The 144,179-nt window shown below is 44.4% G+C and overlaps 4 protein-coding genes across 5 annotated transcripts in view; 1 reads left to right on the plus strand and 3 right to left on the minus strand.

Annotated features, from left to right (window-relative positions):
* The window catches only part of LOC310854686 (3-hydroxy-3-methylglutaryl-coenzyme A reductase-like), a gene marked incomplete at both ends in the record, with an annotated part of 2,895 nt that extends 2,091 nt beyond the window's left edge, over positions 1-804 (plus strand). Inside the window, one exon of the mRNA XM_083759361.1 lies at positions 1-804. This exon is cut by the window's left edge and continues 2,091 nt beyond it. Within this exon, the coding sequence (XP_083615487.1) occupies positions 1-804 (804 nt within the window).
* A 2,504-nt stretch (positions 805-3,308) lies between these two features.
* Positions 3,309-13,776, minus strand: arpp19a (cAMP-regulated phosphoprotein 19a). 2 transcript variants are annotated; one of them, XM_083758931.1, is made up of 3 exons: positions 13,526-13,776; positions 10,081-10,194; positions 3,309-5,077 (listed from the first exon to the last, which is right to left on the minus strand). In XM_083758931.1, exons 1-3 carry the CDS (start codon positions 13,601-13,603, stop codon positions 4,895-4,897), a joined length of 375 nt encoding a protein of 124 aa, XP_083615057.1. In that variant the 5' UTR covers positions 13,604-13,776; the 3' UTR covers positions 3,309-4,894. The 2 variants fall into 2 exon arrangements, with proteins under 2 accessions (XP_083615057.1, XP_083615056.1); XM_083758930.1 differs by having other exon boundaries at positions 10,081-10,200.
* Positions 13,777-53,498: 39,722 nt separating this feature from the next.
* On the minus strand, positions 53,499-113,102 carry atosa (atos homolog A). Its single transcript, XM_083760113.1, has 17 exons — positions 113,002-113,102; positions 111,928-112,076; positions 77,821-78,005; positions 75,569-75,765; positions 73,867-73,992; positions 71,606-71,824; positions 70,878-71,136; positions 69,878-69,993; positions 68,923-69,111; positions 67,199-68,570; positions 64,517-64,648; positions 62,524-62,612; positions 60,334-60,424; positions 58,530-58,688; positions 57,665-57,733; positions 56,233-56,429; positions 53,499-54,992 (listed from the first exon to the last, which is right to left on the minus strand). Exons 2-17 carry the CDS (start codon positions 111,956-111,958, stop codon positions 54,839-54,841), a joined length of 3,585 nt encoding a protein of 1,194 aa, XP_083616239.1. The 5' UTR covers positions 111,959-112,076; positions 113,002-113,102; the 3' UTR covers positions 53,499-54,838.
* Positions 113,103-134,175: 21,073 nt separating this feature from the next.
* Positions 134,176-144,179, minus strand: part of onecut1 (one cut homeobox 1) — a gene marked incomplete at both ends in the record, with an annotated part of 11,235 nt that continues 1,231 nt past the window's right edge. Inside the window, one exon of the mRNA XM_083759116.1 lies at positions 134,176-134,474. Coding sequence (XP_083615242.1) covers positions 134,176-134,474 — 299 coding nt within the window. The remainder of the gene's footprint in view (positions 134,475-144,179) is intronic.

Below are 144,179 nucleotides of genomic sequence, written 5' to 3' on the forward strand. Positions count from 1 at the left end.
GCCTGTCTAGAGAAGCTGTTTATACGCTTAGCTGGGAGGAACCTGTATATTCGTTTCCAGTCCCAGACAGGAGATGCTATGGGCATGAACATGCTCTCAAAGGGAACCGAGAAGGCTGTGAGCAGACTTAAGGAGCATTATCCAGAGATGGAGGTGTCATCAGTCAGTGGGAACTACTGTACCGATAAGAAGCCTGCTGCCATCAACTGGATTCTGGGCCGGGGAAAGTCTGCTGTCTGTGAGGCCACTATACCTGCCACGGTGGTCAAAGAGGTCTTGAAGAGCAGTACAGCTGCCCTGGTAGCGCTGAACATCAATAAAAACCTGGTTGGCTCAGCCATGGCTGGTGCGATTGGTGGCTTTAATGCTCAAGCTGCCAACGTTGTTGCTGCTATCTACATAGCCTGTGGACAGGACCCTGCACAGACTGTGGGCAGCTCCAACTGTATAACTCTGATGGAAGCCGCTGGTCTCGAGGGAGAGGATCTGTACATCAGCTGTACCATGCCATCTCTAGAACTTGGAACTGTGGGCGGTGGCACTAATCTGCCAGCCCAACAAGCGTGTCTGCAGATGCTTGGCGTGCAGGGCCCCAGCCCAACTCAGCCGGGCGAGAATGCCCGTCAGCTGGCCAGTGTGGTTTGTGCTGCTGTCCTGGCAGGAGAACTCTCACTCATGGCTGCCCTTGCTGCGGGCCACCTAGTCCAGAGCCATTTGACACATAACAGATCTAAGGTGAACAACAAACACCCTTCTCGTAATCAAGAGGGTAGAGACAGAAACGATGATGGTCCAGCAGCATGAGCACTCCTGGATACAACGGGGAAACCTGGAAGTCATATCAATCAAGATATTAGTGTGTTTTGTGTCACACACACTGAATGGAGCTAGTTTGCAAATGCTTTTGAATTGCCTCAGTTTGACCCTTGTTTTGCAAGAGGTTTTTAGAAAATAACTTCTTGTTAAAAGCTTATTTTTGAGTGCAGACAGCTATGTGTGTCTCTGGGTTCCTGCCTGGGCCCCTAGCTACAGTAGCTGGGTCCGTCCAAGCACGAAAATAGCATGTCACTGTTGTGCAGCCTAACACACACACACACACACACACACACACACACACACACAAACTGTACAATGTTTTCGGGTGTGACAGTACAGTACAGTGATAGTACAGTATAGTACAGTAGGCCTACAGTAGACTGTAGAGGGACGCACACGGTAACTCGAACATTTCTCAACCATTTCGGATGCAGGGTGGCTCGCCGAAACCGGGCCGGCCGCCTGGGCGCGTTCCTGGGGGTCTGGAACTTCCGGGGACCCCCACACAGAGTTGGACCACTCACTTCACACGGCGGGTGTGATTTTTTTTATTATCAGGCAACAGTTTGTACAATTACTCCACTACTACAACTAGGCTATTTTACAGCTTTAGTAATTTGCAGATTCTGCTCTGCTATTTTTGCAGAATCTTGGTAATGTAAATACATTTCTGATGGCAATACATTTGCACAAGTATACACATTGTGATATTGCTACTTTTAGACAATACAAATTACGCAAGTTTTGTGGATTAATTTACTTTTAATGCGTGGCCCCCTGTGCCCCCCACAAAATGACAGGAACTACTTAACATTTCATCAAAACCAGAGCAGAAATCCCACCGGGACTCAGCCAATCAATTAAGTTGCAACCACTATATTAATGCCAAGTATTTCATACAGCTTAAGTTAAAAACATTCTCAACATTCTGAACTATTTACAATATTTCCTTTGAACTCATGCTAATATTGCCCCCAAGGCCAACATCCTGAGAGATGAACAGCACTTTACACATATGCACTTTGAATGCATCATGCACCTTTTAATGTTTTTTAAAAGGCTTTGCCTCTTTTTAATGTGTCTATTGTTTTTAAATGTGAAGCACCATGAGTTGTGGAGAACAGTATTTTGATCCCCTGTATGCCCAGTGTATATTGTGGAAGTGACAATAAAATCTGATTGATTAAAAACAAACACTGCAACATGAAATGCACATTGTCAAGTCAACACATGCTTTTCTCCAATATCATACATATCTTATTTATTTTAGCCACTTATTATGCCATACATAGGCCTACTGTATATAGCTCACAACATGTTGCGATGTGATCTGTTGCACACTTGCTGACCAGTTTTGAAAATGTTCTATAATGACATGCCCAGAATTGGTATACCAGGTTTAAAGTGGTTAACAAGAAGGAAAGGTGGGTGAGACATAGATTGAATGTTGTGGGACCAATATTGACGACCTTGTTATTATATTACAAAAAGAAGAGGGTGCGATGTTGCGTCCAGGAATGGACCTCTCCTATTCAGTTGTAACACTTTCACTTAACCCATTTTGGGCAGGAACCCCTTTTGGCGTTAGCATGTTCTGCTTCAGGTGGCGCGCTACGAACTTGTAGGTCTGCTATTTTTGAAAAATCGAAGAACAACTGAAATAGAAACATAGCTTTTTCAGAAAACTGTCAGGATGGAAGACATTTTTTAAATCTGATCTCAGGTCAAAATATAAAGTGGAGAATGAGAAATGATATTCTTCATGTAACTGAGAACAGGATTATTGACCATATGATACAAAGTGAAACCAATCAATTGGGTGGCCTCTCCATTAAGGGTAATGCTACTCGTGTGGTGTCATCACATGATTATTTACTGTTAACTCAGTATAAGGACTTGCAGGATTTGGGGAGAAAAAAAAAGTAAGTGGAGGCTCTTATTATCATACATAATCTCTTTTGACTTCAACTTTCACACAAACACTCAAAACTTGCCATTCATTGTCAATGGCATTCCATGTTTGTGTATTTTGTTAGGACAATGTTTGTGTTTACACCAACCCTCAAAGCTGGACATAGGATAATAAAGTGTCCATCCCTACATTAATCATCCAGTAGTAGACGTACACTCCGTAAGAATCGACCAGAGAGCTGCAGTTGATACAGAACAGCGACGCTGTGGCTCCACTCCTTACTAAGTTACTACTAATACCAAGAAAGTCAGTCGGCCAAGAAAGTCCAGTTCTCTTCTCAGACCTTTACAAGTCCCTGTTGGGTTATTAAGTATTGAATATTTTAGGGCCAAAATAAATGTCTGATCTTCTGCTACGCTAGAACCATCCAGACTTCTCAGGTCATCTCTTTCTGTCCACAGAATGAAAACTAAATGTGGATAAGCAAGCAGTTTTAAGCGGTCAACAAAAATCTTGAATAATGCAATATAAACTCATCAATCTTGCTGAGGTGTTCAACTATACACCGTTAAGAAAAAATAAGGCTGACCAAATACATTTGTGCAAAACTATTTTATTTACAAAACAAAATGGCACAAAGTGACAGCAGGGCGGCCATGTACATGCACAGCTGAAAGAGATGTAGTGCTAGTTAGTATTGCATTATGGACCAGGCCAGGAAATGTCATATCTGCCAAGCAGAAGAGTGTGAAGTTTATAGGACGTTTTCTGCTCTACATTATGCGAAACAGAACAATTACTTTTTATTCCTAGCACCAGATGGCATTCTCTGGGCAAGTTTCAAATTGAAATGCACACCCATGTGGTGTACAGTCCCTTTTTCCTTCTTCCACTGTGCATTCCTAACAAGCGAGGACGTGTGCCCTGACTGAGGAGAGCGCAGTGTCATCATGAGAGGCTGAACTGCAGACCTGCAGGCAGGCAATAATGCAAATGTTCAGCATCTGGTGAAGACACCATCCTCTCCACACAGCTTTAGAACAGAGGTTCTCAAAGTGGGGTTCAGGGACCCCCCTCTGGGTTCCGGTCTGAAACTCTGTACAAAACGGAACCAGGTCCATTTGTACGCTTGTATACAAGGGTCCTTTTAAAGTAAACGCTTGAGAACCCACCGACTTAAAAAATGCATACATCTCCAGTTTCAATATACAGTATATCTACTGTGGAATGTGGATATTCATTGTGTGTTCAGTGCACCGGCAGTGGGATGAGTCAGTTCTGGGGGTGGAAGAAGAAGTTGCCTGTGGGAGCCCTGCGTCACACACATGCAGTATCAGATCCATATACACAACACTCTGGCCTTTCACTGCGTGGTCCGTCTCTTTGACCGGTTGCCCTACCTCCCTCAGGTGCTTTTGAAAACATGTACACATCTACAAGACTGAGCGCTCTGATCTCAGCCATAAATGGGGGGGGGGGGGGTTATTTCATATTCAGTCACTCAAGCACATTAACAGCATAATTTAGATAAGGACATACAGTGAATGATACGATTCTAATGTAAAACTTTCTCTTTTCTTTTCAAATCTAAAAGGCTGATGGCTGCCTCAGTGGCAAAAGAAAAAAAAAACAGGATAGTATGTACACTTTCGACTCCAAACGGTGATGGTGATGTGGCCCCACATACAGTATGCCCGGGCATGGTGGTGTGATGCAGACAAAACCCTCAATTTCATCTCACAGGAATGGAAAACGGCACCATCAGCAGTTGCTCCATCACCGTCCTCCATCAGTGGAGTCACTCACACACACAAAGATGTTCTGTCTCTTAGTGTATCATACATAGAAGTAGAAAAGAACAAACAATAAAATAGAACCAATAGATTGATGGGGGCTATGACAGCAGAGCAGGGGGGGGGGGGGATTGGCAGGGACAAATTGCAGGAGAAAAAAAAGCAAGGAAAAGGAGAAAAACAAAAGTAATAGGGGGGGATATGGAAGTGTATCAGCTAGCAGCCAGGTTCGCTGGCTAGTAGATGAGGGTTCATTTTCGACTAAATTCAGGCTAGTGGGGACGAGGGAGGGGGTAGAGGACAGGAATAGTGTGTTAGGTTAGGGAGGAGGGGGTATTTAGGAAGAGGGTTGAGAGGAGGGCGACGTACACCATCAGCCAGCCAGTTTGCTGGCCACCAAGGAAGGTTTCCTCTGGGGCAGGTCTTGCGGGGTGGGGATGTGGTCCCCTGTGATCTCCTGTGGCTGTGATGCCTTCTCTGGCGCAGCTGTAGGTAGCTGCTTGTTCTTGATCTTGGCCTTGGCCATGTTGTAGTCTCCCGAGTCAAAGTACTTTTGCTGTAGGAAGACAAAAAAGTAGTGCCATTATTATGTGCGCTTGGTTTAACCACTTAAGCTCATTTCAAAAATAGCAATAAAAATAAATGGCAGATCTACAAGATCTCAATGTACTATGGTGTGCAATGCGTTTTGAGCTTGAAAATCTGCTACTCAATCTCAATTCTTCGCAAAACAGGACACCGGGTTGAAAGTGGTTGAGAAATCACCTTTCGTCCATTTCTAAATAATTAACTTCCGCAATGACACAACTACAGGGACCACAATGCATTCAAAGCGTGTTGGTGTTTTTAAATGTCAGCGGACAGCACCATTTAGTGTAGAAACACCGAAGTTGCAGTGTCAAAGGAAACAGAAATAAACCCTAATCTGGTCCCAGTCATTTGGAAACCAGGAAATTGCCGTTTTTTGCAGCAAGGCGTAGTTTTTAAACAGCTTTAAATCGGGAACGCCATGTTCAAATGGAATATTCTGTTGCAGCGTTCCCCAATTAGTTTTCGCCAAAGGCCAAAGTATGTCTTGGGTGACATGCCGAGTGCCACGAAAATGTAATTCTTTTTACATTTGACGGAACATCCGTCAAATGTATTTCCCCCGGATACGATATTTTCCCGACCAATCACAACACTCGTTTCATTCACGGAGAATATAAACTTATTTTTAAAGCATCAACGTCATTTCTTTGAGCGGTACTTTTCCGCCAAAATAAATGATAACGTCTACACTACAGCGTACGTCTTGCCCAGCGTGGATACAAGATATACAGTGGGGCAGGAACTTGCTCCTCCAAGCATAGCTCAAAAACAAAGCCACTGTCATGTTTTACTTCCGCAAAGGTCATGTCCACTTGCCCGAAAAGTAATTTTTTTAATGCCAAATACCTACAGGTACGTAGCTATGAATATGACTATCGGTTCAAACTTATTTTTAAGTGTAGCAACAGTGAAAACAGAACCTTATAGTGCACTTATTTTACATTCCACAGACCAGAAGACAGAGTGCTGTCTGGCCACGTTCAGGTGTTTTTAGACATATCTCGTGTTTGGTAGCATCCCCTCTCAAACTAGCACTTGCCCGGTCGGGCACCTGAAAGCAAACTCCACCTGCCTGAAAGTTTTATTTGGCAACCCTTAGTGTCAATGCCTGAACACGTAGTCATTATTTTGAGTTTGTGTCAGTATTGTCATTATTTTGAGTTTGTGTCAAAGATACAAACAGTGCAGTCCATTGTAAACTTTGTGCGGGTAACAACCACAATCTAATTTGTTGAAGAATCAGTAACGCCAGGGTTGAGAGGCTTCAATGTGCTTAGTAGTACTGCTTTTTGATTTATATTACTCTTGATAGCCAGCTATAAATACTATATCACTACATTTAAGTGTGTAATAAAGCATTAACCTTCCTGATCAACAACACTGCTGATATGATTTAAAAGTAACATTGTACAGCATATAAGATACTAATGCATTTTTAAGGTTTGCCAAGAGTGTACAGGCCAGGGCTTGATGAGTTCGAGTTGATGCAGAGACACAAGTGGTCTGTCTGCAGACAGAGCAGACAAGCAGGTCTAAAGACAGGAGATACAGCTACAGATTTGATACTATTCTACTACAACTGCTAAGTTGCAAAAAAACAGAAAAGGCTTGCACACTGAGTCTGTGCGTGTGCAAGCCTCTTCTATGCTGGCCTCTCACAATTTGCTCTAGTTTTGGTAAGCCTCCAGTTTAGAGCAAAACTTTTTTACATTATTGGTTTCAAAGGGTTTGACACATTTCTTTGAATTGTACAGTTACAATAAGCCCAGAGATCAACTGCTCGCAACATTACCTGCACGGTACCCGATTTGTATTTTGATCGCTTTCATACTGTGATATAAATTGATTTGTATACATTTGATAATGAAATGCACTGGGTCTTAGTCGGATGTTTTTGTTTGGAAGATGATTTTTGAAGGGAAGACCTCCGGCACAGTCGACTTACTAATAACAGGTGCGTCGGCGTAGAGAGGGAGGGAGGGAGACCCGCACACTGTCACTTGCTGGTTCAAGAGCTTTTTATTTAATGTCCAAAATGCTTGGTTTGGAAGATGATAAGAAATTGAAAATCGGAAAAATCGATTTTCACTTAAATTAGAGTAATTACAGTACGGATCTCAGGGCTTAAAGCTAAAAAAACATCCCAAGAATGAAACTTTTCAGACCATGTGATGTCCCAAATAAGTGATTTGTAAAACGTTGTGAAAATGGAACCCCCCCAAACTTGCATCGGTCTACCCCTGTCCTAGACGGGGATAAAAGTCAGTGTAATAAATCATAAATTAATAACATTTTTTTTTGGGGTGGTAAAATTGTGTTTTCCCAAAGTTGCCTTTACCGAATGCGTGTGCCAATCCATGCTTCATGGATGGAAACAGCTTTTGAAGTTCTGTTGTATTATATTGCTAGTCTGGCCAATCAATTCAAATAGGCCCTACTCATATCTTGAACTTACTGTAGGCCTTGACTTTACAGTCACACGGCGCAAATCAGCAGTGTGTTAAAGTTATAAAACCCAGAGGAAGACACTTGTATGTAGCCTTCAGTAGTCTATTATGCACCTTGCATAAGGTTGCAAGTGAGAACAAAAGTCAATTACAAGAGAGACAACCCATTGGTTAGGCAACAAAAATTGGATACAGGATAGGTGGGCACTGGGTACTATAGGACAAAATGTTAAAAAAATATATATAAGACAAAGTAGTCTTAAGTAATGTACATTAGACTTAATTTGATCCTTCAACTTATTGTTTATGCCACAAATAGATATACACTGGGTTTTGTAGCAATTATTTAAAAAATGTCATGGTATGTTTCCCCTTTTTCCAGCCCAGATACTTCTGTACAGTAAATGGCCATTGATTATTATTCACACTGTCGGCTGTTAACTGTGCAGAGGAGCTCACCTCTCGCCTGCATTTTCTGTAGCTCCGCCTCCATCGATCTACAAGGTCTACCAGTGAGACCACAACGCAACATACTAATTCCAACACGGGTTGTGCTTATAACCACGCCCCCGGGCAAGTTTAGTTTACTGAGGTTAAGGTTAGGTATAGTTTTACACAATCACAGAGCGTCCTTGCACAGCCCGTGTATGCTTTGGTACAACGCGTCGCGGATGCAATGCACTGTGGGCTTGTAGGTCAGCTCTGTTCCCTGTTGTGTTGTGAAGCGAGAAATGGCAGCAGAGCAGCTACAGAACCCAGACATACAGCAGTGTTGTTTACATTTACAAAGCACTACAATCATGTACAACGGGTCACAGACGAGAGCTAGCCGCATACACAGCATTTAACATTAAAACAACGTCATGTCCACCTGCGTCGTCATGCACTCACACAAAAAAAACATAAGAGAAAATGAGCACAGCTCTGATCCTGTTGTGCCAGTCTGAGCCCATACATTCTAGTAATTTGTGTGAATTCATACTACATGGGGTGGTTGCTCAGGGAAGGTCTGCTCACTGAATGAAGCTCAGCCTTGATTGCACTCAGTGACTCAAGTGTGCTAATGGGATTCAGGACGCTAATCACAAAGCCAAGCTATGCCGCTATAAATATGGATACGCATACACGGCCCGTGTGGCCAAAAGATCTCCACAACTTTTTACTCCAGTCCTCATGCAGATCAGCTACTTTCGCCGATTTGATAACTTTGATTTGTCCTAATGTTGGTCGTTCGTAGACCAGGGCAGGTTGAGTGGCTGCTTGAGCCCTGAGCAGCAGGCATGCAACCAGGAGTGGACGACGTGCACACACTGGCGCTCGCTCGTTATTAATCAAGCGGTGGACGGAGCCGCAGAGAAAATGTATTATTTTGAGGATCGGATTGGCACTTTTTGTTGCCCCCTTCAGATCACTTGACGAGCATAGCAAGCCTGCTGCGTTGTGACTGCTTCGGTCATGTCATTCACACCACGGCCATCGCTACACGGTACACATACACCCCTTAATATTTTTTGCTAATCTACACTGATCTCATGAATGGTCCCTGAAATCGTCATGACGGAAGTCCGTCCCCAGGACAGAGAACATTAAGCCCTGGGATCTCACTCATTAAAGCAAAAAAGCAAAAAAAACAAAAGTCCAGCCCGGTCCTGCTAAAGCATAATAAAGACACCAAATTAATGTAATCTTTCTCTGCCGTGCATTTCTCTCACACATGTGTGTGTGCTCACTCGCACTGATCCACGCACACAGAACATGTGTTAAACACTGAAGTAAACTTGTTGTTTAATTTAACAATGTGCCACCGAAAAAAAGCTCATAGCTTATCGATACCGTGTCCCGACCTGCTGTCCCTTACATTAACCGTTTATTTTTTGTCGAGGAGCGACGTGTGCATCGCCTCGGCTAAAAACAAAGTGAAGATGACTTATGCTTCATTGTACGACGTGTCGCAAGCTGAAAATAGCTAATCTGCAAGCACACAACGCCCTGCGTCCGCGACAAGTGGTTTGTAGATCCTCCATTTCAGGCACGTGGAAATATGCAGGATGTGAGACCTTCAGAAACGTTTGCCTTCACAATAAAAGCAGATTCACAAGCTTTCTCAAGTTGAAACGAGCTATATGAGCTACAGTATAAACCTTTTAAAGTTCTGGGCTTTATTCTCAAAAGGAAAATTCACATTTGTTTGCATTTAGTTTTTTGAGACAATGTATTTCTTTTACAAAAAAACGAAAATAGAGTTCTCAGAGAAAAAGAAAATCTGGATTTTATTTGTAGGCAAAATCAAACAGCCCTACTGGGTTGGCTTGGTTGTACTGCGAGTCTGTTATGACGACCACATGTGAATTTAAAGGTGTAGGGAAACGGAAATGGTGGGTACATTTTGTGGTACACAAAAATGTACCCATTTTTTGGCATCCATTGTTAGATATGCGCATATGATGACCACAGATGTAGTCTAAAAGTGTGAAAAACATATTTTTCATTTCACTACGCCTTTAAGAATGAACATCCTCACCCCCTTTTGAAGGCGTTTACGGAGCAGATCAGAGCCCCCAGGTTTATGTCCCAAATGTGGATACCGGGACTTCAGTTTAGCCTCCTCTGCCTTCTCCGGACTGATCACCTTGTCCTCTTCCTAAAAGAAACACAGCAGGCAGATTAACGTTCTGTTACACTCTCGCATGTCCTCAGCTCAGACACAATTGTCAGACACAATTAGCCTTAGACAACCCATTCATCCAAACAGAAAAGTCCTCTCTAATCATCATACTATAATTAAGCCTCTGTCTGTGTGTCACTGTGACTGCCGTAGCTCCTCACTGCCTGCACCAATCGCTCCCACTTGTCACACAGGCATTGACCATAATAATATGGTCTTAACGAAGCCCTTTTTCCAATTTAACAAATTATGAATTAATGATGAATTAAAAATGTGAAAACGCACCCAGGTCGCAGTACCCCCCGCGGCCACAAGTCGGCAAGTATTTGAGTTGTGCAAAGAGAACCAATAGGAACTGAAATTGGAACGATCCAGAGAATACATTAGAACGATCCAGAGAATAAATTGGAACGATCCTGTCTGTCTGTCACTGTAACTGCCATAGTTTTAGAGACACCTGCATCACAGGCCACCGTTCTCACTGTTCTCACTGGCATGCTTCCTCTAGCTACCGTCGTAACACAAATAATGAATTTATTAGTGAATTAAAAATGCGAAAACGCACCCGGGCGAAAACGCACCTGGGTGCAGTGCCCCCCCCACGGCCACAAGTTGGCCGCGGGGGGGGGGGCAAGTTAAAATGAAGAGCAATTCAATATATTTATGGGGGGCAATAGTCCATACAACGGGTAAGGACTAGTTATATTAAACAACATCAAAATCACCAACATTGCAGCTGTAGGGAAAGCTTGAATTATCCTCTTTCAATCTGTAAAGTGTTTGTTTCATAAAAATCCACTGTAGACATTTTATGAGCTACTTCCCGTCAGGAAATTCCTTGCAGGTCATTGTTTTATAAGTGCTGTTTGGAGTTTGGAAGCGCTCGTTGACCATCACTCAATGGCCCATGCGTACCACCTATTTTGAATGTGCACATAATGCAGGAGACAGCAGGAGGTTGCTTTACTGATAACGAACGCTTCCATACTCTGATACTTAGAAAATAATCATCTGCAAGGAATTTCTTGACAGGAAGTAGCTCATAAAATGTCTACAGTGGACTTTTATTAAACAAAAAAACTTTACAGATTGAAAGAGGATAATTCAATCTTTCCCTACAGCTGCAATGTTGGTGATTTTGACATTGTTTAATATAATTAGTTAATTAGACTTTTCTGTCTGGATGAATTTGTTGGCTTAAATCAAAACAAGCCAACATTTCTTTGATGTATAATTGTATATATATACTATAAATAGTAAATACCCATAGGTTTGGGTGAGTGTGAATCGCTAATAAGGTATCTGCCTCGCTTTCGGGTTCTTGGAAACGCCCCCCCAGCCACTGCGTTAGTTTTACTGAGGTTAGGTTTAGATATACTTTACTGAGGTTATGGTTAAGTATAGTTTTACTGAGGTTAGGGTTAGGTATAGTTTTACGGAGGTTAAGGTTAGGGTTAGGTTTAGGTGTAGGCTGTCAATCACAGCGACTGGCCAGTCACAGCGCACCCTCTATGTCACTCTGTACCGAATGCAAGGCAGGAACCATATCAGCGTGTGAATCACATTGAGTGACAGAATAGGTCTGGTTGGCTAAAGTACAGTATGTGAAATAGTATAATAAATGAGCAAAGTATTCATTATAGACATACATATGATAGTATTTGTAATGATAAATGGATCAAATCTTTTTATTGGGATTATATGGCCATATTATTGGGCTTGTTTTTCAGAGGGAGATTTGCCTCATTTCTCTCAAGAGTTAGCTTCTTTTTGGAGGTGGGTTGGCAGTTGACAACACTGAATGGGACAGAAGAACACATGCTCAGCACATTGCTTGTCAATGTCTGCAGAGACCAGTGAAAGTGACAGGACAAGTGGACCTTTATGAGTCTATGGAGTGTAGAAATGGAACCATTTGGGTTCATTTCATTAACAATAAGGATTTTACAGAGTAGATTGGATTTCTAGAGATTAAAAGGGTATGAAATGGTCGTTCTTGGCCCTGATGCATATCACACTGGGCGTCCTTCCTTAAAAAGAAAAAAAAGGTTGAGAATCACTGATTTAGCAGAAGATAAAGTGCAAGATCAAAGAACCCGACTGGAAAAAGTCCAGCAATGCCAGCAACTGTCGTTTTTTATTGATTAGCTACAGTGGACGCCGCGTGGCATGGCTTGATGATATAGAGATTGTCCCATCGATTGACATCTATATCGATCGACATCCAAGGATCCACAGTTGGCATTAGAACAGCAAATACCGCTGCTGCATGCGGCTGTGCTAACACAGGCTAATCCTCAACGACGGATCATTGGCAGTCTTGGCAGACGGTCGGCAGCGTTTACTGTGCATAACAGTCAGTCACACTGCCTCGGCTGACGACATATGCACCGAAGTTATGCATAATGGTACTTAAATAAAAACGGACATGTAGTTGACAGTGACCCATCAAAGCCAGCTAGCTGGTTTGAAGTTAGCTTCACGTTTTTGGGTTTTACCCAGACAGTTGGCTGGCTGCCTGGCTAGTTAGTTAGTTGTGCTACTGCATGATAGCTTAGCTGACGTTAAAACTATGCATTCCGTCGACACTAGCCGTGTGAAAACGGACCGGTTTTGATTTGATAGCATTCTGTGGCTGTTGTCAACACGCTTACAGTTAACAGGTCGCTGCTGGGTTCCGTGTTAGCTTTGTGTTCTGTACGTTAGCTTTAGCCGTTAGCTTCGAATGTCAACAATGACAGAAGGCCAGGAACTTGAAGCTAACGGCTTCACTTTAATGAAAACAAATACAACTAATGGATTTGAAAAAAGAAACGATGTCGTTTTCAACTTCAAACTGTTTATTATTCCTCTGTTCTTCTATGCAAATTACGCCATACATTAATTTATTCAAATCAATGAGTTGTATTCATTCATTATCACCCGCCGCGCTCTTTGCCATGCTAATATATTTGTACGTCTCTAGACGTTCTGATGAATTGAAAAAAATGGTGGGACTGGGCCCGGTTGTTAACAAGTGTAAATGCTTTATCATGGTTCGTCCACAAAGGAACAAATGTTGTATTGACCTGTGCTTTCGTTTGAAATGTACCAATTCTGCAATACTGTGAATTTGTGAAAAGAAAGGGGGAAAAAAACAGTCAATCACGGTGTCGCGCACCTAAAATAGCAGATCTACAAGCTCACAACGCGTCGCGGTGCGACGAGTTGTGAGCTTGTAGATCTGCTATTTTCTCGGGGGACAGACACGCTTCTACATGTTGGTGTTGCGGTGCTCAGGTGCTGTGGAGTGTGGACTCACGGTCTCGGTGGTGGTGGTGGTGGTGGTGGTGTCCTCCTCCGCAGTCTTGGTTTCCTCCATAATGTCCTCCTCCGACATTTGTTTGTTCAACTAATATAACTTAATAATAACGTGTCTGTCTGTCTGTGTCTTCTGGCGAAGAGACAAGCAGGCAGCTAGTTTAATCAAACAAATGTCCCCTAATGTCTTCTTGTCCCCATGCGACGCTCAAACACACTCTAGTAGACTCTACTGTCCGTCCGTCGCAGCCCAACGGCTTCACTCCCGCACTTAATACGGACACGCGCACGCCGTGCCCGTTTTTCTGCAGTCACTCGTAGTCATAACGCATAATGGTTCTCTATTTTCATTTTATTAATTTTAATTGGTTTTATTTATTTTTATTAATATCTTTGTTACTCATTTTAGAGCTCATGTGCGTTCAAAAACGTCAACAATAATTGATATAGCAGCCAGTAATATTTGTAACTGACGCCAACGTGCTCGTGCCCGTTCCCCTGAATTCGTAAGGTGCATTTTTTGCCTTGATTTATATTTTTGTGAAGCTGCAGCCTGCCTCACACTACAATCACAATCTATTCAATAGAATAGATTCTAAAGATGTGTGAGCTGTAGGGCTCTAATATTCGGTATTACCGTTGGTTGCAGTTTACTATGAAAACCTGCCAAACCTGTCAGTCAGTCCGTCACAGCTCGTGACAAGCTCCATATATGGAGCTGACCTGTTCTGACATTCTTGATCTGACCTCATGATTGATTGATTGATTGAGGTATTTATTAACAGTTTGCAGAATGGGTACATTTCACGTGAAAGCACAACTCTATAGCTTACAAAGACTGTTATTGTGGACGACACACTGATAAAGCATTACACTTGTTTACAACAGGGTCCACCTTTTTAAATTAATCAGAACATTTAGAGACATACAAATATACACTTCTATATAAAAACAGGAAATCATGAAAGGAGGTAAAAAGGGAAAAGAAACATATAGGCCTAAGGGGGAAAGAGGGGGGATTCCGATTTTACGGGGGCCAGTTTCGAATTGCAGCCGTCCGTATAGGTGCCCTTTGAGTCAAGGGATTCACATATCTGACTATCTGTTAGTAGGGTGTTCCACATTTTGGTGGCATATATAGGAGCGAAATTAATTTAGTCCCTTGTTTGTGCTTTTGTGCCGAATCTTGGCCAGTTAATAATAATAATAAAGCTTTATTTATATAGCACCTTTTAAGAACAAGTCACAAAGTGCTTAACAGAAAAATATAGAGAGAAAAACATGGATCAAAAAGGCATAGAATACAATAGAAGAGATTTGTCGATAGAACACAACAGAAAAAAAAATCACATGGGTAATGGGCTAAATACAGCTCTGTAAAAATGAGTCTCAGTTCATATGTTGCTCTGACCCCCCATGACAAAGCGCCAGCGCTCGCCCAGCAGTCTTCTGTCACCCAGGCGGATACGTGCTTCTCGCTCTCGGGGCGTCTTACTGGTAGGCCTATATTAGAGCTCCCGTGCGTTTAAACTTTAATAATATGTTGATGCCTATTTTAGAGAAACTATAGTAAAAAAAAATCGCAATTTAAAAAAAATTGCAGAGTGTGGTTGCCGCAGTGGCTTACATATGCCCCTCCCACTAGTATTGCCAGCCAATTACAATTTCAAGTCACGCCTTAGATCATGCGTAAGTAATTCGGAGGGGATTTAACCCCCGAAATTCATGTTTTTGCGACAAACGGTTACATTTCTCGCATTTGCGGATGAAAATGGAATTGCTTTTAGAACTTGGTTGATTGAACCACCCCGGACATGTGATTGAAATGTGGGATGGATTGGACATTCCGTTCGTGATTTGTGGCATTTTTTGTGATATAGGCCCCTCCTACTAACTTCGGAAGAGGATTACGGCCGAACGATACGCACTTTCAAAATTCTGCAGTTCAGTTTTAATTGGATGGGTCCAGAGATCACGTGTGCCGATTTCTGTGAGATTTGGACAAAATCTGTAGGAGGAAAAGCAAAAAGTGTGTTTTGGACAAAATTCAAAATGGCGGAAAATCTATCATGGCGGAAATGGGCGTGGCCTATATGGGGAGATGCGTCATGACCCAAGGAATCCAGGGAAAAAATATTTTTTATTTTACGACCTACGGTTCAAGAGTTATAAGCCAAAAGGTAAAGTGGGCTGTTATAGCGCCACCATGAGGCCGACCGATAAAATGTTAGGGTTAAATAATTTTAGGGATAATGTTGAATTATCCCTAAAAGTTTTGTAACTATAGTGATTACAGTCTCAGAGGAACAAATACTTGAATGTGAATTTTTGCCTTTTCCCATTCATGTCAATGGGGAAATTTAAAAATCACTTTCACCTAGAAACTACATTCACACTTTGTTATTCAGCTTACTGTGGAGACACATGCTGGAACTTTTTAGTATTGAGTTTGTGCTTGAAATGTACTGTAATTCGACAATCAATCAATCAATCACTGACCTTGAGCAGTATAAATGACCTTCATAAGATTAGTAAATGACCTTCACCAGTATATATGACCTTCACCAGTATATATGACCTTGACCAGTATAAATTACCTTGACCAGTATAAATGACCTTGACCAGTATGCGGTCCGTGACCATGGACTATAGCCTTTCTCTTTTCCGCGATTTTCACCTTTTTTTTTTCAAATCCTCCGAAATCGAAAAAAAACGACATACTATTGTATGACCTCCGAGACCATGGATTAATGACCTTGACATGTATAAATGACCTTCACCAGTATAAATGACCTTGATCAGTATAAATGACCTTCACCAGTATAAATGACCTTGATCAGTATAAATGACCTTGACCAGTATAAATTACCTTGACCAGTATAAATTACCTTGACCAGTATGCAGTCCGACACCATGGACTATAGCCCTTCACTTTTCCGCGATTTTCACCTTTTTTAAAATCCTCAACAATGATGAAGAATCGCGCACTATAGCGCGCCGCTCAATGACCTCTGAGACCATGGACCAATGAACCATGTAAATACAACACATTGAGCAGGGCACTGCAGGGAGTTGAACCCCGTTCAATGAACCATGTAAATACAACACATTGAGCAGGGCACTGCAGGGAGTTGAACCCCGTTCAATGAACCATGTAAATACAACACATTGAGCAGGGCACTGCAGGGAGTTGAACCCCGTTCAATGAACGATGTAAATACAACACATTGAGCAGGGCACTGCAGGGAGTTGAACCCCGTTCCGGTAAACCAGAAGTACGACACCAGTGCCTTAGGTTTTGTGTTGTCCTTTACAGGTCCTTTCGTTGAAATGTAACTTTTACATTTCAAACAGTAAAGTAATATATAAAGAAGAGAAACACAAAAGCACAAAAATAACATTTTCGAATTACCTTTGCTTTGATTTTTTAAACTTTCTCTTTTGCCGACCTCCCACATTTCATTCGATGATTAACAAAAAACAGTGTTGGATCTGTAAGGATCCATTTGGTTACACGTGCGTGCGTGTGTACATGCTTCGATAACCAGTGTTGGACCTGTAAGGGTCAATTTGGTTACATGTGTTACACTCTCAGAGTTAAAGACCTGTAAGGGTCTATTTGGTTACATGTGTTACACTCTCAGAATGACAGACCTGTAAGGGTCCATTTGGTTACATGTGTTACACTCTCAGACTTACAGACATGGACCAAATGGTCCATTTGGTTACACTAGACCTGTACGTGCCCGTCGGCCACCATATATACTCTCAGAGTTAGAGCTATAAGGGTCCATTTGGTTACATGTGTTACACTCTCAGAGTTACATTTGGTTAGCGTGTGCATGCACATGTGCGCCCGTGCGTGTGTAGGTGCATGTGTGTGTGTGTGCGTGTGTGCACGCTTCAATGACCACTGTTGGACCCCATGGGGATCAAAGACCTCAGGGAGCCACCCATAATTCACAACGATCACAGCGAACTCTGTTGCGTCACAACTGGTGGCCAACAGTCATAACCAACACCGCCGCCGACCCACAGGAGAATACCATCGCACAGTGGTATCAGACCAACCACAATCAGCCAGCCCTCAAACCAAACCCTTCGACCTAGAAGAACTCGAAACTGCAATGGGAAAGTTGAGCACCTGGGACCTAACGCAAAGACCTGGCTCGTGGGGATACTGAATAAATGCATGGCACAGAAAACCATCCCTTCTGTCTGGAGAAAGGCCAAAGTGGTTGCAATCCCCAAACCTGGCAAAGACCCATCATCACCAAAGAGCTACCGACCCATTTCCCTCCTCTGCATCACCTACAAGAGAGGCTGCTACTCCAACGCCTCATGCCACTCATAGACACCAAGCTGACTAAAGACCAAGCTGGTTTCCGTCCCGGCCGCTCCTGTGCTGGACAGAGCTCAACCTCACCCAACCTCTGGCTTGCTCAGCTCGCATTCTGAGCTGGCTGGCTTGCCAGAAAGGCTGGTTCTGTTGCTGCAAGGCAGGGCAGAGCAGACTGGGCCAGGCAGACAGAGAGCCAGGCCTCGAGAGAGGCCTGACTGAGCTGACTGAGCAAGGCTAGTATGGCTGCAGTGGCTGACTGCAAGGGCTGATATGCTCTGGCTTGGCAGCCTGACTTTCTACACTGGCTGACTGGCGGAGCTGACTGGCTGCGTTCGCTGACTGGGCAGGCTTGCTGGCTATCTGGCTTGCTGAGCTCCCTGAGGGAAGCTTTGGGATGGATCTCTAGGGGCATCGGCTTGTGTTGAGCCTTCCAACGGCGTCTACCTTGATCTCCGTCCTAAGAAAGAAAGACAGAAAAAGAAAGACACGCACAAACCCAACTATGCAGCTTCCACCTGAGGAACCGAGACGCGAAAAAAGAACTGAGCGTCACTTGGGATGGTCACAAACTCTCCAACCATACCCACCCCATGTATCTTGGAGTTACACTGGACAGGACCCTCTTCTTCAAAAAACACCTGGAGAACACAAAAGCCACGGTCAACACCCACAATAACATCCTGTGAAAACTAGTGAACTCCAAGAGGGGCGCAGACCCACAAACAATCCGTGCAACTGCCATGGCCCTGTCTTTCTCTACAGCAGAGTATGCCTGCTCAAGCTGGAGCCGATCACGTCACACCAAATTGGTCGACACAGCCCTAAATGACACCTGTCGCATCAACACGGGATGCGTCAAGACAACACCTGTCCCGTGCCTTTATGCACTAGCCGGCACCTCCCCCCGCACATCAGACAACTGTGTATCGCTCAAGATGAATGGAGAACACAGGAGATAGACAGTGAAGTTGGGAATGAACGAAGGAAAGTCTGGAATTAAATGATAGAGAACACCTCACACACACATAGTTTCCTTTCGTGGCTGTTTACATTCGAGGGTTGCCGGTCCTCTCGAACGGAACAGTTTAACGTCATGCCCAGGACGAAAAGATATAGAGAACACCAACATGACAAATAACAGCAGGAAGGCATGGGCCACAATCCACCGTCTTGGCAAAGACCACACCACCCATAATTCACAACGGTCACAGCAAACTCTATTGCATCACAACTGGTGTAGTTATTGGATGGAGCCCGCACACCACCAAAAAAAGAAAAACAACATACTATAGTATGCCCTCCGTGACCATGGACTTTAGCCTTTCGCTTTTCTGCGATTTAACCTTTTTTCAAATCCTCAACAATGATGAAGAATCGTGCACTATAGCGTGCCACTTAATGACCTTGACCAATATCAATGACCTTGAGCAGTATAAATTACCTTCAATAAGACTAGTAAATGACCTTGACCAGTATAAATGACCTTGACAAGTACAAATGACCTTGACCAGTATAAATGACCTTCACCAGTAGAAATGACCGTGACCAGTATATGACTGTGACCAGTATACATGACCTTCATGAGACTAGTAAATTACCTTGACCAGTATAAATGACCTTTATAAGACTAGTAAATGATCTTCACCAGTATAAATGACCTTGACCAGTATGCGGTCCGTGACCATGGACTATAGCCTTTTGCTTTTCCTTGATTTTCACCTTTAAAAAATCCTCAACAATGATGAAGAATCGCGCACTATAGCGCGCCGCTCAATGACCTGAGACCATGGACCAATGAATGAAATCCAACACATTGAGCAGGGCACTGCAGGGAGTTGAACCCCGTTCCGGTAAACCAGAAGTCCGACACCAGTGCCTTAGTTTTTGTGTTGTTGTTCATTTAAAGGTCCAGGTGTGCATACGCATGTGCGCCTGTGCGTGTGTAGGTGCATGTGTGCATGTGTGTGTGCACGCTTCAATGACCACTGTTGGACCCAATGGCGATCAAGGACCTCAGGGAGCCACCCATAATTCACAACGGTCACAGCAAACTCTGTTGCATCACAACTGGTGGCCAACAGTCGTAACCAACACCGCCGCCGACCCACAGGAGAATACCATCGCACAGTGGTATCAGACCAACCACAATCAGCCAGCCCTCAAACCAAACCATTCGACCTAGAAGAACTCGAAACCCGGAAAAGCAGCAGGGATTGATGACATACTGGCAAAAATTATACAGCACCTGGGACCTAACGCAAAGACCTGGCTCGTGGGGATACTGAATAAATGCATGGCACAGAAAACCATCCCTTCTGTCTGGAGAAAGGCCAAAGTGGTTGCAATCCCCAAACCTGGCAAAGACCCATCACCCCCAAAGAGCTACCGACCCATTTCCCTCCTCTGCATCACCTACAAGAGAGGCTGCTACTCCAACGCCTCATACCACTCATAGACACCAAGCTGACTAAAGACCAAGCTGGTTTCCGTCCCGTCCTGTGCTGGACAGAGCTCAACCTCACCCAACACATTGAGGATGGGTTTGAGGGAAAACAAATAACTGGAGCAGCATTCAGAGATCTCTCTGCTGCCTACGACACTGTCCAACACCGCACAATGGTCAGGAAAAGCCTCCTCAACAACAGGCGCTTCTATGTCCAGTTAAATGACCAGAGGAGTAAATGGAAAGCCCAAAAGAACGGCCTACCACAAGGTAGCCTGCTCGCCCCCTCCTTTTCAATATCTACACAAACGTCCAGCCACTACCCAAAGTAGTAGTACTGGAATGAAATGATAGAACACCTCACACACACATAGTTTCCTTTCGTGGCTGTTTACATTCGAGGGTCGCCGGTCCTCTCGAACGGAACAGTTTAACGTCATGCCCAGGACGAAAAGATATAGAGAACACCAACATGACAAATAACAGCAGGAAGGCATGGGCCACAATCCACCGTCTTGGCAAAGACCACACCACCCATAATTCACAACGGTCACAGCAAACTCTATTGCATCACAACTGGTGTAGTTATTGGATGGAGCCCGCACACCACCAAAAAAAGAAAAACAACATACTATAGTATGCCCTCCGTGACCATGGACTTTAGCCTTTCGCTTTTCTGCGATTTAACCTTTTTTCAAATCCTCAACAATGATGAAGAATCGTGCACTATAGCGTGCCACTTAATGACCTTGACCAATATCAATGACCTTGAGCAGTATAAATTACCTTCAATAAGACTAGTAAATTACCTTGACCAGTATAAATGACCTTGACAAGTACAAATGACCTTGACCAGTATAAATAACCTTCACCAGTAGAAATGACCGTGACCAGTATATGACTGACCAGTATACATGACCTTCATGAGACTAGTAAATGACCGTGACCAGTATAAATGACCTTTATAAGACTAGTAAATGATCTTCACCAGTATAAATGACCTTGACCAGTATGCGGTCCGTGACCATGGACTATAGCCTTTTGCTTTTCCTTGATTTTCACCTTTAAAAAATCCTCAACAATGATGAAGAATCGCGCACTATAGCGCGCCGCTCAATGACCTGAGACCATGGACCAATGAATGAAATACAACACATTGAGCAGGGCACTGCAGGGAGTTGAACCCCGTTCCGGTAAACTAGAAGTCCGACACCAGTGCCTTAGTTTTTGTGTTGTTGTTAATTTAAAGGTCCAGGTGTGCATACGCATGTGCGCCTGTGCGTGTGTAGGTGCATGTGTGCATGTGTGTGTGCACGCTTCAATGACCACTGTTGGACCCCATGGGGATCAAGGACCTCAGGGAGCCACCCATAATTCACAACGGTCACAGCGAACTCTGTTGCATCACAACTGGTGGCCAACAGTCGTAACCAACACCGCCGCCGACCCACAGGAGAATACCATCGCACAGTGGTATCAGACCAACCACAATCAGCCAGCCCTCAAACCAAACCCTTCGACCTAGAAGAACTCGAAACTGCAATGGGAAAGTTGAAACCCGGAAAAGCAGCAGGGATTGATGACATACTGGCAGAAATTATACAGCACCTGGAACCTAACGCAAAGACCTGGCTCGTGGGGATGCTGAACACATGCATGGCACAGAAAACCATCCCTTCTGTCTGGAGAAAGGCCAAAATGGTTGCAATCCCCAAACCTGGCAAAGACCCATCATCCTCAAAGAGCTACCGACCCATTTCCCTCCTCTGCATCACCTACAAGAGAGGCTGCTACTCCAACGCCTCATACCACTCATAGACACCAAGCTGACTAAAGACCAAGGTGGTTTCCGTCCCGTCCTGTGCTGGACAGAGCTCAACCTCACCCAACACATTGAGGATGGGTTTGAGGGAAAACAAATAACTGGAGCAGCAACTGGAGGGCGAAGCAAGCACGCAGGCAGCTTGTGCCTGCCTGCGTGCCTGCCTGCCTTCCTGCCTGCCTTCCTCATGTGGAAGCTGCATAGTTGACTTTGTGTGTGTCTTTCTTTTTCTGTCTGTCTTTCTTAGGATGAAGATCAAGGTAGACGCCGTTGGAAGGCTCAACACAAGCCGATGCCCCTAGAGATCCATCCCAAAGCTTCCCTCAGGGAGTCCAGCAAGCCAGCTAGCCAGCAAGCCCGCCCAGTCAGCCAACGCAGCCAGCCAGCTCCGTCAGTCAGCCAGTGTAGAAAGTCAGGCTGACAAGCCAGAGCATATCAGCCCTTGCAGTCCGCCATTGCAGCCATACCAGCCTTGCTCAGTCAGCTCAGCCAGGCCTCTCTCGAGGCCTGGCTCTCTGTCTGCCTGGCCCGGTCTGCCCTGCCCTGCCTTGCAGCAACAGAACCAGCCTTGCTAGCAAGCCAGCCAGCTCAGAATACGAGCTCAGCAAGCCAGCGCAGCTGGCAAGCACGCAGTTAGTCTTAACCAGTTTCAGACAGGCAGGCCAAGGCAGACAGACAGGAAGACCGAGGCGCCTAGGCAGGCAGACAGGCCAGGAAGGCAACAAAGTGCAGGCAGGGGGACTATCCGGCCTAAGGCTGCGCTGCAAGGGTTGGAGCCTGGCCAGCTCCTGCTGATCTCCGCTGAGTGGCTGTGGCTGCACAGTAAGGCTGCAGTAACCTAGTCTGGGCTTGTTGCTGCACTGGCTTGCTCAGCTCGCATTCTGAGCTGGCTGGCTTGCCAGAAAGGCTGGTTCTGTTGCTGCAAGGCAGGGCGGGGCAGACCGGGCCAGGCAGACAGAGAGCCAGGCCTCGAGAGAGGCCTGGCTGAGCTGACTGAGCAAGGCTGGCATGGCTGCAGTGGCTGACTGCAAGGGCTGATATGCTCTGGCTTGGCAGCCTGACTTTCTACACTGGCTGACTGGCGGAGCTGACTGGCTGCGTTCGCTGACTGGGCAGGCTTGCTGGCTAGCTGGCTTGCTGGGCTCCCTGAGGGAAGCTTTGGGATGGATCTCTAGGGGCATCGGCTTGTGTTGAGCCTTCCAACGGCGTCTACCTTGATCTCCGTCCTAAGAAAGAAAGACAGAAAAAGAAAGACACACACAAACCCAACTATGCAGCTTCCACCTGAGGAACCGAGACGCGAAAAAAGAACTGAGCGTCACTTGGGATGGTCACAAACTCTCCAACCATACCCACCCCATGTATCTTGGAGTTACACTGGACAGGACACTCTTCTTCAAAAAACACCTGGAGAACACAAAAGCCACGGTCAACACCCACAATAACATCCTGTGAAAACTAGTGAACTCCAAGAGGGGCGCAGACCCACAAACAATCTGTGCAACTGCCATGGCCCTGTCTTTCTCTACAGCAGAGTATGCCTGCTCAAGCTGGAGCCGATCACGTCACACCAAATTGGTCGACACAGCCCTAAATGACACCTGTCGCATCAACACGGGATGCGTCAAGACAACACCTGTCCCGTGCCTTTATGCGCTAGCCGGCACCTCCCCCCGCACATCAGACGACTGTGTATCGCTCAAGATGAATGGAGAACACAGGAGATAGACAGTGAAGTTGGGAATGAACGAAGGAAAGTCTGGAATGAAATGATAGAGAACACCTCACACACACATAGTTTCCTTTTGTGGCTGTTTACATTCGAGGGTCGCCGGTCCTCTCGAACGGAACAGTTTAACGTCATGCCCAGGACGAAAAGATATAGAGAACACCAACATGACAAATAACAGCAGGAAGGCATGGGCCACAATCCACCGTCTTGGCAAAGACCACACCACCCATAATTCACAACGGTCACAGCAAACTCTATTGCATCACAACTGGTGTAGTTATTGGATGGAGCCCGCACACCACCAAAAAATGAAAAACAACATACTATAGTATGCCCTCCGTGACCATGGACTTTAGCCTTTCGCTTTTCTGCGATTTAACCTTTTTTCAAATCCTCAACAATGATGAAAAATCGCGCACTATAGCGTGCCACTTAATGACCTTGACCAATATCAATGACCTTGAGCAGTATAAATTACCTTCAATAAGGCTAGTAAATGGCCCAGGCCGTAGCGTAACGGTCTGGGCACCGGACTGGTGATCCAGTCGCGGTGTGCCGCGGGTTCGACTCCCGAACCCGTCACGGCCTTTACCGCATGTCATCCCCCCATCTCTCTCCCGTTTCCTGTCAGCCTACTATCTGTCCCTTAAAAAATCAATAAAAGGCGTAAGCCGCAAAAAAAAAAAATCTTAAATAAGGCTAGTAAATGACCTTGACCAGTATAAATGACCTTGACAAGTACAAATGACCTTGACCAGTATAAATGACCTTCACCAGTAGAAATGACCGTGACCAGTATATGACTGTGACCAGTATAAATTACCTTCATGAGACTAGTAAATGACCTTGACCAGTATAAATGACCTTTATAAGACTAGTAAATGATCTTCCCCAGTATAAATGACCTTGGCCAGTATGCGGTCCGTGACCATGGACTATAGCCTTTTGCTTTTCCTTGATTTTCACCTTTAAAAAATCCTCAACAATGATGAAGAATCGCGCACAATAGCGCGCCGCTCAATGACCTGAGACCATGGACCAATGAATGAAATACAACACATTGAGCAGGGCACTGCAGGGAGTTGAACCCCGTTCCGGTAAACCAGAAGTCCGACACCAGTGCCTTAGTTTTTGTGTTGGTGTTCATTTACAGGTCCAGGTGTGCATACGCATGTGCGCCTGTGCGTGTGTAGGTGCATGTGTGTGTGCACGCTTCACCACTGTTGGACCCCATGGGGATCAAGGACCTCAGGGAGCCACCCATAATTCACAACGGTCACAGCGAACTCTGTTGCATCACAACTGGTGGCCAACAGTCGTAACCAACACCGCCGCCGACCCACAGGAGAATACCATCGCACAGTGGTATCAGACCAACCACAATCAGCCAGCCCTCAAACCAAACCCTTCGACCTAGAAGAACTCGAAACTGCAATGGGAAAGTTGAAACCCGGAAAAGCAGCAGGGATTGATGACATACTGGCAGAAATTATACAGCACCTGGAACCTAACGCAAAGACCTGGCTCGTGGGGATGCTGAACACATGCATGGCACAGAAAACCATCCCTTCTGTCTGGAGAAAGGCCAAAATGGTTGCAATCCCCAAACCTGGCAAAGACCCATCATCCTCAAAGAGCTACCGACCCATTTCCCTCCTCTGCATCACCTACAAGAGAGGCTGCTACTCCAACGCCTCATACCACTCATAGACACCAAGCTGACTAAAGACCAAGGTGGTTTCCGTCCCGTCCTGTGCTGGACAGAGCTCAACCTCACCCAACACATTGAGGATGGGTTTGAGGGAAAACAAATAACTGGAGCAGCAACTGGAGGGCGAAGCAAGCACGCAGGCAGCTTGTGCCTGCCTGCGTGCCTGCCTGCCTTCCTGCCTGCCTTCCTCATGTGGAAGCTGCATAGTTGACTTTGTGTGTGTCTTTCTTTTTCTGTCTGTCTTTCTTAGGATGAAGATCAAGGTAGACGCCGTTGGAAGGCTCAACACAAGCCGATGCCCCTAGAGATCCATCCCAAAGCTTCCCTCAGGGAGTCCAGCAAGCCAGCTAGCCAGCAAGCCCGCCCAGTCAGCCAACGCAGCCAGCCAGCTCCGTCAGTCAGCCAGTGTAGAAAGTCAGGCTGACAAGCCAGAGCATATCAGCCCTTGCAGTCCGCCATTGCAGCCATACCAGCCTTGCTCAGTCAGCTCAGCCAGGCCTCTCTCGAGGCCTGGCTCTCTGTCTGCCTGGCCCGGTCTGCCCTGCCCTGCCTTGCAGCAACAGAACCAGCCTTGCTAGCAAGCCAGCCAGCTCAGAATACGAGCTCAGCAAGCCAGCGCAGCTGGCAAGCACGCAGTTAGTCTTAACCAGTTTCAGACAGGCAGGCCAAGGCAGACAGACAGGAAGACCGAGGCGCCTAGGCAGGCAGACAGGCCAGGAAGGCAACAAAGTGCAGGCAGGGGGACTATCCGGCCTAAGGCTGCGCTGCAAGGGTTGGAGCCTGGCCAGCTCCTGCTGATCTCCGCTGAGTGGCTGTGGCTGCACAGTAAGGCTGCAGTAACCTAGTCTGGGCTTGTTGCTGCACTGGCTTGCTCAGCTCGCATTCTGAGCTGGCTGGCTTGCCAGAAAGGCTGGTTCTGTTGCTGCAAGGCAGGGCGGGGCAGACCGGGCCAGGCAGACAGAGAGCCAGGCCTCGAGAGAGGCCTGGCTGAGCTGACTGAGCAAGGCTGGCATGGCTGCAGTGGCTGACTGCAAGGGCTGATATGCTCTGGCTTGGCAGCCTGACTTTCTACACTGGCTGACTGGCGGAGCTGACTGGCTGCGTTCGCTGACTGGGCAGGCTTGCTGGCTAGCTGGCTTGCTGGGCTCCCTGAGGGAAGCTTTGGGATGGATCTCTAGGGGCATCGGCTTGTGTTGAGCCTTCCAACGGCGTCTACCTTGATCTCCGTCCTAAGAAAGAAAGACAGAAAAAGAAAGACACACACAAACCCAACTATGCAGCTTCCACCTGAGGAACCGAGACGCGAAAAAAGAACTGAGCGTCACTTGGGATGGTCACAAACTCTCCAACCATACCCACCCCATGTATCTTGGAGTTACACTGGACAGGACACTCTTCTTCAAAAAACACCTGGAGAACACAAAAGCCACGGTCAACACCTACAATAACATCCTGTGAAAACTAGTGAACTCCAAGAGGGGCGCAGACCCACAAACAATCTGTGCAACTGCCATGGCCCTGTCTTTCTCTACAGCAGAGTATGCCTGCTCAAGCTGGAGCCGATCACGTCACACCAAATTGGTCGACACAGCCCTAAATGACACCTGTCGCATCAACACGGGATGCGTCAAGACAACACCTGTCCCGTGCCTTTATGCGCTAGCCGGCACCTCCCCCCGCACATCAGACGACTGTGTATCGCTCAAGATGAATGGAGAACACAGGAGATAGACAGTGAAGTTGGGAATGAACGAAGGAAAGTCTGGAATGAAATGATAGAGAACACCTCACACACACATAGTTTCCTTTTGTGGCTGTTTACATTCGAGGGTCGCCGGTCCTCTCGAACGGAACAGTTTAACGTCATGCCCAGGACGAAAAGATATAGAGAACACCAACATGACAAATAACAGCAGGAAGGCATGGGCCACAATCCACCGTCTTGGCAAAGACCACACCACCCATAATTCACAACGGTCACAGCAAACTCTATTGCATCACAACTGGTGTAGTTATTGGATGGAGCCCGCACACCACCAAAAAATGAAAAACAACATACTATAGTATGCCCTCCGTGACCATGGACTTTAGCCTTTCGCTTTTCTGCGATTTAACCTTTTTTCAAATCCTCAACAATGATGAAAAATCGCGCACTATAGCGTGCCACTTAATGACCTTGACCAATATCAATGACCTTGAGCAGTATAAATTACCTTCAATAAGGCTAGTAAATGGCCCAGGCCGTAGCGTAACGGTCTGGGCACCGGACTGGTGATCCAGTCGCGGTGTGCCGCGGGTTCGACTCCCGAACCCGTCACGGCCTTTACCGCATGTCATCCCCCCATCTCTCTCCCGTTTCCTGTCAGCCTACTATCTGTCCCTTAAAAAATCAATAAAAGGCGTAAGCCGCAAAAAAAAAAAATCTTAAATAAGGCTAGTAAATGACCTTGACCAGTATAAATGACCTTGACAAGTACAAATGACCTTGACCAGTATAAATGACCTTCACCAGTAGAAATGACCGTGACCAGTATATGACTGTGACCAGTATAAATTACCTTCATGAGACTAGTAAATGACCTTGACCAGTATAAATGACCTTTATAAGACTAGTAAATGATCTTCCCCAGTATAAATGACCTTGGCCAGTATGCGGTCCGTGACCATGGACTATAGCCTTTTGCTTTTCCTTGATTTTCACCTTTAAAAAATCCTCAACAATGATGAAGAATCGCGCACAATAGCGCGCCGCTCAATGACCTGAGACCATGGACCAATGAATGAAATACAACACATTGAGCAGGGCACTGCAGGGAGTTGAACCCCGTTCCGGTAAACCAGAAGTCCGACACCAGTGCCTTAGTTTTTGTGTTGTTGTTCATTTACAGGTCCAGGTGTGCATACGCATGTGCGCCTGTGCGTGTGTAGGTGCATGTGTGCATGTGTGTGTGCACGCTTCACCACTGTTGGACCCCATGGGGATCAAGGACCTCAGGGAGCCACCCATAATTCACAACGGTCACAGCGAACTCTGTTGCATCACAACTGGTGGCCAACAGTCGTAACCAACACCGCCGCCGACCCAAAGGAGAATACAATCGCACAGTGGTATCAGACCAACCACAATCAGCCAGCTCTCAAACCAAACCCTTCGACCTAGAAGAACTCGAAACTGCAATGGGAAAGTTGAAACCTGGAAAAGCAGCAGGGATTGATGACATACTGGCAGAAATGATACAGCACCTGGAACCTAACGCAAAGACCTGGCTCGTGGGGATGCTGAACACATGCATGGCACAGAAAACCATCCCTTCTGTCTGGAGAAAGGCCAAAGTGGTTGCAATCCCCAAACCTGGCAAAGACCCATCATCCTCAAAGAGCTACCGACCCATTTCCCTCCTCTGCATCACCTACAAGAGAGGCTGCTACTCCAACGCCTCATACCACTCATAGACACCAAGCTGACTAAAGACCAAGGTGGTTTCCGTCCCGTCCTGTGCTGGACAGAGCTCAACCTCACCCAACACATTGAGGATGGGTTTGAGGGAAAACAAATAACTGGAGCAGCAACTGGAGGGCGAAGCAAGCACGCAGGCAGCTTGTGCCTGCCTGCGTGCCTGCCTGCCTTCCTGCCTGCCTTCCTCATGTGGAAGCTGCATAGTTGACTTTGTGTGTGTCTTTCTTTTTCTGTCTGTCTTTCTTAGGATGAAGATCAAGGTAGACGCCGTTGGAAGGCTCAACACAAGCCGATGCCCCTAGAGATCCATCCCAAAGCTTCCCTCAGGGAGTCCAGCAAGCCAGCTAGCCAGCAAGCCCGCCCAGTCAGCCAACGCAGCCAGCCAGCTCCGCCAGTCAGCCAGTGTAGAAAGTCAGGCTGACAAGCCAGAGCATATCAGCCCTTGCAGTCCGCCATTGCAGCCATACCAGCCTTGCTCAGTCAGCTCAGCCAGGCCTCTCTCGAGGCCTGGCTCTCTGTCTGCCTGGCCCGGTCTGCCCTGCCCTGCCTTGCAGCAACAGAACCAGCCTTGCTAGCAAGCCAGCCAGCTCAGAATACGAGCTCAGCAAGCCAGCGCAGCTGGCAAGCACGCAGTTAGTCTTAACCAGTTTCAGACAGGCAGGCCAAGGCAGACAGACAGGAAGACCGAGGCGCCTAGGCAGGCAGACAGGCCAGGAAGGCAACAAAGTGCAGGCAGGGGGACTATCCGGCCTAAGGCTGCGCTGCAAGGGTTGGAGCCTGGCCAGCTCCTGCTGATCTCCGCTGAGTGGCTGTGGCTGCACAGTAAGGCTGCAGTAACCTAGTCTGGGCTTGTTGCTGCACTGGCTTGCTCAGCTCGCATTCTGAGCTGGCTGGCTTGCCAGAAAGGCTGGTTCTGTTGCTGCAAGGCAGGGCGGGGCAGACCGGGCCAGGCAGACAGAGAGCCAGGCCTCGAGAGAGGCCTGGCTGAGCTGACTGAGCAAGGCTGGCATGGCTGCAGTGGCTGACTGCAAGGGCTGATATGCTCTGGCTTGGCAGCCTGACTTTCTACACTGGCTGACTGGCGGAGCTGACTGGCTGCGTTCGCTGACTGGGCAGGCTTGCTGGCTAGCTGGCTTGCTGGGCTCCCTGAGGGAAGCTTTGGGATGGATCTCTAGGGGCATCGGCTTGTGTTGAGCCTTCCAACGGCGTCTACCTTGATCTCCGTCCTAAGAAAGAAAGACAGAAAAAGAAAGACACACACAAACCCAACTATGCAGCTTCCACCTGAGGAACCGAGACGCGAAAAAAGAACTGAGCGTCACTTGGGATGGTCACAAACTCTCCAACCATACCCACCCCATGTATCTTGGAGTTACACTGGACAGGACACTCTTCTTCAAAAAACACCTGGAGAACACAAAAGCCACGGTCAACACCCACAATAACATCCTGTGAAAACTAGTGAACTCCAAGAGGGGCGCAGACCCACAAACAATCTGTGCAACTGCCATGGCCCTGTCTTTCTCTACAGCAGAGTATGCCTGCTCAAGCTGGAGCCGATCACGTCACACCAAATTGGTCGACACAGCCCTAAATGACACCTGTCGCATCAACACGGGATGCGTCAAGACAACACCTGTCCCGTGCCTTTATGCGCTAGCCGGCACCTCCCCCCGCACATCAGACGACTGTGTATCGCTCAAGATGAATGGAGAACACAGGAGATAGACAGTGAAGTTGGGAATGAACGAAGGAAAGTCTGGAATGAAATGATAGAGAACACCTCACACACACATAGTTTCCTTTTGTGGCTGTTTACATTCGAGGGTCGCCGGTCCTCTCGAACGGAACAGTTTAACGTCATGCCCAGGACGAAAAGATATAGAGAACACCAACATGACAAATAACAGCAGGAAGGCATGGGCCACAATCCACCGTCTTGGCAAAGACCACACCACCCATAATTCACAACGGTCACAGCAAACTCTATTGCATCACAACTGGTGTAGTTATTGGATGGAGCCCGCACACCACCAAAAAATGAAAAACAACATACTATAGTATGCCCTCCGTGACCATGGACTTTAGCCTTTCGCTTTTCTGCGATTTAACCTTTTTTCAAATCCTCAACAATGATGAAAAATCGCGCACTATAGCGTGCCACTTAATGACCTTGACCAATATCAATGACCTTGAGCAGTATAAATTACCTTCAATAAGGCTAGTAAATGACCTTGACCAGTATAAATGACCTTGACAAGTACAAATGACCTTGACCAGTATAAATGACCTTCACCAGTAGAAATGACCGTGACCAGTATATGACTGTGACCAGTATAAATTACCTTCATGAGACTAGTAAATGACCTTGACCAGTATAAATGACCTTTATAAGACTAGTAAATGATCTTCCCCAGTATAAATGACCTTGGCCAGTATGCGGTCCGTGACCATGGACTATAGCCTTTTGCTTTTCCTTGATTTTCACCTTTAAAAAATCCTCAACAATGATGAAGAATCGCGCACAATAGCGCGCCGCTCAATGACCTGAGACCATGGACCAATGAATGAAATACAACACATTGAGCAGGGCACTGCAGGGAGTTGAACCCCGTTCCGGTAAACCAGAAGTCCGACACCAGTGCCTTAGTTTTTGTATTGTTCATTTACAGGTCCAGGTGTGCATACGCATGTGCGCCTGTGCGTGTGTAGGTGCATGTGTGCATGTGTGCATGTGTGTGTGCACGCTTCACCACTGTTGGACCCCATGGGGATCAAGGACCTCAGGGAGCCACCCATAATTCACAACGGTCACAGCGAACTCTGTTGCATCACAACTGGTGGCCAACAGTCGTAACCAACACCGCCGCCGACCCAAAGGAGAATACAATCGCACAGTGGTATCAGACCAACCACAATCAGCCAGCTCTCAAACCAAACCCTTCGACCTAGAAGAACTCGAAACTGCAATGGGAAAGTTGAAACCTGGAAAAGCAGCAGGGATTGATGACATACTGGCAGAAATGATACAGCACCTGGAACCTAACGCAAAGACCTGGCTCGTGGGGATGCTGAACACATGCATGGCACAGAAAACCATCCCTTCTGTCTGGAGAAAGGCCAAAGTGGTTGCAATCCCCAAACCTGGCAAAGACCCATCATCCTTAAAGAGCTACCGACCCATTTCCCTCCTCTGCATCACCTACAAGAGAGGCTGCTACTCCAACGCCTCATACCACTCATAGACACCAAGCTGACTAAAGACCAAGGTGGTTTCCGTCCCGTCCTGTGCTGGACAGAGCTCAACCTCACCCAACACATTGAGGATGGGTTTGAGGGAAAACAAATAACTGGAGCAGCAACTGGAGGGCGAAGCAAGCACGCAGGCAGCTTGTGCCTGCCTGCGTGCCTGCCTGCCTTCCTCATGTGGAAGCTGCATAGTTTACTTTGTGTGTGTCTTTCTTTTTCTGTCTGTCTTTCTTAGGATGAAGATCAAGGTAGACGCCGTTGGAAGGCTCAACACAAGCCGATGCCCCTAGAGATCCATCCCAAAGCTTCCCTCAGGGAGTCCAGCAAGCCAGCTAGCCAGCAAGCCCGCCCAGTCAGCCAACGCAGCCAGCCAGCTCCGCCAGTCAGCCAGTGTAGAAAGTCAGGCTGACAAGCCAGAGCATATCAGCCCTTGCAGTCCGCCATTGCAGCCATACCAGCCTTGCTCAGTCAGCTCAGCCAGGCCTCTCTCGAGGCCTGGCTCTCTGTCTGCCTGGCCCGGTCTGCCCTGCCTTGCAGCAACAGAACCAGCCTTGCTAGCAAGCCAGCCAGCTCAGAATACGAGCTCAGCAAGCCAGCGCAGCTGGCAAGCACGCAGTTAGTCTTAACCAGTTTCAGACAGGCAGGCCAAGGCAGACAGACAGGAAGACCGAGGCGCCTAGGCAGGCAGACAGGCCAGGAAGGCAACAAAGTGCAGGCAGGGGGACTATCCGGCCTAAGGCTGCGCTGCAAGGGTTGGAGCCTGGCCAGCTCCTGCTGATCTCCGCTGAGTGGCTGTGGCTGCACAGTAAGGCTGCAGTAACCTAGTCTGGGCTTGTTGCTGCACTGGCTTGCTCAGCTCGCATTCTGAGCTGGCTGGCTTGCCAGAAAGGCTGGTTCTGTTGCTGCAAGGCAGGGCGGGGCAGACCGGGCCAGGCAGACAGAGAGCCAGGCCTCGAGAGAGGCCTGGCTGAGCTGACTGAGCAAGGCTGGCATGGCTGCAGTGGCTGACTGCAAGGGCTGATATGCTCTGGCTTGGCAGCCTGACTTTCTACACTGGCTGACTGGCGGAGCTGACTGGCTGCGTTCGCTGACTGGGCAGGCTTGCTGGCTAGCTGGCTTGCTGGGCTCCCTGAGGGAAGGTTTGGGATGGATCTCTAGGGGCATCGGCTTGTGTTGAGCCTTCCAACGGCGTCTACCTTGATCTCCGTCCTAAGAAAGAAAGACAGAAAAAGAAAGACACACACAAACCCAACTATGCAGCTTCCACCTGAGGAACCGAGACGCGAAAAAAGAACTGAGCGTCACTTGGGATGGTCACAAACTCTCCAACCATACCCACCCCATGTATCTTGGAGTTACACTGGACAGGACACTCTTCTTCAAAAAACACCTGGAGAACACAAAAGCCACGGTCAACACCCACAATAACATCCTGTGAAAACTAGTGAACTCCAAGAGGGGCGCAGACCCACAAACAATCTGTGCAACTGCCATGGCCCTGTCTTTCTCTACAGCAGAGTATGCCTGCTCAAGCTGGAGCCGATCACGTCACACCAAATTGGTCGACACAGCCCTAAATGACACCTGTCGCATCAACACGGGATGCGTCAAGACAACACCTGTCCCGTGCCTTTATGCGCTAGCCGGCACCTCCCCCCGCACATCAGACGACTGTGTATCGCTCAAGATGAATGGAGAACACAGGAGATAGACAGTGAAGTTGGGAATGAACGAAGGAAAGTCTGGAATGAAATGATAGAGAACACCTCACACACACATAGTTTCCTTTTGTGGCTGTTTACATTCGAGGGTCGCCGGTCCTCTCGAACGGAACAGTTTAACGTCATGCCCAGGACGAAAAGATATAGAGAACACCAACATGACAAATAACAGCAGGAAGGCATGGGCCACAATCCACCGTCTTGGCAAAGACCACACCACCCATAATTCACAACGGTCACAGCAAACTCTATTGCATCACAACTGGTGTAGTTATTGGATGGAGATGAAGAATCGCGCACTATAGCGCGCCGCTCAATGACCTGAGACCATGGACCAATGAATGAAATACAACACATTGAGCAGGGCACTGCAGGGAGTTGAACCCCGTTCCGGTAAACCAGAAGTCCGACACCAGCGCCTTAGTTTTTGTGTTGTTGTTCATTTAAAGGTCCATGTGTGCACGCTTCAATGGCCACTGTTGGACCCCATGGGGATCAAGGACCTCAGGGAGCCACCCATAATTCACAACGGTCACAGCGAACTCTGTTGCATCACAACTGGTGGCCAACAGTCGTAACCAACACCGCCGCCGACACACAGGAGATTACCATTGCACAGTGGCATCAGACCAACCACAATCAGCCAGCCCTCAAACCAAACCCTTCGACCTAGAAGAACTCGAAACCGCAATGGGAAAGTTGAAACCCGGAAAAGCAGCAGGGATTGATGACACACTGGCAGAAATTATACAGCACCTGGAACCTAACGCAAACACCTGGCTCGTAGGGATGCTGAATACATGCATGGCACAGAAAACCATCCCTTCTGTCTGGAGAAAGGCCAAAGTGGTTGCAATCCCCAAACCTGGCAAAGACCCATCATCCCCAAAGAGCTACCGACCCATTTCCCTCCTCTGCATCACCTACAAGAGAGGCTGCTACTCCTGTTTACATTCGAGGGTCGCCGGTCCTCTCGAACGGAACAGTTTAACGTCATGCCCAGGACGAAAAGATATAGAGAACACCAACATGACAAATAACAGCAGGAAGGCATGAGCCACAATCCACCGTCTTGGCAAAGACCACACCACCCATAATTCACAACAGTCACAGCAAACTATGTTGCAACACAACTGGTGTAGGTATTGGATGGAGCCCGCACATCACAGGTATAAGAAAAACGTTCTGTATTGAAATACTGACAACGTTTCGATCTATTTGATCTTCATCAGGTCATGTGTACACAAAACATACACTTTTATACTAAGGGAGTGCCCCCATCAACCAATCAAAACACCACATTTTGGTGCCCCTCCCATCACTGCAGGTGTGACACGTCAACCCTGAGTGAGTAGGTGGGGACCCAGACATATTGATGTAAATATAGTCTGTTCAGAAATGTTAGTGCCTCTCATAGAGCTTGTAGGTGATGCAGAGGAAGGAAATGGATCGGTAGCTCTTCGGGGATAATGGGTCTTTGCCAGGTTTATGGATTGCAACCACTTTGGCCTTTCTCCAGACAGAAGGGATGGTTTTCTGTGCCATGCACGTGTTCAGCATCCCCACAAGCCAGGTCTTTGCGCTAGGTCCCAGGTGCTGTATCATTTCTTCCAGCATGTCATCAATCCCTGCTGCTTTTCCGGGTTTTAACTTTCCCATTGCAGTTTCAAGTTCTTCTAGGTCGAAGGGTTTGGTTTGAGGACTGGCTGATTGTGGTTGGTCTGATACCACTGTGCGATGGTATTCTATGTGGGTCGGTGGCGGTGTTGGTTACGACTGTTGGCCACCAGTTGTGACCAAGACCGCCACCGATCCACAGGAGAATACCATCACACAGTGGTATCAGACCAACCTCAATCAGCCAGCCCTCAAACCAAACCCTTCGACCTAGAAGAACTCGAAACTGCAATGGGAAAGTTGAAACCCGGAAAAGCAGCAGGGATTGATGACATACTGGCAGAAATGATACAGCACCTGGGACCTAGCACAAAGACCTGGCTCGTGGGGATACTGAATAAATGCATGGCACAGAAAACCATCCCTTCTGTCTGGAGAAAGGCCAAAGTGGTTGCAATCCCCAAACCTGGCAAAGACCCATCATCCTCAAAGAGCTACCGACACATTTCCCTCCTCTGCATCACCTACAAGAGAGGCTGCTACTCCAACGCCTCATACCACTCATAGACACCAAGCTGACTAAAGACCAAGCTGGTTTCCGTCCAGGCCGCTCCTGTGCTGGACAGAGCTCAACCTCACCCAACACATTGAGGATGGGTTTGAGGGAAAACAAATAACTGGAGCAGCATTCAGAGATCTCTCTGCTGCCTACGACACTGTCCAACACCGCACAATGGTCAGGAAAAGCCTCCTCAACAACAGGCGCTTCTATGTCCAGTTAAATGACCAGAGGAGTAAATGGAAAGCCCAAAAGAACGGCCTACCACAAGGTAGCCTGCTCGCCCCCTCCTTTTCAATATCTACACAAATGTCCAGCCACTACCCAAAGTAGTAGTACTGGAATGAAATGATAGAGAACACCTCACACACACACATAGTTTCCTTTCGTGGCTGTTTACATTCGAGGGTCGCCGGTCCTCTCGAACGGAACAGTTTAACGTCATGCCCAGGACGAAAAGATATAGAGAACACCAACATGACAAATAACAGCAGGAAGGCATGAGCCACAATCCACCGTCTTGACAAAGACCACACCACCCATAATTCACAACGGTCACAGCAAACTCTGTTGCATCACAACTGGTGTAGGTATTGGATGGAGCCCGCACATCACAGGTATAAAAAAAACGTTTTGTATTGAAATAATGACAACGTTTCGATCTATTTGATCTTCATCAGGTCATGTGTACACAAAACATACACTTTTATACTAAGGGAGTGCCCCCATCAACCAATCAAAACACCACATTTTGGTGCCCCTCCCATCACTGCAGGTGTTACACGTCAACCCTGAGTGAGTAGGTGGGGACCCAGACATATTGATGTAAATATAGTCTGTTCAGAAATGTTAGTGCCTCTCATAGAGCTTGTAAGTGATGCAGAGGAAGGAAATGGGTCGGTAGCTCTTCGGGGATAATGGGTCTTTGCCAGGTTTATGGATTGCAACCACTTTGGCCTTTTTCCCGACAGAAGGGATGGTTTTCTGTGCCATGCACGTTTTCAGCATCCCCACAAGCCAGGTCTTTGCGCTAGGTCCCAGGTGCTGTATCATTTCTTCCAGCATGTCATCAATCCCTGCTGCTTTTCCGGGTTTCAACTTTCCCATTGCAGTTTCAAGTTCTTCTAGGTCGAAGGGTTTGGTTTGAGGGCTGGCTGATTGTGGTTGGTCTGATAGCACTGTGCGATGGTATTCTATGTGGGTCGGTGGCGGTGTTGGTTACGACTGTTGGCCACCAGTTGTGACCAACACCGCCACCGACCCACAGGAGAATACCATCGCACAGTGGTATCAGACCAACCTCAATCAGCCAGCCCTCAAACCAAACCCTTCGACCTAGAAGAACTCGAAACTGCAATGGGAAAGTTGAAACCCGGAAAAGTAGCAGGGATTGATGACATACTGGCAGAAATGATACAGCACCTGGGACCTAACGCAAAGACCTGGCTCGTGGGGATACTGAATAAATGCATGGCACAGAAAACAATCCCTTCTGTCTGGAGAAAGGCCAAAGTGGTTGCAATCCCCAAACCTGGCAAAGACCCATCATCCCCAAAGAGCTACCGACCCATTTCCCTCCTCTGCATCACCTACAAGAGAGGCTGCTACTCCTGTTTACATTCGAGGGTCGCCGGTCCTCTCGAACGGAACAGTTTAACGTCATGCCCAGGACGAAAAGATATAGAGAACACCAACATGACAAATAACAGCAGGAAGGCATGAGCCACAATCCACCGTCTTGGCAAAGACCACACCACCCATAATTCACAACGGTCACAGCAAACTCTGTTGCATCACAACTGGTGTAGGTATTGGATGGAGCCCGCACATCACAGGTATAAAAAAAACGTTCTGTATTGAAATACTGACAACGTTTCGATCTATTTGATCTTCATCAGGTCATGTGTACACAAAACATACACTTTTATACTAAGGGAGTGCCCCCATCAACCAATCAAAACACCACATTTTGGTGCCCCTCCCATCACTGCAGGTGTTACACGTCAACCCTGAGTGAGTAGGTGGGGACCCAGACATATTGATGTAAATATAGTCTGTTCAGAAATGTTAGTGCCTCTCATAGAGCTTGTAGGTGATGCAGAGGAAGGAAATGGGTCAGTAGCTCTTCGGGGATAATGGGTCTTTGCCAGGTTTGGGGATTGCAACCACTTTGGCCTTTTTCCAGACAGAAGGGATGGTTTTCTGTGCCATGCACGTGTTCAGCATCCCCACAAGCCAGGTCTTTGCGCTAGGTCCCAGGTGCTGTATCATTTCTTCCAGCATGTCATCAATCCCTGCTGCTTTTCCGGGTTTCAACTTTCCCATTGCAGTTTCAAGTTCTTCTAGGTCGAAGGGTTTGGTTTGAGTGCTGGCTGATTGAGGTTGGTCTGATACCACTGTGCGATGGTATTCTATGTGGGTCGGTGGCGGTGTTGGTTACGACTGTTGGCCACCAGTTGTGACCAACACCGCCACCGACCCACAGGAGAATACCATCGCACAGTGGTATCAGACCAACCTCAATCAGCCAGCCCTCAAACCAAACCCTTCGACCTAGAAGAACTCGAAACTGCAATGGGAAAGTTGAAACCCGGAAAAGCAGCAGGGATTGATGACATACTGGCAGAAATGATACAGCACCTGGGACCTAACGTAAAGACCTGGCTTGTGGGGATGCTGAATACATGCATGGCACAGAAAACCATCCCTTCTGTCTGGAAAAAGGCCAAAGTGGTTGCAATCCCTAAACCTGGCAAAGACCCATCATCCTCAAAGAGCTACCGACCCATTTCCCTCCTCTGCATAACCTACAAGAGAGGCTGCTACTCCAACGCCTCATGCCACTCATAGACACCAAGCTGACTAAAGACCAAGCTGGTTTCTGTCCCGGCCGCTCCTGTGCTGGACAGAGCTCAACCTCACCCAACACATTGAGGATGTGTTGGGCAAGGTAGCCTGCTCGCCCCCTCCTTTTCAATATCTACACAAACGTCCAGCCACTACCCAAAGTAGTAGTACTGGAATGAAATGATAGAGAACACCTCACACACACAGTTTCCTTTCGTGGCTGTTTACATTCGAGGGTCGCCGGTCCTCTCGAACGGAACAGTTTAACGTCATGCCCAGGACGAAAAGATATAGAGAACACCAACATGACAAATAACAGCAGGAAGGCATGGGCCACAATCCACCGTCTGGGGAAAAAAAATAGCTGATCAATAAGCCCCAAACGCGTTGCACTGCGACGCGTTTTGAGCTTGTACATCGGCTATTTTTGCTACAACAGTAATATGCAACGTGGCCCTCTGGAGTGAGAGTGGAAATATAGTCTCTATCGTCAAAGTTGCCCACCCCCATTCTAAACACTACAACATGCAGAGGAGAAGTCATAACAGAACCATCTAAACACTACAACATGCAGAGGAGAAGTCATAACAGAACCATCTAAACACTACAACATGCAGAGGAGAAGTCATAACAGAACCATCTAAACACTACAGCATGCAGAGGAGAAGTCATAACAGAACCATCTAAACACTACAGCATGCAGAGGAGAAGTCATAACAGAACCATCTTAAACACTACAACATGCAGAGGAGAAGTCATAACAGAACCATCTAAACACTACAGCATGCAGAGGAGAAGTCATAACAGAACCATCTAAACACTACAGCATGCAGAGGAGAAGTCATAACAGAACCATCTAAATACTACAGCATGTAGAGGAGAAGTCATAACAGAACCATCTAAATACTACAGCATGCAGAGGAGAAGTCATAACAGAACCATCTAAACACTACAACATGCAGAGGAGAAGTCATAACAGAACCATCTAAATACTACAGCATGCAGAGGAGAAGTCATAACAGAACCATCTAAACACTACAGCATGCAGAGGAGAAGTCATAACAGAACCATCTTAAACACTACAACATGCAGAGGAGAAGTCATAACAGAACCATCTAAACACTACAGCATGCAGAGGAGAAGTCATAACAGAACCATCTAAACACTACAGCATGCAGAGGAGAAGTCATAACAGAACCATCTAAACACTACAGCATGCAGAGGAGAAGTCATAACAGAACCATCTTAAACACTACAACATGCAGAGGAGAAGTCATAACAGAACCATCTAAACACTACAGCATGCAGAGGAGAAGTCATAACAGAACCATCTAAACACTACAGCATGCAGAGGAGAAGTCATAACAGAACCATCTTAAACACTACAACATGCAGAGGAGAAGTCATAACAGAACCATCTAAACACTACAACATGCAGAGGAGAAGTCATAACAGAACCATCTAAACACTACAACATGCAGAGGAGAAGTCATAACAGAACCATCTAAATACTACAGCATGTAGAGGAGAAGTCATAACAGAACCATCTAAATACTACAGCATGCAGAGGAGAAGTCATAACAGAACCATCTAAACACTACAACATGCAGAGGAGAAGTCATAACAGAACCATCTAAATACTACAGCATGCAGAGGAGAAGTCATAAGAGAACCATCTAAACACTACAGCATGCAGAGGGGAAGTCATAACAGAACCATCTAAACACTACAACATGCAGAGGAGAAGTCATAACAGAACCATCTAAATACTACAGCATGTAGAGGAGAAGTCATAACAGAACCATCTAAATACTACAGCATGCAGAGGAGAAGTCATAACAGAACCATCTAAACACTACAACATGCAGAGGAGAAGTCATAACAGAACCATCTAAATACTACAGCATGCAGAGGAGAAGTCATAAGAGAACCATCTAAATACTACAACATGCAGAGGGGAAGTCATAACAGAACCATCTAAACACTACAGCATGCAGAGGGGAAGTCATAACAGAACCATTCTAAACACTACAACATGCAGAGGAGAAGTCATAACAGAACCATCTAAATACTACAGCATGCAGAGGAGAAGTCATAAGAGAACCATCTAAATACTACAACATGCAGAGGGGAAGTCATAACAGAACCATCTAAACACTACAGCATGCAGAGGGGAAGTCATAACAGAACCATCTAAACACTACAACATGCAGAGGAGAAGTCATAACAGAACCATCTAAATACTACAACATGCAGTCATAACAGAACCATCTAAATTCTAAACACTACAGCATGCAGTCATAACAGAACCATCTAAACACTACTCTGTTCACATCTAGTCGATTATTTATTCAGCCACGGACCACCATTTGAGGCCATTTAGCCTCTCAGACCCATTTGAGCCACTGACCACCATTGTGAGCATAGAGTATATTATGAATAGAGTAGAGAAGGCACCCAGAGGAAACCCTGAGGCGAAATGGACATAGTGGCCGAATGAAGGTATTGCAGCCTGGCCCCAAACACATGAACGCGCTGGTCCGTTGACTATCATTGTGCACGTTCACGACGGCAGCACGCTAGCTAGCCATAAAGTTAAGTAGCTAGCTAACGAACTAGCGTGCATCCCAGAATGCTCTGTTCCTACTGTGTTGTGTTCATATATGTTACTACCACTTTATAAAACTAAGATCCAGTAGCCGAATGGTTAAGTCGATGGCATGTGAACATCCCAGTCGATGACCGAGTTTCTTTTCTTCTTAACAAACACAACACTGTTTGTTTGCGTCAAGTCGAGGTCCTTTATTCATTCAGTATCTGAGCCACGGGACCACCATTTTTAAGCTCAAATACTGAATGAATAATGGACCTCGACGAGAAAAGCTAAAACAATTGTGCTAGTTTGGTAAGAATGTAGCTAACTCTCAGTCCTCGATGGGGACTCGAACCCGGGCCCTGTTATCTACTAGGCGCCGAGACTAACCATTCGGCTACTGGAACACGGTTTTACAGAGCGGCACGAACATAATATATAAACATCACAACAAGTTAACATCATATAAAGTGATCACAGATGTTTGAACAACAACAACGTTAAGTATTAAATAACATTGAACGTACCTGCTTGCTGCGGACACGACGACGACCGACATGGTGACGTGGCAAAACAACACTGAGCAAAACCCCCTCCACGCGTCTCTTCCGTATTTGAGGGGGGGCGGCACTTCCTTCCGGGTGTGACGTGAGGCCACGCCCGCGAGGACGTGGAGCTTCCTTGAATAAGACCCGGAAGCGGGTTACGTCACGGCTTATAAATAGTCAATACAGACATGAGTCCCCTTCCTGGCAGCGTCCTCAGTGGTCTAGCCGTTTAGACACCCGACTTTGAATTAAACTTTATATAACTTCACGGGTTCAAACCCCTCTGATGTTTTTCTCAATCATTGATTCACAATACCAGAATGCACGTTTAATCATAGTACATAAAGCAGACAGCCCTGTGATTAAACCTTCAGCATTACACTGCAACCCCACTGTGGCTATACCTTTTTATTCACAATGCAAAGTTATTGTACTCCTAATAATATATCATGGTGTAGTCTAGCTCTGGTTTGATTGATTGATTGAGATATTTATTAACAGTTTGTAGAATTACAGTACATTTCAAGCACAAACTCAAGCAATACAAAGACTTAACTGTGAGTGGACGACCCAATTAAGCATTACACTTGTTTACAACAGGGTCCACATTGTTCAATTCATCAAAACATTTAGAGACATACAAATAGACACTTCTATGTAGTTTAAAGAACAGAACAGGAATTCATCATATAGGAAGCAAAAAGGGAAAAGATACATATACAGTGAGGGGAAAGGGGGGGGGGGGTGGTCCATAGCTCAATGGGCATTAGAACTATATATGGACCTGCTGTAGCAGTCAGCACAGTAGATTCATATTTCAATGGATCTGGGATGTTAAAATTGTGCCAAACTGTGTTCAATTAATTGCCTCTTCTGCTACAATAAACAGCAGTTATACTTATTATTGAGACTCAGAGAGCATGTTGACATGAATAGCTTAGCATATCTGTGTTATAATGAATGGGTTTGATTGATTGATTAAATTAATATTTTATAAAAAAAATGTAGAAGTAGGCCTACCGTCAAAACAAAATAATTCACATGCAAGTAAAGGCATGGTGTTGCAGAGGCAAAAAAGCACTGGTAGGTACTTACTAGCCTGGTTAATAAACCAGACCGAATCAGCCGTTAGGTACTTACTGCATGTTGTACCATATTATACACTGGTAGGTACTTACTGCATGTTGTACCATATTATACACTGGTAGGTACTTACTGCATGTTGTACCATATTATACACTGGTAGGTACTTACTGCATGTTGTACCATATTATACACTGGTAGGTACTTACTGCATGCTGTACCATATTATACACTGGTAGGTACTTACTGCATGTTGTACCATATTATACACTGGTAGGTACTTACTGCATGCTGTACCATATTATACACTGGTAGGTACTTACTGCATGCTCAGGGTGGAAGACAGAGCGCGGGCTTGTTGTTTCTTTCTCATACTGCTGACAGAGAGGTAATAAACATATCGTACGGCATACTATAGCACGCCGTTTTTCATCATTTTTGAGGATTTGAAAAAAAATCAAAAATGCACTATATTCACACTATATTTCTAAAACTATGAAACATTTCAAAGATTCCTTTTCAGGCAAACATGTCCACCGTGATGAACCTAAGTAGGCTAGAATGGGGTTGGTAGGTTTACATACTTACACCTAGAAACCCCATTCCAACCTATATACATGTTTGCCTGATAAGGAATCTTTGAAATGTTTCATAGTTTTAGAAATATAAGGCTTATATTTATAAATGTCTCAAATTTGAAAGCCTTATATTTCTGAAACTATGAAACATTTCAAAGATTCCTTTTCAGGCAAACGTCATTGTTTATCTAGGCTACAGTACCAAGTCCGCCATACCACCCATGACCGAAATGATCATTTTTAAACAAAATGACACTAGGGGGGTTTAATAACAAAATGATAGATAATAGGCCTATGGTAGAATATGACATCAAAGCATTGAAGTAATATGTTGCTAACACCGTCCCATCCCACTTGTCCCACACAAGTGATACTTCTGTCCCTCAAATGGACAGTTTTTGATCTGGTCACCCTACACAAATACCTCTGTAAGATATAGTGGTTGCATCACTCAAAAAGGATAATAGAAATGACAACCATGAAAAACGACATACAAACAACATAGTATGTTATCGAAAACCATTTATCTCGTAGTTTATCGTCTACTCTAAAACTATGAAAAACAATGTTGTTTTTCATCATTTATTTTTATGGTCGAAAGCCATGAAAAACAACATACTATATGGCAGTGTTTCCCAACTTTTTTGTCCCAGGGCACACTTTTTTAAACCATGAAAGACAACATACCATATAGTATATGGTATGTATGTATGGTATTTTTTGCTTTTATCGCCTTTCTAAATGCAATGGGATATACACATTTTTATATTTGAATTTTGACTTGTGGTTTTGAAGGCCAGCACAGAAAATATGCTATACACTGAATCTGACATTTGTCAATACAATAAAACAAAGACACAAAGTAACATACTTTATTTTCCATATCAGCTTCCAGGTTTCCAGATACAAAATACAAAAAAGATTGATGCACTCTCAAAAGAGATACATACATCAGGTATAAAGTGTACAGCATGAACTCCTTTCTCAGTTTGTAACATTTCTTCTAGCAGATTCAGCTAGGCTGGTAACAGATTCATTGTCTCCACCAGGCCGAAGGCATGTGGGGAGAGTATGTTTTGCACTCCGTCCGTCCGTTTGTGTGTCCGTCCGTGTGTCCGTCCGTGTGTCCGTCCGTGTGTCCGTGACCAGCTAATCTCGGCCACCGTTAACCCGGTCGATGCCAAATTTTGCACACACACTCCCTGGATGCCAACGATGAACCTCTGCCCCAAACTTTCCAGAACGGCCTGTTATAGCGCCACCAAGAGGCCGCTAAGCTAATCTCGGCCACCGTTAACCCGCTCGATGCCACATTTTGCACACACACTCCCTGGATGCCAACGATGAACCTCTGCCCCAAACTTTCCACAACGGCCTGTTATAGCGCCACCAGGAGGCCGCTTTGTGCAAAACAAGTTTTTGCACAGTACACCTACAGATTTTGTCCAAACATCACGCAAATTGGTACACAGTCTCTCTAGAGCCGTTCAACGAAACGGGTCTTTCAGATTTATCAGACTCCATCCTGATTGGTTAAGATTGGCTTCCAAAGTTCACAGGAGTGCTCAGTTTCAAACAAAATGCTGCAAATCATGAACACATCGCGTGATTTCCGTGAAATTGTGCACCCACATTCCCACTAGGCCGAGGACGAAATGCCACATGAACAATTTCAACTCAGCCTCAAGGTGGCGCTATAACTGGCCAAAAAGTGTTTTTACCTCTAACTGCACGGATCTGTGGATAACCTGGTGGAGACCTGTGCCCGGAAGGGCACTTTTTCTAGTTTTACATTGATTAGTGCCGTTGTGAAAGTGCAGCCATCACAAACATTCTACCAAAGTAAATGTACAATCAGATTCAGTAGTTATTAATAACAGACAGAATTATTGATCAGCTAGCAGGGAGGACTTTCAAGGGGCTACAAACCAGATGGGGCCTTCAGAGACAAGTTCATTCTTGGCTATGATGAGAGCTGTTCTCTTTATAGGAAAAGATCATTATGTCAAAATTCATACTAAAATCTGTCAGTTTAACCGTATGAAATCTGGTATAATATTCTGGGATAAACATTGTGCTATTTTCGGTGAAGAGATTTGGGGTAGATTTCTTGCATATTGTACCGTAGTGGGGCTTTCTGTAGTTGCGTTTGCAGTCTCTAGTTATGGTACGGTGGGGGGGAGTGGGGAAGAGGAGACAGTCTCTAGTTATGGTACGGTGGGGGGGAGTGGGGAAGAGGAGACAGTCTCTAGTTATGGTACGGTGGGGGGGGGGGAGTGGGGAAGAGGAGACAGTCTCTAGTTATGGTACGGTGGGGGGGGGGGAGTGGGGAAGAGGAGACAGTCTCTAGTTATGGTACGGTGGGGGGGAGTGGGGAAGAGGAGACAGTCTCTAGTTATGGTACGGTGGGGGGGGAGTGGGGAAGAGGAGACAGTCTCTAGTTATGGTACGGTGGGGGGGGAGTGGGGAAGAGGAGAGCCTAGCAGAAGGGTGAAATTAGCCATCTATCCCATTGGTCGTATAGGGCTAGTCTCCCATTGGCTTATAGGCTAGCCAATCATGAAAATCTCGCTACTACATGGCTACTAGAGATTTTTATCAGCTCTGCAAGCTGATTAAAAAAAAGGAGAATTAGAGCCCTTGAGACCCCAAGTCAACCTATTTTTATGTATTTTTAAAAATTTAAAAATACATTGAAAGAATCATTTTGGTCTACTTTTAAATTCAGATTACATTATGGGTCACGGCCACCAATCTTTCTCCTGTCCTCATCAAAAGACTGTGGTGGTAACCACTAACCACGATTAAAAATATATATTTATTTAAAATAAAATCTTATCAGTTGATCAAATTAACAACAACCTTTCTATAAATGGCTACAGTGGCGGTTACAGTCAAAATGTTCATATGCATATACAGCTTTTCTTCTTTTTTTAACCCAGAAGTATTTGGTCACATCGGTCCTGTTTTAAAGTGAAATTAATTGTTCACTCAGTCACACAACACTTTGAAGTATCAAGATAGCTTATAAAATGATTGCATTGTTACATACTGTATAATAAAACCGCACAGTATAATATATTTAACTAAATGTACCATTATTGTACCATATTCCATTTGTTTTGACAGCTCAAGATTGACATGGTAAATTCTGAATAAGTAAAAGGTGTTATTGTCCTGAAAACAATACACTCATAATTTAAATACAGCAGTAAACATTTCTAGTAATTATTATACCTTTATACTTTGTTGTCTCATTCCAAATTATTGTTATCTCTCAGAGGATATTGCAGGACGTAAAACGTGTTTAACATTAGCTAGTAAAGAATGAGCTACAAATGGAATGTGCAAAATTGTGGAAAATATATTTCGACATTCTTAAAATTAGCATGAAAAGTACACATATACAGTATACACTTTAAGATCAATATTCCTGCTGTAACACTGTATAGAATTATTCCAAGTGTATTCAGTGTTTCAATGTACATAACAATAGAGTAATACGGTATATGTCAACTGTTACCTGAGAAAGGTAAGTCTACCTCAAAATATATCTTTGCTGTTGAGAGTGAATACGGTTAGAAAAGTTGCTTTCACAATTATGATCTACTTGCATCAAGTAATAATTAATGTGTTGGATTACATTAACAAACTATCCTCAGCACGGTACTTAAAGTGTGTTTTGAATTACGGTTTTGTATAAAATATAAAGTGAAATGAATGATATAGTCTGATTTGATCACTATTACTGTATCTAATATCTAGTCAGTATTTTAACTCAGGCCCGCCATTAGCGTGAATTTGCGTCATTGGCGTTAGTCTGGCCCAACGCCATTGGCGTAGATTCACAGCGCAATGGTCTTTTTTAGTGCTTTTGATCGAGATGCTACTCACATTAGCATTGGGTTGCTAGCTGATGATGTCAACAACAATGGAGTGCACCATCTTGAATTTCGGATCCGTTTCTTTCAAACGCCTTTATCTCCAATTAGCGTCACGTCACGGCTTAAATAGTCAATACAGACATGAGTCCCTTTCCTGGCAGCGTCCTCAGTGGTCTAGCGGTCTAGACGCCCGACTTCTTAATACAACTTTATAGAACTTCACGGGTTCAAACCCCTTTGATGTTTTTCTCAATCATTGATTCACAATATACCAGAATGCACGTTTAATCATAATACATAAAGCAGACAGCCCTGTGATTAAACCTTCAGCATTACATTACACTGCAACCCCACTGTGGCTAATACCTTTTTATTCACAATGCCAAGTTATTGTACTCCTAATAATATATCATGGTGTAGTCTAGCTCTGGTTTGATTGATTGATTTAAATATTTTATTAATAGTTTGTAGAATTACAGTACATTTCAAGCACAAACTCAATACAAAGACTGTTAACTGTGAGTGTGAGTGGACGACCCAATTAAGCATTACACTTGTTTTAGAGGGTCCACATTGTTCAATTCATCAAAAGTCCACATTGTTCAATTCATCAAAAAACAACATTATTACAAACCTACATTATGTGGGATCCTTTAGCTTACAAACGGAGTGACATTTCTGGCCACAACGTGGGTGTCGCTGGGCTGTGGCGCTGCCAACTGACTTTTGTGTTTCCCTCTGCTTCATGATCACCTTTTAGTTCCTTTATTACAGCGAATCAAAGGTGTGTGAAATACTTCTGTAATTAATGACTTGCTGACTATCTCGCGATTTTAGCCTGGATTTAGTGTTCACGCCACATAGGCTATACATTGAAGACCACATGCTATAGCCTACATGAAGACCCGACTCCAGCAGCAGAACTGACAGGTAGGCTACAGTACCAAAAAAAAAGCCCTATCTTGACCACAGAAACGCCCTAAAAGACACGGTATCCTACCGTCGGTATACGTGTAACATAGTGTGTATAAATTGGCAGATTTTATTTTTTATTTTGCACGTCACTTTCTGACTTTCCAAAGGAAACGTTTTAATGCCTTATTGCTGTGTTGTTGGTGATTTGTGGATTCGTTTTAGATCAATCAGGGATCTGTTAATAACTTAATACTGTACTGCAGTCTGCAGTTGTTCCCAAATCCACATTTGTTGAGCCCCCATTAGACCCCCATTAGACACTACTTGATATGTATCAAACAAATTTGGCTAATAATAAATTAATTAACATAATTTCAAACATTAAACCATTTAAACTTCTTCACCTGAACTGACCAGCTCGGTGAAATAACTCAGTACTAAAAACATGTTAATTTATATCAATTTTATTTATAACTGCCAATGTCATGTAAATGTACAACGCACAAAATGTATGTCACCATAACCAAACATGTATTTCTACTTGATAAACCTTATTTATTGGAAGACGGAGCACTTGCAGCATGTATAGATTTTGAGTCTATAATTTTGTTCTAAATACCTTCAAATTGACAAATTGTACATAACTCCTGTACTGGACGCTTTATCGTATAAAGTAAAGAAAATAAAGAACCAGACCACGTGATTAGACAAAAAGTCTCTGCAAGCTGATAAAAAAAAAAAAAAAAAAAACAGTTTCTTACCCAAACTTACAAGTGAAACTTCAGTAGTATTTAACCCATTCTGACCTGAGATCAGATTCATACGAGGTTTCCACATGGACACACACTGGTCTGATTAACCCATTCTGACCTGAGATCAGATTCATACGAGGTTTCCACATGGACACACACTGGTCTGATTAACACGGTTCTGAATGTGAAAATCTGACATAACATTTCTATGTTCCGCATCTAGAGCCATACTGTAAAATAGATTCCAGCCTCACAAGAACTATGCATACATTTCACCTGGGCTGGTGGTGATTCACATTAAATGCCGGCAAAGCCATCCATCCTTTAATCACTTGAAACATGTGAAATTATCCTTTACAAATGTTCAAAAACAGCCTCACAATGCTGTGTTGTGAGTTTGTAGATCAGCCATTTTTACAATTGAACATTGTTGTGCGACTAAGTGTATATATTATGTAGGACTTAAGAGGTTAATTACAAAATGATGTAACAATAACTGAACGACTTCTACAAACATCTGTCAAAGGCATCACAAATTTAAAAAAATTGCAGAGTGTGGTTGCCGCAGTGGCTTACATATGCCCCTCCCACTAGTATTGCCAGCCAATTACAATTTCAAGTCACGCCTTAGATCATGCGTAAGTAATTCGGAGGGGATTTAACCCCCGAAATTCATGTTTTTGCGACAAACGGTTACATTTCTCGCTTTTAGAACTTGGTTGATTGAACCACCCCGGACATGTGATTGAAATGTGGGATGGATTGGACATTCCGTTCGTGATTTATGGCATTTTTTGTGATATAGGCCCCTCCTACTAACTTCGGAAGAGGATTACGGCCGAACGATACGCACTTTCAAAATTCTGCAGTTCAGTTTTAATTGGATGGGTCCAGAGATCACGTGTGCCGATTTCTGTGAGATTTGGACAAAATCTGTAGGAGGAAAAGCAAAAAGTGTGTTTTGGACAAAATTCAAAATGGCGGAAAATCTATCATGGCGGAAATGGGCGTGGCCTATATGGGGAGATGCGTCATGACCCAAGGAATCCAGGGAAAAAATATTTTTTATTTTACGACCTATGGTTCAAGAGTTATAAGCCAAAAGGTAAAGTGGGCTGTTATAGCGCCACCATGAGGCCGACCGATAAAATTTTAGGGTTAAATAATTTTAGGGATAATGTTGAATTATCCCTAAAAGTTTTGTAACTATAGTGATTACAGTCTCCGAGGAACAAATACTTGAATGTGAATTTTTGCCTTTTCCCATTCATGTCAATGGGGAAATTTAATTCACTAATAAATTCATATCAATTAAACTATACAACATTTCTCTTAACAAAATACAAGCACACGATTCCCGATTTTTCCGGTCAATTTGACATATGGCTCAAGTGCGTACAGCGTACAGTGTGGGAGGTATAAAGCGTCAAAATAAAGACTACTCCAGTGAAATAATAAAGTGTCACAGTTACAAGAGTCTGGTTGCAACCACACTAATAAGCACATCGAATTCGTGGAGGTGCTGGGTTCAAGAAGTGACATAGGAAAAGAGAAGGGAACCCGCACACTCATATCATGCTCCAAAAGCATGTTGTGTTGGTTCCACCCACTGACTAGTACCTGTGGGTGTCTTTTTAAGTGGGTGGATCACTCACATCTTGAGTTTGACCAAATGAAGAGCCTTGGCTCGAAACGTCGTCAATAAATATACCTTTTGGATATTAAATCTACCCTTTTTTTTTGCCATTTACTTTAGTTACATTACTAGTATGATACTTACAGTATATCAACTATCAAGTGTATTGGAATTGGAAAGGGCACATTTTATTAATATTAAAAAAAAACAGGACAAAAGGTACCCTATGGTCCCTGCACGACACGTGTGGTGATTGGTGAACCCGAAACCACTATTATTTTCTGAAATTTTCTGTAAAACCTTTAGCTATTCTCTTTGTCACTCTACGGTACTGTATTCTATGTTTATTAACAGTATATGCTTTAATATAATTTGTGACAAAACACTATAGCTAATATTCCTGCCAGCCATGTCTTCACATTGAAATCCAATTTGACATGATACCCCCCTCCTCCCAAGCAAATTCAGATTGATGTTCATGTTGCCAGCTTGTGAAAGATTTGGATCCAGAACCAATAAGAAGAGAGGAAGGTCTGCCAAAACCATTTCCACAGGATTTAACTGCATACACAGACCTCTCTCTCTCTCTCTCTCTCTGTCTCTCACTCTTTTATATAATTTTCATCATAGACTGGATGATAACTGGAGTTGTGTTTTGGCAATAAGTTTGGCCTTGTGTTGGATGCAAAACTGTAGTGTCCCCTCAATCCCTGACCCCTACAGTCATTTTACCAAAGACTACCATTGACAACATAAGCTGAGCAGCAATTCTGTAGACAGACAATTCGGATAGGGTATAGGCTTAATTAGTTAGCATACATACACTAACAGTATGTTCTGTTGTGACAGTGATGTTTGGTTCGACTTGATTTTATTCACACACAGAGACATTAAGAAACATTTAAAATACAGTCAATACATTTTGTGTTTTTATAAAGTGGATGGTGCAGGTGAGGAAAGAAACCCATCTAGGATGTATGTGTTAATGCCACACCAAAATGTAATTATATAAGGAGAGAAATGAAACAAGTTAAACTAATAAACAAATAGACAAACATATAGAGTAAATAATCCAAGGATTTAAATGAACTAATCAATCAAAAACGACAAAAACATACATACTGTAATTAGGCTACACTTTCTTCTGGATACTAGGCTATTAAGGCCTTTTTTAAAGACAGGTAGACAGGTTGAAATGTCTGCCAGGCCAGGTGTAGGTACTAGGTAGGCATTCCATATAGTTGTACACCAATATTTGATTGAATAGCTACTGTCCATTATGCCGCAGTGGTTCCAGACCCAATAGATACATTTTGGTGTCTCCCTGTGACCCAAATATATTGTTGCTATTCGGGCAGAATCTCCATGTTGCACCCGTTTGTGTTCACCCTACTTGATCATACTACACTACAGCGTCACACAAAAGTATGAAAAGTAGAAGATCTACAAGTTCGAGCTTGGAAGTGAACAGAATCTACAAGTTAACACATTGCGTTGTACAAACTTGTACATTTAGCTATTTTGTTTGTTCATGTTTGAAAATGTATGGAACCTTTTTTCACCTGAAATTTCTGAAATTCTTTTGAAAGTTTGTTTCTTGAAGTATTTTTTTCCCCTTACTTTTTAAATAATAAAAACAAATATAGGAAACTTAAAACAAATTGGATAGCCTATTTATTTACTTGTGACCCATTCAAACGGGTCCATGAGTCATAACATGACCCATACATGTATGCTAAGTTACCCATTGTTTGGGGAAACACTGCTGTACTATGGGAAGATTAGAAAGGGATATGTAGGCTACATTGATGATTTGATTGTCTCGTTCGATAATAATGTAGTAATTGTTACAGGAATCTATTTCGACCACATGATTCCCATATACTTGACTGGGGAAGATCTACAAGCTCACAGCAGGTTGCAATGAAACCTAGTGTGAGCTTGTAGGTCTGCCATTGTAATATGGGACTTTATAGTTAATGTGGTTCATGTGTTAAACAATTACGTTTTTAGGATGTTTATATATATAAAAAAAGTGGTCCATAGTTTATAAAATAGCGATGTAGATGGTTCCCTGGACGTTGAATGCAGCTAGTCTAACAAACCTTTTCTGAATTGTAGGGCAAGACTTACTGACAAGTGGACAGACTTTCCAAATAATTCCTAGATTTCATCCCTTTATTGCACACTATCAATTTGCCCGCTCCAAAATCGTTCATCAATTATCACCCGTAAGATTTTACGATACAGTATGAATTTCTTTGCCCTCTAAAAAGGGCTTGACTTCTTCTGCATTATTTTGTTTTAATATTTAGTGATAATTTAATACATTATTTCAGTTGGAACCATTTAGAATGAGCATGTAGGCCAAGGATCTTCTAAACAATCATTTGATTGTTAGTGTTAAGATAACAAAGAAATCATAAAGCTTTCACAACACAGGATGCACAGAGCACAACAGATTTAAAGATGGCTTTATAAGATATATAGATATTTATTTTTTATTTTTTTCAGATTTGAATATTAATGTCAAAAATACATACTATAATTTACACAGTTTGCACTACATCATAATGCTTAGCATGACAGACGTCACATGAGTAGTAACTGAAATATTAATTTAAATATTAAATAACTGATGGTAAACTGAAAGTAAATGTGTAAACACTAAACTAGGGTTACTCTTTCTATTGCAACACTTCCGATAAAGTGGTTCTGTAACAGTACAAAAATGATTAGAATATTACTATTTTTTTTTGTTTCATTTCCAGTTATCGTTGGAAAAGAACAAACACAGTGCGCTTCTGATGATGTTGTCGATTTTCTCTGGCTTGATTGCTTGATCAACTTCTTCAGTGGTCCATGGCTGTTGTTCTTTTTCTTTCCATTTGTTTTAACAGTCACACCAGAAGCTGCCACCAATGTCTGGTTTCAGATGTAAACGACCCCCCCCCCCCCCCCCTCCCTGCTCTGGGTCAAATCACTTTCAATTCAGTCGACGCTGGAAGCGTTTTTTTTTTAAGTTCAAACAATTGGGTATTTTTTTGCCATGAAAAAAAAGGGGTAGGGTTTCATATCCAATCTATGAATAAGAGATTGACAAATGACAATGAACACTTAAGTCATTACGATATGAAATGTAGTTCCCATTTAACATTTTGAAACGAAAGTGATTTGAAAATGATTTAGTCCCAAATGTATACAGGGTAAATGTAGGGGTCCGATGGCCTCTAGAGAGAAACCAATGCTTTGCGCTCCTCTCTCCTGCAAGACGCTGGGGAGAGTACACACACACACACACACACACACAGGTGGAGTAAGGCCAGAGAATAAGAAGGAAAAAGTTTTACCTATGAAATCTGGTACGTAAGGCCCTGTTGGCTGGGAGAGCGGGATCTAAAAACACAACCCCGTTCTCTCGAGACCCCGGGAGAGAGAGACCACCCACCCACGCTTTCTCTCCGGGGTCACGGAGAACGAGGCTAGGTTTCTAGATCTCTCAACGGACCCTCTCAGCTCTCCCCTGTCACATCTGTGCCCTGGGGCAGAGACGGAATTTATAAAGATTTTAAATTTTCAAAAGACTAGCTAACTGTCATCCCTGTCACCCTGCGCCTATTTCACACCCAATTCAAATACTAGCCACACGGGAACTAGTAGGCAACGGAAAAATATCCAATCCCTGGTGATGGAAGAAGAGGTGGTGGTGGTGGTGTGTTTTTTTTTGTGTTTTGTCTTAGGCTTCAGTAGTGGGCCCGTTGGGTGTTTTTCGGGATGAGGAGGAAGGGGCGATGGGGGGGGGGGGTCAGGTAGGGGGCTGGTTTCTCAACAGCGTTGGGAGTATGGAGGGTCAGCGGGCGACTCTGTGAAGGACTGGAGCTCGTAGGCAGCACCGCTGTCCACCTCCATGGACTTCCTGGAGAAGAGCAGTCGGATGTCCCTGTGGAGGTAGATCTTACCAGACTTGGAGCTCTGGAACCTTGAGGACAGAGGGACAGGGATGGAGAGACAAGGTTAAACACAATTACCATATTTGATGTATTTATATAATTTATATCGTTGCTGTCGGGTGAGAAACCTCTCATCTCCATATTTTATTTTGTAGGTGTGTGCAAATTAACGTCCTACTTGATCATACTACAGCGTCACACTAAAGTATCAAAGGTAGCAGATCCAGATTCAAAAAGCTCGAAAAGTGGCGCAAAGCGAGGCACTTTGTGCTTGTAGATCTGCTACTGTGGCAATTTTAGAATTTTAACCCTGAAAAGTTAACAGCTTTGGACATTTGGAGATTTCCACCCGACAGAGACATTATGTGAATGACTATGAAACTATGTTCTAAATTTTATCCCACGATTTTGTAACCCAGTTTTCTTTTCACCCAGTGCCAATTATCTAATGTAATCCTGGGCGCTACACTTCCTCTGCCAACCTGGGGGGGGCAGCGGACTGACATCATGCCTCCTTCTATGCATGAGGAGTTCAAGCTGCTTCTTTTCACCTGACAGAGGGGAATTTCCCCGGCCGGACTAAGCGCGTGGAAGGGACACGTTATTTCCGACCAGTTCCTTTCCCCTCCATCAGGCGCCCCGGCTGGCCAGGGGGAGGTAGTTTTAGAGACCAGGATTACGGCATGTTTTTGTGAGGGTATCTACCCTAGGGGACACGGGGAGTACATGCAAACTCCACACAGAAAGGCCCTATCGCCGACCCCCGCCTCGGGTATGGGCACTGATGACGCGGAGGAGGGAACACGCCGCCAGTGCCCACAGCGTCCCCAGCGGGAATCGAACCCAGGACCTTCTAGCTGTGAGGCGACAGCACTACCAACTGTGCCACCGTGCCCCTCAATGACTATGAAACTCAACTGCTTTTTCTGACATAGAATGTCTGTATGCAGCTTCTTTGCTGATGATGAAAGTTTGTCATGTGCTTCAAGTTTCAAGCCCTAATGCCTACTCTAAAGCCCAAACAACACCAATGGGTCGAGACGCAACAAAACAGTTTTAGTATTCGTCGCAGCGGTGTGATTATATCCTTTTGCATGTCGACGCAAGTGACTCAATTGGTTCAATTCAACAGGTGCTTGCAACTACTTGTGTCTATTCACAACCGTTTGGGTTGCAAGGAGTTGCATGGCAACCCATCGGTGTGGTTTGGGGCCTTTAGACAACGTCGTACGGAAAAGTGTAATGTGAATGGCGGTCGTTCCCACACACCTCAGGTGAACGAGGTAGCGCAGCGTGCGTCCCTGCCCCAGGGCGAGGGGCTTCCGGCTGGCGTGCGAGTCGCGGCGGACGGCGGGAACGGAGAAGGTCCTCTGGCGAAGGAAGGTCTGATGGCCGGCGGGCAAGGCTCGAAGGTCGTACACCACCACGAACATCTTCACCACCGTCTTATTGGGGTTGAATAAGGTCTGGCGGGACACAGGTGAAAACAACAGGGTTGAACAGTCAGTTACTCAAGGCCTAGATTTACACTCTCTCTGTACCCTACGCCGGTTGTATTCAAAAAGAATTCAGGACCCCTTAACCAAAAGAAAGATGAAGCAGGGACCCCCCCCCCCCCCCCACACACACACTACATATTTGTACATACAATTGTGTTGCAGATGAACCTTTCCATTAGATTTCATAGATAGTTTAATTGATTTGTTTGACAGCGCTATCATTGTGTAGCATCGACTTGGATTCATGTTTAAAGTGAATTTTCAGGAAAGTTATCCACTTAAAACCTCAAAACTGGTCTGCTCTTTATTCCCTGTACACCATCCTAACCTCTTATCCTATATCTAGAAGCTTTTAGATCAGCTGATGTTCAGATAACGTTTCCTTCAGAGGGTTCTAAGGTTCAAGATGTTAAAAAAAAGGTTCCTTCCTATCACAGAAAGATTTTGCAGTGCCCCTGTAGTAACTCCTAGAGGCCCCCCCTGTTCAAGACCCCTTGCCCTACAATACGCAAAATGTATGATGTTCTTGTTATTATCTAATCTAAACCAATGTTCTTTCTCTTTTACACAGATGAAGGAATCATAGAATGAGGCTTTAACCTTTGCTTTTATGAAAGGTTTGACCTATATTCAAATAGTGTGTGTGTGTGTGTGTGTGTGTCTCTCTCTCTCTCTCTCTATATATATTCATTACAGATATACAGCATTTGGCATACACGCTTACTGACCAGGTTTAAAAGAGCAATGTCTCATTCAGACATTGCTGTACGGTTTATTCACATGGTGCAAAATTATTATGAACACATGTTTTCCATGTGTTTTGGAACACTTGGGGTTCAGAGAAACTCCAATGGAACACTCGGGTCAGGGAAACTCAATAACTTCCACTAGTGGATCAACTGCCAAGGAAACCGATGGAAACCCTCATCCTGTTGTGTTCCCAGCGTCCACTTCACCAAATTCCCCTCTTTCCCCACAAGGGGCCTCCCTCTCCCCATGTTGCCAGGTATGTAGTAATCCATTCTTTGTTCTCAGATTCAAAATATCGGTCTTTGTGAAAGTCTCTAGCACTGAGCACAATAATAATAATAATGACCACAAAGTATGTAGGATGTTTGCATGTAGGTCATGAACGTGGTGTCAACAAAACCTTTGTTAAAAAAACAAACAATAAAATAATATTGACCAGGAAGGATTCTCACCACTTGAATGGTTCCTGATGGAGGTACACGGTAGCCCCGTTTCCCCAGGGACTCCAGGTTGATCACACCCTGCAGATGAAATGCCACAAAACAGCGTCAGGAATAAATAACAGTACATGAGAATACAGCTTATTCTTTTTTTTTTTAGTTACAGTGAAGACGGACAGGAAAGAGGGAGGAAGAGACAGGGAGAAACACGCAGCAAAGGGCGTCATGAACGGGACTCGAACACGCGACACGCTGTCAGGCCAGAGCCTATTATGTGGCATGATGTGCCTGGACCGCTAGGCCAGCGGGGCACCCCCATGAGAATGTACCTGTACACTGGATCTCAATGGGGGGCCCTTGGAACAGTGAGACTGTGAGATAAAAGGAACCCAGTGGGCCCATCTGTACAGTCTCAGAGTGTGTGTGGATTGTGGAATTAGAGTTAAAAATTATAATTAAAAAAAAAAAAAATATATATATATATATAATCATCAAATGTGGGTCTGTGAGGCTTTTTCTGGGGTTTACTTTCATAAAGGATACAAAAGTATCAAAAATAGCAGCTCGTCAACATGCTATGACGAGAGACGATTTGGGGGTGCTTGGAAAAACAAACAAACAAATAAAAAGTTGAGAACCACTGACCTAATACATAACAACAAATTACCCCCACATGTCATGTACACAAAAACGCACATAAGACGACGCATGCACGCCGGCGGTTTTGACGATCTCTAGTTCTTGCAGATTTTACCGTAGGTTTCTTGACTTCAAAAGATCATTCAATCACACCAGCCCAGGCGGGGAAGGAAGCAAATCCGAAATGGATTGAATTATTGATGGAGAGAGAGCAAAGGGGTACGGAATTAAAGCTCACCATATATGGCGAGGGAGCGTTGTCATCCGAGACACTGTAGAATGACACGTCCACAGGCAGGGTCATGTGACTGGGACAGAAGGATCCGCTGGCGCCCACCTCGGCCGTGAAGCCCTCCACGTTGCCCAGAGGCTCCAGGCGGTAGTTCAGCACACACTCCTGTCAGGACAACAACAGTGCTTCTGTCAGTTTAATACTCCCACAGCATATATACACACACCGTCCAGTTACTCCACAACACGTCATATTGGCAGCCAAGTCTATGACTTGTATTTAGTTTGTTAAAGTGCTCTGAACAAACAATTAACCCTTCACTTGTGTGATTTCTTGTTGTAAATGAATGCCCTGCTTGATCATACTACAGCACAGCATCACACAAAAGCATCAAAAGTAGCAGATCCACAAGCTCGAAACGTGTCGCTTCAGATCGGCTACTTTTTCTGTTTTTGATGAAAAGCAACAGTTGTTTCAACCCCACAGGGACGATAGATACTAGGATAACCATGTTTTCAAACAGCCAAACCAGGACCCATATCCACTTAAGCACCATTTCAACTGTACTGAAGAATAGCGGGTCTACAAGCTCACGACACACCTGATTGCACCTTTCAAGAGAACATGATCAAAACATCTACAGTATGAAAACAAGTATTATTATTACAATTGTGGTGGGAAACAATGTGGCAGTGAACGTTGAAAACAACTTTTTCTGGACACGTTTAATGATTTACTGAAAGCAGTATCGGCATCCCCTCGATACTTGCTGGCTGTCACGCCACATCTCACCCCGCAGCAAAAACAACTTCACTTTCTCATTTGCTGACCACAGCGGGCGGCGGAGTGAAAATGTCAGCAGCCACTTTCACTTTCAGTGGCAGCAGCAGCTTTCAGTGCTCATTGCGGGTTGGGGACAAGCCTTGGCCCCTGTCGTGACTCGCATGTGTCCTATCGCTCTCTCCATCTGCCCTTGGTTTCCTGTCTCTCTACACTTTAAATAATAAAGCAATACATTAAAAATGTATCACTTAACCCATTTAGACCTAACCTGACTCCGCCAGATGGGGGAGTCAGGTTAATTTAGACCTGACACCTTCTAAATCATGACCCAAGTTTTCTGAAAAACTTAAATGTATTACAAGAATCAGATGATGAAGACCTGTTTGGGTTTAAATGTTGTCCTTGATAAAAGTCCATCCAGAGACCTTTCTACAGTGTGCGTACTAACTGTACATCCATTCTTCATTTGTAAACATCATGTTTATCTCAGTATCGTCATGGGAACGCCATGGCTCCGATGTGGATCTCAGACTTCAAGTAGCCCAGTCTTTGACATAATCCATGACGTATGACTCCAAATTTGGACAAGGTTTCAGCCTGATTAGAGCCTCCACTTTTCCAGTCTCCAGTTTTTTCATTGATGAATACATTTAAGTAAACATATGTCATAAAGTATAAAACACGTGGGAAAGACTAGTGGCTTCAACACTGCCGCTATGGCATCGTAGAAGGTTTTTTGGTATAGTGGCAAAAGTCAAATTACCACCCTGATCCCTTCTGTAGTGGACATTCTTAATCCCTCCTAGCATGTGTTCTGTTTTATTTTCTTTCTTTCTTACAACTAGTGGCTTCAACACTGCCGCTATGGCATCGTAGAAGGTTTTTTGGTAGTGGCAAAGGTCAAATTACCACCCTGATCCCTTCTGTAGTGGACATTCTTAATCCCTCCTAGCATGTGTCAAGAAAGAAAGCAATGTGTTTTTGTGTGAGTGTGTGCGTGCGTGTGTGTACTTTTTCTGTGTTTTACCTCAAAGTTGCCCAGCAGGCTGAGGCTAGCAGGTGGAGCGCTGGCACTGAACAGCTGCTCTTCAGAGTTCTCGTCTCTCTTCAAACACACCCTAAAAACACACACACACACACACACACACACACTTGTTGGTTCACATATATACTATACATTTGACTAAAGCTCCAGCTTGCCTCGGGTATAGTTACATATACATACACATGAGTCAACCTGAGTCACAGAGCAATAGTCGGAAGGTCTAACACATGACAAGGATGCAAAATATCATACGGTACTTCCCAGGACAAGGACTCATCAAAAGAAGCAGTGAATTTCAGGCCACATCCTGTGTGTGCTTGGTGAGGGGAGGTGCTCTACACTACAGATCCATGTATATAAAGAACAGGCTGCCATTTTGAGCTTCATGTGTGATTATGAGTGCAGCAGTACACAGGTGCTGCAGCAGGTGGCAGTGTGACAGAGACAAGACAGCATGTTAAAAAAGGTGGTGTAGGTGATAATCTGCTGTTGAATTAAGTGTTCCATTTATTCCCCTAGTAATCATTGCTATAGTGTTCGTTCTGTAACAGCGACATATCCCTTCTGTCCAGCTCTTTAGTAAACAGCAGAGCCATAGAGTTTTAGACAGAGTTACGACAACTCTGTTCACTTCATGGGGCCAGGCTCTTCTACATAGACTTCTATTGAAAAGGGGACAACCGGACGTTTACGGAATGCATTGGAGTCTATGGGCTCGCGCGAGTACATTAACCACGTGACCAGGCTGTTTTCTGCCGCCTCAATGTCTTACTCTATGGCTCTGGTAAACAGAACCTTCTCGGTCAGAATACACATTTCTATCCAATCAGGAGAGATAATACATACAGGATCCTGTTTTTTCCGTTTAATGAAGAGCCGGACAGACAGGGAGTTCCCTGTTACTTGACCAATAATCTATCAATAATTACTATCAAAATATAAAGCTTCAACCTTTTAACAAAAAACGGTGGAGATAAAAGGTAGTTTTTAACAAAGAAACAAATCACTTTCACCCCCTTTAACATGTGACGTCTCTGGGGATATGACCTCACATGTGTTATTGTTATTCATATGTTATTGTTATTCATAGGATATCTTTTTTTCCCTCTTTTTTTGACAGATGAGTCATTGTTGGCGAGCATGAGCAACACTCTCCTCCCAATAATGACAAGACGTGTCTTCATTCTTCATCATGGGAATACCGCGAATGCCTTGTTTTTGTTTTCTAGAATCTAGGCTGTACGTATCGGACGAACGGGAATGGCTTAATTTCACGACACTTCTCTCTTTAACCATTTTAAATTTGGCACCACCACTTGTCAAACAATAGCTCTACAAGCATGTGACGAATTGTGAACTCAAATGCTAAATAGGCATACATTTTGCAATTGGTTGTACCATGAAGTATTATAGGACTTAACCACATAAACCAGTGGACTTGGTTGGTTAGTGTCTGCCCTGAGGTTGGGAGGTCAGGGTTCAATCCACGGGCAAGTCATACCAAAGGCTATAAATGGTATCCCAATGCCACCCTGCTTGTCACTCAGCATTACGTACCCGACCACTAAGGGACGTTATTTGCTAGGTCCATATATACGGACCCCAATATACGGAGTTCCCACTGTGAACTGGGATTTATGCTAACAACTAGAGTTAAGAGTTAAGGGGCTGGATTGGACGAACGTCCCAGTGACATACAGTACTAGCATCATGTCCAGGGGGTGTACTTGTACATCATGTCCAGTGGGTGTACTACAAACTGCCCCACGCTCCTAGAAACAGGAGATGGGCTCCTGACCTATGGGCCAAATGGCTCCCGAGCCTACTTAGATAAAAACCTATTATATACTTATTTGACCGCAGTGTCCCTCCGGGGTAGTTTAACCGTTTTGGCAAGACCTTTTTTTTTATATTATGCTGACTTACCGCATCTGGAGTATTATGACATGCAATATCCTCCATCTATAATAGTTTTTCTTTATTATATGTACGTCATATCCAAGACATTATATCCCTCAATAAAACATTTTCAAAGCAGATGAATTTAGTCCTTTGGACTTAGAGTACTCAAAAATGAACAGAGTCAGCACTGAGACCCACATTGGGTCCCACTAGTCCATGGACCGAGACACAGAGTGCCTTCAAAGTGACAAGAAGCAGAGATGAATGTACCTTTTCCCAGAGGCCCAAGGCTGACCCTTACAGGCAGTCAGAGACGGGTCCAGGTCAAAGTAGCCCGTGGCGTTCTTTCTCTGAGGGACCTGTGACAGACGGAACACGTGGTTAGAAAGCACACAGTGAGAGAGAGAGAGAGAGAGAGAGAGAGAGACTAGACTGTTGGCTCACAACAACGCTTCGGGGTGCATACTTAGTTTAGACTATAGTCATTGCTTAGACATGGGTTAAGGTTAGGTTTAGGTGTGCTGCCCTGAGGGAGGTTAGGTTTAGGGTGAGGGTTTGAGATAGTTTGTAGTTGTAGGACTAATGACTGGTCTAACCAATGACTAGTCTAAACCAAAAACTGTCTAAACTAAGTACTGCACCCCAATGCTTCCGCCTAAACGGAAGTGCGAAGAAACTACGGCTGAACTACAGTGCGCCTCAGACCCACTTCCGTTTCATATTTTCAGGCACATAAATACATCGCAACACTGATAAATTAGTCGAAGCATGCCTAGCTTGCTGCTTAGCAGAAAAAGGAACAGAAAACGATACGCTTTAAAGATATTCTTCAAAATATATTCTGCGTAGAAGTGTGACAAAAACAGCTGTCAACTTGACAGCAGGTGTAGTTACAGACTCCATGTAACAGTCAAAGATTGTGCAATAGTTGTCCGGCTTGAAAGACTACAATGTCAAGAGAGCGTGTGCACGCACGTGCTTGTGTGTGTATGGGGGATTCTGATTTTGGAACATACTCACTCCTGCTACTTTGCAAATGGTGACAGTGTCCATGGAGCTCATAACAGATCAAACTGTACAGGTCTATCCTCACCATCCAGCCAACAGCACATTTTGATTTAAGTTTTAGACATAGACTTTTGAGTAGTTTTCCTTTAGTTTAAGTCTGATACAGACTTATAGCATGTTATGTAGACGGCACTATAATTGCATTGTATATAGTCATAGCACGCCATAGTACATATGTATAGCATAGTAGTATATATATATAGTTTATATGTATAGTCTCAAAATATAGATATTCCACTGTTACTTTCTTAGCTTACGCATGTTTTATGATAAATGCTTTTGTGATGTATTCCCATGCTTTTGTTCTTGACTATTGTAAATCGCTCTGGATTAAGAGCGTCTGCTAAATGCCTAAATTGTAAATTGTAAATTGTAGTTTCAGTCACATTTTAGTCACATGTTGTAGTGTAAATATCATAAGATTTTAGTCGTAATGGCAGATTTTACACTTTGTTACATGCCTTTAGAATCCCATGATTCAAGGCATTATGACACACAACAGTGTGATAAAAAGAAATACGACATTGGTGTGTGTGTGTGTGTGTTAAAGTTGTTCCCCCCCCCCCCCTCTGTAATGAGCCAGGTAGCACCATTAGCATCCCATGTTAGGGTTGATATACCTACTGCTACCTGCAAGCCAACATTGTCGACGCGCAAATGTTCTCCCCTCTAATCATTGTGTATTTCATTCAACTTAATAACAGACCTGGTGGTGAATAAGTGTCCTGTACGTTCCCCTTCTGTGGGTATTGTGTGTGTGTGTGTGTGTGTGTGTGTGTGTGCGTGCGCATGTGAGAGCGCCTGCATACATGCATGTGTGAGTTTGATACCCAGACTGAGCACACAACAGGAAACAGTAGCTCACCAACGGGTCACGTGATGATCTGACATTCTCACTTCAACTGCAACTTAGTCAGATCTGTGGCTGATGAGCCACAGATGAGTCACGACGTGGCTTTTTGTGTGTGTGTGTGTGTGTGTGTGTGTCAACCTTTAGCTAACTAACCACGGAGCCAGTATGAAAGTCAGTCACAATGGGACAGGTTCCTTTGGCGTCTGATGCAAGGCCAAGGATGCCCTTTGACGCGCTATGTTGACAACGAGAAAGTGAATGAGTGTCAGGGTGTGTTGTGTGTGTGTGTGTGTGTGTGTGTGTGTGTGTGTGTGTGTGTGTGTGAGTGTGTGTGTGTCTTACAGGGCTGGAGAGCAGGGGCAGGCCGGTGCACGGGTGGAAGGCCTTTGTCGCAGTGGCATCCAACGAGCGTCGGTTCTGCTTCTTCCAGCTGTTGTTGCAGTGTGGACGCAGGGGGGAGGGGCCGTGGGACCGCTGGAGCAGAGAGAGAGAGAGAGACAGAGAGATGAGGGGAGAGAGAGAGTCTCAGACACGGCGAGTCTCAGCCAGCCGGGCCAGTAAAACAACACCAGCAGTGTTCATCAGTCAAGAGGGTTGCATGCCGATCCCCCCCCACAGCTGCTGCAAACTTGAACACTTTCACCCTTTATGCAATAACATCAAATCCCAAATGGATCCACACTGGGGGGTTTTGAACCCAATTTGACCTGAGATCAGATTCAAAAAAATGTCTTCTACATCCTGATAGTTTTCTGAAAAAAGCTATGTTTCTATGTCAGTGGAGTCGATTTTTCAAAAATAGCAGAGCTACAAGCTCATAGCGCGCCACCGAGTGGCGCGCTATGAGCTTGTAGATCTGCTATTTTTCAATAGCTAAAGCATAACATGATGCTAACACCAAAAGGGGTTCCCGCCCAAAATGGGATAAAAAGACATAATTAGGTAGGAGACCTGACGTTATAGTTACTATCTGAGTTGAGCTTGCTTCAACTGTGGCTACTCACCTTCTCTCTTCTTCACACAGTTCCTCCTGCTTGTAATTATGTGAGGGAAGCTAATTATTTAACGTCAGTTAGTTCCACGTTCTTTGAAACCCAGGCAATAACATTTATTTTACCCTTATTACTGTATATCTTATGAAACCAAATGGACCCTAATTCTACACTCTCAATAGTTAAAGGTATATTCAGTGATTTCACTCAAAAAACCTTAGGTTTCGTTTTTGGCTGTGGGACCCAGCCTTTCGTCCAATCAGGATAGAGAGTCAAAAACGAAACCTACGGTTTTTTGACCCCCAGGGGTTAACTGGGGACAGGGAGGAACTCCTTATATGGCCAGCACACTCTATAGTAGGGAGGATTATCACAACAAAACAAAAAAATAAGTGATATTTGAATTAAGTGAAATCACTGAATATACCTTTAAATTATTGTTAGAAACATCTGCATTACTTAATTCACAAGACATCTACACAATTAGATAATGTAGAAAGAATTGCTATTTTGATCAGCCCGTTATCTCTCCTAATGGTACCACCTCAAAATTATTTGGCGGCCATCTTGAAAAATGACCGCCATATTGGATTTTTCGTTGGCTCGGTTAAAAAAGTTAAAGAGGTGACCCAGAGGCATGTTCATGCCAAATTTCACGCTTGTATCACCAAGTGAAAGATCGTTCCTATTATCTGCTGTACTATGTAGCTCTTAGCCTGAGCTAACGTGTTAGGTTTCTGCTCTAGAGGGGCGGGTCGCGGCTGAGATTACTCCCACTTTTAGACCAGAGTGGCCAATGCGTTCCTCCAGGCTTTCAATTTTTGCACCAACAAAAATGAAAGCCTGGGGCCCAGGCCGTAGCGTAACGGTCTGGGCACCGGACTGGTAATCCAGTCGCAGTGTGCCGCGGGTTCGACTCCCGGACCCGACACGGCCTTTACTGCATGTCATCCCCCCATCTCTCTCCCGTTTCCTGTCAGCCTACTGTCTGTCCCTTCAAAAATCAATAAAAGGCGTAAGCCGCAAAAAAATATCTTAAAAAAAATAAAAATAAATGAAAGCCTGGTACCGAGGCTATGTAGCTCTAATCTCATCAAATGGTGGTCCGTGGCTCAGATGCATAATAAATAACGGGCCTGGATATGAAAAAAGGTTGGAAACCACTGCTCTAGCTCATCGAACGCATGCCGACATCGACGCTTCTAACACTTCAACATTGAGCGAAATGCTACGTCGCTTTGTATCGGCCAGTGTGAACTGAACACAGCAATGTGCTGTTTGTTTACCACATTACCTCTGGCATCTCTATTATGGGAAAAGAACAGAAAAAATAAAGTAAAGAATGCTTGAGCATTTTCCAAAACTCGATCTACGAGCTCCCAACGTGCGGCACTGCCAACGTGTTGTGAGCTTGTAGATCAGCTCTTTTCGTACAACAACGACGACGACAAAGTATAAAGGGCTCAAGTGGTTACTTAAACAAGGCACGTCCTTTTCCAGCCAGGAAGTTATTTAAAAAAAAAAACACACACACAACAAAGTAAATGTTGTGCCAGCCGCATATAGTTTTGAGGCACTGCAGAACAAAATAAACGGTAAGACCACAAAAGACAAAAGAATGGACAAACGCAGAAATGAGAAACTGCTCATTAAAGGCAATGGCTCTCAAACTTGTCTTAATTTTGAGGACTCGGAGAGCGTACAAATACATACATTTGTACACGCTCTCAGAATTACAGACCAGTGAGAACCACAAGCAGTGGTTCGTGGCGTGGACCCCCAGGGCTTTGGGTTTCCAAAAGATTTCACACATGATCACAATCATTTAAACCACACACTCACAGCTTGTAGAGAAAGAAGGGGGGGGTGGGGGTTAGCAGCCGAATACATATCAATCTGGACATGAAAAAGGTTGAGAAGCACTGCTTGTAAACGGTTCATTTGAAATTGAACCCCCTTCTCTCTCACGGAAAGAAATCCCTGGACACCCACACTGTGAGAAGCAGTGGACTAAAACGAGGGTTCTTCTTACCAACAGGTTAGCAGGAGGCGTGGGCTCTGGACTGGAGGGGCAGCTGGAGCCTGCCGACGAGCCACACGTCGGGGAGGAGGGCGCCCGGTTCTCCTGGTCCTGGGGGGCAGTGGGGAGCTGGTGGACCTGCGTGATGCTGTAGGAGGAGGAGATGGTCTGCGTCTGGGAGGGGACGCTGCAGTTCTGGCTCAAGCTCAGACACGACGCCAGGAGGGCCCCGTGTGGCCCGGCGGCGTGCAGGTTGGTCTTCAGGCCGTTCTCCAGAAGAGGGGAAGAGGCGCGCGGTGGTTCGGGGACAACGACGACACCGGGAGGGGGAGGAGGAGGAGGAGGAGGAGGGGGGGTCCGGTGTCCGTCGGGCTCCTCTCGGGAGCAAGTCTGTTGTAAACGTAGGCCGGCCTGCTGGCCGTGGTGGTGAGCGTGGTGGGGGGCGAGCTGCAGGCCTTTGAAGTCTTCAAGTGTAACGTGAGCTCCGTTCTGGGCTCGGGGGAGAGGGGGAGGAGAGCGGCATTCGGTGTTCCCCCCCGGCGGGTCCACTCTCGGGGGCTTTTCTGTGCAAACGGGGGGTGTGCGGTGCGTGGCAGCAGCGGCGGCGGTGTGCGGCGGCGGCTCGTGGCCGTTGGCGACGTAGCCGTTGGTGGCGGCAGTGTGGCGCGAGGTGGTCGACGTGTGCAAGGAGACGTGCGGGGGAGAAGGAGGAGGAGGAGGGGGGGTGGTGTGCGAGGCCGCCACGTGCGAGGCATAGGTGGTGCGCACCGTGTGCGTGACCGTGGTGGTGTGCGTGTGGTGCAGGAGGGGGCCGCCGCCGCCGCCCCGCGAGGGGGACAGCGAGGGCGCCGAGAGGCGCTCCTGGATCAGTCTGGTGATGTCCTGGACCGCCTGGGCGATCAGGGTGCTGTCTCGCTCTCGCTCCCTCTCCTTCTCCGCGTTCTTCTCCTCCTCCTCTCGGTGCTGCTCTCTGGTCGTCTCGCTCAGTTTCAGCTTCCGGCAGGCGGCGGGCTTTGGGGAGGAGGAGGAGCTTGTCTCCCGCTTGTTGAACGCGGTGGTGGTGGTGGTGTCGCCCACGACGGGCGTGTCGGGGAAGGAGGAGGAGGGGGCGGGCCGGTAGCGGCCCATCGTCTCGTAGGAGGGCGGCAGTGCGTCGGCGGGCTCTTTGGTCTTGTTGGTCACGTCGTCGTGGTTAACGCCGCCCCACGTGGCTTTAGGCGTGGCGGTGGTGGTGGGGTCGTGGTGGGGGGCGAACAGGCCCGGCGGGAGGGGCGGGGTGGTCGGGTCGCAGAAGTTGAGCCTCTGTGCGATGCGGGCGATCACCTCCTGCCTCTCCTGCAGCAGGGAGCCTATCAGGGGGTTGGTCTCTGTGGCGGAGGAGGGCCTGCAGAGGGCAAAAGAGGTTGTTAGAGTTAATTAACTAAAACTAACGGAAATAATGTGTTCTGAACTAAAAAAAAACTAGAAAAGGAAAAGAAAACGATAACCAAATGAAACTGTATTGTGCGTTTACAAAACTAACTAAAATGATAGACAAAAATGCCCATAGTTTTCGTTTATGTCAATTTATTTATAAAATGTATCTGTAACTGAATATTCTTTTTTTTTTTAATGCCATCTTTTGCAAAAATATAAACTAGCAAAACCGCTCTAAAAACGAACAAAAATTAACCGAATTAGAGAAAGAAATAAGTCAAAACTAAACGATAATGAAAAATTCCAAAACTATCAATAACCTTGGGGAGAGGCTGCGCGGCGGCTCGGCCAATGAGAAGGCCTTGAAGGCCCTGAGGGGCGTTGGCTCTGGGAGCCCAGCCTTGTTGGAGAGGTCACCGTTGATGAGGTCGCTGACCGGGCCGAGGAGGTCGTCAGCGTGGTGCGGCGGGGGCTCGGGGGAGGAGCCGTTCAGGGTGGGGTACAGCCACCTGGACACAATCACAATCAGGACATTTTAGTTGACGATTATTGTCAAACATTGTGATTGATTAAAGGACCACTTCACCACTTTTCAACCTATCTTCATATAATAGGTCCTCCATATTATGAAAATAATTGCGCAATTCTTTTTCTACTCGGTCTGTGTCTCATAGGAGGGCTATCAAACTGCCCACAGCCCTCCTATGAGACACAGACCGAGTAGGAAATAATCGTGCCATTTTATCATGATTATTAGTGAGGACCTATTATATGAAAATAGGTTGAAAAGTGGTCCTTTAATGATTGTTAATAATTGTCTGTATACAAAACAAACAAATACAAATATGACATTTAAACAAACATTGCGCGTGGGAGCTATGACAAATAACTGAAATATATTAAAAAAACTGAGTGGTGCAACTCCCCCCCACCTGCAACAGTGCAGCACTATCTCTCTCTGTTTCTGGCACAACAGCGCCCCTACTGGTACTCATAGTCATATACTGGTGCTCATTAACGTCACACGGACACATATGTGAACGCATAGGTGAACACGGACATTGCTGTTCCTTGGAGTGGTTGCAAAACTAAAAAAAAAGACTGACAATGACAGAATGCCCATAAACAAAATGCATACTTTAAATAATTACGATGACGACGATGCTGATAATAATAATAATTCTATACTTATACATTTATTTTTAATGGAAACAATTCTAATGAATATGCAAAAAAATTTTTTATTGTGACCAGGCGATGATGTATAAGACCTACCTTGACGTCTTGGCTCCGGGCGGGTGTGGTGAGGGGGAGTGGGAGCGGGAGGGGGTGGGGGAGTGGTGGGTGGTCCTGTGGAACAGCGGGGAGCCCTGGCGCGGAGGGAGATTCACCTGCAGACAATTTACAATCAGTACAAATGAGACCCGAGGCCGATTCTCCCAATGCGCTTTAAAACCCATTTAGGCCCGAGCAAAGATTTGAGTTAAAAATGTCCGTTCTGAAAGAATATATATACATTTGCGACACATTTTCACGATTTTTCTAAAATAGCAGACCTACAAGCTCGTAGCTTGTAGATCTGCTATTTTTCAATAGCTAAAGTATGACATAATGCTTTAAAACACCAAAAGAGGTTCCCGCCCAGAATGGGTTAAATCAGTAGTTCTCACACTTAGGTCTTTCAAAAAGGTTCAAAAATAGCAGATGTACAAGCACCTATTCAGAACGCAGAGCTAAAAATAACACAATATAAAAACACAATATAAAAGGACATTTGAATACAATTAAAACGGAAGAAGTAAAAGCTGAAATCGTAAAGATTATAGTGCTGCCGAAGAATAAGTAAAGAATTAAAATCTCCATAAAAGGCAGCTGCAAACAGAAACGTTTTTAGCTTCTGATTTAGAAGAAGTTGTAGCAGATCGGTGGCGGGTTTCTGGCCAACTAAGCCCCAACTATTTTATACAATTGTCGATTAGAGATATTTTCCCCCCCATCTTCATAAACAATCAAATCAATCAGTTGGATTAACCCATTTTGGGCGGGTATCCCTTTTGGTGTTAGCACTATGTTATGCTTTAGCTATTGAAAAATAGCAGATCTACAAGCTCATAGAGGTCTGCTATTTTTGAAAAATCGAAGAACGGCTGACATGGAAACATAGCTTTTTCAGAAAACCGTCAGGATGTAGAAGACACGTTTAGAATCTGATCTCAGGTCAGAATGGGTTAAATCAATCAGTTGCACCCTCACTTCTACACAACCTCCAACTGACCTGCGGCAGCTCTCCGTTCTGAAAGGGGTGGAGGAGGCCGTCGGTGGCGGTGGTGGTGGAGGGGGGGCTTCTCTTTCCGTAGAGAGGGAGGCCGCTGATGGGGAGGCCGCTGATGGGGAGGTTGGGGATGGAGGCCGTGTTGATGGACAGGCTGGCCATGGGGTGGTGGTGGGGGTGGGGGGACTTGCCGCCGTAGAGGGGCAGGTTGGTGCTGTTAAGGACGTTCTCCTTGGTGGGGGGGTGGTGGTCCTGGTTGTTCCTGAGAGGAGGCCAGGCGGGGCACACGGTTAGTAGAGTTAACTAAAAATGAACTCAAATAAAATAAAAACATGTTCGTTAACTGAGCTAAAAACTGGATAGGGAAAACTGTATTGTGTGTTTACGAAAACTAACTGAAATGATAGATAAAATGCCCTTAGTTTTTAGCTTAATCTGTAACTGAATATAAATATATATTTTTTTAAATGCTATGCTTTTCTTGAGTTTTTATTACACAATACTTACTCGGGGACCTTTTCAATCCTGCACTAAAACTAAAACTAAAACTAAAACTAAAACTCGTCTCAAAAAATAAATAAATAACAAACTTACTCCAAAAAACGAACTAAAACTAACTGAATTAGAAGGGGGGGGGGGGGGGGAAATGGTCGAAACAAACTAAAAACGAAACCATAATGAAAAATCCCCCCCCCCCCCCCTCCCCCCCCCCCAACAACTGTTCCCCTAACCTCGGCGGGGGTGGGGCGTGGGTGGGGGTCTTGCTGTAGAGCGGCAGCGGCAGGCCCGTGTGGATGGAGCAGTGCAGCGTGGGGTAGGTGGGCTGGCGGGGCAGCGACTGGACGCGCACGCGCAGCGCCACGCTCTGGGACACGTTGGGCACCGGGAAGAGGTGCTCCGAGGGGGGCTGGGAGAACTGCCACACCAGGTCCTCGTCCGCCGCGCTGATCCTGAGAGAGAGAGAGAGGACGGTGTCAGTGTTGTTTTTGGCAGCAAATTTTGACTTTAGTTTTAGTCACAGTCTCTTAGTTAGAACAGTTTTTAATTCAGTTTGAGTCACATTTTAGTCACCTGGAATGTTTTACTGTTAGTCTAGTTTTAGTCGACTAAATGTCATGCGATTTTAGTCGACTAAATCTACAGTTGATTTAGTCGACTAAAATGAGTTTTGGCGGGCCTCGATGCCGTCCTAATGACTGATTTTACACTTGCTGAAAATAGCGATCTACAAGCTCACAACGCGTCGCAGCGCGACGTGTTGTGAGCTTGTAGATTTTTTTACAATTGTAAAATGACGTATACTGGATCTCTTGTCCACTAGTCCCTTCCTAGCATTTTAGTCTAGTTTTTATTTGTTGACGAAATTGTCAGTGTATTTAGTCTTAGTTTTAGTCACCATGCTTAGTTTTCATTCAGTTTGCGTTTAGTTTTCGTCAGTGAAAAAAGGTAGTCGACGAACATTTTTCGTCTTAGTTTTAGTCGACGAAAACAACACTGGACGGTGTAAATGGTTATTTTTGAATGCCAAATAGAATGTCAATGCTTAAGAGCTACTTTTCACAGCATCAATTGTACTCTGACTGCAACTGCAGCTGTCCATCAAACAGCTGACCTGACTTCTCCATGCTTTACGATCACTATGTCGGGGAATGTGTGTACTTGTGTGACTATTTGTGTGTCGCCCTTTATCTTTAGAATATATCCTTATATGACCATTTAGTATAGGATCTCTATTAAGAGTGAACTATAAGGATGGACTGAGGAGGGGGTTGGGGGGCTCCTGTGAGGGCATGGAGAGAGGACTGGGTCTAGCACACCAGTCTCTTACGATCATGATCTTTTTCAATAAGACTTTGTCAGTCCTTCATCTTTTGAAGATTATTTAACAACGGACAGACAGGACAGACAGTCAGATAGATAGGTGGTGGTGAAGCCGCTGCCGGGGCTGAGGGTGGGGGTCTGTTGCGGTGGTCTGTTGTGTTGTGTCGTGTGTTAGGAGTGGTGACCTGTAGAGCGGCAGGTGTCTGTTACCTATATCTGCCGGGGCGAAGTACAACAATAATTGGCAAACACAGCAGCAAGATTTGTGAGCTGCTGTGTTAGGAGAAGGATATCAAATGGAACATAACCACCCTAAAAATGACTAATCATTGTGTGTATTCCTGCACTAGCTGCCTCGAGTGATCTCGGCACATAGAAATTGGATTTATTGGAGATTCTTTCAATTGTGCATACATTTTGTTCCACTTTTTTGCTTTGGCAATGTTAAACTATGTTTTCTCATGCCAATAAAGCCCTCTGAATTTAATTGGAAGACAGTGGAACAGGGCTCAAGCCCCAAATAGTCTTATCTACACAAGCTCACAAAAACTCTCATTCACGACGACGCGTTGTGAGCTTGTAGATTGGCTATTTTTGGTAAGCGACACCATTGTGCGACGGAGTACACCAGGGTTCCCCAATAGGCGGCCAATAACAGGTCAATTCTGTTCCATTTGTACACTCTCAGAGTTACAGATCCACAAGGGCCCATTTGGTTCCTAACTATCATTTAGCTGGGGACCCCCTGGAACTCGCTCAAGGACCCCTGGGGGCCCACTTTGAGAACCCCTGCAGTAGACAGTGTTTTGGGACAAAGAGGAACAGGCATCGTCTATGATAAATGAACAGGCCTCGAAAAACTTTGTTGACATTCATGAACTCTGGGGGTTTTGAGGCCTCCGGCGATTCAGTTGCTACTTCCTGTGATTCACATTTTTACTTCCAGACCTGAACCCAAAATGTTCCACTGATTGATGTTTTGACTTTTTGTGGGTTTTGCGCACAAAAGGTCAGCCGGTAAAACGCCAAAAAAGATATCAATCAAACGTTAAAACAAGAGTAATAATAAAAAAGGGTATATTATACACCCAAAAAAGAGAGAGAGAGAGAGAGAGAGAGAGAGAGAGAGAGAGAGAGAGAGAGAGCATGTGTGTGTGCGTGCGTGGAATACCTGTAGAGGATGTTCCTGGGCACGATGCCGTGCGAGGCGCTGAGCCACGCACTGAGCTGCGAGAAGAACACGTAGGATCTGACGGCGAGCAGCAGGGTCTTCTCCTCGATGAAGCGGTCACCACTCCTAACACACGACACAACACAACAGACCACCGCAAGACACAGTCAGAAGTAGAACAACACAACACACCACCGCAAGACACAGTCAGAACAACACAACACAACACAACACAACACACCACCGCAAGACACAGTCAGAACACAACACAACAGAAGCGGAATGGAACGGAACACAACACAACAGATGGGAAACATGCCGGCTGATCTAGCGAATAACACTTCTAGGACGGGATCCTGGGAGGTTTTAAGTGTGCTAGTGGGTTGTGTGTGTGTGTGTGTGTGTGTGTGTGTGTGTCATCTTGTCCTCCCCATAGCGCATGCAACAGGGAATTGGTGGCCGACGTAGCGATTTGTCGCACTAATTAGCCAAGTTTTATTCATTGTGTTTTTTTGAGTGGAGGGCTAAAGTGCATCTGTGCAAGCTGGTGTTGGTGTGCGCATTAATGAATTGTCCTGGGACGACTGAGTAAAGTGCCGGTGTGCACTTTAATGTTCCCACATTATGGGGTTATTGTTGAGTATTGACGCAGCCTCGATTCAGAGTATATCAGATCATTCTAAGATGGCTTTAGAGTAAATTAGATTAACCACTTTCACCCTGGGGAGTTTGCAAACTTTTCTAAAATAGCAAAGACAGCCCACCTACAAGCTCAAAACAAGATGAGCTATTTTCACGTATGGCAAAGTATAAAATAGGTAAGAAGATAGGTATATACTGTAAGTGGTTAAATTCCATTTTGGGTGGAGATTTGAGTGAGTATGTGACAATGACAGCTGCGAAAAGTATCAAGAAACATGTCTTGAGACTCCAACTCAATCACTAGCACTTGTGTCTCCTTGTAATCCCTTCCTGTCACCTTCGTTTCGACAGATGCAAGTTTACTATGCAGATATGTCTTGGTTATGTTTTCTCATGTTTTTGTTACTTATATTGGTTGTTTCTTGACCACAAATATTAAGAATGTAATTTAGACAGCAGATGCGAGGTTCATTATTTACTTGGTATCCTAGATTCTTTGAGGTACTACACTGTTTTCTTTGCACTCTACTTATATTTGCATTGTTTATTGACTGGAGTTCATGCTTACTCTGCTATTCCATTCTCACACAAGTAAGTAGCATTGGATGAGAGCGTCTGCTCAATTAAATCGTTAATGGGCTCTGTGCACACACGCCATTTTGGAAAGAACTGGGTGCTTCCAGGCAGTGGAGTAACGAAGATGCCAAAAGCAGCGAGCGGCAGGCCTCTCTTCCGGGTTTTTAGACAGCTGGTGGATGGAAATGAAGCTCCACCCACCCGGCAACTTGCAGCGTCGGCCAGAAAACCGCTAACTCTTTGCCGACGCTGCACAAATTGCCATCCACCAGGTGTTACCAATGACACTAACGAAGGCTCTGTTCCATTTTGGTCAAACAGAGTCAGAGTCAGCCTTAATTAGCATAATCGGTAACACCTGTGAAGGAAGTATAGGGAAGTGGCCCCGGAAGTAGGAAGAGTGATTCTGTGCGCATATAACTAAGCCCATGGGAACACAATGGCGTTGCATGTCTGTGACTGACTGGGTGTATATATCTCTTACTGTCTGGGTACAGGCGTTAGGGTCCATCTCTCCAGCAGCAGGGCGTCCTGCTTGAAGACGGGGTCAGAGACGGGGTCGCTGGGCGGACACTCGTCCCCGTAGCAGCAGTCGGGCAGGAGCATCACCTCGATCATGATGGGGATGCTGTTCCTCCACAGCAACATGACCTCGGAGCGCGTCCGCCTGGCCTGCCGACACTGGACACACACACACACACACACACACAACAGGAGAATTAGTTATGAGTAACGTGTGTTAACCCATTTTGGTGTTTTAACTAAGCATTATGCTATACTTTAGCTATTGAAAAATAGCATATCTACAAGCTCATAGCGCGCCACCGAGTGGCGCGCTACGAGCTTGTAGGTCTGCTATTTATTTTTTTAATCGTAAAAAATGCGGCACAAATCTTTGAATATAATATTCTTTCTTTTGTTTCGACGTCAGGCCTAAAATAAATGGGTTTAAAACCAGTGGCTTGGTATATACAGTCTCCACCAGAAGAGACCCAAATAAATAAAACACCTCATAAGAAAGACAAATAGAACCACCATAGGATTCAGACTGATACAAATTCTCACACTCAAATAAAGCTCTGAATGTTATAGGGGATTCACACTATGGTCCCGGGTGCGCACTCGGGACCACTTGGCAGATGTTGTGGTAGTGTGAATGATGCGTACCGTTCCCGGGAGCGGATCGCCCAACCGTCCCCGGGACCGCATGGGGGGCGGGTCTCTGGACCGTTGAAGTGTATTCAGATACGGATCGTTCCAATGTGAATGAATGCGTACCTAAAGAAGGAAGTGGACTGTTTTTTTTTTAAAGAACGTGACATAATCTCTAGTCGATGAGCCAAGCCTGAGAAGCCTCAACAAAAAAAAACACAGCCGCTGCACGACGCGTAACACCCGCGCATTTTTCAACGCCGCCCGTCTCCTGTTGAATCTGCGTATACGCGCAGCACCGCAGTACGCGCTGATCTTATTCTGCGGACTACACGTGGGCGGCTCTTGGGCTTTGCTTGGCACAGTTTCCAAAGTAAAACAAAATAATAATAATGCTGAAGTAGAATCCATAGCAAACTAATACACTGGAGCACAGAACTGACTGACACAGTGAATAGCAGGCAGGCTGACAGTGAAGTAGTATAACGGCAAAAAGCCAAAGAGGCAATGCAATGCAGTGTGTCTGGATTAATTTGAGACAATGTCGCAGAGTTGATGGTCAGTGTCCGTGCGCGCCAGCCATCAAACAAACCGCCGTCTGGAGGATTAAAGTGTGTTATGCAAGTGTACCCGGGTGCGCTGTTGAATCTCGGGCAATGTGAATCATGGCCATCGGGGACCAGGCAACCGTATTCGGAAACGGTTCCAATGAAACGGATTCAGTCCGTCTCAGTGTGAATCCCCTATTATACCATTACTGACGGCAACGTCCAAAGACCAAATCGGGAGCAGGTGAAAAGTGTGTACGTGTGTGTGTGTGTGTTAGGGCATTAAGCAACTAGTCGACTAGTTTACTAGTAAAAATGACTAGAAGTGAATACCCTAGTGTGTGTATGTGTGTGTGCACGTGTGGCCATGCGTGTGTGTGTGTGTGTGTGTGTGTGTGTGTGTGTGTATGTACAGTATGTTACCAGAGATTAAAATAGAACGCAGTAAAACGCAGTTTATAGTTCAGGGACGCAATAAAACAACGACCTCTGCATCCACGGGATGCACTACTGTACTGTTTTTTATTCTAGTTTATTTTGCCAGCTTTAGTTACAATAATCATTTCTTCTTCTGTTTTCTACATGAATATAACCACATAACCATATCAAATTAAATTGGAGTTAACCCATTCTGAACGGGAACCCATTTTGGTGTTAGCATCATGTTATGCTTTAGCTATTGAAAAATAGCAGATCTACAAGCTCATAGCGCGCCACCGAGTGGCGCGCTACGAGCTTGTAGGTCTGCTATTTTTGAAAAATCGAAGAACGACTGACATTTTTAGAATCTGATCTCAGGTCAGAATGGGTTCATCAGACCAGTGTGTGTCCAGTGGAAACCTCGTATGAATCTGATCTCGGGTCAGAATGGGTTAAATGCTGCAATTTGTAAAAAAAAAAAAAAAAAGACAAAATATGACTCCTCGCGTCGTTGAAGTGGGACTCATAAAATGTCCCTGGGACTCGTCTAAAAGACCACCCCCCTGCATCCCGGGACTCATTACATTGAAAACCTGTTTACATCTCAGTGTGTTACCTGGGGTAATTTGTCGCTGCACTCGTGCTTGTGAAGCGGCGGCATGGCCGACTGGGCGGGCGGGCAGTGGAGGCCCTCGGCGCGGCCCTTCACCGAGCACTCCGGGGTCCGGCCCTCGGTGATGAGCAGGGTCAGGAACACCAGGAACTCCTCGGCGTCGTACTCGAAGAACTCCTCCGACGCATCTGGACGAGACACACACAGAGGAAGAGAGAGAGAGAGGAGTCAGGAGGAGAGTCCAGGTATAGCGCATCAAAGAAACAGCCGTTAACCCATTCTGACCTGAGATCAGATTTAAAAAAATGTCTATTACATCCTGACAGTTTCATTATTAACCCATTCTGACCTGAGATCAGATTTAAAAAATGTCAGTTGTTCTTCGATTTTTCAAAAATAGCAGACCTACAAGCTCGTAGCGCGCCACTCGGTGGCGCGCTATGAGCTTGTAGATCTGCTATTTTTCAATAGCTAAAGCATAATATGATGCCAACACCAAAATGGGTGCCCGTTCAGAATGGGTTAAGAAATGTGAATCCCTAGACTCCTTCAAAAGCGCTCTCAAAGAGCACTTGCGGGCGGCTGTGATTCGAACATTTTCCTTTTTCTAACTGTGTATATGATGATTTATTTTGTATGTCTTTGAAATGTTCTGAGGAATTGAAAATGGAGGACCATTATGTAAACAAGTAGTGCATTTTCTGGTTTTGTCCACGGAGCACATTTTGTATTGACCTGTACTGTACTTTTCCTTGAACTGTACTATCCATTCTACAAACTGTTAATGACATTCCCAATCAATCAATCAATCAATCACACATTCCCATCGGTACCGTAGTAAAGAGCCACGTGACAATGGGAAGATCACGCCAGCAGCGTCCACACTCAGCATGTATATCTGCTAATTCCACTATATGTTCTTTAATGGAATGACGATTATGATGACTGAGCCAAAAAAAGATATTGTGATCATCTCAAAATAATTACAATTACGTAATACTTTTGACAGTCCTAATCTGAAGTGGGGATTTTTCCATCCAGGCACAATATTTGACAAATAAACTCTGATGTTTTTGCGCCCGTGGCTGTCCGCAAGCAGGCGGTGTACGAAGAGAGATGCCAATAGGCATGAAGAAGGACAAGCACCCGATACCTCGCATGAATTCAATCTGTCACATTGCAGCAACACTGCACTAGTCTCGAGGTTGGCCAGACTATTGCCTCTCGCAATTTTCAAATGCTTCCATCATACAGTCTGGAGCAAGCGGAAGCTATAGGATCATGAGTACGGGATGACGCGGAAGTGAAGACTCCTCCCCACTTCCGTTTAGCCGTTACAATCGCGCAGATTCATCCTAATATAAATCGAAATCATGATCTAAGCAAAAATAAGCTCTAAAGATATTTTTTTTTAATATATTTTTGTGAATGGAAATGACAAACCGACTCGGATTTCGGGAGGTGTAGTTCCAGACTCTGTTGTCTGGCTACGCGATACTAGCCCCCCCTTTTTCCCCTCACTGTATATGTTTCTTTTCCCTTTTTGCTTCCTTTATGATGAATTCCTGTTCTGTTCTTTAACTATATAGAAGTGTCTATTTGTACGTCTCTAAATGTTTTGATGCATTGAACATGGACCCTGTTGTAAACAAGTGTTAATTGGGTCGTCCACTCACAGTTAAGTCTTTGTATTGAGTTTGTGCTTGAAATGTACTGTAATTCTGCAAATATATATTTCAATTAATCAATCAATCATAGCAAGCAACACTAACAAGGCTTTTCTCCTTGTCTCTTCAAATGTTAAGGCTGCACAAAACTTCTGCCCCAAGTTTTTGTATGGGTTATAATATATTGTCTCTGTAGGTGAAAAAGAATAGCTGATCAACAAGCTCAAACGTGTATTTAAGTAGGATCATAAATTATCATAATATGTAGGGCATTAATTTACGGGAGGAAAAAAAAGTTAGAATATTGAGATAAGAGGTTTCTGCCCGACAGCAATGTTTTCTTTCCACAGGGCATCTTGAATGCCTTTGAGAAACACCTCTCTTCTTATCACAATGGCACAGCTGCAGAAAAGTCTGAAGTCGAAGGGCAGCTCCCTCATGAATACAGTGTGTCTGGATGTTTCTCTGAAGCTCAGTACTAGAACAAGTACTCACGCAATGTAGAAATACTACAGTCTGTACAGGTAAAAGTCCTGTATTTTATTTGAGTTAAAATTGTACAAACAAACCTAATGTGTTGCCAACAAAATATATGTATGTACAGCACCAAAAGGAAAAGTATCGCCCCCCCCAAAAAACTTAAACTAAACTAAAACAATATTTGTCAAAATATTTAGAAAAAATTGTAGTTCTGTTATTTTCAAATATACAAAACATACAATAGTAGAAAGAAGTGGACATAGTCAAAGTAAAGTACATTTGTAGTTAAGCACAGTACTTGATTAAGTGCTAAAAAACACAGCATGCCTTCTTCTTCCCTCCTGCTGGCACAGAGACAAAGCCACGGGGTTGGGTATCATTTGTCAAATTGTCTGTTCTCTTCAAGCGCTTATTATAGCCTGCTCTCTCTCTGTGTTCCATTACTCCTGTCTGTCAAGACAGTCCGGAACATTCCCACACCATCATATGGGGGTGACAGTTTGAGCTGTCGAACCAGTCAACCACGCTGAAAGCAAAAGGATTCTAAAGTTTGGGTGTATTTCACTTCAGAAAAAAAAGATTGTGCTCAAACTAGAGCTGGTTTGTCTGGGTTGGGACCCGCGGTGTTGTCTGGTGAGAACTTAACCGAGATGCCAAAATCTCCAAGAGGCCAGATGTCCTGTCTCGTTACGGAAGGCGATTTTAGTCTCTCGCAAGGAACCTAGCCGGAAACGTAAATGTAAATAATAATATACATTGTGTTATTGCTTCTGTTACTTTGAGTAAATCATCAGAGTATACTTGTTCCGCTGCAGTGAGGGACTGAGGCACAGAGACAAAGAAAGATGTGGACAGATGGTGAAAGAATCTGTAAAAGATTCATCACCGCGGGTGTCTCAATGGTGTCCTGGTGGTAATACAGTCATACAACATCAACTGAAGCATTGAGAATATGACCGAAAATGAAATATCTTCACGTGAGAACAAATGGTTCGGCGTGGTATCGGAACGGCATAGACTTATAGATACCGGCAGCTTTTCGGATACTCTTTTAACATTTTCGTCCAGGAAATTTGTCCTAGCATTCACATAGTCTACAATACGACGTGTGGCAGACATTTGGCCCTCAAAAGTATAGACACACACCCACACACACCCACACACACACACACACACACAAGGCCAGAGACGGTCAGATAGCCTCAACAAAGCCGCTGATCCGACAGAAATGAGTCACCCGTTAACAGCGCCTCAGCAGTTTTTTGGCTGCTGGCTCCAGTGATGGCCCTGACCAGGCCGGCTGTAGATTTAACGTAATGACCTGGGTAACACATTAACAGCTGAGAGTGATGACACAGGCAAGGTTTTTTTTCTTTCTGCCGTGCGCGTGTGTGTGTGTGTGTGGTGGCATGGGGGAGATACACACCACTCCTACTGTAGCAATGCATAACAAAAGAAGTGTCACGTATAGGGACAACAAGGTCTGATACCTGGCAACAAGATGTTGGCTACAAGGATCAGTCAACTGTTTTGTTAAAAAAGGAAAAAAAAGAGGGGTTGGCTGAAAAGTTGCAGTCAGTCAGTATACTGTGTGTGCTACACAGGGATTTGTTTGTTAAACGTGTACATTTGTGAGCGTCTCTCTTGACTGACTCGTGGCAATCTGTGGTTAACCGTGTGGACGTGACATATTATTTACTCCAAATTAAGACGGCGGTGCAGCTGCAGCGTCACAAAGCAACAGGATGCCGAAGTGGCCGAGTGTGTGTGTGTAGTTTGGGGTTTGAAACCTATACATGTTGTGACTTTACACAGCAGTGGTTCTCAAAGTGGGGTCCGGGGACCCCCCAGGGGTCCTTGAGGGAGTTACAGGGGGTAACTAAATGATAAGTTTGGAACCAAATGGACCCTTATGGTTCTGTAACTCTGAGAGTGTACAAAATGGAACCAAATGGACCCGTTAGGTCCATTTGGTTCCATTTGTACACTCTCAGAGTTAAATTAATATTGGTTTTACAATATAAATTGGGGTCTCAGAGATAGAAATGCCATCAAGTGGGGGTCCGTAGACTACTGCATGTCAAACTGGGGGTACTTGAAATTATTAATCAGTGTTGAAAATCACTGCTAGAGACATGGAAAAGTTTGGGAACAGCCGTTTTACAGAGGTGCAGGAATGAACCGATTTATCCGATTTCTCCACTTTCAGAGAGGAGGAGAAGTAGATATATTTAGACGGTCCACGTCAGCTGAGCTCACACGTACCGCGCCTCTCTTTCCCCCCCCCCCCCCCCTCTCTCTCTCTCTCACACACACACACACACACACCTCAAATACACACACGTGCGGGACCGAAATAACAGTCTTCTATACCAGCTGATTTCAGTAGATGGATATATACAGGTCGGGTGGAGTGTGCAGGCGGGCGGGGCGCGCAAGGTATAAGGCCTCCTACTATATGCCCCTTGGCAGGACAGACTGGGTCTTGTTTTTAAACTTGTCTACACAGCTATAGACTGAGGTCTTTCCACCCGACAGAGGCGATTTGCATTAAGTCACATGGACCCCACTTTGTATCTCAGGGACCCGAATCTATATACAGTCAAAATCCTCAAGTGTTAATTCAACTCTGAAGAAGAATGTACAAAATGGAAGCAAACGGACAAAGACAGACCCATACAGGGCTCCATTTGGACCCCCTGGTGGTCCCCGGACCGGACGTTGAGAACCAGTGCCGCTACCGCTACCCACGTTTATGTATAGCCTCGGAGACCGCAGGCTTTTTCGTTTTCACAAGAAAAATGAAAGCCAGGGCAGTACTTCACCTGCCCTGCAGGGGCAGAAACAGGCCTGACAGGTGAGTGGGGACTGAAAGTAAAAAGACCCCCCCCCCCCATGTGTATTATAAACATTACAGAATTACAAAGTACTGGGTGAAATCTCCTGCATTAATTTAAAACCCATTCTGGACGGGAACCCCTTTGGGTGTTTTAACTAAGCTTTATGTTATACTTAAGCTATTGGAAAAATAGCAGATCTACAAGCTCATAGCGCTACAAGCTTGTAGGTCTGCTATTTTTTTAAACTTTGAATATCATTATAATCTTCCAGAAGACGTTATTTATTTCGCCGTCAGGCCTGAATGGGTTAACTCTGGGAGTACATTAAATGTACTCCCAGAGTTAACCCATTCAGGCCTGATGTTGTTCATTTATGCTTTTATAACTCGGAGTGTACAAATTTTGTACACTCCGAGTTATAAAAGCATAAATGAACAACAATGCAGATTTTTACTGTGTGGCAAACTTTGAAAGGCTTTCTTTTTTTTTTTAGGGCCAATGTGCTTACACGCGCGCCCTTTCACTGTGACAAACGGATAAACAAACAGTGCAGATTGTTTAACTTTAGTAGAACACTTTAGTAAGCTTATTTTTGTTTTAAGTTCATGGCGATTTGCACAAGAAACAAGAACAAAAAGTGCACTGATGATGAATGTATGTTCGCGTCTATATGTTGAGATCAGCAGAGTATTTTTAGCGGAGGAGCGGGTGGAGAAAAAAGGCCTGTAGCACCATCTTCCTCCACTCCAACCCCCCCGGTATACACTCCTCCTCCTCCACACCAAACTTTACTGAATCCCACAGGAGGTCAGCTGATGCACTGCAGCTCTCTCTCTCTCTCTGTCTGTCTGTCACGCACAGGGGTGGAAAGAGTACTCAACTGTTTAACCCATTCTGAACGGAGATCAGATTCTGAAAATGTCTTCTAAATCCTGACAGCTTTCATTCTGACCCGAGATCAGATTCTAAAAATGTCTTCTACGTCAGTCGCTCTTCGATAAAAAAAAAAAATAGCAGACCTACAAGCTTGTAGGTCTGCTATTTTTAAATAGCTAAAAGCATAACGTGATGCTAACACCAAAATGGGTTCCCGCCCAGAATGGTTTAAGTAAAAATATTAATACTGCAATGTAGAACTACTCCATTATTACAAGTAAAAAGTCCGGAATTGAAAATGTACTTGGGGAAAAGTACAAAAGTATTGGAAAGTAAAAAAAACGTACTAAAAGTATTAAAAGTCATCATGCAGAATATCTCATTTGAAATGTGTAAACGCAATTTGAAAACTTCCCGATCTCACAATGTGAGCTTGTAGATCGGCTATTTTCAAATGGCCGAAATGTACATGGGGGGGCTGAAGAATGTATGTTTTGTAATAACAATCAAAATCTACAAAGTAACTGTACTAACTAAAGCTTTCAAATGACTGTACGTTGAGTACAAGTACAATATTTGCGAGATGTATAGTGGAGTGGAAGTACTGGAAGTATTGGAAATGGGAAATACTCCAGTAAAGTTAAAAGCGCCTCAAAATGTTACATAAGTACAGTTAGTTGAGTAAATGCACTTAGCTACGCTCCGCCACTGGTCACGCACACGCCGTCACACTGCTATACTTGCGAGGACAACGGCGGCGCGCCCTGTTCGACCTCTGAACAGCGTGTTCTATAACCGGCCCGACAACATTCACGTCTTTCGTGAGGACGTCATGTTATGTTTTATTTGTCCGACGTGGACGTCACAATCTGATCACATGATTGGACGAACCAGATGCATCGCTTGAGAGTGTATATATGGCACGAGTGCTAGTTTTCAACATTTGTCCAGATGTGGTCCTTGATTGAACAGGCACGCGCGCGCACACACACACACACACACACACACACACACACACACACACACACACACACACACACACACACACACACACACACACACACACACACACACACACACACACACACACACACACACACACACACACACACACACACACACACACACACACACACACACACACTAAGCCCTTCTCAGCTGTCTCTGCAGAGGTGTGCGACAGCAGGCATACTGGTGTGTATGCGCATCTTTGTGTGTCTTTGTGTATGTGTGTGTGTGTCTGTGTGTTCGTGCGATTATAAGCATGACAGTGTGTCAGTCAGTCAGTCAGTGAGTGAGTGTCAGTCAATCCTATTCCTCCCATGCAGGCAGGGAAGCTCCTCCCACAGCGCTGTGAGCAGCTGCCTCTGCACGTGCAAGCGAGGAGCCTTCCAACACATAACATGAAGAGAGGGAGGGGGGGGGGGGGGAGCCAGCTGTAGGGCGAGCGTGCGAGGGAGTGTATATGGAGGGCAGGAGGCAGCAGCAACCAGGAGAGAGAGAGAGAGAGAGAGAGAGAGAGAGAGAGACGTCTTACAGCTTCACCCTCTGTGTGTCCATCTCTCAATTGATGATAGACAGCGCAGCGGACACAGAAAGACAAGGCAGGAAGGATAAAGTCAGACAGAGAGATAAATACATCGGTGGTTTTCAAACTTTGTCGTTTCAAAGGACCCCCCCCCCCGCCCCCCCCACCTTGACTCTCAAGATTTACACATTCGTTAAGGGGCCATCTGGAAGCGCCTCCATGGGGGTACACAGGCTTTATAGTTTCTGACACAACTATCAGTCCGACCTGTCATTAGACCGACACCCTATACCCAAAACCCTATAACCTAACCCTAAACGCAAAGCACGGACCGACGCATTATCGGGTGATTTCCGCTGCATGTCGGACCTTCCCCGTGTGGGATCTGCGACGTGTGCTAGTGGAGCTATAGCAGTGGCAGCACTATAGTCTGTGTATACCGCATATCTGAGAGATATGTGGGCTAAAGGTAAAGCTCTGTTAGCACAGCAGAGGAGACAAGACTGGAGCTTGGGGGGTGGATGGATGGATGGATGGATGGAGGGATGGAGGGAGGGATGGAGGGAGGGAGGGGACAAAGCGGATAACGGGCTCCAAGGAAAGGAGGCACAATAACCTCATTGCACATGGCGGGCGCGAGTGTCATGTTGCCGTTTTCGAGGAAAAGCGAGTGCAGGCACTCACAAATCACGTCACACCATCTTACACACGCACGCACGCACGCACACACACACACACACACACACGCAGCGCAGAACAAAGGAGCAGTGAGGCAGCGAGGTTGGAACCGAGGGGCCCATGCCGCCGTTTGCATAGAGCAGATCTGTCATTCCTTTAGGGCGTCGGGGACTGAATAGAGCATTCCTATGGAGCCTACACACGCACACGCACGCACGCACACACACACACACACACACACACACACACACACACACACACACACACACACACACAAACACACACACACACACAAACACAAAGTATATACAAAAGACAGAGTTCTTGAACCAGTGGTTCTCAAACACTTTCATGCCATATAGACCCCCAAATAAATGTGTCCGTCGCAGAAACCCATCTGACAATATCTGGTGCCAGGGAACCCCATTTAAAAAGAGGTTTTTTGGACGCAACGTCTGTATTTAATGTCCATCATCAATCAACCGTCATCGACACCATTCAATGCAGCCGGGATGGACATTTCCAACACACTGACATTGTTGCCAGCCATTGTCCCATTATTACTAAACCATAAAGGCAAAATGTAACCCCCTAACCTCAGTCTTAACTTCTTAAGCGACCATGTAAGTCAGTTTCACTAATGGTTTTGCTTGGGGGCGGCAGTAATTTCACTTCCGCATTTCCGAGTCACCTACTTGCGGTATAGGCAGTAATGTAGGAAATGTATGTGGAGGAAACTGGCTGCATTGAATGGTCTTGATTAAGAACATATACCGGTGGTTATTATAGTAGGTTGATAACATTCGAAGCGGGTGGTTAAATAAGTGATTAAACTGATAGAAGATATATTATTAACCCATTCTGATCGGGAACCCGTTAGCACTATGCTATGCTTTAGCTATTGAAAAATAGCAGATCTACAAGCTCATAGCGCGCCACCGAGTGGCGCGCTACGAGCTTGTAGGTCTGCTATTTTTGAAAAAAAATCGAAGAACGACTGACATTTTTAGAATCTGATCTCAGGTCAGAATGGGTTAATCAGACCAGTGTGTGTCCAGTGGAAACCTCGTATAAATCTGATCTCAGGTCAGAATGGGTTAACAAATTTTGCTGGGAGAGGGGGGGGGGGGGGGACACCTTCAAGGTCCCCACTCTTAGAACCACTGGTCTGGAACACATTGCTGACATGAGCACCGTGTCGCATGATGGGCGAGAGGTCGTCACATCAAAGTCATCTGCCATCTGAGCCGTGGCTGGCTGGCGGTGAACTTTAATATGATTTGTCGTGTTATAATGGAGTATGTAATGAACAAGTCCCCCTCCTTCCATCACCCACCCCCCCCCCCCCCCCCCCCCCCCCCCCCCTCCCGCTCTCCTCTCTCTGATAAGCTAGAGTAGAGTACCAGCAGCTCATCTCCATACTGCTTATGTCTGTCTCGCTGTGTTAAGAATATGTTTTTCATTTTGTATGATGATGAAGTGTATCTCTATAATATGATTCAAATGAATTCGAGCCTTTGTCAGTGCAAATGTCTGCCTCTACTAGTGTGTGTGTGGGCTGTGTGTGAGCTTTCTTTCTTGCCCATTGCTGCATCGTCTCTGTGTGTGTGTGTGTGTGTGTGTGTGTGTGTGTGTGTGTGTGTGTGTAAGGTCCGTCCGTCTATGTATGCAAAAACAGTCCGTTCCTAATTCAGCATCGGTGGCGGTGTAAGTGGTGTCCGACTCCTCACAACAAAAACCATTGTTCTGCAACATTCTTCTTAAATTCAACAGATGCGCGCGCACACACGCACGCACACACACACACACGTGTTTACGTGTGTTTTTTAATGGCCATAATAAGGTATCTGAAGCGTGCTCTAACAGAGTGCAGTGGAGCCAAAGCTAGGCTCACAACAAGACAGAAATAGACCCAAAGATTACTCCCCCACCAGCCGAACACACCGCGAGGACCACAACATTCAACACTCTGAGAGCTGTCTGTCTCTTCCACGTGTAATACGTGTACTCTCTCTCTCTCTCACACACACACACACACACACACACACACAGACAAGCATGCATGTAAATGTGAATTATGTAACTGTTCAGAATTAGATGCACAGTGGCCTGCTGGCACGCACATCTTATTATTAGAGCTGCGGCTGAAGACTGAGACTGGGAGTCTAGCCTGTGTCGATCAGCTGGACTGGATCGCACACGCACACACACACACACACACACACACACACACACACACACACACACACACACACACACACACACACACACACACACACAGAGAGAGATATATAGACCCACACCCATTATGCATGGCCACACACCCATCCAAACACAAGTATGCACACACACGCCCATACACACACATACAGAGATAAGCAGATGCAGTCTGCACACACACACACACACACACACACACACACACACACACACACACACACACACACACACACACACACACACACACACACACACACACACACACAGACACCCTCCTCTCAACAGGACAGACTGGAGGACAGGCAGAGATCACTGGGCTTACAGTAAACACCCTCAACGACGTCGCTGGTAAATAATTGGCGCAGCCGAAGCCCGGGGTCAGCTATGCAAATCAGCCAAGAGCAGACGTGCGAGCGCTGGGCCGTGCTGAGGCTGTGCGAGGCTTTAACCCATTCTGACCTGAGATCAGATTCATACGAGGTTTCCACTGGACACACACTGGTCTGATTAACCCATTCTGACCCGAGATCAGATTCAAAAAAATGTCAAGCCCACCACACACCGGCTGCGTCCCCCGCGCGTCGGACACAGCCGCCTCCATTATTTTCAATGAACCTATCGCACACCGGCTGCGTCCGACGCGCGCTGGCGCGCGGTCACGCCTCACCTGCCGCGCCGATGCACTGCCGTTCTATTTTCCAGGCGTTGCCGCGCGGCCTCCATCCGGGTATCCGTGGGCGTGGCTGAGGTCTGTACCTTAAAGGGTTGCCTAACCTTCCCCAGCCGCACGGTAGCGCGCCGCATCCTGTTGGTGTTGCCGTGTGGCTATGGCGCGCGGCAATACTGTGCCGCGGCGGTCGCAGACGGTGTGTGTCGGGCTTCAGTCGTTCTTCGATTTTTCAAAAAATAGCAGACCTACAAGCTCATAGCGCGCCACTCGGTGGCGCGCTATGAGCTTGTAGATCTGCTATTTTTAAATCGCTAAAGCATAACATGATGCTGACACCAAAATGGGTTCCCGACTCCCGTTCAGAATGGGTTAACCCATGAGCTTCTCAGACCCCCCAGAACTCTGAGAGTAAACGAATGGAACCAAGTGGACCCTTGCGGGTCTATTTGGTTCAGTTCGTAGTACGTATACACTCTCAGAGTGACAGACCTGTAAAAGGCCTATTCATTCATTCATTCATTCAGAGTCCGGTTTTCGGTGAAGAGGTGACCACCGAAAACTACAACATGACGTCACGCCGCGGTGGTCACCGCCGCTCACCTCGTACGTACAACACATCTCTCTGTTTTTACTAAACCACCGAAGCGGTGGTCACCCTCTTCACCAAAACTGGACTATGATGAATGAATAGACCTTAAGGGTCCATTTGGTTCCTATTCCCTGTACTATCGTTAATCCAGCTAGGGACCCCCACATGGAGCCCCCCCTCAAGGACCCTTAGGGATCCCCCCCCATGAACACACATTGAGAAACAATGCTTGAACCAGGCCAAACGTGTCTTAACTGTCAGTGCTAAACCAAAACTGACTGACTGACTGGAGTTGAAAATGTGTTTTATGTGCTGCTGAAAAGTCTGATTCCTGCATGGTTAAGTCGATTTAGACTTATTCGTATGACGTGCACTGGAAATAGCCGATCTACAAGCTCACAATCCAATCCACTTTAATTTATGGCACATTTATGCAACTCAAGGTTTACAAAGTGCTGCACAGGAAAATAAAAGCGAAATACACTGTAGCTAAAACATGTTATGTTGGACAAATTAAGTACGGAAGGGGTACGTCTCCCTCTGCAGCAGATGTCTTGTTGAAAATAGCCAATCTGCAAGCTCACATCGGGGTTGCAATGCGACGCACGTTGTGTGAGCTTGCTCTCTTGAGAGAGAGAGAGAGAGAGAGAGAGAGAGAGTGAGAGGAAAATGAGGAAATCAGAGAAGAAAAGGGAGTGATGAGAGGTGAGATAGAGAGGTGCTATGGTGTTTCACCCCTTCCCTCCCTCCCTCCCTCCCTTCTGCAGGCAGATAAGCTGACCCAGTCCACTGTGACACCACACACACACACACACACACACACACACACACACACACACAAAGTTGCATAAGCACACATGGCGAAATAAATAAAACATTACCCTTCTCCAGTCCACCAGTTGAGCTGGACGAAACCAGACCACTGTGTGTGTGTGGCAGACAGCCCCACATAACACGGTTAGCACTAGTGTTGTTTATGTTCTTCACACAGGGCTCCAGCATGCTGTGCCAGGGAGAGACAGACACTTATGCAAGATTTGAGCTGTACAACCTTTTATTAGATCTGCTATTTTCAAATAGTCCCTGTCGGGGGGGGGGGGGGGGGGGGGGGGGGGGGGGGGGAGATAACTAAGTGCTGCACGAGTCTTGCTCTTGAATCTCAAGAATTGAGAATCATGATTCTCACACGATTCACATTTTTTCCCCACGAAAATATGTATAAATAGGAGTGACTAAAATTAATTGAACAGCCAACTATAGCACTGCGTGATTCTTCACAAAATGTGATCGTCTGAATCTAGATCTCTATCTTTTTTCGATTCATTGTGCAGCACTGCTATGGACGCCACTTTGAGAAGCGCCGCTGGGCGTGGAGAACAGCCAATGGCAGACACACTCAGCCTAGTCATGTGACCTAACCCTAACCTCAGAGAACCTCTCTCTGTAGACGAGACAGAGAGAGCTGACCTATGACATCTGACCCCTGCCCGCCCCCAGAAAACACTCACTCTGCTGTCCTGACCTCTGTCCTCAGAAACCCCTGAGAGAGAGTGAGAGAGAGACAGTCACACACACACAGACACACACACACACGCTGAGGAAGAAACATTATAAGCCTTATATATAGGGCTGCAAATCTTTAGGTGTCCCACGATTCGATTCCGATTCTTGGGGTGACGATTCGATTCAAAAACGATCTTTTCGATTTTTCCGATTCTCGATTCAAAAAAGATTTTTTTCCGATTCTAAAGCAGTTTTTTATTTTTATTAAAAACAATTAAATAGAATTTTAGCATGATCTACTCCAGTCTTCTGGCATGAAAGCAGAGTACATTTAGTAAAAAGCTTGTATAATTGTAAAGGTTTTATCAACTGAATGATTTAAACACACAAAGGTTAAATCCAAGAGTAAGAACATGTCTCATTTATTTAGCTTGCACAAATTTGAACCAGTACAAAAGTTACAAAATCTCTTCTCACTCAATACCAGAACAATACATTAGTATTAAAACAGGTGTAAAATAAATACAATTGGCAGGCTTAGCTTAGCTGGTAGTAAATGCACTATGCAGAAACCCAGGCCATAATGCATTTTTTTCTTTTTTTTGCACAAATGTACCTGTCAGGTACAGGTACATTTGTACAAAAAAGAAAAAAAAAATTGGAAAATGAGAATCGATTCTGAATCGGACGGCATTAGAATCGCGATTCTAACTCGAATCGATTTTCTTTGACAGCCCTACTTATATATACTTCGGTGCACGATGGTGTGTCGGACTGCAAAACACAACAGATCCAGAAGCATGTGGACGGGAGGTCGTATAATACCACAAAGTATAGACCAGGCCAAGTGGCTCTCAGAGTGGGAGACATTGTGGGACCTCAGGGTTCCTTCTAGAGAGGGTTTCTTCTATCCAAATTGATGGCTTTTCAAATGGAACGTTCCATTTGTCCACAGTCAGAGGTAAGTGCGGTCCTTCTTGACATGTTGAGGTTTGAGAAGCACTACATTAAAATAGAGGAAACCGGGAGACAGATGGGAGACACCGACAAGCCACGCAGACGGAATCCCACGCAGACAGGAGGCTCATGTGAAGAAGTTAACAATGGCAGTCAGATGAGGGGCGTACGTTTGTTAGACATACCAACAGTCCGACAACACCGTCGCTCCCGACATGCGCGCAGCCGATTACAACTAACCCGTGGCAGGTTAAACCTCACCCGTGGCTCCCCGAAATGCGTTGTCGCCGGTTACAACTAACCCCGTGGCAGGTTGAAACGAATGTTGCGCATGCAACTACGTTCTACGAGTCCCTTATTAATGACCGCCAGAGCAATCTGTCACAGTCTCTGTGACAGTCAAGATTCTGTAGAGACTGAACCGCTGGTGACCTCTGGAAGATATAGGCTCTCCTGGGTCACCACGGGGTCAAAGTTGACATTGTTGGTATGAAATACTCGACTGCACCTGCGCCAAGGAACGTAGTCAGTGCTTAAAGCACCCCCCCCCAGGGATGAAATGGAACTATATAACCCGTGGCTTCTAGTGAGGTTAGTTTTAGGGTTGGGTTTGGGTGTCGGTCTAATGACTGCAGGACTGTTAGTACGTCGGACCAAACACATGCACTCCCCAAGACTCAGGCCGGGAGACTGACGGACACAGGCCTAATTAAAGACAGACAGACTGACAGACAGACAGACAGGGGCAGGCAGTAGTGGTGGTAGTCAACACAAAGGCAGACAGGAACACACAGTGTGAGACATCATGGGGTCCAACCGAATCGCTGAGAAGGACAGAGAGACGCGCAGGAACGGACACTGACTGACTGACGGGCAGATCGAGCACGATGCGAAGACAAGGTGACTGAAACAGAGGCCGACGGACAGACACAGAGAGAGACACAGAGAGAGAGACAGAGAGAGAGAGAGAGAGAGAGAGAGCACAGACTCCTGTATAGGAGGAGGTTCCTCTCCTGCGGCAGTCTGAGCCAGTCAAGCTCACTGAGGTGTGTCTGCTAGCCACGCACACACACACACACGCACACACACACACACACGCACACGCACACGCACACGCACACGCAAATCAGCTACACTTGGATATAAGACCAAGGAAACAAGAAAGATTAAAAAAAAATGTTTTAATAAAGCAATTTAAACATGAACGACCACATAGCGACGACGTCTCAAGACTCCCAACCTTTGTTGTCGTTGTCTGTAGTGACGGAACGGCGGGCAACAGACACAGAGAGACCGATTCCATTAGAGAGGGACAGAGAGAGAGAGAGAGAGAGATTACACCCACTTTCTTTCACAGAGGCTCATTCCACTGTGGCACTTATTGCCGAGTCGAGAGCGTCGGCTGGTCACCTGAAATCTGAAATTAACATCACAAGAGCGCCGCAGTGAGCTTCGCTGCGTGACCCCACCTCCTCCTCGCGTGTCACATGCACGCACACACGCGCCCCGCTCAAACACACACAGCTGCGATGATTTTGCGGAGGCAGAAATGGGAGATTACGCGGTCACCTCTCTGCTCTCTCACTCCCTCTCTCTCTCTCTCTCTCCATCCACATTAAATCTCCTTACTGCAGCCCACACTGAGATACTGAGAATCCATATAAATAGACACAGAGCCTGTCTTTGCCTGGCAGCGTTCAACGCATGTTGTGAGATATGCTGTGAGCCTGACAAGACTCTTTAATGGTGTTAATTAAGGTTTCTTTTTCTCTCTTATACAAGCAAGCCAGAAGCTGTCAAAATACCACAGGGCACAAGGAGCGCGCGTATGAGCGTTTCTAATGGCCGTGTGTGTGGAGGATGTGAGACAAAGGAGTGTGACGTGTGAATCAGTGGGTGAAATAACCCCTGAAAAGTGAAATCTGGCACGCGTCGTCGGCCCGTCTTGCCCACTCGTCAGGAAAGTTGAGCACGAGCCGGTGCAATAGGGCCCGAAATATGACGAGCCAGAGGAAACCGGTCTTACTGCTCAATCGGTCGCCACCGCCTGATTATAGGAGGGCGAAATACTCTCGAGTGTCCCTCAGGACCGCGTTCGACAGCTCGCAGTTTTCTATCTGGCAAATGGAATGATTAGAGGTATCGAGGCCGGAGCGACCTCGACCTATATACTCACAAACTTGGCCCCGGTGGAGCCACTCTTTGGTAAGTATAGAAACCGGCGCCGCGGGACGAACAGAGAGAGCCAGCTGGCCTGACGTCGAAAAAAAAAAAAAAAAAAAAAACGTTCGCTCTGAAAGAATATATATTCAAAGATTTGTGCCGCATTTTTACGATTTTTCCTAAAATAGCAGACCTGCAAGTTCATAGCGCGCCACTCGGTGGCGCGCTATGAGCTTGTAGATCTGCTATTTTTCAATAGCTAAACATGGGTCAAGACGGCCCTATACCACTCATTAGAGCTGGTCAACAGACCAAGCAGGACGGTGGACAATCGTCTTAATTAACCACTTTATCCATTCATATGTTGGCTATTTAAAAAAGAAAAGCTACAAAAAGGTATTCCCGACAACGACAACCCCTACGGATCTCCAGACCCGTCACCCCTCGCTGTGGAACCTTGATCTACCGGCCGTGTGTGTGCGTGTGCGTGTGTGTGCGTGTGCGTGTGTGTGTGCGTGCGTGCGCTCGATGTCTCAGAGCGAAGGCTTCACACATCATCAATCCGAGTCATTTGCCTAACAAGGCCGTTCATTTTGCATCGGGTGCCGATGCTGGTCGGGCGGGGTGGGGACAAAAGTGTTGCCTAGGCGACACACTACAGATATCACATTTAAATGTTCCCGTCACTGGGATTGTGAAGTGTGTGTCTTGTGTGTGTGTGTGTGTGTGTGTGTGTGTGTGTGTGTGTGTGTGTGTGGTTGTCTAAAGATGTTATATAAAGTGTTTGTGTGTCTGCAATATGACACCGTGATGTGTGTCCTTTATGTCGTCTCATGATCTCTTTGTTCTCACTCCTACTTAATAATGTACTAGTTTCCACTCACAATGAATCACAGTGCACACACACACACACACACACACACACACCAATAAGGCTCACTCATGCTTATTTGCGTGCCGGTGTCGTGCTCAGTAAATAGCAGATCTACAATGACGCGCCGTGAGCTTGTGGATATGCTATTTAAGCACAACAAACCAAGTGCTTTACCGTTCCAGTCTGCCTGGTCCGACTACATAAGATGCTCCCCTGGTGACGATTGGGAGAGGTTCCCAGAAAACAATATAGGCTTTTTTACTCAGACAGAACATCGTCAATAAATCATTATATTATCTTAAGCCCCCTGTAAAAATAAGCTTAGGTCAGCATCTTAAGTGTACGAGTTATTCAAGACATCACAACACATCAAAGACTATTTTATACTGTCCTGTGACCGGCCGCATGGCTCACAGACAACAACCGACTTGATAATCGGTTATTTTCAGCAGGCTGAATGAATGCGGCCGTCGGCCACTGTATGATGAAAGGCTACAGTACAGTACAGTTAAAGTACAGGCTCGGTGTGGAAGCCACAAGGGATTGAAAAACAAACCCTCTTGAACAATGGCTGCTCCGGTATACCGAAGTACTGTAGCTGCTATAGCCAGACCAACTTATCCAGCCAAACAAACACCGCTCTGCTGTCTGCATGCAGGCTGCTGCTGGGTTATTTAATTTAGTTCACATCATTATTTTTTCCCCAGTTGTTTTAAGTTGGCATAAGAGCCCTTAAAGAAAGTTCCGGATGTTGTTGTTGTTGAGGCGGCGTGGCCACTTACATAAAAAAAACACTCCGGGGCTTCATCTGTCAAACACCGTTTATGATGGAAAACTGGCTCTGCGTTTGCAGGAAGGTGACAAGTTGATCTGGTGGAGGTGTAAAAGTGTTGAGGAGAAAATAATGGGGTCGGCATGCAGAGGGCTCACTGTACTGTCTCTACGACGTTGCTGTGTTTTGGTTGTTGGGTTGTCAAACTCTGAGAAAACTTTTCCAGTGAGTGTTCCTCCTCCCTCTTCCACTTTCCCCGATGACACTCTGAACCCGGCCCCTCTCTCTCTCTCCCTCTCTCTACACAAAAGGGGCAGATTCACAGCATACATAGCAACATCCCAAGGCTCTCTTGATTGGTCGAGAGGCTGTGCTACAGTTCCAGTGGAGGGGAACCCTCTCCGGTACTCTCTGTGCTGTGAACTCGACTCTCAAGCTGTGATTAGTTTTCCACCGACAACACCACGCGCACGCACACACACACACACACGCGCGCGCGCGCATAACCTGCCATCCTGCATCCATTACTGTGAGTCATAAACTCAGCCGGAGCCATTGTTTAGCAGCAGCTGACACACTCAAGTGCTAAAAGTTTGCGTCTCTCAGTCCATAAACAAGCTCTGAGAACACTGGAACAAAATAAAACTAACAAACACCTTTTTCATTCTAATAAAAGAGAGAACTGGTCTGGGCTGCTCTGTGCGCGTGTGCTTGTGTGCGCGTGTCTCTGTCGAGACCGGGAGTCGACCGTACACATTCACACAACCCACTAAGTTTCTCTAAGACCGGTTCTGCTCTGCTGCCACAGGACTATCTTTTAATGAAGTCAGCCGCCAGAGAGCCTCCGTTCTGTTCGGGGGCATGGCTGGGCTCAGAGGGTTTGAGGCACAGCAGCTCCATTTGCATATGAACTGGCTTCATACCTTCAGTTGGGCGGGGGGGGGGTCGTCTGCCTGCCTCTATACGTGCCATGCACTCGCCAAAATCGGAGCACTCCGTAGATTTTGGCCGTCGATGGTCTGTTGGCTGTTCAGTGAATGCAAACAGTCTGGGGGGATCAGGGCTATGATTCTGGATGATGATGGCTCTCATGAATAGCATTAGCAGGGGTTCTGTGGTTTGAATTCCTACTCGGGTGGGGGGGGGGCATTTAAAGATGATCTTCATCAGAGTACGCAGAGTGCACGCTGCACAGCGAGTTCATTCAAAATGACAGGAGCTGCCTTTTTGATTTAATCCAATAATCGAGAAGCAATTTCCTTTTCGACATTAATTGATGGAAGAGATTTGGGCACTCGCATTATAGCGGTCGGATCGGTCCAGTTTCCGGACAACCAGATCTCCATATATATACAGTACTATATGCCTATATATGGGCGTTATCAGTTGGACCGGCGGTTCTGGACAACCGCCTATCTGACCCGACTCGGCGCCGGCAAGCAATGCACTCCCCTAGGTCGTCGGACGGTTCTCAACATACACGAATACGGTATATGTGAACTACAGACACAGACAGACGGACAGAGATTGCGTGCGTTTATGGTCAGGAATGATTAGTTGGATGAATTGCTGCACCCCTTTTACACAAATCAAATATAAGTAGTACGAAAGGCTCCAATAACAAACTACCACTGTCAAGTCCTTATAGCACATATTACTGTATATAAAACAATCTACCTTTGATGTTTTCACAGTGTTCAGAGTAACCGTGCCCTTTTTTTTTTTTACAAAACATTTTTTTTATCCCACGATTTTATTATCTAATGTAATCCTGAGCGCTACACTTCTTCTTCTGCCAGCCTGGCATGCAGGGCAGCGGATTGAGCTCATGCTGCCTTCTATGAATGAGGAGTCCAAGCTGCATCTTTTCACCTGACAGGGGGGGGAGTGTCCCTGGCCGCCGTGGCCGGACGTATACTGTAGCGTGTGGAAGGAACACGTTATTCTGAATTTCCGACCGGTTCCTTTCCCCTCCATCAGGTGCCCCGGTTGGCCAGGGGGTTTAGAGACCAGGATTGTAAACCGTGCCCTTCCACGCCGACCTTGGGAGACCAGGGGCTCGTTCGTGGCACAAAACCCAACCACCCCCCCCCCGCCCGGGCCTCCCGAGCACCACAGCTCTGTGTGAAAAATCATTGTCCCACTAATGCCCATTATGTAAGTGGGTACGCGGTCGAGTCCACTGCTGTGTAGTAATCCCTCCCTGCATGCCCACCATGCCCTCCACAGCTGAGCTTAATCACACAGGCCCTGCCTGAGGCTGTAGTACTGTAGTGTACAGTGTACACCGTACACAGAGGACGATGGCTCAGCGCTCTACTCTACTGCCTCCTCCCCGTCCCAGAACAATCTACTTATATATATATATACACATTACACACACCAGCATCTTGGACCCATGCACGGCTGCAACTACCCATTTTTGTTCTAATTTCTTATCAATTATTCTAATCGATTTCTTTCTTTCGATGAATTGAGACCAGGCTGCACTTTTTTTGAGGGCCATTCACTTCCTTGCTTACGGGCCAACAAAACGTACTCTGAATCTATACGGCGCTGTCCATGGTTTTGATCAGAACGCCGATGTTCTGTCCACATTTCTCACTTAACCAAGTATCTCGTTTTCAGAGTAAAATGTATTAACTTTTGCACAAGCTGTCCCCAGGTTAAATTCCCAGGCAAGGCCAGCAATGTGTCAAATATGACAGGTCGAACGTGTCCTTGAGCAAAGACGCCCGGCCTAACCCCTAAGTGCTCCACAGCCCCTTGTGGGCAGCGATCAGCTGGGTCGAGCCAAAACCACATTTTTCCCCCCGCGGGCGCAAGTAGGTCAATATTATGGAGGCTAACTGTGCTGGCCTGGCCCGGGTTCAAATCCCACCGCAAGATTCATTCCTGTGCCTCACTGTGCTCTCTCCCTGTCCACTTCTTTCCTTCCGTCTGCCTGAATAACGACAAAACATCATGGAGAAAGCACTGGCCAATGTCAAAAAGAAATTAAACAAACAAACACGTAATTAGTGATAGGGCACGAGCGGCTCTCAGTTGGAGCTCGAAGATTGTGGACCAATGGAGCAACTGACTGACTGACTGACTGACTGACTACGGACCGAGAGAAATAAAGTCTCTGTAGGTTGGCGTATCAAGTCAGCAAACATGTTGGGACATGCTCAGACATGTTGCCCATGGTCTTGAACACATCGGTGCATTACATGCAGTCACATTTAAGACAAGGGCAACATGTCCTAACATGTCCTATAGCATGTCGAGGCAAGGTTCGTGGTCAATTCAGCTGAGAGTTAAGGCCGTAGGCACTGGTACTTATAGCTAGGGGTGCAAAGGTTAATCGGACTAATCGATTAAATCAATGATAAAAAACCAAATTGTTAATTTTTATAAAGTTATTACTAATCGATACCTATTTCGGGCATGTCATTGAAGTGTAAAACTTTTAAACATAGTTAAAACGGGCAATCTACAAGCTCACAACGCGTTGCTAACATCTTGTTAGCTTGTAGAATGTAGAATTGTAGATCAACAATTTTCACTATTTTTGCAAGACACTGTTGTGCGATGAATTATAAAATAATGCTTGAGTGGTTAATCGATTCTTTGTTATAGAATCAGAATCATCATTATTGTCCTATATAAAAAGAAGATTATTTGATTAATTGAAAGACACTTGCAAGCGCTACTGATAAGCCACTTGATTGTGGTAGGTGCTTGCTTACACACTATCTCACAGAATCATCATTACATGTCACAGGTTGCATCATGTCACACTCTGACTGTGACTCACAGTCAGAGTGTGACATGATGCAACCAGGACTACCCACCACCATATGTCAACAATGTCACACTGTAGGGAGTTGAAGTGAATCTAGCTGTCCTGTCACACTGTGCAACACCATTACAAACTACGTCAGCTGACATATGCCAGGGCAATGAATGCTTTACTGTGAGAGTACAAAAGCCAGGGTAAAAAGAAAAGAGAAAGGGAAATTTGGAGGCGGTCTTGACTTCGCAGAAGAGATCAACATGGGTTGGCAATTCTAGTACAAATGGAGATCTGTCTATCTTTTCGTTTGTAGGCTTTTTGGGGGCTTTTTCTGCTTTTATTGATAGCTAAGTAGTAGACTGACAAGGAATGGGGGAGAAAGATGGGGAATCGAACCCGCAACACGCATTCAGGTGGCATTAGAAGCCTAGGCGCCCAGACGCATGGCTGGCTATGCCAGCCGTCCTTCTGGTCCAGAGATCTGTCTATTCTCAGTGATACCCTGTAGACATGACGACCGGTCAAATTGCTGCAGTAAATGCCTTCAGTAAACATAAACGTAGTACTGTACCAATCTGTAAACACAATTACCGTCCCTTTTCCAACACTGTAGCAGAAGGCCATCCTTCAGCCTTTTCATAAAAGCAGGGCTCGCAACGAAAACATTTAGCATAAAGCTTTGCCATGTACAACATACGACATGGAATTGCATCTGCCAAAACACTAATGAATGTACACGTATATGTATCTGGCTTAACCACTTTAAACCCCAGCATCCGTATTGTGGTGGAGGCTTTCGCAGAGTATAGGGAGATCGACAAGCTCACACGTTGTGACGTTGTGAGTTTTCCCGAAACAGAAAATACACCAGTACAGAGTCTTGTTTCGTTTAAAAACAGAGTGCCGAGGAGGGGCGCCCGCTGGCCAAGTGGTCCAGGCGCATGCCTGTCAATTTCCACTAAAATAATCCCCACCCCCCCCAAAAAAAATAGGACACTAGGACGACGATTAAAAAACAAAAGTGTACAGAAAGTGTTAAAATTAGGTAAGTAGCCTTGCCGAGCCATGAGGCCCATAGGGCAGGAGCCTATCTCCTGTTTCTGTAGCGTGAGGCAGCTTGATGTACAAGTATACACCCCCTGGGGCATGACGCTAGTATGTCGCAGGGACATACTAGCAAGTTAACAATAATAGACACAAAATGTCACGGTGCCATGGCCTTTACATTTTATCATGTTTACCACTCGGGGAAACTAGAGCAACATGACAACCCCGTCTCTGTAACCTGAGCAGCGCAAAAAAAGATCACGCTCACTTTGACCTCTCTCGGCGACACCGAGTGGACTGGGGTAATCTATATAGACATCGGAGTCCACGTTGAGCAACGGAGCAGTTTGGCTCCCAGGATCACATGGAAGTGTGTCAGTGTTGTGTTGGCAGTTCCTGGTGGCAACTTAAAACAAAGAGGCCAAAGGCCTCGATGACAAGGACAGGACCGGTCTGATTGAGCCGTTTGAATGTGGGATATGGACCAGAAAAGAGTAAATAGTGGTTCTGTCTCTCTCACACAGTCACACACACACACACACACACACACAAAGCTGAGACATTGTGAATATGTGGTGACCACGGCTCACATCACAGAAACAGTTCAGAGTGACAAGACTCTACCAAGACTGGGAGTACTTTGGAGTTCAAATTCCACACGTCACCGAGTCATACCAAGGACTATAAAACCCTGCTAAGCTTCTCTGCTTAGCACTCAGAGTCAGTATCAACGATTGGAGTACGTGCATACTGTCACGTCTACGTGTACACCAGGCTGCTTCATGCTAAGGAAACAAGAGATAGGCTCCTGAGTCCCGTGTGCCACATGGCACGCACGCACGCACGCACACACACACACACACACACACACGCACGCACGCACGCACACACAGGTGACTCTCACGCCATTGAAAACTGATTCCCAAAGTTATCAGCACAGCTAAGCTTGCAGGCAGAGTGTGAAACTCACTGCTGTAGATAAAAAAGTTCAAGAAAAAGCGTGAACTCTCCCCGAAAATCAGAAAATGAGATCAAACTGAGTTTTTAAGTATTGATCCGACTCCCGAGTGGGATTGACTAGACGTGGCGGATGCCAAAAGAGGATAAGAGACTGTGCTGGAGGGCCGGGGGGGTATAATCAAGACCTGTATGGACCGGCCGGTCACTCGGGAGCCACTCCGAAATTAATGACCAGACAACACAGCAATACGAAGAGAGAGAGGACAGGAAAGAGGAGAGGATCGACTGCTCTCAGGTGAAGCTTCAGCACACAGTGCTGTTAATAAACAATGTGCCCCAGGCAGAGCTACGGATGTGTGTGTGTGTGTGTGTGTGTGTGTGTGTGTGTGTGTGTGTGTGTGTGTGTGTGTGTGTGTGTGTGTGTGTGTGTGTGTGTGTGTGTGTGTGTGTGTGTGGGCAGTATGTGCACACTCGCACGCACCATGCACGTGTGTACGTGTGTATAAAGGTTAGAGTTTGTATAAAAGTTAAAGCCGCAGGTCACACGCAACACATACTTAACGGAAGTATGGTGTTGGCACAACACACACGCGCGCGCGCTATGTCACACGTGACATCCATGTACACATATTATGTTAATGTGCTATTGTGCTCTTCTATCCATGTCCTCTGGTCTGCCCTGGAGGTTATTTTTTCCATTCCACATGACGTTCTATAGGTTTTACTGCTTTCGGCCCGGACGGACGGACAGACGGACACACAGACAGCAGAGAGGAGGGTTGCAGACTGAGTGTGTGACATGTCACTCTGGCGTGCGTACTGCGTGCACCCGATCAAAGCTCCTGGCTTATATAACACTATTTTGGGGACACATATACAAGGTGTCTGGTAGCAAGACGACACTTCAGCCTCGCCTCCGACGGTGCTCCGTTCCATCCATGGCCCTCTCCCTCTGCGTGCCGTCAGTTCACTCTGCTCTGCTGTACAGCAGGGAACAAAGTGACATGAGACCCTGCATCTGCTGATAAAAGGTTCTCTTTAGCAAAGCGAGTCGTACAGAAATAATCCCTCGGATCCGGTTCTCACGAAGTCTAGCGTGAATGACAAACAAGTACACTGAAGAAGATACTACAGTATAGTATATACCAACATGACACAAATCATCGTCGAGTCTTTTATAAACAATCTGCAATGACACAGAACCCATAAACAGATGTACTGTACGTACACACGGTAGATTTATCAACTTACAATCTATAAATGTGTCTATATCTATCTATACATCTTCCAATGAAAATCCAACTTCAATACTTGATAGGATATCTCCATTCTGTGGCAATTTTATCACCAGAGTATTAGCAGAGATGGCACCTGATATGTCCCCAAATAAAATAAAACGGCCATCGATTGACCTTTAAAAGCCTACAGGGAGTACTGTACACTACAAGACCGGCATATTTATCAGTCCCCTAACTAATGCATTGGCCTATGTGCACCTGACTCTGTTTTTCTCTTGGTGTGTGTGTGTGTGTGTGTGTGTGTGTGTGTGTGTGTGTGTGTGTGTGTGTGTGTGATGAGACTCTGAGTTTTTACACAGGGGAAAGGAGGGGGGCGGGGGGGGGGAAGCAGTCTAGAGATGTTGTTCTCAAAGACTTTTTATGTCACAAACCCCCAAATTCATTAAAGCCACAAACCCCCATTTGGACAAATTATTGGAATATTTCAAATTTCAAAGATTTCTTCTTTTTTTTCTCCATAAGTTAAAAAATAGCAGATGTGACAATTAAAGGCCTGACATCGAAATAAAAAAAATGAATATATATTCAAAGATTTGTGCCGCATTTTTTTTCCACAATTCTTCTAAAATAGCTATGAGCTTGTAGATCTGCTATTTTTCAATAGATAAAGTACAACATAATGCTTAGTTAAAACATAATGCTTAGTTAAAACACCAAAAAGGGTTCCCATCCCAGACACATCTTTGAGAAACACTGCTCTGGTAGAGTTTCACACTCTCCCGGTGAAACTCATCAGTGTCAGGTGAAAAGCGGCTGCTGGCTTTTTGTGTATTGAAGGTTGTTCAGAACAACAGTGGTGGTCAACTGATAGGGACCACAGGAGAACATTTCATAAGAATGAGGGACAAGTCAGCAGTAGGAGACTACACTAGACTACAGAGGCTAAGTTACACAAAGAATGCACTCAAAAAACAAACATCACACACACACACACACACACACACACACACACACACACACACACACACACACACACACACACACACACACACACACACACACACACACACACACACACACACACACACACACACACACACACACACACACACACACACACACACACACACACACACACACACACACACACACACACACACACACACACACACACGTGAGTCCTGTGGCATGTGCTGCCCTAGAGCAGACCTCTCTCAAGTTATATTATGTCACATAAGAGATTAGAAAGCCAGAAATGCATTCACTTGATCAGGTCCCTGGCTGGCAGCTCCAACCTCACTACACAGGTTTTGTAATACAGGGTGGAGAGATAGTCAATACTGTACACACTGTATTGTACTGTACACGTTATGCATTATGCTGTAGGGCCAAACCATGACTAATGGTGGACCTAGACCTACGCCTACAGTCAGACCAAATAACCCTGACAAAAGCCGTTTCATTACTTAATACACCAACAAAATGCAAAAATAGTATGCGTAATATTGGTAGGAGGGAGAATCTATCTAGCACAAGTAGGCTAGAGGAAAGATGGGCCTAATGCTGCATTTCGGGGAGTGGGGTCGTGTTCCACACCCGAGTGACAAACAACCTATTTAGGTTGTAACACTTAACAAGCCACTCTTGTTGCTGCAATGTCGAACCACCAAAAAGTGTACTCCTGTACTGCTCACCTCACACAGGCTATAAACACACGACGACAAAACTATATTTGAAACATGGACAAAGAGAGAGTGGATGAAGGTGGATAGCGGGGTGTGGAACGTGCAAGAGACTAATAGAGGTATAGGTGTCAAAAATAACTAGTGGGAGACAGGCCAGAGACAGAAAAAGAAAGCGTGGGAGAGATTTGGTCCTGGACAGCCAGCCCCGGCCCACCGAGAGAAACCCAACAGGTCCAGATGGTTCTTCCCGTTCCTGTGGAGCTGGCTGCTGGTTGGCTGAGAGGAGCCACAGGGGCGGAGGATGCGACGAGCTCAGCTGATGTGAGCACTGAGCAGCTCAGTGGAAGCCACGCACGCACGCACACACACACACACACTCGCATGTGACACGTGCTGCGGCACTGACACCCCCCCACCAGCCTTGGTCTAAGTCTGGATGTGTGACTCGCTATATTTATGCGTGTCTCGCTAAAAGACCCAAGCCTGGGGTTTATTAAGCCTGATTTGCCTGGAGAGAATAGCTTGCTCCAAGCATGTTAAGAGTGGGTGTGTGGTGTGGGCGAGCGCTATGACCAAGTGACAACCCAGGTTTTGTTAAGAAATAAATAATGACAATTGTCAATCTACAAGCTCAGAATGGCCGAGACGTGAGCTTGTACGTTTTTTTCCCCGCTATAGCTACACCATAGCATTGTATGATGAAATATAAAAATGTGGCCTTTCTGTGTGATGTTCCTCCGACATGCATGATGTGTCTGCCAGCGCCCAGTGTAGCTGCTAGCTACCCTTGCACTGCTCCGACTAGTGAAGATGGGCACTACAACGCACGTGTGTATATTTATACATATACATAATACAGTCCCACCAAGCCTTTAAGCCCGTGTGTACCCATATACAGCTCTGTGTGCACGTTGAAGTGCTTTGTCTGCACATACAGAGAGCAAGAGAGAGAGAGAGAGAGTGGGGAAGGGGGGGGGGGGGGGGGGGGAGACAGAGAGAGTCAGTGTTCTAGATAAGCTCCCCTCCATGCATTACGTAAGAGTAAGAGCATTAGTAGACTGGGAACACTGGAAGTGCATATCAGCTGTAGCAGATATGCTACTTATTATAGCCAGTCAGATGTGTCCGAACAGCATGGGGGGATATCTGCACTGCAGCTGATGAGATGGCAACGGTGGTGACTGTTGGTGTGTGTGTGTGTGTGTGTGTGTGTGTGTGTGTGTGCACACTATCTATGCAGCTCAAGGGTCTCTGAATAGGGTCCTCTTATAATGGATAGCCAGCAGCGGTATTTATCACCCAATGTCACCAGTGCGGCGCTCCACCTCCTCTAACAATAGGTGTGGGGGTGTTGAAAACGTAAGCCGTGTGTGCTGCCGAGCGATGATCGATTTTTTTGGTCCGACGTCGACTTTCTGTTTTTAAAACGGACTGGCGTCATGTCCTTTCGGAAAACATGCGTCCATTCTTCGGGGATGCGGGCTGGTTCTGTGGAGAACCACTCATCTGATCGACGATCTCACCTTGGGTATACTCGGGCAATTCGCCCGCCATGTGTGAAGTCGATCAGATTGATTAACCCATCCTGACCTGAGATCAGATTCTAAAAATGTCTTCTATGTCAGTCGCTCTTAAATTGTTCAAAAATAGCAGACCTACGAGCTCGTAGCGCGCCACTCGGTGGTGCGCTATGAGCTTGTAGATCTGCTATTTTTCAATAGCTAAAGCGCGACATGATGCCAACACCAGAATGGGTTAATGAGTTGCTTTGTGACATACGCGTGCCCATTTGGAGCAGGAGGGTTCTGGAGAGAACCACTCATTCCAAAACTATAGACAATAGACATGATGTGAAAATGATTCTGGTTTTCTTAAAATCTGACAACCTGGCCCCGGACTGCTGGCCTAGCGGTCCGGCCACGGTCTAGGCTCCAATGTAGCCTGACAGCGAGTTGTGAGTTCGAGTCCCGATCCCGACGGCCTTTGCTGTGTGTCAGTCCCCGTCTCTCTCTCTCTCTCTCTCTCCATTTCCTATACCTACTATAAGAAATCTTAAAAAAAAAAGGAAAATCAAGCTGCTTTCAAGTGGGCTTTCAATAATGTTTGTGTCCTTTCACAAGTTTGTGCGGCACTGACTTGCCTGTACAGTCATGCAAAGCAGTACAGCACATGGTAATCATGGGAAACAACAACATTCTCACTTCAGTCCGCAGGCACGCACGCACACACACACACACACACACACACACACACACACACACACACACACACGTTGTGCTGCATTGACTGTTGTGCAAGAAGGACAAGAACAGCAACCACACAAAGGCACAGAGAGCACCTGTTATGCCTGCTGCCTTGAATCACAGAAGACAGACAGAGACAGGTCAGCGGCAGCCAGCAGGCAGCACAGGTGCTGTGCGGAACGATGGCCCTGATAGCGTGACACCCTGCACTTATCTGTCTCTCCCATCAGTGAGAGTGTATTCTGTGATCCCCTGGTGTGTTGTCCGTGATATATAGGTATAGGAGGTGGGGGTGGGGTGGGGTGGGGTCGCTCGGAGCTGTAATCACGAGCCGGGGCACACACACGGGGGTGTGGACTTCCCTTTAACCCTTCCTCCTCCACCGGCTCCACCGCAGAGCGTTCCCGCAGGAAGGACCTCCGAACAAACACAGTAAATAATAAAGACAAACCGAGAGGAGAGATGGAGGGCAGAGACAGAGTGAGCTTTGGCAATCTAAACGTAGGTTTCCTCGTGCCAAATAAAGCTCCTTTGAATTGAAAGTTCAGTCTGTCTGAAAGTGAGTGGTGCAAAGAACTCAGCTTCACACACACACACACACGTGGCTGCACCCTAAGGTTGCACCACTCAAAAAGGGAAAAGAATCATACCTGTGTGAAGTGAGGGGCGCTAATATATTAAAGTCTATGTTGCTATGATTAGGTCATGTAATGATAATGTGAAACAAACTTAATGGGATTTAATGTTTGTGTTAGGAATAGGAACGAGATGACGTAAATGTTCCCTTCATTGTCAATGGCGTTTCTAAAACAAACATTGAACTAAAAACAAACCTGTATATAGGAGGGGCCCCTCAAAAATTGAAAGAGAGGGGTGGGGATGATCATGGTGTAGAAAGCCCTAGCCAAGCCAACAAATTAACTGTTCTCCTCTGCTCCTCTACCGTTCAACATGACTAGTGCTGACATCATCGCACAGTGTTTTTTGTGCACGAGAGGGAGGGATGGGAGAGAGACACAGACAGAGAGAGACAGAGACAGGGAGAGGGAGAGGGAGAGGGAGAGGGAGAGGGAGAGAGAGAGAGAACAGGAGGGGGAGTCATAAGGTGAGGACAGCCTGTTTCTTTGCTTGTCTCTTTGTATGAAAAATATATCCATATGTCCTCTCTGCTACAGATTACCTTCTCAGTTGGTAATCTGGACACCCCGCCCTGACATGGATTTTAAAACCTGGTTTTAAGGAGAGCTACGTAGGTATAGTTGGAGACAGACTGCCTATTTTTGTGGTGCAAAAACAAGCACAATCAGGCTTTGAATCAAGATTTCCTCTAGTATGTACTCTGCCTACCAGGGTGACGGATGAAGGCTTATGCACCAACAACAGTGTAGGCTTGCTTGCCTTTGACTGGAACTGTCGTTTGAAGGCAGATGTGAAAAGCCATATTTGACCAAGCACTAGTGTCAATGGGCCCTTAGTCTCCAATAACTGGCCTTGATTAGGGCCCGTAAAAGCTGCCAGTTGAGCCACATGCTTCCAGGGCGCAGCCTTCATTTGGGACGAAAGAAATATGTTGCTCTCTCTCTCTCTCTTTCTCTCTCTCAAAAAATAAATAAACAGACATCATGTCTGTGGGATAAAAATGAATAAGAGAGCTTTGATCTAGTACACATCCTGCTTGTCTCCATTATTTCCTCAACCCCTTGGCCATCTGTGGCTTCACTACTACAGGCTTGTGTAGGATCAGCCAAAGGTGAAGAGGACGGACAAGGTGTGAGGGTGAGGGTTAATGAGTTTAATCCCATCAGCATCTCACCGCCTGCCTTGCCTTGTCTTAACTCTCACCTACCTAAACCTGATCTGAGATGGGGGTGGGGAATCTGGTCATCATGACCTGTGAAGTTTGTCACACTGGTGTCAGGATGACCAGCACATGCCTGGGCTGGTCTTCCCCCTCCAGGGCATGACGCTATTGGGCGGTGACCTCTCAGGTTCGGCACCGCAAACGGCAAAGAGAAAGCGCGAACCTGTGTGTCCTCAGTCTGCTCCGTGTGTTGCTTAAAAGGGGCATTCCACTCATTTTCAACAATTTAACTATGTCATTAATATACCTTAGAGCTGTGTTTCCTAGAACTAGAGGTCTGGAAAAAAATCCTAATTACAGTTCTAGGAAACACTTTTTTTATTATTTCCACACAACAGCTCTAAGGTAAATTAATGGCATAGTAAAATGTTGAAAATGAGTGGAATGCCCCTTTAAGTAAAGTAAACAGCTCCTCTCTCAGCAGTCACCACTGCAGTGTCCTCCCTCTGAGAGCACAGAGAACGGATGAGGACAAGAAGCTAGTAGGCCTCTGTGTCTTTAGGCTACAAGCAGTCTGCCATCACCACGCCACCATAACAATAGCACACACACAGTCATAGTCACACACAGTTAGTAATCAATTTTATAATTAGAATGTGATGGGGCGTAGCTCAACATAACACGATGACAATCGTTAAGAAGACGGGGCAAAGGTCATTGACGCAACTAATCAAAGCACAGCCTCATGACTCACTCCTTCAAGATATTACAATAACAATGAAGCCAGGAAAACATCCATCTTCTTACAATAATAATAATGCACTGAATCTCTGTACTTAAAGTAAATGTCAAGTAAATGGTGCATTTATATAGCACTTTATTTAAAGCGCATGATAATCCACGTATCTGGTGAGAAAAAAATAAGTTTGACCGACCGACTCGCAGAGCCAGATCAGGTCGTCCAGATCCGACTGAACTGTCAGAAAGGGCTGTGGCCCAAAATGGGCCTAGGCTTGATTTGGGAAATTCCCCACACCTGCGATTTGATTACTTTAGTCAGTCTACTTTCCAGTTTCCACAGTCGGTTTGCAGTTTGCACAATTGCACTCTTCAGACATTCACCACAGACATTTACCACTGCACAAGGAAGGAGCACAGATCTCCCCCCATAGGCTAATACATGGGCACGCCCATATACTGATGACATCTGGGATCTCCATATATGGCCGTAAAAGGGACAAGGACACTCAGACAGACGGATAGTTACAGAGATCTCCATATATGAAATGGCCACAAAAGGGACACAGACAGGTGGGTATTGTATAACAAGGTGGGACATGCATTCCCCAGGGCCTTCTTCAGAGACTTTCAGGCAGCACCTCCGTTCACTTCATCGGGCTCTTCACATAGACTTCTATTGGTGAATAGTGACAAAGCCCTGAACCGGACGTTTACGGAATGCACCGAGCACTGACTGTAGTCCATGAGCGTTTGTCACTATTTTGAGTTACATGAACCATGTGACCGGCGCTGTTTTCTGCCCCCTCATTGATGCAACTCTCAAATAGAAGGCTCTGGGATTCCCAATTTGCATGATCGTTCCAAACTTGCATCGTTCCGGAGTGGGCCGGTCAGGTGCCAAAACGGGCACCTGGTTAGTTTTAGGTAACAAAAAGATTTTCCCCTTACATGATTTTTCCAGCATAGTTATTATTTTTCCACATTCTAACAATCATCTTAATCTGAAGTTCTGCACCCATTCCAAAATTAATAATATCTCAACCCCCAAGGGGCAGGGAGCTGCAAACTGTGGAACAGTGCCAGGCTGCCAGCAGAGGTGGAGTTTCTCTGTGCTGTCCATGGCTGACCCAGCAGCATGTGCACGGTATGTGTTATTAGGCTATAATTACAGAGTACAGTGTCAGTCAAGTGTCCTTTGGCCCTCTTCATTGCCCTGATAGGGGTCTGACCAGTGCATCCAGTATATATAAAGGCATGTGGGTCTTTGCAGGCAAGGCTAGGGTTAAAATCCCTGCCCTTGTAGGGGGATGTGTTTACTCTTGGCTGTTGAGGGTGTCTTGATACAACTTAAGCACATTGTGGAACAAGGCGGGCCCCCGAACTCCTGACCAGTGAGCTTGCCCCATCTCCAGTTTCATAACACTATATGCAAACACATAAGCAAACACACACAAACCATCGCTAACTGACTGACTGCAGATAATCTCGTCAAACCCAGGAGACACACTGTGTTGGCATTACTCCCAACTTTAAAGTACGGAGCTAGTGTGCTGTTGACACCTCAAACCACCTCTGACCTGGAAAAACAGACTGACATGCGGAATCAATCAACGTGATTAGTTACTTTAGATGCTTATACAATACTACATCTATCTTTAATACTCAGGGTAACTGGGCCTTTCTTGAGAGATGTTTGTACTGAGCTAGCCATGACAAATCACTGCAATTGTGTAATTAGCAAAACAACATCAAAACAAACAAAGACGTCTTCTCTGACTCTGGCCCTTGTTTTGCTCCTTGCCAGTCGCCACAGAGATACAGTATGTCAACGTGTAAACAGGTTGTGGCCCATATGGTTTGAGACTCCCTCCCCCTCCCCCCACGCACACCACTACAGGGTGGCTGTCAAGAACGTTTTGTTTGCACTTGCAGCAGCAGCAAGCAGCTACTTTGCAAGTAAGACAAGAAACACTATAGAGCTATGTAAAACACAAAAGAACAGTGTTTGGTTTGACTCAAGGCATACATATCAGCTGTTCAATGTGAAAGTACAATGTGAGTCACCGAACCGGAGTCAAATTGCTTACACATGGTAAAGGGTGTTGCTGTTGGATGTTACGTGGTTCCAATAACAAAGAAACAGATTATGACTACGTGGTTAGACAACAGTTCATGACCGACGTGTGGGAACGACACACAGAACCCAGAGCAGAAGATTAATTTACATTCTGTGTAGCTGATGTCTGCCTGTTGTTGGCTGTGTCCTAAATGTCCCCGGTCAACTATTGTTATTCATCCTTGCGACCAAGTGAACCAGCTGTTACATCATTCCCTGACTGGCCCTGGCCTGATTACTCCCCCAAGGGATGTTCTGGGTACAGTCCTGTAGTGCTGTACGCTCAAAAAGTCCACTCTGGAAAAGCCCTGTCTGCCTGCAGTGCTTGCTGACCACTATTGTTACACTCAAAGTCAGAAGTGTACTACAATAGAAATAGAATCCAAATGTAGTGTGGGCTATTGTAAAAAACATTGGCTTTATATACACATTTTGTGTGGACCCCAGGAAGACTATAGTGACCACTTCGTGGAAGCTAATCCACAGGGGATATCCTAGCCTAAGATTTAGACTTTCGTACAATAGATACATTTATCGATTCTGACAATGACAGAATCGGGGATCCAAATAAAGAACAAACAAATGCATTAGTACATTGGCCATCTCTGATGCCGACCATGAAGCGGTTTGAGAGCTGGGGCTATGTACTGTATACAGTTTTATCGTTCTTATTATATAACTTACCTCTGTCAGATTTCATGTTGTCCAGTGTCATGGTCAGTCGTCACGTCAGGGTCCCCAGTGGCAGGGGTCTTGGGTCGGCGGTGATGTCTTTCTTCAGACGTCTTCAACACAACAAGGCCTGGAGACCTGCAGATCAGGTCCCGACTTCACTGTATGAGCACAGCAACAATATCAGCTGTGGGGAAGCCCTGTTGTGCTGCTATCCCTATCCGACAACAAAGCGTCGCTTTGTTAGCATGCTACTGTACGCTTCCATGGAGCTGCAGCACGACCGTTAACGTTCAACTAGTTGACAGCAAGCAGAACATTAAAACTGGATCTCTGGTAGCCTGTCTATATCAATCTGGGTTCTGGGGGGAGGGTTCCGATGGTGGGTCGAGCCCTGCCAACAACTCGTAACCGAACCCGACTACTTCTAAATCGGCTAGCAGCAAACGATCTTCCTGTCACCCTCCGTCTCAAATTCCACCACCCGTACCATCATCATCATCAGTGCTCCTCCGTGGAAAAGAAGCATCTCTGCTGTGGTTTTCCCCCAGACTCCTGCACGGCTCTCTCCAACCCGCTTGACAACCAACCGAACCCGTCGCGCTGTGTGTTAACTACCCTGGTGCTCCACCAACAACATAGCTGTGCCAGTGGAACCAGTAACACATACGATTATTATCACTCACGACGACCGTCCTTCCTTCTTAAAACACCCAACCCCCCTTAGTATCTCTATCGCCAGCAGCAACACCGCAGAGCAGGTACACACACACACACAATGATGATGATGATGATGGTGTGAAGAAGACTTTTTCTTTCAGCGGATCGGTTCTCTTTCTAGCGATTTCTTTTTAAATTCGACGGTGTTAAAGAAGCTACCCCCGGGTTCGACGCTGATGATTCGGTCTGCAGTTCTACCTGTCTGTCGAGTTCCTTTGTAAATCTCCTCATCTAAAAAACTTTCACACGAAACAACAAAAGCTGCCCAGTGCTTTGCGCGCTCCGATGCTGCGCTGCGACTACAAATAACACTTTTTTACGGTGTCTGACTGTCATTCGGAACACTGGCCTGGCCCTACAACTCACTGTCAAACGGTGTCGTTTAAGTTAACTGACATTTTTTTTTTAACGGACTGATCCTTCCATCCGTCCAGCACCGTGCTGCTGTGTTATGTGTGTGTGTGTAGTGTGTGTGTGTTACAGTGTTCTGCTGCTTGTCAAAACAGATCAGTGCAGCACTGTGTCACGTGTCCCAACAACAGCCCCGCTACGTCACTTCCGTCCAGCCTCAAATGAACCTGCCCGCCGCCGGTGTCGCGTGGGCAACCTCGTATATCCAAAATAAAACCGTTACGTCAGGAAATTGGTTTTGATTGATTGATTCATTGGTTGATTTTTTTATTTCACAGTACGAAGAATGGGGATCAAATCAATGTAATTATTATTCAGCCAACGCTCTTGTTAATATAATATAATTATTTTAAATAAACAAACAAACAGACAGACAGACAGAATTAACCACTTTAAGTAGCAGAGTAGGCTGAAAAACAGCCAAAAGACTGCACGCACGCACATCCAAATACCAAATAGTAGGCTGGGTGCAAGAATAAAAAACTCTAGGCTGTTGTAACAGCTAGTGAAGGCGCACCGGCTTCATTGTTATTTGTTACTGATAGCCTACTGATCATGATCATGCATTCACGGAAAAAGAAAAAATAAATAAATATGGAGATACAAGGTTTCTGCCCGACAGCAACATAGCGTCGCTATGGCAACCGAAGAAGTATCACTAGCAGCTAACTTTGTGTGTGTGTGTGTGTGTGTGTGTGTGGGGGGGGGGGGGGGGGGGCGCAAGGCCCATGCACGTTTTTGTTAGGGACATGTCATGAAGCCAGTGTTCGACTGTGTTCCCACCAGTGTGTAAATCTAAACTAAAAAGGCCGTCCTTAGTTCTGGCTCCTGCCCACTGTTCCCATTATAAGCACGCGCGCGCGCGCGCACGCATGCACACACACACACACACACACGAGTGGGACGGTCCAACTCTCTGCACTGATTGGATACCACCACTGGGCTAAATGCGCGTTCACGCTCCCACCGCACGTGAGGTGGTTCAGTCAGTGTATTATTGAACATTATGTTCCTTCAGTGCTCGTGACTGCATTGGGTTTTATTATAGCGATTAAATGTATGGTTATTGAATGGCTTCGCAGTTTGTTTGTTTATTTTGGAGTTGGTTTGTACAGTAGGCTACAGCTGACTGTCTGAAACCTGAGTCTCAGACAGTCAATCAAAAGATAATACAATTCTAAAACCACAAATACAAACGGAAATCTAATTGCCTTGCTTTTGGATAAAGGCAAGCAGCCTTAGACATTGTCCTTTAAATGTCTATTGTTCTACCCGTGTCTAGGATATACTCTATAGTTCTACCGTGGTGTACAGGAACACTAGGGATGATTGATTGACTGACTACTACGTAATCAGATTACGGAAGAATAAGTAACTCGGCCATAATCAGCCCACGTACATTACATTTTCCAATGAAGTTTGATTACATTGATAGATAATATAGGAAACATAGGTTAACACCGTTTTAGCAAGTATACTGGTAAGGGATCACTTTCTCAATCCAGACCCCTTCCATGATCCATCCCAATAATACACACCTCAGTTTTAGATTATTTTACACATTATTTCATATAATATAGGATTGTATAGCCCACTTTCAGTAACATTTGACATAAACAAAGCCACCATTTCTTCAAAACATAAGAATCTTAACTCACGTCACAAGTAAAAAATAATCCCTTTGTTTGACAAAATCAGAGCTATAGTGTCATCTTGTGGCAGGAAAGAAGAGGTGTATGGAATTACTAAAGCCTGTGGTCTCGGAGGTTTAGGCCTACAGACTACAGTGTAACCATGTGAAATTATATATATATATATATATATATATATATATATATATATATATATATATATATATATATATATGCATAAATAACTAGTATCCATTTGATTACAAATCGTATTATATTGCATTACAAATACATTTATTAATTAATTCCCTGAGAGATAAACAACATAAGACTGATTGATTGGTTGAACATTTTATTAACAGATTGCAGAATGGGTACAGGAAAGTACAGGACAGGTCAATACAAAAACTGGTACCAGAACCAGAAAAAGCACTAAGACTTAATTGATTACATCAGGGACAGGGTCCTCCATTTTCAAATTAACGAAACATTTAAACACATACAAGATCAAATACACAGATGTCTTCACTTTCGGGGGTGAGCTGTCTTCACTTTCAGGCACTTTCGGGTTGAGTTGTCTTCACTTTCGGCTGTCTGTGAGTGTTGTTTGCGCAAAGAGTGTCCGACTGAATATGTACCCTTTGAGCTCTTTTATATACTTTACTGAATATTTCACAAGAATACTTTACTGAATATTTCACAAGAATATAAAATAAGAGAGTGTGTGTGTGTGTGTGTGTGTGTGTGTGTGTGTGTGTGTGTGTGTGTGTGTGTGTGTGTGTGTGTGTGTGTGTGTGTGTGTTAAACTTCTGAAGAAATGTGTGAAACTGTGTTGGCAACTTGGCCATAGATATGTTAATATTACCTGGACCCCTCCTAATTTGTTTAATCGAGATGGCTGAATGATTATATAAGGTCACTTGTAATTTCTCGCATGCTAATATAACTAGCAGTAGCCATCATCATCATCATCATTGTTGGGGGGGGCGGGGGTGTCAATATTGCTTTGCTATAGAGCATATGCGTGACATCATCATACCTGGAAGTTATGCGGGAACGCCCACTGAGTGGCAAAAAACTACTTTCTGGCCTTACCAGCCCATTCATCCAAACAGAAAAGTCCTGTCTGATTGCATTAAACAATGTTAAACTCACCAACATTGCAGCTGTACGAAAAGCTTGAATTATCCTCTATCTGCAAAGTTTTTGTTTCATAAAAATCCACCATAGAAACGTTATGAGCTACTTTCTGTCAAGAAATGTCCTGCATTTGAGTGTCAGAGTTTGGAAGTGCTTGTTTTCAATAACACAACATTTTGCTGCATTATGTGACATTCAGACATTTAGAGACAGGTGGTACAGGACGGTTGAGTGATTTCCAACGAGCGCTTCCAAACTCCAACACTCCATGCTGCTCAGTATAAATAAATAATTAGGGTGTGACTGCGCACGTCTGTAGGTACCGATAGTTAGATCCGAAATTGAATTACTGTAGGCCTAATGGGTACCACGGAAAGTACAGACAACTCACCCCGCAATGTCAGAAAGTGAAGACAACTCACCGGGGTGAGTTGTTCAATACTGTTGGGCGAGCTGTCCGTCCAGACAGTATTCGACAAAAACAAGGTTACACACAAAAAAGCCAATTTGCTCAGCTCAGACACATGACGTAAATTATCCTTTCATTATCAATGGCAAATGTGACACGAGTTAGGACAAAACCCCTCAAAAATCACACCCATGTTGAACTTAGATATTTTTGAATAGGCAAAGTAGGCTATAGGCTACAAATGGGCTTATGTGGTATGTTTTGTAATAATATTGAAAATCTACAAAGTAACCTAACTTGACAAAGTCATGAAATAGCCTAATTGTGATAGAGTAGACTATTTGTAGCGGAAGAAAATATTGAAATATACTACTGCTCAAGGACAGGCCTACAGTACATGACTCATGTGTACTGTACTTTTCCAGTTCCATTACACTGCTGGGTATTTAAAATGAGTACAGTAAAATAATCTAAAACGTGTATATCCATGGCTTCCGTGACAATTACCTAAACATGAGAGATCTGCCATATATGCGCACGCACGATGATTCCATTCACCCCCCCCCCCCACACACACACATACTCCAATACAAATGAAACTATTTGAATAAAGGTTGTAGGCTACACATCAGGCCTAGCAAGCACACCACATCAGATCATATCTCTAGGCTGCAATATATACCCCTATATTAGAAGAGGTGTATGCACGTAAATAAGACTTCATCTTCTACCCTGTGAAAGGGGTTAGCTCTGGAATGGTCCATTTCCAAACTGTAGGCTAAATAAAGGCCTGTGTGGACTGAGCTTTCATAATTTAGTGTAGATTTTCTTTTAGCAAAATTGTAAATCAGTTCCAACTGACATTTGTGTGATTTTAAAACTGCAATATTTGTAATGGAAATATTTAAGGATTCCAGATTTAATAATGATAATTTAGAAAGGACTGTATAATAATTTAATAACTTCGATAGCAGAGCTGAAACGCCGGAACTGTAGAAATACTTTTTAAAGTACAAAAAATACTTAATGCTTTAACAAGAATACTTTAGGAGAATGATCAATACAAAAATACCTTAAGCATGAAATACTTTTAGAAAAATACCTTTAAATACCCAATAGAATAGATTAGTCCGCAGAAAGAATTGATATCCAGTCAGGAGCATTATGTTTTAGCCAATTCATTTTGGTTCAGAGAGCACAGAATAGTTCCACATACAGCAATTTACAATTTAGGCATTTAGCAGACGCTCTTAATCCAGAGCGACTTACATTTAAGCAAGAACAAAAGCATGGGAATACATCACATAAAAGCATTTATCAATATCATGAAACATGCGTAAGCTAAGAAAGTAACAGTGGAATATCTATATAATGAAACTATACATACACTATACATATAAACTATACATATTTACTACTATGCTATACATATGTACTATGGCGTGCTATGACTATATACAATACAATTATAGTGCTGTCTACATAACATGCTATAAGTCTGTGTCAAATGCTATCTAAGCCAACAGAAAATGCTATCTAAGGGGTTAGGGTAAGTGCTATGGGCCATAGCACTTACCCTAACCCCTTAGATAGCATTCTCTCTCAATGGAGACGGTATATATATATATATAAAAAAAAAATTGTAATCAAGATAGAGTACCGTATGACCTATGTTACACAGATCTTATGTGTCAGACAACCATGGGAAGATTCACTGTCACTTCTTATACCAAACCAGGAAGCATAATGCAATGGGATATGTAGTTTAAGGGGACTTTGTAGTCCATAACTCAAGTCAATAACAAGCAGCTAACCAGTTAGTTGGAGACTGCTGTCTGCTCTGGGCATATAGACCAAGGACAAAATAACATGTTGTTCACAGAGGGGCAGATATTTGCAAGACGTCACTGAATGTTGCATACAGAAGATCTCACGGGGCAGCGATAGCCATGATATGAATATCAGTTAGTGGAACAGAAGAACAGAAGGGCAAGAAGTGAGATGAAAACTCAGTGGAACAGGGTGACATAAAATCTAAGTCATAGGGCAATTCATAATTATGCAGGACACATGGAATATAAAGAATAAGTCACGGGGAACATGTAAACTTCCATCCACAAAATAACAGATCTACAATATTAGTCCCGAAATACCTATCAATTTGTAAGATGGGGAAAGCCCTTGTAAAACAGTCTACAAATGTTCAGGGTTTTGTGTTGATTCTATGCAAACTATTGCTAACATTTGCTATTTATACTTCATGTATTTAAGGTACAATAACTCAGTGAGAAGACTACCGTTTTAACTTGGTGGACAAGGATCAAGACGACTATACAAAGTTAGCCTAGTTAAATGTACTCTTGTGTTGATCTAAACAACTTTCTTTTATATATATTTATATTTATATTTTATATTTTTTATTTGCAAGTAATCTTTTGAATCTACATTCACAGGTGGCTGCAGATAAAGACTGCAAAATAAGAAGCCAAGTCTTTGTCTGAAAGAAGGAAGGAACACTCAGCGTCAAATGGAGTCTGTACGGCTGAAGATAAATGAACAGCTAGCGGCGGTGGGAGAGGAGATATTGTTTGTTGTGGACAAACAGCAGCGTGGCGCTGCTGATGTTTGTAGTGTGGATCTTAGCGTCAGAGTGTTTGTGTTGGAGCGCCTCAGCGCGGTGGGAGATGTCTCCGCCAGTGGCCACATCTTGAACGGGAGCATTTTGTTTGAACCACAAAGGTCTTAACTGGACCCCCACATGCAGTGCTGCAATAATCTGCTGATGTTGTAGCACAGATTGGGTGGAGAGAGGACATTCCTGTTCTGTACTTTAGCTACATAGAAATGTCTATTTGTATGTCTCTAAATGTTTGTATGTCTTTAAATGTTTTGATGAATTGAACAATGTGGACCCTGTTGTAAACAAGTGTAATGCTTAATTGGGTCGTCCACTCAGTTGACAGTCTTTGTATTGAGTTTGTGCTTAAAATGTACTGTAAATTCTACAAACTGTTAATAAATATTTCAATCAATCAATCATAAAGTTTATTCCCACAGCAAACTCTGTAGAGTCACAGTTTGTTCCCCCAACAAACCTTGTGAGTGACCGGAAGACCTTCATGAACCCGAATGACCCCATAGTTAATGGACAACTTTCGTTTTTTTCAACCAAGGTTCATGTTTTAGGTTGTTATCAGAGAAAGTAAAAGATGAGTGTTAATTTTTTTAATTTGCTGCTTTTTCGTTTTAGGGATTTTAGCTGTTTTTTACATTTTATAGCGATTTATGTTTTTATTATTTACTATAGTCCTACTAGACCCCAATAAATTACATCTGGCCACAAAAGATCACGGGATTTACTGATCCTGTGATCTTTTGTGGCCAGATGTAATTTCTTAGGGTATAGTAGGACTATAGTAAATGATAAAAAAAGATCGCTATAACATTTTATTTTTATTTTATTTAATAAATAACGAAGCAGTGAAAGGTCCTGAAAGATACATAACGCCAGTCTTACCCAATACCCAATCTTTCTGTTTTATGAACACAAGGCTGCTGTATTTTATACCTCATACTAAGCATGAGGTATAAAGTACAGCAGCCTTGTGTATATGTAATACGTAAGCTGCGACCATGAGACCCGTTCCTGGATTCATCTATAGAACATTATGCATACTAGTCTCACAAGCAGGCAAGATGTCATTTAACAGCATATATATCAGAACATAGGGGTATGTGCTCGGTTAATTTGAGATTTTTTATATCTATTTTGTTATACATCAGTAATAAAGGCCTACTGATACTCCATGTTGAGAGTGACATGAAGGGAGAGCAGCTGGCGGTGTGTGTGAAAGCAGTCTTATGTTAATTTAAATTGAGGATTTCAATAATTTGAATCCATCCATGCGACCTGGTAGCCAAGCGGTTAGGGAGCATACCACAGCTACCAAAATGCTACGATAAGCAAGTCCCAAGTTCCATTTCTGACCAGACCATCAATAATATCCGCCTCATTGAAGCAATTACTGATCTCGCCTAGTGTCCCTCCGTCGAAATAAGCACCGTTGAGGGATGCATTTTTCGTTCAAGTCACACATTTTGCATGTTTTACGTTTCTGTTCTAATGCCTTTTCTTTAGTATTCCTGACTGTACAGAAGGGCAAGTGACATCTACATTTATTTGTTTTATTTTGGAAATGTAACTAGAGAAAAAGCTAGAGATGCAGCATCTCGTTTCCAAGGGGTTTGGGAGTTAATGCATTATGTCCATGTTTGTACACATTGCTGTTAAAAAATAAAAGCATTTAATCACATTAATTTTAAGTGGTCATTTAATATCAAAGGCAAACTCGATGTAGAAAAGTATCATGAATCCACACTGATCACAGATGTAAGGCCTCTCTCCAGTATGGATGCGCTGATGGCTCTTTAAATGTCCCAGCTGACAAAAACCTGTACCACACTGATCACAGCTGTAAGGCCTCTCTCCAGTATGGAGTAGCAGATGAGTCTTTAATCATGTACTAATGGCCGCAAAACCTTTACCACACTGATCACAGCTGTAAGGTGCTGAGGTTTCTTTAAATCTCCCGTATGACAAAAACCTTTACCACACTGATCACATAAGGCCTCTCTCCAGTATGGATGCGCTGATGGCTCTTTAAATGTCCCGTATGACAAAAACTCTTACCACATTGATCGCAGGCAAAGGGTTTCTTCCCTGTGTGTATTCTGTTGTGCACTAAGTTTTTCTCATGGAGGAAGCTTTTACCACACTGATCACAGCTGTAAGGCCTCTCTCCAGTATGGCTGCACTTCTCTTCTCCAGTGTGAATTCTCGGGTGTGTTTGCGGGTCAGAACATGCGCTGTTCTTCCCACGTCGACAATGAGAGGGATGTTTTGGTTTCACCGGGGGCAGTGCCGAAGAGTTATCTGAGAATACAAAACAATAACAGATGAATTATACATATGTAAAATGACATGCATTTACCGTATATACACCGTAGTCATTTCATTTGCAACAAATAAGCTCTGGACTGGGTCTCTGCCTTTTATTTATTATGCAATTTATAGAGTTGTCCCGACAACGATAATGGTATCGGTTACTCCGGCCGATACCACCCTCAAGTACTCAGTACCGGCTCCGATACTTTGACCAAAACATCCAATTGACACTAGGCTGAACGAATGCAACGTCTGACCAAACGACCGCAAGTCTGACCCAACACTGCAGCAAATCACCAAAAACAGCCGATCTACGAGCATAAATGACAAAGTGTAGATCAGAGAACCATTTGCATATATGAGAAGGGGTAAAATAAGTGGTTACTCCTACAGAAATAAAGTACTCTTATCGGTACTCGGCGAGTACTAAAAATTAAGTACTTGTAGGCCTTCGCGTACTCTATCTAAATAAAATGGTATCAGGACAACATTGTTTAGTCAGCTATTGCATCCTATAGCTCAATGGTTTTCAACCAGTGGTCCCGGGACCACCAGTGGTCCTTGAGGGGGTTCCACGTGGTCCCTAGCTAAATGATGCAGAGTTGGTAACAAAATGGACCGTTCTAGATCTTTAAGGCCTCACTCACACCTTTACAACAGACTGATGTGTATGCTTGTTGTATGAGATGTATAGCTGATGCAAGCTCGCAATGCATTTCCAATGGGAGTCACATGGTTTGACACATTTGTGTTGTATGAGGGGAAGGGAGGCAGTAGAAACACAGCCGAAAACCATACAACAGCTTGTAGTCCAAAATGTTGTATCAAACCATGTGACTTCCATTGAAAATGCATTGGGGCGGCCATGACACTTACATCTTGCTTACATCTAGGGCGCGTTCGGAAATGCGCACTGAACGCACTGGTGTGCTCTCTTGTCGTTCGTTTATTCAGTGCACTCAGTGCGTTGTCGTTCGAAAATCCAGTGCGCTGCGCACCGGGTGTGCCGAGTGCACGCACTGAGCAACCCTACCCTCAGGGTAGGGTTGCTCAGTGTGAATGGTGTGTTGTAACTGGTCGTTCGTAAATAAGGCACACTGAACGCACTCTGTGACGTCACCGCCCACCACACTCAACAAACTGACCACATTCCCGGTGCGCATAGCCGAACGCGCCCATAGCATGCATCAATGTTGTATGCTAGATCGAAAGGTGTGAGTGAGGCCTACCTCTTGAGATCGTAAAATGAAACCTGTATGGGTACATTTGGACCAAATGAACCCATACTTCATTTTACGCTCTCAAGAGTTACATTAATGTTAAATCTGCATTACTTAATTTTAATAATTTATAAGAAGTCTACACAATTAGATAATGTAGGGTTTTTTTAATCAACGTTTGCCAACAGCATGGAATTGTGGACAAAATTACCCAACAACAAAATATTCTTTAGTTTTGTGTCTGAGAGGCTAAATGTCATCAAATGGTGGTCTGTGGCTCAGATGCCAAATAAATAATGGGCCTTGAAATGAAAAGGGTTGAATTAAAACCCCTACTATATTATACATTCCTTCTAAAACAGATTCTCAAACGTGGTTTGTGTCTGGTATGGTATAGTATTTGGCATCACTTCCAATTACACAATTATAATACATTATTTTTCATAAATTAAAATCCCCCTCCTCCCGGACCCCACGTTTAGACATACCTAGGCGGCTAGGCCTATTCTGTGTAACTTGATCACTGGCATCAACATGGTAGCGATACGCGCTGATGGTGCTCCTCAGAAGATGGTAGAAGGTGCTCTTCAGTCAGTGGACACTGTCTGGACAGTGGACACCAAGCTCTGACCAAGTTGTGTTCTTTTGCCTCCGGGAAATACGCCGCTGCTGCCACCGCTGTTTGGTGGATTCATTTAAGTGAACGTTGTTCAAAGTAAACACAACACAACAATCACACACTCATATCACTCACAGACGCTAGAATAAACATAATAATACATAAACAACATAGCAGGCTTGGCTGCCTACCTCGCTGCTGCAATTAAGTTCTTCAAAGACAGGCAATTCTCTATAATAAACGATTAAGGTTTCACAAGCCACCATGAAAGCACCGTGCCTCGGTGGCTGTGTGTTTGTGTTTTTGTGGCTAAAAGTGGCCTTTTTTCAATGGGCACTGATTAGATTGACCAGGTTCACCTGTGGTGCTGCTGAAGCCCAGCATGGTGCTGCAGATAGCAGCAGTGGTGGAAAAAGTAAGTAAAAGTAGCAATACTGCAATTTAGAAGTACGTACCACAGGATGGCGGTGTTGGATTCTTTTTTAATGACATATCGTGTCATTTTAACCATGATAGATTCATTCAAAAACACCCAGGTAGTTTTTCTGGTGACTGATATTTTCCTTCCAATACGTGAGGGGGCTTGTTTTATCATTTACTGTTTTCATTTATTTTTAATATTTATATCTTAATTCCAGGAGTCCTCATTCTTTTCCAAAAACAATTTGGATGGAAGTTGAGGCATATACTATAGCCTATACCAACCAGTGTTGATGTGATCTGTGACAGCAAATTTAAATTAGTTTTAGTCATAGTCTCTTGAATAGTTTTCATGTAGTTTAGTCACATTTTAGTTTATGAGTTTAGTCGACAGTCGACTAAAGTCATAAACTAAAATCGTCGACTAAAAAGTCGACTGTCGACTAAATCTACAGTTGATTTATAGTCGTATTTTTGGTGGGCCTTGATGCCATCGTAATGACTGATTTTACACTTGCTAAACTGCGACGCGTTGTGAGCTTGTAGATCTGCTATTTTACTGGATCTCTTGTCCACTACTGGTCACTTAATCCAAAAAAAATTGTCTAGTTTTTATTTGTTGGACACATTCGGCAGTACATTCCCAGGCTTTATCGCCTCGTAAACTGGAGATAAAACTCAAATGAGGTTAATTGTAATGTTCACAATGTGTGGTGGGTACATCCATGTTCCAACTCGGTGATAACCGAGACACCTTTACATCCTGACAGCTAATACACCAGATATTGTGGTTGAGTCCAGAGATGTGTGCATTAGAGATAATAAATACCAACCACTCCTACATGCCACCTCAGAGCATGTGCTATAGGTGCAAACTATAATTTGGCCCTAGGGCATAGGCCTACGCACAGTTGTTGGAAGGTTCCAACAACTTGGGATGCCCAAAAAGTCTGGAAAAGTATTGTGGTGTCTCTGCTATAATTGCCATATGGTATTATATACATTCATCCTGTACATTCCTCAAAGCGTCTTTGTTTAACTCATCACGCTATAGGTTACATTCATCAAATGGGTGGTTTAGGCCCACTTATTACAATATAGGCATTTATTTGTTTTCCAATACTCTAAGTATAAGTGAAATATACCGTATACTATAAACATTCACAGCACCTGGAATATAGCATATATAGACATTCAGAGCACCTGAAATATAGAATCGACAGGACACTAATCTTTGCTGTAACCCTCAATGTTTGCTATTATTACATTGAAACCTTTCATGTTGCTCCCCATTCTGTGAGTCTGCTTCACCAACAATATAGTTGCAGTACATTTAGTTTAACTTTATACATGTAACCTAGTTGATTAAAAATTGTCTTCACGGTATGTAGACTGGGTACATTTCAAACGAAAGCACAAGTCAATACAAAAACATAAGCCAACATCCTGGTGTGGGGTATGTATTCAGATTGTCATTGTTCCCAACTTGCATTATTCTAAAGTATCGTCTAGTAATTAAATGAAGAAACAAAATATATCTTAACTTTGAATTAACCACTTCAGCCCTATATTTCATATAGTGAAAATCGCAGATCAGATGTGAGTGGAAAATGACTGATAGCTGGGAACCAGATAGCAACAGGTGTGGTTCCATTTGTACATTCAGAGTTATGGGGGTTATGTGGCCTAACATACAGCACCATGGGGGTGCTCCATCAGTCGGCCACCGATTTTCACTTCAAATGACTTGACCGGTGATTAGCAATTTACCCGATCCGGAAAAAAACGCTTCATTATACGTTTAATAATCGCTACTCTGTTCAATATTCTGTTTTGAAAATGCCAAATTGCATTGCAGTGAATTACGAGAGCAAATCACAACTTCCCCCGGCCGGGGGTGGGCGGAGTCACAGCTTGACGCTCTGATTACACGCCTTGGTGTCAGTGTATTGCGTCTCATGGGAGGCAGGGTTCTTCTGCTGCCGCTATATGCGCGCGCATGCTGTCGCTTATCAGTGTGACGTCGTCTGTTAAGGCGTCTGACACTGAAGGCCCCTAGGCCGTTATTTTTGGGAGCTTTTAAAACGGTACATGTGCGGATCTCCTCTCTCCTTCCTTATGGAACAAGCCAATGGAATGAGTTTAACGTTGTTTAATGCAATCAGATAGGACTTTTCTGTTTAGATGTAGGCCTATGTCAAGTCAGAAAGTAGTTTTTTGCCAGTCAGGATAGGCGTTCCCGCATAACTTCCGGGTATGATGATGATGTCACAAGCATTACCCATTACCCAAAAGTTTGGGTTGTCTGACCATTTATGGGTTATGCAGTAACATTTTAAATGCATATAAGGAAAGGATTTATTCACTAGTTGAGGCAAGGTGTTATGGAGTCGGTGTCAATACCGGCCCTATACTCTCATTTGTGTGTAGGGTAAGCAGTAGCCTATTTATTCCACAGTAGGCTATAACTAGCTGTGTATATGTTGTAATTGTGTCAATTTGAGAATTAAAGGACATAATGTATTTTTGTATTTAAAATATAGAAAATTGTATAGAAAATATTAGATCTGGTGACTGGTGAGGCCTTATACAGAGAAATTGTGATTTTAACATCTTGTTGAATCCCTTGATGGGAATAGCAAGAGACTTTGTTCAGGTGACATAAATGTGGTCTTATAACAACCAGGTTATTTGATACTCAAATGCATTCTTGTCATGTTCAGACTTACAAAAAACAGATGTTTAAGGTCTTGTCCCAATGGCAAGACACGCTCCATTAAAGGTCTTCCAAAGCTCTCTCGTATAGTTTCTGATTTAATTTAACGTTTCAGTGATTCAATCTTCTTGCCTGAGCCATGAAAATGCAAAATAAATTATATATATATAAAAGGGATAAAAACACAACAAGAGTCAGAATTTAGAAGCTGGAAATACCCACATTTTATTTTCTACTTTTTTTTGTGACTACAGAAATGCTGAAACATTTGAACACTGAAAAAAGCGAGAGGACATCATCACTTGCTTCTCAATTTTCTTTTTCTTTTCTTCTTTTGCTTAGCAATCACAACAGATGATATTGCACGGCACTGAGAGAGCAGTAGCAAAGCCTGGGTAACAGCGATGACAAATCAAAGTCATGACATGTGGAGTTAAATATCTGAGAGTAATACCAAATATATTGCCTCTCTTTCTTGCTCACATGTGCACGCACGCACGCACGCACGCACGCACGCACGCACACACACACACACACACACACACACACACACAGAGAGCACATTGAAGAAGCATTGTGACTGAAGGCAGTGGCCAAAAGAACAAGTGACAAGAGCTGACAAAGAGCACATGGCTGACAAGAGAAGAGCGATGCCATTTTTTATTCTGAAATGCGAGTGCAAGATGACCCAGTACTTGTAATCTGACCTAAAACGTCTATGACAACAAATAATGCTTGTTTATCAAAACCCTCCAAGCATCTTTGTATATTATATGAAATGCTGGGGGGACACCCCTCTCCATGGGGGAAGAAACTACGTCACCCCAGCATGCGATCCAGATGATTGTCATTGGCGTTGCAGTATTGTTTCCAGTAGACCTGTAGCCAAGCTACCCATCATATGGGAACTCCTCATATATGGACAATAAATGAACTGAGAAAGGCCAGTGTGAAGGGCGTGTGAGGTCAGTGTTACATCAGTTGTTGATCCATAACTTGAACAGCTTTCACTCCAGTGCTTCTCAAACGTTTGTAATTTCAAGGATCCCCAGTTTGGTGTAAAGCCTATACGTATCTCAGAGGCGGGTCCATGTGGTTCTATTCATACGGTCTCTGAGTTACAGACCTGTAAGGGCCCATTTGGTGCCTATAGCCATCAATAATTTAGCTGCGGACCCCTTGCAACCTCCCACAAGGACCCCTGGGGGTCCCCGGACCCCATTTTGAGAACCACCAATTGACGCTATGGCGAACGCATCAGTAACTATAGAGATGATATAGTCGTAAACATCTTTTCTATTCCCGTGAATCAACTCTGATGTAACCTGCCATTTCGGAGACCTTGGAGCCTTGTGGAGCACACTGTGCTGTCTGAATGATTTGGACACAGAGCTACTCCCAGCCCAGGCCTCGAATCAATTTAATCAAAGTAACAACTGTCACGCGAGTAACAAATAAAAGACACAAGTAACACAAAAACAGATTGACCTAATATATGGACAAACTCGAGCATACACACTGCACACAGCAGCAGGCATGCATGCAACATATGCACGCACGCGCACACACGCACACACACACACACTTGTCCTTGCACGCCTCAGTATTACTTTAAATTTGCTCTCACAAGCACTCAGACACACACACACACACACACACAAACACACACACATGCATGGGCACACACACGGGGGACGGGGCGTGCCGGACTTCCGCTGTCCAGGTGATTTTCCTTCAACCTGTCCCACACACACACACACACACATACTCAGGCACACCGAAATCCTTGGTTTAAGGTTGTTTTTGTTACTTTTTTTGCAGTTTTATTAGACTTTGCTCATAGTCATTACACGAGTATTGTACCAAAACAACAGATACTATAGATGGAGCTCGGCGGCGGCACCACGGCGAATTAAAAAGCGACACCGGCTCCGTGGCGCGGCCCCTGGCAGACCGGCTGCCCCAGCCTGCGCTCCACCCCACTCTGTGTGCAATGAGGCAGCAAAGTGTCGGGGACTCCATGCAGCCCTCATTTCAAATCGCTTCAGATTGTACATTATCGGAACAGGAGATTCCACACATGGTAGAGTAAGCTTGTCTACGAAGCCCTATACTTCAGTGGTTCTCAAATGTTTGTAAAATTTCCCGGACCCCCAGTTTGATAAGAAAAAAATATATATCTGGGACCCCCCCCCACCCCCAATCTATACTCTGTGAAGTCCTCAGTGTTAATTTTACTCTGAGAGTCTACACATTGAACCGTATATGGACCTGTTAGAGACCTCTATTTAACTCCTCAAGGACCCCTGGGGGTCCCCGGGCCCCACTTTGAGAACCACTGCCCTACGCCGTCTACATTCTATACCCGTGTGAATGGCAAATCAAACGACTCAATAAATCTACCTCACAAATGCCAGTGCTTTTCAACATCATACATATTTTTTTTTTCCTTTTCTTTTTTGGTTTGTTTTAAAAATCTTTGGATGTGCAGTAATACCCATAAAATAACTGTTATTTTAAAAAAGTCAAAAGAATAGAAAAAACACACACACGTACACACTGCTTGTTTTTTCTTGTTTTTTTCTTTGTTTTTTTTGCCAGCCTTTGGACAAAGTAGCTCCTGTATAACTTTGTCGCCGTTGGCAAATCAACTGTCTTGGTTTTCTGGCAGTGTTCAAAACACATTACTGAAGTGCCGGCTAATGCCAGATTGATGCTTTGTCATGTGACGGTGTTGCACGCAACACCGTCGTATGACTAAGTATAAATCAGGCTTAAGATTTTAGGTGAAGAAGAATACAAACTAGTCCTTGGTTCTATCTAAGCATGGGAAACAAGGCTGTAACAGAAAACTGTCATTTCTTTTGGTTTGTTTTCTCAAAAACCCTACTATATACAAATCTAGAGTTTCTACAAATGCATAAATTAAAGCAGTGGTTAAAAATACAAAAACAAAATGCAATTAAATTAAAACAGAAATCACAACACAGAAGTAGAGAAAAGGGAAAATATGAACACATTATCACAGCAGTTGGTTGTACCCTGTAAAAAACAATAGTCTACCTTCATTATATAATATTGGCATAACCCCAATGTCTGATAAAAAATACGCTTCTCCCTCCATCCTGCAAGTTTCAAAACCATAACCCTGAAACTTGTCCTCTGTAACTCCAAACAGAGCACATCCACCGAAAAACAAAACAAAAAAACAAAGGCAAAATAGATCATCATCACACAGCTCTTTTCTTTTTTTGGTTTGAAGTTATAATAATAACAAGTAACACACTAGTTTAAGTGCTCTGCCTCACAGATAGACGTCTCAACGCAGAACAACGAAAAGAGGAATTATTACTATGAGGTATTCAGAGACATTGGTAAAAGACATGCACGGCCAGAGTGCTGGGCCTTCCTACATGTGGGTGGGCAGATAGAGGAATTAAGAGTTTTCAAGGGGAGCAGACGGATGTTAGCTGGGATGGGTTGGGACGGGGGGTGGCGGGGAAGTAAAGCCTGACTTATACTTAGAAATGCAGACGCTATAACAGCAGCCGCAAAATTGTCGCAAATAGCCGATCTACAAGATAAGCAGACACTGATATAAGTTGGAGAATAAGTTAACCACGTTCAACTTGGTGTCCTTATTTTTGGGGTACATGCCAGTGTTAAGTGCAACACTGTGTGACAAAGTATAAGTCAGGCTTCAGTGGTCAAGCGTATAAGCGGAAAGGCAGAGGGGGAATCGAAGAACTTTGGTTTGTATTTGTATGGAACGACAAGCTTTGGTAAGTTCTCATTGCATGGTTGCGCTGGCGAAAGCACCACGGTGTGATGAAGACTTCCTCCTTGTTTTCTTCTTCAGTGGTGGCCCTTCTACAGGCTGAGGTATTCACAGAGTCAAAAGGTGAGAGGTCAACAGCGGTTTAACACTTTGGTTCAAGCAAGGCACTCTTCCTGGGAGTATGTTTTGTTTTTGTTTTTAAAACAAAGATTGCAACACGTCTGCTTCTATATAGTTTCAGGAACATGTCTGCCTAATGGTTACATCAACAAGTCTACTGCCCATGGCAGGAGAAATGTCGGACCTATTCCTTGGATTAACATCATCCACCTATAGATACACACTGAGAGGTGGGTTTTGGTCAAAATGAACTGGGGAAAACAGGAGAGGTAGTCCGATATATTGGATTGAACGATATACCGGTATATCGATATATTTGCATTTTGTGAAATATTGGGGTCGGCAACGGATAGTTTGTTTCAAAACAGATGATTATGCACATTGTTCATAGAAATTAAAATTCAAAATGTTTTCACATTTTGAATGTGTAAAAAAAGAAAGCACTTCTCTTAAATAGTCAGTAAGAGTGCTTAAAGTGCTTAAAATGTAAAATAGGGAAAACAATGACCATATCTGCCTAGAATGAAACATGCTGTGGACTGTGGAATCAGATGCATTGTTGGGGTGTGCAGACAGAGTTCACTACGTTTAAGACGGTTGATAATGTTTGGAGAACTTCCTGTTCTCCAAAATATTGGAATCGGGATCGGCCTTCATTATCGGGCTACCTCTGGAAAGCGCCGTGCACAACGTTGACCCCTGCTTGTACTGTAGATTCCCAATCTAACCATGTGTTGTTGAACAAGTGATGAAACAACAACAATGTCAGCCATTTCAGCTTTTGTATGTCTCCACTGTCAGCAGACTATAAAACAGTATGAAATATCAATGACGGGCACAAACATCGACAGGGGGGACAGTTAGCAAGTTAGCTGTATATATATGTAGCAGACAAGAGAAGAGGTACCCAGATAGACTCTGTGTATATCTATAGGTGAATCAGCACATCTGCCTATATTAGCTACATCAGCATGTCATTCTAAGGAGCCGTAATCTGAGCACACGATGAAGCGAGAGCACACATAGCAGGGGTTAGCATGAGTGGAATGCAGGCAAGGGAAGAAGGAGACAAGAAGATAGGATATAGAAGAAGAAAAAGGAGGGAGGGGGGGGGGGGGTCGTTTATATATATATCATCTAATAATAACACCACTCCTAGAGGCCGTGCACTGAGACAAAATCTTTGGTTATCTTTGGTATCATCAAAGTGATATAAATCACGTATGGAACTTGAGTGAGGTAGCATCTTTGGTTCACACTTTAAAAAACATCAGCAGGTCTTAACACATTTTTTTTTTTTTCGTTTGTTTTTGTTTCATCATCTTTTTTTTTTTTTGGTTTTTCTTTTGGGGACGTGAAGAAGCAGCTCTCTTCTCTTTCTCTCGCTGTCTTTGCCTTTAGCAGTGTTGTGTTTTCCGACGCGCACAGAGCTGCTAACCCTGCCCAGGGGAAGATGAGGGCCAGGGGGCCAGCTAATAATACCTAATTGCCTCTGTGCCCTGATGCCAGCCCTGTGTAGTGCTTTCTCCCTATAGCGCTGAAATGCATAGCTTCACCAAGATGAACCCATTCTGACCTGAGATCAGATTCATACGAGGTTTCCACCGGACACACACTGGTCTGATTAACCCCATTCTGACCTGAGATCAGATTTTAAAAAATGTCAGTCGCTCTTCGATTTTTCAAAAATAGCAGACCTACAAGCTCGTATCGCGCCACTCGGTGGCGCGATATGAGCTTGTAGATCTGCTATTTTTCAATAGCTAAAGCATAACATGATGCCAACACCAAAATGGGTGCCCGGTCAGAATGTGTTAACGGAATCAGGTATATGGGGGGGGGGGGGGGGGGGGGGAGGGGGTTGGATTGTTTGTCATCGTGGCGATGGCGGTGGGAGATACTTGTATACAGGTGAAGCTCATATTGCAGCCTAAAGCATGTTAAAGTGAATTGATGATTCAATGTCTGAAGCACAATGACGCAGAGATAATCAAACAGCTGTGAAGCAGAGTGGTGGTACAGTTTGTCAGGTCTCTGTCTGTCTCACAGTGTCTACATTGACGGACAACCGTTGATCGAACTAATCAATATAACCTATGATAAAAAAAAACAATTATCAATAATTGATTGTTTTATAAAATAATGGATTCATAATCTATCCTTATTTTGTCATTATAGGCAAAAGGTAAAATAAATAAATAAACAGGAATGCGATAATAGTGAAAATGGCAGATCCACATAGCTCACAAATGAGCGTAACAAACATTTCAAAAATAGTGGGAAACAGCTAAATCTTCAAGCTCACGACACGTCGCGATTCGTTGCGAGCATGTAGATCTGCTATTTTCACTATAGGCTATCGTGTGACACGTTCTATGAATCACAAAGGAAAGCATCTGCTATAGTTGCAGCCCTAAAAGAAATGGTCTATAAATGCAGCTTGTGTTTGCACCATCCCACTGCTATACAGAATGGATTTGTCTTTGGTCGGTATAGCTTGCTGCTGGCCCGTTCAACACTGATGAAGCTACACTGACAAAGTGATACTTCTTAAGCATGAGAGGTGCATATCAAGGATTGAGAATGTAGTAGAACATTCACTGCCTGTGATGATGACGACAATGCTGTCCAAACGTTGGTTCTTAATTAAGTGCTCCACTTGCGTCAAGTATGGGGGCTGCTCTTTCACTCTTCCAATGACTTTATTTCTTTCTCCTTTCAGCACCTCTCCAATCAAAGTATGCATCAATCAAAAGGTTAGCATTTTCTGTGCTGATGGCAAAGGTCTAACTGGGATATCCCATTCATTTGAAGCATTTTTTTTAAGGCAACGGTCGTTAATATTTCGAGGGCCATTTAATATTATATTGCCGTTTGCAGAGGACATGATTTTTTTTTTATTAGGACGTTAAAAGTTTTTATGAGCCAAGTTATAATTCATTCTCTTGTTCTTTGTGTCTAACTAACAGTCTCTTTTTTTGAGGGTAAGGTTGCTAAATTAGGTACAAAATACTACATATAATCAAATAGAAATTATACTTCATCTTTGGCTACAACACTTCATATGATACTATGTTACATACCGGTAGTTTGAGGTCTAAGTTGCAGGAGAGGCTTTGGAACGTAGAAGGCTTTGGCATTATCCCATTTTGGGCGGGAACCCCTTTTGGTGTTAGCATCATGTTATGCTTTAGCTATTGAAAAATAGCAGACCTACTTGTAGGTCTGCTATTTTTTTTAAATCGAAGAACGACTGACATAGGTCAGGTCAGAATGGGCTGTAATATTATGTGACGTTTCAGCGTGTTTGAAAGAAAGCACTACAGTGTGGGTTGAGGTAAGGGTTCGGGTCTGGTTTTAGGGTCAGGGTTGGGTTTGGGTTAGCAGTCCACTATGAGCATGTCTTGCCTGTCTGCAGCACTTGATAGACAGACAGACAGTCAGACAGACAGAAGACAGATAGACAGACCGTTCTCACACACACACACACACACACACACACACACACACACACACACACACACACACACACACACACACACACACACACACACACACACACACACAGATAAGACAGGTAACACAAGACAAGTCCACCAATCCAAAAAAAAGGCTGCACAACATTCCAGTCGCTCTCGTGGGATTTCTCTTTGAAGCTGATTGGCCAATCCCACTGGAGCTCCTCCTTCTGGGCTGTTGTCAAAGTTGTGTGGGCGGCTGCAGGACACACCAATGATAGGCTGATTAAACCTCCATTCAGAGACTCGTCATCCGACCAACCAATCAGATTAAAGATAAGGACGGCGAATGATAGGTTGATATCGGGGGGAGGATGTTCGAAGTTAAAGCTGTGAGACCAGTGATAGGGAAGGGACATCTAAATGTTTTCTGCTGCATTGTCAGACATAAATGTGTCGCCGAATAAACATTTTAAAGCAGGTTCAAAGAAGTCTTTGGTTTTGTTTTTGTTTTCGTCATCTTTGGATACTATAAATATCAGTATAAGTACAGGTTTTAAGGGCAAAACGTTGCTTCAAGGTTCTCTTTTAAGTTTCTCTTTAGTATCTCTACGTTTTAAAGCTTTTCCACCGAGGTTGAGTCAGTCAGTCAGACAGACTTGACAGTCTGTCGTCAGGCTTTGGTACAGGCGTTGGGGCCGGAGTTGGCCGGGTGGCCGGACCCGTCGTCCAGCCACTTGTCGAGGCTCCGGCGCCGCGCGTTCATGAAGAAGTTGCTGACCGTGGTGAGCTCCAGGCCGAGCTGCTGGGCGATGGTGATCTGCAGCTCCTTGGACGGACGCTTGTTCTCCTTGAAGATGGCGTGGAGCGTCCGCCGCTGCACGTCCGTGAACACCAGGCGAGGCTTCTTGGACAGGCCGCCGCGTTCGCCCCTCCCCCCGCCGCCGTGGTCCTGTTCCTTGCGCTTGCACGCTGGACAGGAGGGATGGGGACAGAGAGAGAAATGGAGAGAGATACCGAGAGTTAGCCAGACTTACAAATAAAAGCAGAGCTCACGCTGTAGCATTTTCCAGTGCTTTAAAGGGACACTTCACCATTTTTCCAAAAGAATATATGTTAATGATGTTCAGAAGATTTAGAACAGTTTCCTGGGGGTCTTTGTGTGTGTAATATATGGTTTTATATATTTTAGATTTTAGCAGTGAGCCCAGTGTCTCTGATGTCATCGACACTGGGCTAACTTCCTTCCGGGACGACAATTCCCATAATGCTTTGGTGCACTGCTCCTCCTTGTGGATAGGGGGAGGGCTGTCTTACTGAGACAACATGTAGTCCAGGAAGTAAGTGAGCCCAGTGTCCATGACATCAGAGACACTGGGCTCAATGCTAAAAATCTAAACTATCTAAAACCACATATTACACACATAAAGACCCCCAGGAAGGTGTTCTAAATCTTCTAAACGTCATTAACATATTATATTGTTTTGCAAAAAGGGTGAAGTGTCCCTTTAAAAGAATATTTCACTCCCAAGATGGCTCATTTACTTACCCTGTGGTGGCTTGAATACTCAAATAATTTGTGTTTGTAACTCACATCCCTTTACTGTGAATGAAGAATCCAAACATGGAGAGAATACGGTTGAAAATGAGAGAATTGGAATAAAATAGGGATCTTTGTTCATTTTATGAACTCCAAAACAATGCTCACAGTGTGTGTCCTTTATCCAGTCATACAGTATATGCTTGGTAAAGTTGGTACTATTTCAAAACATCGCTTTTAAGCTGAAAATGAACAGGCCTGTTGGGTTCAACGGGAGCTCAAGTCACATGCATGTGCCTTCCAGGCATGTGCATCATTGGTGCATGAGACAATTTAACCCGGAAGTGTTTTAACATATTTGACGTTTCTGCGGAAAAAGTCCTGTGTTGGAAATACTAAATACACGGACTGGATACAAGACACTTGAGATGACACTGTGAGTTTATAAATGGATTTTTCTTTCTTAAATTTTGACTTTCCAATTCTCTCCTTTTTCAATTCTCTTTTGATGGATTCTTCATTCATTGTAAAGATATGTGACACAAAGCAATTATCATTGTATTAAGCCATCATAGGGTGAGTAAATGATAGCAAACGTCATTTTAAGGGTGACGTATTTTAAAAAAATATTACAAACTAGTCCATCCATCTTTCTTAAAAATAATAAAATTATTTAAAATTAGGAAAGTTCAACACAACTGCTTCTACATAAGCGGTTGTCTGGGTATGAAGAATCATGAGTAGAGGACTTTGCTAGTTGTACATTTATGTAATGTACTTGGTATAATATCGACCTATAAATGTACATTGTAAATTATTAGCATTCAAAACCAGCCATAATCATAAATGTATAGCATTCAAAACCAGCCATAATCATAGTTTCATAGAGCATTCATTATAACCATAAAGGTATATCATTCGAAACCAGCCATAATCATAAGTTAATAGCATTCAAAGCCAACAATAATCATAATTGTATAGCATTCAAAACCAGCCATAATCATAATGCACTGGAAGCCTTTCTACTTGTTAAATATGAACTGAACTTATATGTACATGAATCATATAAGTATCCTTGTATATATAGTTTTTCCCACTCCTTGCAACACAGATGTGCTAGTACTATATATTGTATTATAACATACTCCATAGACATAGAGACTGGTTACAGCCATAATTGCAATACAAGCATTGCCATTTGGCAAACAAAGAAACTGTGATAGAAAATGTATTACTGAGCAATTGACTGAATGTGTGCACATTCATTTACAATGCAAATATCTTGGTTATCCTGGTGAGTTGCATTTTGATAGAGCACAAGAGCACAAATAAGCAATCTACAAGCTCACATCGGGTTATGTCACAAATGCGCTGTGAGCTATAGATCCGCCCAATTAACATTTTTGAGCGGTGCACACACTGCTCCTTTAAATGGCCATGTGTGTCCCTGTGTCCGTCTGACTGTGCCTATGTCTGTCCGTTTAGAGTCGGTTAACCCCTTGCGACCTATTGACCTCTGCAGATGCTGGGCCGTTCACACTAAGCACTCACCCATTGACCCCCCCCCCCCCCCCCCCCCCCCCCCACACACACACACACACACACACACACACACACACACACACAGTATACTATAACAATAGTATACTGTAGTTGCACCGCTCAGTTCGCACAGGTGTAATTTCTTTACTTTCCCTCTCCTTTCCAGCTGCCATCCATTGTGGGGTTTGGCTACATACGTTCTATCTCAGTGTTATCAATCATTCTTCATGTTAAATTAAAATGTATTTGGCTGTAGACTTCCAAGTATGTTGTGCCAGGAACCCCCCCCCCCCCCCCCCCCCCCCCCCCCACATATAAGGTTTGTCGGGTTTGTGTTATTAAAATTCAAGATCATTGTATGCACACAGACACGGTATCCGAGAAAAAGAAGAAAAAAAGGTATTTTGGGATACACTGTTGATGTGCACCTATAATGAACCTGATGTCCTTGTGCTACCTACTAGGGCCCTTGAACTTTAGATGTTTTCAAATGCTATCTTCTTTGTCCCTGGCAAAAACAACAAGACCACTGGCTAGACTTGCAAGCATGCACGCCCACACGCACGCACGCGCGCACACACACACACACAGATGCACGCACGCACGCACGCGCACGCACGCACGCACACACGCACACATGCACACATGCATACTCTATCCAGGCTCTGACTCTTCAGGTTAGTCTTCTTTATACAAATTTTAATTTACTCAAGTACTGTCCTTGTGTACATTTCTATTTAATTTTTTACTTCCCTGGAGTCGTTCCAATTTTCAGTACTTTTACCTCTACTCCACTACATCTCAGTGTCATATATTGTACTTTTACTCCACTACAATTATTTGAAAACATTATTTATTATATAGTTACTAGTTACTTTATAGATTTTTATTATTATGACAAAACATACAGTAACCACTTCAACCCTATACATTTTTGGCCATTTGGAAATGGCCGATCTACAAGCTCACAATGTGTCGCGAAGACTCGCGATGTGACGCATTGTGAGCTTGTAGATCTGCTATTTTCAAAATATCTTTATACATTTGAAAACTTGTGAAAGGGGACATTCTGCACAATGACTACTTTTACTTTTGTTACTTTAAGTACATTTTGATGCCAATACTTTTGTACTTTTACTCAAGTACATTTTTAATTCAGGAGAATTCAGGAGTAAAACATTTGAGTACATTTCCCATCACTGCTTGTAACATACAACAGTATTTACATGGTGGTGGTACCACGGTGGTACCACCACTACTATTTTATATCTGCGAATATACAAATGGAACCAAACTATATTCTCAAATATAAATGAACATTGATGACTTTACTGTTAGCACAACAGGCCTTTACTGCTCTAGCCTAGCTCTTTGAAGACCACTGTTAAATGAGCAACATAGTCTAAACATCAGTCTACCAAACTGTGCATGTGCATTCTGCCAAGCCAATCTATGCACAACATGAAATCAATCAATCAATCAATCAATCAATCAATCAATCAATCAAAATGTGTATTTATGAAAGTCCAACTGTCCAAAACGCTGCACCAATAAGGGAAAAAACTACGAAAACATAAATCTGTCAAATTAAACAAACTGTCAGGGAGTTGAGTGTAACATTGTTGAGAATGTGTTGTATTGCAGATACGGGGTACATTAAAATTCAGTGTCCTGAATCTGATAACATCTTAAGAATGGAGGTATATATACCCTGTCCTGGATAACATCTTAGTGTTGGAGGCATAAGGCCTATATATATCACGGTTCATCTCAGTTTAAGTGCTTATGGAAACATGACAGGGATATTTGGTACACACAGGCTTCATTATGAAATGAACTGCTCTCTATAGCCTACTTAGTGAAACGGCTGGCTCTGTACTTGGTCTGCTTTTGTTTCCTTCACCAAATGATTTGCTGAATAGGTGGCGTTGGGGTTCAATTAGCCTCGGAAACTACAGGGTTCAAGTGGTAAAAGGGCACTTGCCCTAACCTCGACGATGCAAAGGCTCAACTTATGTAGCCTAACAGTTAGGCTACATAAGTTTATGGACATATGTAAATTAGCCTAACTTACATAGCATTTCATGTAGACATAGCATGACTCTCTAGTGTATATACGCATAGTTTCATAGTTATTCCACTGTTAGGTTCTTAGCTGATATGTATGATTAATGATGACTACTTTTATGTATATGATGTATTACCATGTTTTTTGTCTTGCTTAAATCACTCTGGATTAGGAGCGCCTGCCAAATGCCTAAATTGTAAATGAAAAGACCACTGTCCGTGGTGCTGAAACCAACAACACACGCAGTTTAACGATAAGCCGAAGGATTTGGCTTGTTCATTTACCGAAAGGACGACTACTAAAAAATAAATCCATTTGATTTTAATAGCAAACCGCTCTGCAGCTGTTTTTTCCCCCGGCTACAGTATTCTACACAATAGAGTATAAGACAGTTTCGCAGTAAGACAATTCAAAGAGTAACCAGCTGGGGGCAGCAGTGGACTGTTAGAAAACAGATTGACACACACACACACACACACACACACACACACACACACACACACACACGCACACACGCACACGCACACGCACACACACACTTGACCTGTTAGCCTGGCCCATCATTCCTCCTCTCATGCAGGCCAGAGTTTGCTGTTAAATCCTCAGGCAATAATAATAATACAGCCACTGAAGACAGATCCATAAATTAACACTACAATGCACTTGTGGTTAAATAAAATAAAAAATAAAAACCTCAAACGGCACCATTTCTCAATTGCTATGAAAATATGGTTGTTAAAAAGCAAATACTATAGGCTATACTAACACAAATTAATTAAAAAAGATATATCACACCCGAAGTGAGGGGCGCTCTTATCACCATACATCGTCTTATTCCGGACAATTACAATTTGCGTCCTCACTTTCGTCATCAATGTTTGTGTTACGCAATGTTTGTGTTTACACAAACACTCAAAATTGTCCATTCATTGTCAATGGCATTTCATTTTTGTGTTAGGACAAAATTTGGGTTACACACACCAAAAGCAAAAACAATTATAACATTGCACACACACACACACACACACACACACACACACACACACACACACACACACACACACACACACACACACACACACACACACACACACACACACACACACACACACGCATCCATACATACATACATGGGGTGGGTGGCCATAGCTGAGTGGTCAGTGAGCCCGCCTGGGCAGCCAGAGGCCCTGCAGGGTGTCGCAGGTTAGATTCCAGGCCGGGCCAGCAATGTGTCGATGTGTGTCCCTGAGCAAGACTCTTAACCTCTAACTGCTCCTGGCTGCTCACTGCGCCTATAGTGATTATATTGGAAATGCATAGGATTGATTTGGGGTAAATGCATGGGGACAAATGTCAAGTGTATACATACTGTATATTCATGAGTTTCATGTGTAGTCCTATACACCTGCCATGTTGTGCATGGACCAACACAGGTGTTTCAATTTGTCTGACTGGCGTATACAACATTAGTTATATATGCCGGTCAGACAAATTGAAACACCACATGTGTTGGTCCCCAACATGGCATGTATATGACTATATTCGAAACTCATGAATACAGTGATAAAACATGCACGCACGCACGCACACACACACACACACACACACACACACACACACACACACACACACACACACACACACACACACACACACACACACACACACACAAACATAGTATTATTATACATAGCCTGGTTATACAAACAAGCTATACAATGCAATCAGTGGCATATCCTCATGACCATAAATGAGTGGGCGTGCGTGCGTGCGTGTGTGTGTGTGTGTGTGTGTGTGTGTGTGTGTGTGTGTGTGTGTGTGTGTGTGTGTGTGTGTGTGTGTGTGTGTGTGTGTGTGTCCAGTGCTGGTAAACATTAACAGAGAGAAGGGGCTCCTCTACTCATGTGTCGGCTGCTCGTTATAAATCAGTCTGAAGGCCACCGCAGACAGAAGACAGAGCCACTGCACTGCACATGCCAGCCAGCGGTGCCAGGTTTCGCGAGAGAAACAAGCAACCACAACAAGCCAGCCCTTCGCCCTTCATGCTGTTATGTGCATACACATACTTAGGCTATTGGAAAATAGCAGATCTACAAGCTCGCAATGTGTCGCTTCGCGATGCGTTGTGAGCTTGTAGATCTTCTATTTACAAAATAATAACCTTGGAAGACATTTTGAACATTTTGAATATTTGTTTTTACATTTAAACACACATTTTGTATGGGGGGGCCCACAGACAGATATATATAATGATGCACTGATCTGTTGGCACTATTAATTTCGTTGTACTCGTTACAATGACAATAAAGATCTATCTATCTATCTAATTTGGGGGTCGTTGTCTAGAAAATGAAACCCTGGTTTAAAGGACAAATATTGTACAAGCTACTTTACAGAAAAACAAGCCTAAAGTTGCTTCTAATAAACAGACATGGCAACGCTGCACTGTCTGCCTGCCAGGCTGCACATATACAGGTACAGGTAGCCAGTGGTGGACATAGTAGTCTATATCCTTGTTGTCGGGCAGCAATACCTCGTATCTCCATATTCTAACTTTGCTTGTTTCTTCGAAAATTAACGACTTGATCATATACACTGTGTCACACAAAAGTATCAAAAGTATAGATCCACAAGCTCGAATGCACGTTTTGAGCGTAGATTTGCAATTTATTTATTTGAAAAGTAACAGTTTATGGACATATGAGGTTTCCACCCGACAGAGACGACTTATAAGAAAATAGCCTATAATCTATTATAATTATATTCAAAAGATTATACATGTTCTCTTTAATATCAGTGCATGCAACAGTGTGAGATTGTAGATCTGCTATTTTCTCTCGAGCTTAAATGGTTGATTCTATATTGTAAGTTTGGTTCCCAGGAGTCCCTTCTAGAAATGTATAGTGAAGTTATAACTTATAGGCTATATTTCTATTTCAAATATATATTTGAAATTTCGAAAAATGTACAAGACTATAATACTGTGCTAAATGCATTTATAGTTTACTGTCCAGCATGCACTATGCCAACCCAGTGTTTCCCAGGATCAGTGAAACAACAACAGCCTTCTTATCAGCCTAACCTAATCACACACACACACACACACACACACACACACAACACACACACACACACACACACACACACACACACACACACACACACACACACACACACACACACACACACACACACACACAGGGGACAGAGCTCTCTCTCTGCTGCTCCCTGCTAATCATTACAAACGCACAGATAGCATGCAAGCATGATGCACGCTTCTCTCATGGTTTCATAATCTCAGTCTCACAGAGCAAAGAAGAACACATGCATGTCAGCATGTGTGTGTGTGTGTGTGTGTGTGTGTGTGTGTGTGTTTTTTTTATTTTTATATATATATATAAATATATTTACCATGTATGTAGATTTCATATTTTCATATAGGCCATGAAATAAGCCATGTGTTTTTGTTGTTTACTTGAAATTAAGTTATGTATAATTTAACATTATATTTCTTCAATTGTATTGTTGGAGAATCGAAATATACATGCGTTTTATTCCTGGCTTGAATCACCTGCCTTGACTAAGCTATTGTGTCTATTTAAAAATACTCTCCTATTCTATATTCCTATTCTATTACCATGTGAAAAATGCAATTTTCTTTCATATTCCCATAAGCTAGGTAATTGAATACGTGGGAAAAGTTGAGATGGCCTAAGATTAATTTCAGAGGCCTAAAATCAATAGGTATATCACTTCTACTTCAGCAGGCGATCACATATCTAGTTCACCAAGGAGGCAACGGGTCGATAAAATGGCGCTCACTCCGTTTTTTATATTAATTTAGATTTTAACTGTAAATTCCACCCTCCCCCTCCTGTCTAAATTATTCATGACAAATTCCAACAAAAATCAGTGTTTGAATATTTCTATTTTGAATATCTCGTCCCTCTTTGGCCTATTTCTGACCAAATAATGACAAAGTAAATACAATATGATAATACAGGATGGATACATGCAATTTCCGTCGGTCTTGGGTGGGCAACGTTTGGGGCCTATTTTTAATAGTGGCTGACAATGAAAACATAATTCAAAAATAGCATTTCACATTGATTGATCAAAACTCAATCTAACGGCAATGCGACGACACACTCACTGTGGCGATAATAACATGCATATAATGCTAACATTTTTTTCAAACTCGTCTCAGTCGCATAATCTGTATTAGTCTAAAACGGATTTGTCTTTATCTCACTCTCTCTCTCTCTCTCTCTCTCTCTCTCACACACACACACACACACACACACACACACACACACACACACACACACACACACACACACACACACACACACACACACACACACACACACACACACGGCACAGCAGATGGGGGAAAACATGCAGAAAAATAATCAATCGAGATTACACACACTTTCCACGCGGCCTCACTTTTTCACGAGTTAAGACATTGATTGGAGGAGGACAAAAAAAAGAAGGAAAACAGGCTATAATCTTTGAACCCCGCGGTGGGTGAGTGTGGTCGAACGGATTGGCCCTTGTTGGCGCTCTGATTGACTCACGTGCACCTCAGGGACAAATTAATAGTGGCCTATATCAGTTAATTGGACAGACGCTGCATGGCCGGGGCCCGTCGACTTCTATTCCCACGTTTAGCACAAGGACACGGTCGGCATCACAATTATGTTTTTATTTCAAAATCCGTATTATTCTATACTATTCCATTGGACCCCCTTGCTACAGTAATTCTAATCTATTATTACATTACATTCTAGTCGTAGGATAGGCCTATCGATGTATTATTATTATACGCCAAATCGAATTGATCTCGGCGCAAATGCCAATGATTTATCCAAAATAGGCTATATGGCACATGCAGACAGGCCTGAGCTCTCAGCAAATGATGAGTGATTACATGACCAGCCTACTTGACATTTGAAATGACTTTTTCACACACACACACACACACACACACACACACACACACACACACACACACACACACACACACACACACACACACACACACACACACACACACACACACACACACGATGTTGTTACCCCCCCCCCCCCCCCTCTCTCTGTTTACAACGAGGGCGCGACATTAAAAAGCTGATCAGATCCATCGACACCAAAATAAACACCCATTCCTAACGATCCCTGCTGGCCGAGGGATCAACTTACGCACACAGTCCCGCGCGGTCGATATTTTGAGGTAAAATGACATGATGAGCACAAGTTGTTTCACAAAAGCTAAGTCAGTGTCGATGACAGACAGACATTAAAGACTATACAGGCCCATCAGTATTCCTATTTATATGAATAGATTGTATCGGCCAGTTCTCAGAGTGGGTGCCCGCATGGAACCGCGGCCAATAAAAGCTATTGATATCAGCAGCATCATAATCACAAATGAACCAGGGACAAAAGAGCAAACACAACAACAAGTTAACAACAACAACAACAACAACAACAGGGCACTGAAGAAGACATACAAAAAAAGATG

Source organism: Protomyctophum parallelum (assembly GCF_964188405.1).
Source record: "Protomyctophum parallelum genome assembly, chromosome: 2".
NCBI classification, from domain to species: domain Eukaryota; kingdom Metazoa; phylum Chordata; class Actinopteri; order Myctophiformes; family Myctophidae; genus Protomyctophum; species Protomyctophum parallelum.

Excerpts from the sequence above, each read along its gene's own strand:
- arpp19a (XM_083758930.1), bottom strand. The coding sequence starts at position 13,603 with ATGTCGGAGGAGGACATTATGGAGGAAACCAAGACTGCGGAGGAGGAC. Across the intron at positions 10,201-13,525 it reads CCACCACCACCACCGAGACC|GAAGAGGACAAGGTGATCAG; the intron begins GTGAGTCCACAC and ends TGTTTCTTTTAG. Across the intron at positions 5,078-10,080 it reads GTAAACGCCTTCAAAAGGGG|CAAAAGTACTTTGACTCGGG; the intron begins GTGAGGATGTTC and ends GTCTTCCTACAG.
- atosa (XM_083760113.1), bottom strand. The coding sequence starts at position 111,958 with ATGACACTGGACAACATGAAATCTGACAGAG. Across the intron at positions 75,766-77,820 it reads GCAGCGACAAATTACCCCAG|TGTCGGCAGGCCAGGCGGAC; the intron begins GTAACACACTGA and ends GTGTGTGTCCAG. Across the intron at positions 58,689-60,333 it reads GCCTGCTGGGCAACTTTGAG|GAGTGTGTGCTGAACTACCG; the intron begins GTAAAACACAGA and ends TTGTCCTGACAG.